General features: G+C 41.3%; 1 protein-coding gene and 3 pseudogenes across 4 annotated transcripts; 1 reads left to right on the top strand and 3 right to left on the bottom strand.

Annotated features, from left to right (window-relative positions):
• Window positions 1-20697: 20697 nt before the first annotated feature.
• LOC308246568 (glyceraldehyde-3-phosphate dehydrogenase-like) lies at window positions 20698-21731 on the bottom strand (annotated as a pseudogene). Its single transcript has one exon. The product of its transcript is annotated as a glyceraldehyde-3-phosphate dehydrogenase-like (transcript).
• A 10823-nt stretch (window positions 21732-32554) lies between these two features.
• Window positions 32555-129317, bottom strand: SLC26A8 (solute carrier family 26 member 8; the record flags this gene model as incomplete). Its single annotated transcript, XM_080665125.1, has 19 exons — window positions 32555-33004; window positions 36622-36806; window positions 36905-36959; window positions 43579-43926; window positions 47000-47131; window positions 47247-47339; window positions 47729-47798; window positions 47879-47985; window positions 51492-51587; window positions 54323-54400; window positions 57125-57238; window positions 58090-58237; window positions 85796-85878; window positions 89624-89773; window positions 91172-91336; window positions 102942-103123; window positions 104808-104924; window positions 113160-113299; window positions 129133-129317. 19 exons carry the CDS (start codon window positions 129315-129317, stop codon window positions 32555-32557), a joined length of 2898 nt encoding a protein of 965 aa, XP_080521251.1.
• On the bottom strand, window positions 91921-92412 carry LOC308245938 (large ribosomal subunit protein eL32-like; annotated as a pseudogene). The gene has a single exon. The product of its transcript is annotated as a large ribosomal subunit protein eL32-like (transcript).
• On the top strand, window positions 102130-102543 carry LOC308245937 (large ribosomal subunit protein eL34-like; annotated as a pseudogene). The gene has a single exon. The product of its transcript is annotated as a large ribosomal subunit protein eL34-like (transcript).
• Window positions 129318-130594: the final 1277 nt, after the last annotated feature.

Here is a 130594-nt window from a genome sequence, read left to right as displayed (position 1 = left end):
CATTTGAATTTCATGTAATTTTAACAATACATTATTCTTCTGTTGAACTTTTTTCAATTATTTCAACCATTTTTGGCTCAGGCCTTAGTTTACCAACTCCGGTTGTGAAGTGCTGTAGCTGGACAGGATGGGAGTTCTGAAGACCCTTGCTCTCAAATAAGTTAGACTCTAGTGGGGAAGACAGAGTAATTAATTGACCAGTAATTAATTGACCAATAATTAATTGACAGTACAATCGTGCTGCATAAGTCAAGTGTGGGGGCTTGGGCAGAATTTTATTGAGCAAAGTAAGTCCAGTCGGGGAGGAGGCAGCTTTGGACCTGGGGCTTGAGAAATGTCTAAGATTTCCATAGGTGGAGAAGGATATGCCAGACATTCCAGAATGAGAAAATCGATTGAGCAAAAAGGCACAGACTTGGAAATTTATGGCCAAGGGCTGGGGCTGGTAGTGACTAAAGGGATGAGTTGGAATGTGAGGCTGGAAATGTAGGTTAACCAAATAGGAAAATTAGCCAGTTAATATCTGTTGCATGGAACCTGAATGGTAGCATTTCTGGGCGTATTGCAAAAGAGGACACCACCTGTTGGCCACGGAAAACTGCAACCCAGTTTCCTCCCTACTCTATACGTGAGAACAAAAGGAGAGTAGGAACAGACACTGCAGCCCTGGAGTCTGAGGATTCTGCTAGCTCAGGAAAACCACTTGTGGTTTAGGAAAGACAGGAGAGAGCTGGCGGCTGAGAAAAATCCCAGAATCGGGAATGTATCCCCCTCCAGGAAGCAAACTCTGAGGGTAGGGACCCTGTTTGGGTTTTACTTTATGTAACCTTGGTGGCTAGCACAGTGTCCAACAAGTACAATAAATAATGTGCAGTTTATGACAAATGTATAGACAAGAGAGACAGCACTCAGAGGGACACCATGAGAGCTGTGCTAAAACCCAAATGAGTTAGTGCAGAGCCATCAAAAAGGAAGCAATTTTAACTTGGTGTGAATTGGACATACCTATTCCAACTCTGACTGACTATTGTTTCTCTCCCTAAGAACTTACTAGCCCTCTGTTTAAGGACTCCCTTTGAGATTTTTTCCAGAGTCAATGTCAAGTTCCCAGACTAAGTTCCCAGAATTGACCAGCTCTCCTTTTTCACCCCCACCCATTTTTTCTTCATTCTCCCAACATGCTTCAGTTCTCCACACCTATTCTCTAATTGTTTATATGAGTTAGTTTGTATTTTCCCCCTATTCTAAAGCCTATATCTTGTTTTGTGCTTCTTGCTTTAAAGTAACTTTAAAAATCACTCCCTCTTCCCTCCCCTATTTCACAAGCTTTTCCTAGTCTGGAATTTACCCTTCCAGAAGTTATTCTTCTTCTTCTTTTTTTCTTTTTAAGTGATCACTTGACCCTTTCTCTTATCTCCTCCCAGTTCAAAATGCTTGCATCTCTTAATAGCCAGTATTCTCTTAGATCTGCAGTTGAGCTCAACGCATTCAAGTCTCAGCACAATCTTCTTTGCAGTTTTAGCCTTTTTATTTTTTTTCCAGAAAACCAGCTTAGTCTGCCCACCATGGCCACTCTGCTGCCTGTCATAACGCCGCTTTCCCTGTGCACACAGAGAAGCCTTGCCCTTCTTGTACGGTGTTACTTTGTGGGGTTGATGCTGGCCACACTTCTTACAGAAAGTTCGGCGAGGTTTAGGAACGTTCACCATGTTTGTGAGCTATCGGCAGGGAAAGCCAGAAGTTATTCTTAAAAGTAGTGGCCATTTTTTGGTATTCATTCTCAGTTACATGCATACCTGTCTCCCTCAGCTGTTTTTCTGCAAGTCCTTTTAAAAGTGGAATTATTCAGAGAACATGAGCCATCGTACTGTTTGCTGCTCATGGACAATGTCAGAATTTAATTCCTGAAAAGATCCATTCCTCTTGAGCTAACTTACTTTTTAAGGCTGCCCTGGGGTCTTCCCTAATGCTTCTTTGAAATTTTTGAAATCTGAGCTCCTAAAGTGTAGGACATACATTTCATTACACCCAACATTCCCTGCCTTGGTTACCACAAACTCTTACACTTGGTCCAAAGTTTTTATCCGAATTAAATCCAAACTATCACTTCCCCTAAGGGCTTCCCCAGTGTCCTGTAAGATGAAATGGACCACAGAAGAAAGTGAAAATATATCAGATACTCTAGTATGAATGATGTAAGATTCCCAGTAGATGTCTACATAATTGGAGAACCCAAACAGAACTTTATCTTGCCCTTGTGATAGTTTTGTGAAGTATATTGGAAAATAATTGTAATCTAAACTTAAGTATCTGGAAACACATGGCACATTCAGCAGAATAATTGAAGATAATTGAATGAACAGCTTGGGGTGTGGGTATGTTTAAGGGACACCCACAGAGGTGATGAGGCATCCAGGGAGTAACAGCAGGAGTCTTTACCACCTCTAGGCTTGAAGGGGCAGGGATGGAGGTATTACCAGAACCCAGCCACAGCTTGTATGAGTCTGCTGGGGTTGCCATCTCAAAGTACCACAAACAGAAATGCACTGTCTCACAATTCTGGAGGCTTGAAAGCGTCTGAAATCAAAATGTCAGCAGGGTTGGTTCCTTCTGAGGACTGTGAGGGAAGGATCTGTTCTCTTTAACTTGGTTTGTAGATGTCTGTCTTCTCCGTGTCTCTTCATATGTCTTCTCTCTATGTGTGTCTGAATCTGTGTCCTAATTTCTCCTTTTCATAATGACATCAGTCACATTGGATTAGGACTCATCCCAGCAACCTCATTTTAATGTGGTCACGGCTGTAAACCATATCTCCAAATAAGGTCCCTTTCTAAGGTACTGTCTGTTGGACTGCAATGCATCTTTTTTGGGGGGACACAATTCAACCCATAAGAGCTGTCGTGGTAAGAAAGGGCTGTCTGACAGCAGCTGTGTCCTTTGATAAAGGGAAGTAATCATGGTCCAGCAGGGAAATAAACACCCAACTTCTTTCTCCTCTCATCCTCTCAGGCTAATGCCTCGCATTGACAAAACACAACTGGAAGTCAGAAGGGTGCCTGGGTGATGCAGTCTCCCAGCAGGACTCTGTCACCCTACACCAGCCTCTTAGGGCACAGTGCAGGATGGAGAAGGGTGGAGGGTGATTGTGGAGGGCAAACATTATCCAGCATAGCCTGTCTGGGCAGTCTATAGCAAACACCCAAGGCAGCTAGCACTTTCCAAGCAAGTAAGCAACCTTCTTGGGCTCCCTGATCCTTGGAGAGGCTAGAGACCAGGAACTACTCAGAGATAACCCCCTTTCTGGCTTTGTTCTATGGAGGCTTAAACTTCACCAGGAAACTGCTGGAGTGAAGGGGTGAGGGCAGTAGATTGAGGAGATGAAAGAGTAAATGCTTTGGTAAGGCAGGAGAGCATGTAAGTTCTCTGAGGCCTTGGCATTGGCGGTTTGGATATTCTGGCTGTGCATGAAGGTTTGAGAAGGGGAGGGCATTCTCCAGCAATGAGGATGTTAGAGAGAACCGTGGTTCCCAAGGCTGGTAGGCCCTTGCTCTGCTCCCTGGGAGTGCTCTGGGGAGGCATCAAGGATTGCAAACTGACCTAAGCTGATCATGCCCAGTGCTTAGTTCTTTTTCACTGTTATAACACCTACCAGAGAAGTTTGAAGTGATGAGGATTTGCCCTGCCCACATGATCACTCTTGGTATATCAAGAAAACAAGTTAGCTCTGATCGGTGGTCTCCATGGTTAGAGCATTGGCCTGCACACTGAAGGGTCACAGGTTTGATTTCCAGTCAAGGGCACATACCTGGATTGCAAGTTTGATCCCCAGCCCCCAGGGCCCATACAAGAGGCAACTAATCCATGTTTCTCTCTCTTCCCTCCCTCTCTCCCTCCTTCCCTTCCACTTTCTCTAAAGATCAATGGAAAAAATGTCCTTGGGTGAGGATTAACAACAACAAAAAGAAAACAAGCTAATATGTTAAACATTCATTAGTAGGAAGACACCAAAGAGTTCCTATGCTCTCTGTGTTCTGGGTTTCTCTGTCTTTTTGGATGCTCTGGCCACAGCATGAATGAAAGGTTTACTCAAGGCAGGCACAACAGTATCCCAGCAAGACTCTGTCTCCCGCATAGTTATCATCAGGCAACCAGAGAGGTAGACTCCCTTATATGTTGTTATGCTGTTCCAATCCTGATCAATGCCAGAGGTGTTATTGAAACAGGTTTTCACTGCTGAAATGAGTTGCTTGTTAATTTGTGTGATGGCTGTTATAAAAGAGCTATGCTTGCCAAAGCTTGTGGTGTTCAGTTACTCTGAACCATTTTGTCAAAGCCACCTTCTGATTAGAATGGTCGCTAACCTCTCCTGGCAAAGGAATTGTTGATTAGAATTCAAGGTGCACCTGGGTGTAACTTCCAGTAACTGGCAGCTACAAATGTCCTGCCTTTGCCAAACGTTTTAATATGCCTAAGTATTTTGTTTTGAAAAAGTAGATTTTTTTTTTTTTTTTTTAAGAAAGCCAATTTAAAAGAAGCAGCAGTCTGGGAGTCTGACACTGGGGGAATGGCTAAGAAAGTTTTACGGCATGTCTCTGTGAGTTGCCAAAACAGGGACGTGTTGGAGCCCATCTAAGGTCTGGAAGTAGCAGAAGGCCTTTCTTAAACATCTTCAGCAGAATATGCTTCTCTTGCCTTGATTCCAAGGATAAATGCCAATGTAATTTAAGGTAAACTGCAAACATTATGAGATGTGGTGCCCTAGGAGGCTGCCAGGCCAGGAGAGATGCTCTGCTATATTTAACGTATTCAAAGGACCATGCAGACTTGGACAATAAAAGTAACCGACTGGGCCTAGCCGGTTTGGCTCAGTGGATAGAGCGTCGGCCTGCAGACTGAAAGGTTCTGGGTTCGATTCTGGTCAAGGGCACATGCCCGGGTTTTGGGCTCTATCCCCAGTAGGGGGCATGCAGGAGGCAGCCAATCAATGATTCTCTCATCATTGATGTTTCTATCTCTCCCTTCCTCTCTGAAAGCAATAAAAATATGTTTTAAAAAAGTAATGGACTGAAAACCAGAAGTCCTTTTCCCATTTTGAGCAGTGCCTAAGCCTCCAGACTCCAATGTGACCTAGGAGAGGAGCACCATAAGGACTGGGATTTAATTTCTCCAGCTCGGCAATCTTAGGGTCAAAGTGAAGACAATTTAAGAAATACATTGAAATGGGAAGCATCTATTTTTTTTTTTCAGATACTTTGCACCATGTTCACCCTCATGACAAACATTTATTGAGTACCCACTGCAGGCCAGCCATTAGACTAAGGGCTTTGAAAAGCAGAGAAGAAAAAAACAAACATGGGCCATGACCTGTAGGACTTAATAGCCAGCTCTTACATAATAATTACTGTTTACTAGACATTGTTGTCTCTCCACCCTCAAACAACCCTATGAGATAGGTACTATTATCATCTGTTTGACAGATTAGGAAACTGAGGCACAAACAAAGTCACACAAACTAGTAAGAGGCAGGGTTTTGCATGTGGGCAGCCGGGCTCTTACCCACACACCATATCACCATTCTCTTTCCCACACACAACACATCACCATACTCTTACCCATACATCATATCACCATTCTCTTACCCACACACCATATCACCTATTATATTAGTGGGGGGATGGATGCATAAGTAAATAATTACATTGCACAATAGCAGATGCACAAAGTACCACAGGAGCTCAAATAAAGAGGCCCACTAAGCTCAGGATTTGAGGAAGGGTGAGGAGAGAGGGGTTGCCTGAATGAGATGACACCTGGGCAGCATTTGAGCATGGTGTGTGGGGACCCAGAAGCAGCTCAGTATCACTGGGGTATAAAAATCAAGGCCTGGGGGAGAAAATAGATGGCGGCTGGCAGGACGGAGCAAGACACCCATGAAAAACACACATGGTGTCAAAACAAGCCAAAGGAAAATCATTTGGGCAAAAAATGAAAAAGGATTGCAAGTCAAATTTATAGAAAAGATTCCTTTATTAACTTTTGGTCAAGAATATGTATATTTTCAGAAAACACCTCCAAGACCATGTGGATTCCTGCAACAGAGAGGAATTGACAGGACTGCTCCAGCCGTGAAGACAGAAGAGAAACAGTCCAGAGACGGAAGACGATGACGACGCCTTGCCATACTAGCAGTCAGCAGCTGTGTGTCACAGCAGGTTGCCCAAGACCAAACCAGAGAGGGTTGGACCTGCATTACTACCATTTGTCCACCATCCAGAACTGAAATATCATTGCTGACGTGTACACATAAGGAACTGTTTGATGTTGAAATTGGGACTCAAAAGAACTGTTGGCCCAGAAGGAAACTCACTACAGACTGATTCATTTGCCTCTCAGCATAACCATTATTGCTTGTCTCATTTTCGGTTCTTATAAGTGTATTTCTAGTATCACATGATCTCACTCATCTAGGGGAAATAATGAACAACATAAACTGATGAACAAAAACAGACCCGGAGACAGGGAAGCATCGATCATACTGTCAAACCTCAGAGGGAAGGTAGGGGAGGGTGGGGGTAAGAAGGAGAGATCAACCAAAGGACTTCTATGCATGCATATAAGCCTAACCAGTGGTCACGGACAACAGGGGGGTGGGAGCATGCGTGGGGAGGGGTTTGGGATAGGAATGGGGGGATGAGGACAAATATGTGATACCTTAATCAATAAAGAAATTAATAAAAAAAAAAATCAAGGGGGGTGGGTGGAGATAGTTTGCTCCACTAATGCTTATTGGATTCCTTCTATGTGCAGGCACGGTGCTTAGTGCTGGGGTATTGCAGGGCATCTAAGGAACTTGAACTTGAGCTATCAAACATTTTGCTTCTTTGGTGGGTGAGCTACTCACCAAAGTAGCTTTTTGAAACTACTCCCATGCAAAATACTCAACAAACTAGAGGAAAACGTCCTCAGCCTCATAAAGGGTGTCTGTGAAAAACCCACAGCTCACATCGTGCCCAATGGTGAAAGGCTGACTGTCTTCTCTCCTAAGATCAGAACCACGACAGGATGTCTGCTCTCACCACTTCTTTTCAGTATTGAACTGAAGGTTCCAGCCAGGGTCATTAGCCAAGAAAATGATATACAATGCATACAAATTGCAAAGAAAATTGACATTTTAAAATAAAAGTGTGACCTCACAGTCATCCAATGGAATGCCATCCAATGGAATTTAAATATAATAGCAGTTCTATACCATTGTCCACTTACATATGTAAAACAAGTAATACCACTTTGTTAAGTATAAGAAAATTTTATATTACTCCCCTTTCTCCTTGAATTGGTATTTCTGTTCCATTTTCCTCCCACAGAAGTTTATCCTCAGGTAATAAATTTTATTCTTGCAAGTCTATCATACTTCTACATTGAAATTTAATTTGTAAGAACATTTCCTGAGATCATGATCCTTTAAAAACCTTTTTTTTTTACCTAACATTGCAAGTATTATTATTGCATGATTAATCAAAATAACATATAGTATCACTTTTTGATAAAGGGAAATTTATTGCAGATATATCTCAGTGCAAGAGTAGGTGATTTTTCTCAACAAGTTCTGCATCATTCTATTCCTATTTTTTTGGCAATGGCTAAGAAAACTTGCTCACATAAAATAAATGGGAATAAGAAAGGGTTTTGCTATAGCAATATCATTCCATTTTTTTTGGAACTCCTCCAAAATAATGTGCCAAAAATCTCATAGTAATCATCATCATAACTTATTTTAAGCTGACAACTCCAGGAGGTCCTTATTCAATTTTGTTGAAAGCAAATGATTGGAAACCATCCGACTTTCAAAAAGATGTGTTACCCAGTCATTAAAGTTGTTTACTTTCTCAATCCAGATACCCATGTTTCAATATGTCCTTTGTTTGGACCCCTAAGAGGTTTCTATGCTCCCTGGCAGAGCATCTGAGAATGATTCTTTGGGGAGGGAGCGTGGCCTTTGTTTTTGTTTGTTTGTCTTGTATGTCCACTACTCCTTGGAATGATAGTGATTTTTGTTCACTTCATCTTCAGGGCCTAGAAAAGTGTCAAATACATAGTAGGTGCTCAATGAACATCTGTAGGATGTTATGAAAGAATGTCAGGGTGTGTTCATAGGAGGCAAAGAGAGGATTTGGGTTTCTCAGTTCAGAGGCATCAAAAGGCCACATTTCCCCAAGTCAAAGCAGCACTGAGTAGAAGTAAGGCCTAATCTTTGGCATCCAACCTGGGTTTGAATTCTGACATTGACATTAAATGGCTGTGACTTTGAGCAAACTCTGGGGCTTAGACTCAGCCTGGATAAAAAGGATAATTTGAGGATAGAAAGAAGCATTGGAGGAAATGACAAGGAAATATGATACCGCCGGTACAGTAGCTGCACCTGGCATACATACGGAACTGTGAATTGTCCTTCATTCCAACCCTGCTTCTTTTCTTTTGGGGGTACCACCCTTCCCTCTTACTAGGCCCGAAATTGGACTTGCCCTGAAAACCCACTGCTGCAAGATGTAGGCAAGATGTAGCTAGGGCCTTAAGTGGAATCTAGGATAGAGGGACTTCCTGTACCACAGTTTCCTCATCTAGAAAACAGGAGGAGTAATAGTTCTCCCTCATAGGGTTGTTGTGCAGAAAAATGTGTTAACTTTCATGAAATGTGTAGAAGAGAGGCAGGCACACAAGAAAGGGTTAATAAATGAGTGTTACTATTTTGGCCTGCTTGTGGGCCACTGATAAAATACATGTGCAATCTGAAAAAGGGGCACCCAAGGTAAAAGTGGAGTGGGAAAAGGGATCTTCTCAGTTGCTCTGTCTCCCACACACCATTTATAAGCTGTATTGAGATGTCACTGAGAGTCAGGGTCTACCGGAGGAATGAAAACCGGTGGGCAAGTTTCAGTGGGTGTAGCAGGTTAAGGACGCCATGGGTATCTGGGGTCAGAGGAACCACACATTTCCTTCAAGTCTCCGTCCCTCCAAAGCCCTGCCTGCTGTTGGTCCCAACCTTATAATCAAAGAATAAAGCAGGGAAAATATGGACTAACTTCAGATACAGGGGTCAGAATGTCTTTAGCCATGAGGGAGGAAGCCGTGGTGAAAATGTGGACATGAACTCCAACAGATGTTTGTCCAAGATAACATCAGTATAGGAGACTCAGCTCCTCAGCAACAAAGCAGTCCCGTTACAGAAAATGTTTCTTTCCTACTGGAATTAAACCCTTCAGAGAATTCTTCAAGGAGAAACCAATATTATGCCACTGAAATTCCTTAGATTGGCGAAATAAGCATTGAAACGGATAATGATTTGTGTGTCAACCGGGAGCAAGACTTACAAGCAGAGATTGCTACCCTTGACATGCTCCATGGGGTGGGAAGAAAAACATTCCTGTTTTACAAAGACTCACTGTTCTCTGGATGCTGATAAAAAGTTTGGTAGAAAAAAGTGACGTCAAAGGAGAGAGGCCACGTGGCTTAAGCTCCCACCGGTGTGGACGGTGTTCCCAGCACACCCATAGAAGGTCGCTCTCTGAGACAGAGTGGGCAGGATAGTGTGGGCTTGTGTTTCCCCACAAGAATTTACAAGCAATCAAAGCCCCTCTCTTCTAATACAAGAAAAACACACCTTTCTGAATGAATGCTTGAGAAATGTCTTTTTCCTGCGGGCTCAGATTTAGCCCCCAAATGGCATTTGATTAAACAGCACTCAGCTCCTGTGAGCCCACATTCAACATTTCTTGATATATTTGATCCATCCTTGGCTTCTTCAGAAGATGAAGATAAGCCGAGAGAGAGAAGGCGACATATAGAATAAGGGGTCTCAATGCAGAAACACATATATTTGAAGCCACTGCACAGGGTCATCTGTTACATAAACTGGAACCAAAGTTGGCTCCTGGAGTGACTGTAATACATGGGGACAGTTAAGCAATTCCACAAGCTAATTGTGATTCAGAAGAGGACACCACCACGCTGTGTTGGCAGTCACGTAGGCAGCAGCACCTCCAGGTATCTGCAGAAGCCATGCCTGCGCCAGCACACAGGATGCTTGGAAAGTCGCACACAGACTAATCACATATACTTCTTGTGCCCGATTTGCTTCAGATCACAGGCCATTTCTGTAGCTGGATAGTGATGGGCCGGTACAGAGTAAAGCCCTTCTTGGAGAGAAACTTGAGGTACACATTTGCTCGGGGACGCTGCAAAAGTCCTCTTCTCTGAGCTCCCACACTACAGCAGATTCCTGCCAGCTCCAATTGGACAATAGAATCACAACTTTAGTTTTGCTGTTCATCGCCCTGTGCATTTCACTACTCCACTGTAACTTTTGGGACATTATAAAGATCCCAGTTCTTGCATGTTTTTGAACCATTACTTGCTATGTCACTAAATAGGACTTTCTCTTTTAGCCCACAGTATGCCTGCGGTGCAGTAATCTGCAGAGGCACTATGTGTGATGGACGGAGGACTTCCTTTGCCATCAATGTTATAGGTCTTTTAAAAAGAGTGTCATTATAAACAATAAGTTAGTGTTCACAGGTTAGAATGAGAACCAGTCAAGGCAAGGTAAACTCTCCTATCCCCAAAGGGCATTTCGTAGATCTGCTCTTATGTGCATCAGCCAGCACACATGTAGCAAGCATACACACCCGTGTTAGGTTTTCAGTGCAGTGTGTAGGCTTAGTGTTAGTATTGCCAGATGCGATGTGCTGTTAAATAAATGTGGTGCTTGTGGGGACAACAGAGACGACATTTTGCTGACTTAGCTATTTGGTTTTAATGGCTGTAGTAATTGAGGCAACTCTGTGGCATTTGCTATGAAGAATTCTATTTCCTCCTCAAGAACAAATGATCCAATGATGTTGAATGAGTATTTCAACAGTGTGACTTGTGTTTGAAATTATTTTTTTAGAAATTTTCTATCAACTTCCAAAAATAGCAATGTTTGTAGTTACTATAAATCAAGCTTTAAGCTTTGGAAGTCCAAAAAATGAAGACTGCCTTCCTTTTAGAAAAAAAAATTCAATTTTCTGGCCACTTAGTGCAATGCACTTAAGAATTGATATAGTTTATACTCAGCCTTCTTGTCTCTTCTGCAAAAGGTACTGTTAAGTAAACCAGGTTTTCTAAATAGTATTAATTCTTACAAATTCAGATTTATATAATTGGTAATAGAATTTTATTTAAAGGCCTTACGTATGATTTTTTTTTTTTAAATGAGTGCTTTGCCGAAACCGGTTTGGCTTAGTGGATGGAGCGTCGGCCTGCGGACTGAAGGGTCCCGGGTTTGATTCCGGTCAAGGGCATGTGCCTTGGTTGCGGGCACATCCCCAGTGGGAGGTGTGCAAGAGGCAGCTGATCGATGTTTCTCTCTCATCGATGTTTCTGGCTCTCTGTCCCTCTCCCTTTCTCTCTGTGAAATGTCAATGGAATATGTTTTAAAAAAATAAAATAAATAAAATAAAATGAGTGCTTTAACTTAAAACAAACATTGGGAATAGCTGCTGCAGTCTAGGCCTGTGTGTGATTTTGATGTCGACAGGTGCAGTCACATTGCTGATTCATTAAATTGGATCTTTTTCTCTGTCCGTGATGAATTTTGGAACCATGAAGAAACTGAGACTAGAAGATGTCCAAACCAGTCTGATAATAGTAACTACATGGGCTGCTGATGTTGACATTATTGTTAGACTGTAACTAGTAATTTGAATGGCAGTATTTACCTCTTTGTTAGTAAACACATAACTGGATTGCTTAAGTACAATTAAAGAATTTCAGTGCAATTAATTTTTAGTAAAAAATCTGAAACCTAAATTTCAGATTTAATAGGTACGGTATAGCCCTGGCCAGGTGGCTCAGTTGGTTGGAGTGTTGTCCCATACACCAAAAGGTTGGGGGTTCGATTCCTAATCAGGGCATGTGGGAGAGGCAACTGATAGATATTTCTCTTACATTGATATTCCTCTCTCTCTTTCCCCTCCTTTATCTCTAAAAAAATAAATGAAAACATATCCTTGGTGAGGATTAAAAAAAATTTAAAAAGGTAGTACAACCATTATGTCTGTAAATAACTCTATTTAGCATCTTTTGGTCCATTAGAATAGTATGCAATACTATTTGAGTGAGCTATTTTGGAAGTAATAACAAGTTCTAGTGTTTGCTTATTAGTATTGAATGAACTCACAATTCTGTCCTAACATTTTGTACTAAAGTAGTTGAGTTCATTCTTGTGTCTGTGTTAAAGTGCTCTGAACCATGGTGAGTGCTTCTTAGTTTCTGCTGCTACAGATGTTATTGCACATCCCTAGGGTTATTGCCAAGGCTACAACAAAGAAAAGCGATATTTGCATGCAACACTAGCCCTTTGACTGCTAATGTATGTTTCTGCTTGCTATATCTTGTTATGGCTGCTTGTTAGTGCTAATAAATATATTTGGTATTCTTGTAAAAAACAAAAACAAAAAACAACCCCCAAACCTTTCCAGATGCTCCCAGCAGAGGGCAAAGTAGAGTTCTGTCTCCTATCTCTCTCTTAAAAGTTCTGCAAGGTCTTGAAACAACACAGGGGATCAGTGTACTCAGCATTACAGTCCCTGGGTTATATGCTTTCTCCCCCTCCAGCCTATGATTTCCTTCAGAGCCAGGAGTCATTCTGTAAAACCCGACACAAACATAAGGCTCAGCACAGGGCAAGCACTTTGTTCCTTGAGTGAAAAACTCTGGAGGTAAACTGCTGATATCACAGTGTGGTCAAAGACAGCGTGCCCTGAGACCAGAAGTACAGCTGTGAACCGAGGCTTCCTAAAAAACTGGAGCGGGTGAGGGAATCCTTGGCAGTTCCTTCAGTTTATTAAACCTGAAGAAAGGATGCTAGAAACAAACATGTAGGCCTGGGAGCTCACTACAGGGCTGGGCTGGGCTGGCTGTGGGCAGCTAGCAGGGCCCCCAGGTTGTTTATTTTAATCTTGAGAACAAGAAATACATGTTAAGATGGGTTATTTTCTCTTAGATTGAATCAAAGCATCCCCTAATTTTCTGAAGTTTAAAAAAGTTTGATAACTTTTGGGAGGAGAGAATCCCTCTGTTACCACAAAGATCTTGCCTACTAGGAAAGTAAGGGAATGTTAACAGGATTTATCACTAGGGAGTGGAAATACAGGATATTCTTTTCCCCCTGATTTTTTTTTTTTTTGGTATTTTATAGATTTTTATTAAGGAACAAGTATTCTTATAATGAAAAGCTTTATTTTAAAAAAATCCATATTATGACCTCAAAATGTCTCCATTTGCTGATTTATAAAATAATGGAAAATTAATTGAAGGATGAGGCTCCTTTAACTATGTTAAGTCCAACTTTCAGAGTACTTAGTATAGTATTTAGAAATATTTTGTCTCAGTTTTGGGGTAGGATTAGCCCTGGATTAAATGCTGCTCTGTCCTCACCTAACAAAGCATAAAAGTAATACCTGAAGTGATCAAACTCTTTCCTGGTAATTTAGCCACATTCCAGAACAAAGCTCAAGAATATTTATAGAAGCCCAGCTGGCATGGCTCAGTGGTTGAGCATCGACCTATGAACCAAGAGGTCACAGTTTGATTCCTGATCAGGGCACATGCCCAGGTTGTGGGCTTGAGCCCAAGTGGGGGGCGTGCAGGAGGCATCATTGATGTTTCCATCTCTCTCTCTCCGCTCCCTTCCTCTCTGAAATAAATAAAAAACATGTATTTTTTGAAAAAGAATATAGGAATAAACTTGTATCCCATTCTCAAATGTACAATATTGAGCATGATTGGTCAAGTGTCCAATAAAAGTTAACAAGTTTGCAAAGAAGCAGAAAAATATGACTCTTAATGAAAAGGAAAACCAGCTAATTGAAACTGACCTAGAATGTACATTAATGATATAATTAGTAGAAACGAACACTAAAACAACTTTAACTGCATTTCATATGTTTAAGAAACTACAGAAAATGTTGAACATGTTAAGTAGGGACATGAGAGATACAAAATAGATCAAAATTGAACTTCTAGAAGAGAAAACAATAATGTCTGAGATGAAAAGAATTCACTGTGTGGGTTAACAGCAGATTAGATATTGTAGAAGAAAAAAAATCAATGGACCTGAAGATATAGCTATAGAAGCTATTCAAAAAGAACCCCCCCCCCCCCGCAAAAGACTAAAGAAAATAAAAAGAAAAGGGGGAAAGAAAAACCAACTGTATCAGTTTGCTAAGGGACAGGTTCAAGTGGATAGCTATACGTGTCAGTGGAGTTCCTGGAAGAGAAGGGAAAGGGAAAGAAATATTTGAAGAATGGACAAAAATCTTACAAATTTGATGAAAACTATAAACCATAAAACCTCAATGAACCCCAAGCAGAAGAAGCATGGAAACTACACCAACGTACATCACAATCAATTTACATAAAACCAGTAAAAAAAGAGCAACCCTTAATAAGACTAAGGGGAAAAAAGTTCTGTAATTCTTTAAGAAAAAAAAAAGAGAGCAAATCTTGAAAGCAGCCAGAGGTAAAAGACACATTACATACAGAGGACAAGAAAAAGAAGACAGCAGCTTTCTCGTTAGAAACCATAAAAGCCAGAAGAGTGGAACAACCTCTTTAAAACACTCAAACTGTCAACCTAAATTTTACTTACTTAAAATATTTTTCAAAAACAAAGGTGAAAATAAGACTTGTTCTGACATAAGAAATCTGAAAGACTTGCACTACAAGAAATGCTCAAGCAGAAGGCAAATGATACCAGATGGAAATAGGGGTTGACATATAGGAATGAAGTGCAATAAAAATGCAATGTGAGTATATAATAGATTTTTTCTTATTTAAATCTTCTTAAAAGATAGTTGGCTGTTTAAAATAAAAATAATAGCAATGAATTTGGGGGGCTCTAATACATGTAGAAGTAAAATGACAAATAAAATGACAAAAATAGCACAAAGTCTAGGAGGGAAGACATGGAATTGTATAGTTGCAATGTTTTTATACCATATATAATATCACTTGAAGGTAGACTGTGGTAAGTTAAATATGTATATTCTACCTGAAGCAACCACCAAAACAATCCCACAAAGAGTTATAGCCAACAATCCAACAAAAATGATAAAATTGAATCACTAAAAATATTCAATTAATACAGAAGGCAGCAGAAAAAGAAGAAAAAAAAAAGCCCCAGATGATACAAATAAAAAACAAATAACAAGGTGATAGATTAAAACCTAACCATAACAATAATCACATTAAATGCAACTGGCCTAAATACTCCAATTAAAAGTGAGAGATTTTCAGACAAAGAAAAAAAGCAAGAACCAATTGCATGCCACCTACAAGAAAACCATTTTAAATAGAAATACAAATATGTTAAAAATAAAAGAATAGAAAAAGATTTACTATGGTAACATATTTTTTTAAAAAAAGTGGGAATAGTAATGAAAATTTCAGGCCAAAAATATCATCAGTCACAAAGAGTATCATTTTCTTAGGAATTGAATGGGTCAATTCAAGAAGACGTAGCAAAGCCAATGTTAAACACCTAAGAGCAGAACATCAAAATACATAAGCAAAAGTGACAGAATGCAAAGAGAAACAGACAAACCTTTAATTATACTTGGAGTTTTTAATACCTCTCAATAACTGATGAAACAAGTGGCTAAGAAATCAGTAACGATTTAGAAGATTTGAACAACACTATCAACCAACTTGACTTTATTGACATTTGTAAAACCATTTTTAAAACAACAGCAGAATACACATTCTTTTCAAGTTCATGTGGATCATTTGCCAAGATGGACCTTTTCTGGATCATAAAACAAGTCTCAAAAGATGGAAAGGAATAAGTATGTTCTCTCACTATAAAGGAATTAAGTTAGAAATAAATAAGAGAAAGATATCTAGACAATCCACAAAATATTTGGAAACTAACTAACACATTTCTAAATCTAGGGTCGAAGACAAAACCAGGAGTGAAATCAGAAAGCAAAGAAGAAAGGTCTCAAATCAATTACCTCAGCTCCCACTTTAAAAATCTCATAAAAGAAGGGCAAATAGCTCTAGCCTGTTTGGCTCAGTGGCTAGAGTTTCGGCCTGTGGACTGAAGTGTCCTGGGTTTGATTCTGGTCAAGGGCACTTGCCCAGGTTGCAGGTTCGACCTCCAGTGGGGGGCGTGTAGGAGGTAGCCAATCAATGATTCTCTCTCATCATTGATATTCTCTCTCTCTCTCTCTCTCTCTCTCTCTCTCTCTCCCCCCATTCTGCTCTGAAATCAATAATAATAAAAAAGGGCAAATGAAACCTAAAATAAGCAAAGAAAAGAAATAAAGATAAAAATCAGAATAGAAATCAAGGAAACAGAAAAATCATAGAGAAAAATCAATAAAACTAAAAGATAAAATGGATATCAAATAAGCATACGAAGGAATTTTCAACATTATTGATCATTAGAGAAATGCAAATTAAAACTACAATGAGATATAACCCTACACCTATTAGAAAGTCTCAAGTGTTGATGAAGCTAGAGAGCAACTGAATTATCATACACTGCTGGTGAAAATATAAAATCATACAAACATTTTGGAAAATTCTTAAAATGTTAATCATATACTCACCATATGACTCAGCCATTCTGTTCCTAAGAGAAATGAAAGTATATGTTCATACAAAGACTTTCACATTACTCTTTATGGCACCTTTATTTGTAATAGCCCCAAACTGGAAACTACCAAAGTGTCCATAAGCAGATGAATGGATAAACAGATTGTGCTTTCTATACAATGGAATACTACCTAGCAACAGAAAGGGATGAATTCTTGATACGTGCAGCAACATGTATGAATCCTAAAATAATTATGCTGAATGAAAGAAGCCACCCCTCCCCAAAAGAGCACATACGGTATCATTCAATTTATGTAAAACTCTAGAAAATGAGAGCCAATCTATAGTGACAGAAAGCAGATCAGTGGCTGTCTGGGAATGGAGATGTGGTTGGGAGGGCCAGGAGGGTGAGATTACAAATGGACACAAGGGAACTTTTAGGGGTGATGGATGTGTTTATGAGAAACATCGATGTGAGAGAGAAACACCCATCGGTTGCCTTCCATATGCACCCCGACCAAGGATAGAACCCAAAACCTGACCAGGAATCAAACCAATGACCTTTTGGTGCAGGGAACAATGCTCAATCAACGGAGCCACACCAGCCAGGTTATGCTCATTATGTTGATTGTGGTCATGGTTTCATGGGCACATCAAATTGGGCCCTTTAAAACTGTATCATGCCCTAACCAGTTTGGCTCAGTGGATAGAGCATCGGCCTGTGGACTCAAGGGTCCCAGGTTCGATTCTGGTCAAGGGCATGTACCTTGGTTGCGGGCACATCCCCAGTAGGGGGTGTGCAGGAGGCAGCTGATGGATGTTTCTCTCTCATCGATGTTTCTAACTCTCTATCCCTCTTTCTTCCTCTCTGTAAAAAATCAATAAAATATATTTAAAAAACAAAAACTGTATCATTTATTGTGTCAATTATCCTATCTAATAAAGAGGGAATATGCTAATTGACCATCACACTCTCACAAATATGGCAGTGCCCACAGCCAATAAGGAGGGAATATGCTAATTGACTGTCATGCCCTCAAAGATGGCAGCGCCCACAGCCACAAGATGGCAGTGCCCAGTCCCCTCAACCCCACCGGGGTGGCAGGCGTGCGGCATGGCTGGGCCCTCCCCCAGGCAGGTCCGGCCACTCTGCACGCCTGCCTCTGAAGTCCGCCAGTCCCCTCAGCCCCCCAGCCACCCAGGGCCGCCCAAGGCTCAGGTAACCAGGGCGGGGGGAGGCTTGCGCTGTTGGCAGTGGCAGCAGCAGAGGTGTGATGGGGCGTCACCTTCCCCTGATCTCTGGGTCGCCTCCCGCCCCTGGGGCTCTCAGACTGTGAGAGGCGGCAGGCTGAGCTGAGGGACCCCCCTCCAGTGCATGAATTTTCATGCACCAGGCCTCTAGTGGCTCAATAAAGCTATTTTAAAATAAAAACCAACCTGAAGTCCAGGACAAAAAAAAAAAAAAAATCAACCAAACAAACAAACATCCCTTTGGATCAGTATTGATATTAGAAATCTCTGAGATAAGTTCTTTAAAAAAGAAAGTTGTCAAAAATATTTAATAACCATGTGGGCAAGAAAAGGGGAACTTAAAACTATATGTTCATATATCCATACTTACTTCTAGTTTTATAAAGAAGCAGCCATCCTTATTGTTTTCACTTAAAGACCTGGAAGCACACAAAAGAAACTAAGGATAGTGGTTATCTGGGTGGGGTGGGGGGAAGGAATTTGGGAATGGGACTGTGGAATAGGGCTAGGAGCAAGATTTTTTACTGACTGGCTTTTTAAATAGTTTTTATTTTTTGAACTCTAACTACTTTTACTATTTTAAAAGATAATTAAACAATAAAGCAGAACTCAGTTCAGGTTGAGAAATAGAAAAGAACAGAAACTATTGAGGAATATGAGATAATGTTGTGTGTGTGTATTGTGTTATAAAATGTGGACTAATGTAAAAAAAGAGTGGAATGCACTGTTCAGGAAAACCTGGTCTCTCTCTTTCTCCCTCCCACTGTACCTTTTCATTATTAATTTTTGGGTTGTACTTATCACATTGTATTATAGTTTATTCTTCTATCCATCTGTCTTCTCATCCACATTATTAATACCTTCAGGGCAAGAATTATCTTGAATGTTTGAGCTATGCATGCATGGAGGATTGAGAGAATAAATGAATGGGCCAGTGAATGAATGAATGAAAAGATTCAGATACTGCATGTAGAAAGCTGCTCCTCACACTCTATTTGAGTAGGGATGAGAGAGTGGTGGGCTAAAATGATTTTTCAAGGCTTTTTTCTTTGATGATGCTCACAAACAACCTTTTGGAGTCAGTCTGAAACTGAGAGACCTCAGAAATGAGCAATATTTGTTTGATCTTCAAGCTCAAAGTCATCCTTCAGCAAATGTGTTCTGAGCACCTACCATATGCTAGAAACTTGAGATTTACTCAATGACTCAGGATTTTTCTGAATACCCAAATGGACATTAGGTTGTCAGTAGAAGTGGCTCCCCTGCTCATCCTTGGTCCATTGGGAACCGTGGGTTTATCTGTGCTGGGCTCAGGCAGTCCCATTGAGACTTACATTTATCAAACTTAATAATGTATGAAGCATATTAAGTTTTTTCTCCTTTCTTGCCCCTCCCCTATTTTTCCCTTTAGTGGTTTGGAAATTACATGCTTTGTTTATTCTAGTGGCTACCTTGAAAATATTGCTACATATATTTCATTTAAAATATGGAGTTAATCACCATCTCTATCTTCCTCTGAAAAATACAAGGAATTTAGAATGTTTTATTTCTGCACTTAGACAGTTGTGTTAAAAAATCTCCAACCGCGCTCATAGATTTGTTTATTTCTCCTCTTATTTCTGTCATTTTGCTTTATATATTTTGAAACTATGGTAGTAAATGCACACAGAGTTAGGATTGTTATGTTCTGTTTAATTGACCCTTTTCATCACTGTGCAGTGTGGCCTCTAACCCTTACGAATATTTCTTATCTCACAATCTGCTTTATCTGATGTTAATATTGCCACCCCAGCTTTCTTTGGGTTACTATTTACTTGGCATATTTTCTCCATCCTTCTGCTTTCTACATCATTGCATATTTGTTGTTTATTTATTTTTAATGATTAATAGTAGATTTATTAAACAATAATACATAGAGTCATCATTGTCAGACTTAATCTAAGACGTTAAATTTCCATCCAATTTTCCTTCTCAGATAAGTTTTTCTTTCCTAACTCTGTCTGTTTTAAAAACGTAATACCAGAGGAGGAGGGGCCCAATTCCAACCAAATCTCCTAAGAGTGAGTTCTTGGGAGTCGGGTCTGAAATTGGGATAGACATTTGTTGAGCTTAGGTAGGTCCAACGCGTCAAAGCAGAATCTTCAAGGAGCCTGGCGGCTGCGGTCCTTGCACAGAAGCAGGCACCCCACCCCCTTTTAGCTGGATCTATGGCCAATCTCTGGCTTGCGCTTGCAGGTTTCCAGAGCTGGGTAGGGGCAGGGTGGCCAGGCGCCAGGGCTTGTACTTAGGGAAGGACATCTTGGGAACCTGGCGCACAACTGCCTGCGTATTTATATTTACAGTGTGGCTCTCATAAATGGTATATATACAATTGGATTAGAAAAAAACCTTCATTCAGAAAAATCTGTATCTTTTCATTGGAATGCTTAGCCTATTTTGTTATTGATATAGCTGAGTTTAAGACTGCCATCTTGATATTTCTTTCCTAGTTGTCCTATATGTTCTTTGTTCTTTTATTCAATTTTCTACCACTTTTGGGTTATCAAGGGTTTTTATTATTCCATTAATTTCCTCTATAATTTTCTTGTCTATTAATTTTAATTTTTATTTTTGGCTGGGTACAGTGAACTTTATTGACGGTGCACGACAAAGTAGGGCTCCCTACGCCCCTCCCCTTCTTCAGGGGGTCTGGGATGGAAATGGTGGCCAGGAGATTCTCAGTGTGTCGGGGGACTGATCTGGGGCAAGGACTCCCCAGCAGCGGAGGGCCTCTCTTCCTCTCACTGGGGCTGGTGGTCCAGGGGGCTCTTACTCTGTGGAGGCCATGTGGACCATAAGGTCCACCACCCTGTTGCTGTAGCCAAATTCACTGTCATACCAGGAAACGAACTTGACAGAGTGGTCATTGAGGGCAATGCCAGCCCCAGCGTCAAAGGTGGAGGAGTGGGTGTCACTGTTAAAGTCGCAGGAGACAACCTGGTCCTCAGCATAGCCCAGGATGCCCTTGAGGGGCCCTCTGATGCCTGCTTCACTACCTTCTTGGTATCGTCGTATTTGGCAGCTCTCTCCAGGCTGCAGGTCAGATTCACAACCCACACATTGGGGGTGGGGACACGGAAGGCCATGCCAGTGAGCTTCCCATTCAGCTCAGGGCTGACCTTGCCCATAGCCTTGGCAGCGCCAGTAGAAGCAGGGATGATGTTCTGGGCAGCCCTCGGCCATGACGCCACAGCTTCCCAGAGGTACCATCCACGGTCTTCTAGGTGGCGGTGATGGCATGGACTGTGGTCATGAGTCCCTCCATGTTGCCAAAGTTGTCATGGATGACCTTGGCCAGGGGGGCCAAGCAGTTGGTGGTGCAGGAGACATTGCTGACAATCTTGAGGGAGTTGTCATACTTGTCATGGTTCACACCCATCACAAACATGGGGGCATCTGCAGAAGGGGCAGAAATGATGACCCTCTTGGCTCCGCCCTTCAAGTGAGCCCCAGCCTTCTCCATGGTAGTGAAGACACCGGTGGACTCCACAACATACTCAGCACCAGCATCACCCCATTTGATGTTGGTGGGATCTCGCTCCTGGAAGGTGGAGATGGACTTTCCATTGATGACAAGCTTCCCGTTCTAAGCCTTGCCTGTGCCTTTGAACTTGCCATGAGTAGAATCATACTGGAACACGTAGACCATGTAGTTGAGGTCAATGAAGGGGTCATTGATGGCGACAATATCCACTTTGCCAGAGTTAAAAGCAGCCCTGGTGACCAGGCGCCCAATGCGGCCAAATCTGTTCACTCCGACCTTCACCATCGTGTCTCAGGGTTGTGGCTGCTGGCACAGCGCAGGAGGAGAGGCTGTCTGGCGAACAGGAGGAGCAGAGAGCCTCTCTATTAATTTTTAAATTATGCCTTTAAAATATTATTTGAGTAGTTTCCCCAGATATAATATGCATCTTTGACTTATTTTAATCTACCTTAAATTAGTTCTTTACCACTTGATGAATAACTTAACTCCATTTACCACTATCTTGTATTTCATATTTTTTGTAGTCATCCTATCTGATAAAAGAGTAATATGCAAATTAACCATCACTCCGCTACACCCACCAGCCACGCCCACCAGCAAAATCAGGAGCGAATATGCAAATAAACCCTACCAAGATAGCTACAGCCACAGAGAGCAGGAGGGAGGCTTGGGTTTCCTTGGCAATGGAGGAAGCCAAGCTTTCCGCCTGCGCTTGCCGGCCTAGGCCTCCACTCAAGGCTACAAAGTTTCAATGATAGAAGATACATAAACCCAAACAGAAATGGCGGCAGCCGCGGAGCTGGAAAGAGCAGGAGGCTAGGGTTGCCCCCGGCAATGGAGGAAGCCAAGCTTTCCACACACCCTGGCTGGCCCAGGCCTCCGCTTAAGGCTACAAAGTTTCAATTATAGAATATACATAAATCCAAAAAGAAATGGCTGCTGCCACAGAGCAAGCAGAAGGCTTGGCTCCACTCCAGGCTACAAAGTTTCAATTGTAGAAGATAAATAAACCCCAGATACCAGGGCCTCCACTTGGGTCACCAGGGGGCGTGGCCAGCCTGCAAACCACCACAGGCCCCTCACCCAGGCCGCCTCACGCCCCAAGGGAACCCCCACCCTGATCCGGGACACCCTTCAGGGCAAACCAGCTGGCCCCCACCCGTGCACCAGGCCTCTATCCTATCTAATAAAAGAGTAATATGCAGATTTACCATCACTCCAACACACAAGATGGCTGCCCCCATGTAGTCAAAGATCCTGCCCCCATGTGGACACAAGATGGCCACCACAAGATGGCCAGCAGCGGAGGGCAGTTGGGAGGGACCAGGCGTGCAAGGGAGGGCAGTTGTGGGCGATCAGGCCAGCAGGGGAGGGCAGTTGGGAGGGACCAGGCCTGCAAGGGAGGGCAGTTGGGGGCGATCAAGCCTGCAGGGGAGGGCAGTTAGGGGTGACCAAGCCAGCAGAGGAGGGAAGTTGGGGGTGATCAGGCCTGCAGGGGAGAGCAGTTGGGGGGGACCAGGCCTGCAGAGGAGGGCAGTTAGGGGTGACCAGTCCTGCAGGGGAGGGCAGTTGGGGGGGACCCAGGCCTGCAGGGGAGAGCAGTTGGGGGGGGACCAGGCCTGCAGGGGAGGGCATTTAGGGGCAAACAGGCTGGCAGGGGAGCAGTTAGGCATTCATCAGGCTGGCAGGGGAATGGTTAGGGGGTGATCAGGCTGGCAAGCAGAAGTGGTTAGGGGCAATCAGGAAGCAGGCAGGTGAGCAGTTGGGAGCCAGCAGTCCTGGATTGTGAGAGGGATGTCCGACTGCAGGCAGTCGGACATCCCTCAAGGGGTCCCAGATTGGAGAGGGTGTTGGCTGGGCTGAGAGACACCTCCCTCCCCCATGCACGAATTTCGTGCACCGGGCCTCTAGTATAACATACTTTTACATATGTTATAAAGTGCCCAAGATAGCTATTACTGTTGCTTTAAGCAATCACAGTCAATGTTCTTTTATATGGATCCACAAATTTAACCTTTCCAATGTTCTTCAATCCTTTGTGCAGTCCTCAGCTTCCCTCTGGAGTAGTTTTCCTTCACCTTGAAGAACTTTAACATTTCTCATAGAGTGAATCTATAGGTAATGAATTCTCTCCACTTCTGTTGGTTTGACCTCTTTATTTCATTTTCGTTTTTAGAGGATATTTTCACTGGGTACAGGATTTTAGGTCAGTAGATTATTTTTCTTTCAGAACCTAAACAATGTCATTCTGTGGTCTTCTGGTTCTCCACAGGTTCTGTTTAAAGTTAGCGATAGTGTTATTGTTGTTTCTCTGAAAGTGTGTGTATTCGTTCTGCTTTTAAGATTTTCTGTTCATCTTTGGTTTTCTGCAATTTGACTATGATATGCCTATGCTTGGTTTTCTTTCTATTTATTCTGCTTAGGGTTTGCTAACCTTCTTGAATCTTTGAATTGCCATCTTTCGCAAATTCTTAGTCATTCTATCTTCAAATATTGCTTTCCCCACTCTCTTCTTTCTGGGACTCCTAAAACACATGTATTAGGCCACCTGCCTATGTTTTACATGTCTTGAATGCTCTCTTCTGTTTTATTCCCCTATTTGTTCTGTATATGCTTCATTTTGGATATTTTCTATTTGCTGCCTTTGAGTTATATAATCCTATCTTTTGCTGTGTCCAGTCTGTTATTAAACCTGTCAAATTAGTTTTTATTTTCCAATATTTTGTACTTCAGTTCTAGAATGTCCATTTGATTCTCTTTCTGTAAATTATAATTCTCTTTTGAAATTATTCATCTTTTCATTCATTTTGTCCATCTTTTACTCTACTTTCTTAAACGTATTTATAATAGTTATTTTAAAGTTCTTGACTGCTAACTCCAACAACTGGATCATCTGTGGGACTGCTTCTGTTGTATACTTTTTCTAACTATCAGACACCTTTCCTGTCTCTTCAAATGTCTTGTACTTTTCTTCTTAATTGTATGATGGATGTTGTGCAAAAAATAAAGACTGAAGTCAATATTATTCCTCCTCAGATAGGACACATATTTCTCATTAGGCAAATAAGGTGAGGGACTAATCATCTCAATCCTATTAGAAACGGAGCTGTGTTGTGGCTTTGGTTAGACTTAGTCCACCTTTAGTTTCAAATGTCTCAAGATCAGGATCTTTTCCCTTCAAGAAATGGAGAGTATTTGCTCTCACATTGAATCAAGGCTGGACTTGTTACTTACTTTGATCAACAGAATGTGGCTGGTGACACAATGCCTTGGGTGGCCATGCAAGGTCCAGGCATTCTCCTGGAGAGACCACGTGGAGAGAGAGAGAGATATGAGAGAGAGAGAGAGAGAGAGAGAGAGAGAGAGAGAGAGAGAGAGAGAGAGAGGTGCCTGGCAGCCTCCAGCTCTTCCTGCCATCCCAGCTGAGGTGTCAGACATGTTGTAAAGCCATCTTTGCTTTCTAGCTCCCATTGAATCTCTAAATGACTGCAGCTTTATGAATGGGTCCAGCTAAACCCAGCCCAGATTGTAGAACTATGAGCAAATCCTATATAATAAAAGAGTAATATGCAAATTGACCATCACTCCAACACACAAGATGGCCACCACAAGATGGCCAGCAGCGGAGGGCAGTTGGGAGGGACCAGGCCTGCAAGGGAGGGCAGTTGTGGGCAATCAGGCTAGCAGGGGAGGGCAGTTGGGAGGGACCAGGCCTGCAAGGGAGGGCAGTTGGGGGCGATCAAGCCTGCAGGGGAGGGCAGTTAGGGTGACCAGGCCTGCAGGGGATGCAGTTAGGGGTGACCAGGCCTGCAGGGGCTCATGGCTGGCCAGCACAGCAGTAGTGGCGGGAGCCTCTCCTACTTCCACAGCAGCGCTAAGGATGTCCAATATCCCCCAAGGGCTCCTGGGCTGTTAGAGGGATGTCCGACTGACAGCTTAGGCCCAATCCCTGGGGGATTGGGCCTAAGCTGTCAGTCGGACATCTCCTGAGGGGTCCCGGACTGCGAGAGTGCACAAATTTTCTTTTTTTATTTATTTTATTTTATTGATTTTTTACAGAGAGGAAGGGAGAGGGATAGAGAGTTAGAAACATCGATGAGAGAGAAACATTGATCAGCTGCCTCCTGCACACCCCCTACTGGGGACGTGCCCGCAACCAAGGTACATGCCCTTGACCGGAATCGAACCTGGGATCTTTCAGTCCGCAGGCTGACGCTCTATCCACTGAGCCAAACCGGTTTCGGCGAGAGTGCACAAATTTTCATGCACCACGCCTCTAATAGAATATAAGCTGCTTTGAGGTTTTTATTCAGGCATGGAGAGAAATTTATACTAAGACGTTTACATTTTCAGATCTAGTCTGTACTAGTTTTTCAGTCTTTAGAATTTTTCTTCAATTTCTCATTAGAGATATAAAAGCTTCAATGATGACAATGTTATGAAAAGTGAGCTAACCAACCCAATCATAGCATTTTGTAAAGTTTGAAATTTCTTAGAATTTTGGGTGATCTGTATTTTGGAAGAAAACTTGGCCTTTTAATTGTTACTCACTTTACTAGTTACTATTTACAATCAATTAGCCATTTTTCTTTATTTTATTGCTGTGGAAGAGGCTGGGTGCTGTGGGTTTATAGCAGAATATTATTTAAAGATAAACTGTAGTCCAAGCATCAGGTTGGTCTTTCTGAGGTCAAGCACCAAAGCCAGGATTGAGCTATGTTGCAGTTGTAGCAGGAAGGACCAAATTCTAAATTCTACCACTTTCTGCCCAAATGTCAGAAGCCATTGATTCTATGCTTGCAGACCTTCCTCTGACAGCAATGTGGGAATAGAAGGGAGCTGGAGTGAGAGGGCAGCAAAACTGGGCTCCTCATGCACTTTCTCATCTCTTCTTTTAAATATGAAGTGTTTTCTTGGTTTTGACACATTTCTGTGCCTGTCCCTGCCACTCTGACAGTTCATTCCTAGGTTGACCCAGTTCCTGGTTGAGCCCTTTGTAATTACCCTTAGGCTAATTATTTTCAGGCTCCATCTGGTTGTGTCCCTGGGTGACCAGCTTCTGTATTCACCCATGGTTGCCACTCTTGGTCCACCATTTGGCTCTGCCCTCCTGGAACTTGCTTTAAGCCTAACTCCTACTCATCCTTCAGATGTCAGTTCACGTGTCATTACTATAGGAAGATGGTTTCATGCCTCCTGATGTTTGCCATCACAATTTATCATTATTTTTGCCATCTCTTCTGCTCATCTTGTATCTTTAGCACATGTGACAGTATGTGGCACACAGTAGGAGTTCAAAAAACTTGGAGTAAGCATGGAGAAGCTTGTGACTTAGACCTCCACTTTTTTTAGCATACAAACTTATCTGAGCCCTAGTTTATCTTACCTAATAATAGACAAACATGTAAATTGACCGTACCTCCACTATGCCCACAGCCAATCAGAGTGAGTATGCAAATTAGAAGGCCAAAGATGGTGGCTGCCCAGCTGCTCCAGGCGCGGAGTGGCCAGGCAGGCCAGGACGCCTGCTATGAGAGGGAGGGCAGGGGGCAAAGGGATCTACAGGAGCGGAGTGCCACAGCGAAGACAAGACTGCAGACTCCTGAGTCTGCAGCAAAGACGAAGATGGCAGACTCCAGCTGGAGTCTGCAGCGAAGACGAAGACGGCAGTCTGCAATGAAGATGGCAGACTCCAGCTGGAGTCTGCAGCAAAGATAAGATGGCAGACTCCGGCCGGAGTCTGCAGCAAACCAGTTGACTCTCTGCCCCCTGGTGGTCAGTGCATGTCATAGCTAATGGTTGAGTGGCCTTAGCGTATCATTAGCATATTACGCTATGAATGGTTGAATGGACGACCGGACACTTAGCATATTAGGCTTTTATTATATAGGAGATATATATATATATATATATATATATATATATATATATACACACACACACACACACACACACACACACACACACACACACATATATATATATATGTTTTAGTTTATTATTGACAGTATTACAGATGCCCTGAGACACCTATCCTATATAATAAAAGGCTAATATGCATATTGACCGAACGGCAGAATGACCGGTCGCTATGACACACACTGACCACCAAGGGGCAGATTCTCAACGCAGAAGCTGCCCCCTGGTGGTCAGTGCGCTCCCACGGGGAAGTGTTGCTCAGCTAGAAGCCAGGCTCATGGCTGGCAAACACAGTGGTGGTGGCGGGAGCCTCTCCCGCCTCTGCTGCAATGCTAAGGACCCCTTGGGGGATGTCCAACTGCTGGCTTAGGCCCGCTCCCCAGGGGACTGGGCCCAAGTCGGAAATCCCCTGAGAGGTCCTGGACTGTGAGAGGGTGCAGGGCGGGCTGAGGAACTCCCACTCACCCCCAGTGCACGAATGTCGTGCACCAGGCCTCTAGTGTATATATTTTTAATTAATCTTTATTGTTGAGATTCTTACAGATGTTCCTCTTCCCCATCCCCCCAGCTCCCCTCCACCAGGTTCCCAGCCCATCTCAGGACCTCACCACCCTATTGTCTGTGTTAATAGGTAATGCATACATGCATATAAGATCTTTGTCTAATCTCTTCCTGCACCCTCCCACACCCCCTTCCCTCTGAGAAACATCAGTCTGTTCCATTTCCATGCCCCTGATTCTATTCCATTCACCAGTTTATTCTGTTCATCAGATTTTTTATTCATTTGATTTTTATATTCACTTGTTGATAGATATGTATTTGTTGTCACTTCATTGTTCATATTTTTTATCTTCACCTTTTTCTTCTTCTTCCTCTTCTTAAAGAATACCCTTCAGCATTTCATCATATAATACTGGCTTGGTGGTGAACTCCTTTAGCTTTTTCTGGTCTGTGAAGCTCGTTGTCTAACCTTCAATTCTAAATGATAGCTTTGCTGGGTAGAGTAATCTTGATTGTAGGTTCTTGCTATTCATCACTTTGAATATTTCTTGACACTCCCTCCTGACCTGCATAGTTTCTGTTGAGAAATCAGCTGACAGTCGTATGGGCACTCCCTTGTAGGTAACTGTTTTTCTCTTGCTGCTTTTAAGATTCTCTCTGTCTTTTGCCCTTGACATTTTAATTATGTTGTGTCTTGGTGTGGTCCTCTTTGGATTCCTCTTGTTTGGGGTTCTCTGTGTTTTCTGGACTTGTAAGTCTATTTCTTTCACCAGGTAGGGGAAGTTTTCTGTCATTATTTCTTCAAATAGGTTTTCAGTATCTTGCTCTCTCTCTTCTTCTGGCACCCCCATAATTCAGATGTTGGTACGCTTGAAGTTGTCCCAGAGGCTCCTTACACTATCTTCATATTTTTGAATTCTTTTTTCTTTTTGCTCTCCTGGTTGCATGTTTTTTGCTACCTCGTATTTCAAATCATTTATTTGACTCTTGGGATCCTCTAGTCCAGTGGTCGGCAAAATCATTAGTCAACAGAGCCAAATATCAACAGTACAACGATTGAAATTTCTTTTGAGAGCCAAATTTTTTAAACTTAAACATCTTCTAATGCCACTTGTTCAAAATAGACTCGCCCAGGCTGTGGTATTTTGTGGAAGAGCCACACTCAAGGGGCCAAAGAGCCTCATGTGGCTCGCGAGCCGCAGTTTGCCAACCACTACTCTAGTCTACTGTTGAATCCCTGTATATTATTCTTTATTTCAGTCAGTGTATGCTTAATTTATGACTGATGCATTTTTTTGGCATTCTCACTAAGATCCTTGAAAGTCTCACTAAGTTTCTTCGAGGTTTCTAGAAGATTCTTGAGTAACCTTATAACTGTGGTTTGAACTCTATATCCAGTAGTTTGCTTTCTTCCATTTGTGACATATTTCTTTGTCTCCACAGTTTGGCTGCTTCCCTGTGTTTGTCTCTATGTATCAGGTAGCTGCTAAATCTCCTTGAGTTGATAGAGTGGCCTTATGTAGTAGGTGTCCTATAGGGCCCCGTGGTTCAGCCTCCCCAATTACCTGAAGTAGACACTCGTGGTGCACCCCTTTGTGGGCTGGGTGCACAGTTTTGTTGTAGTTGAGCCTTGATTGCTGTTGGTGTCACTGGGAGGAATTGACCTCCAGGCCAATTGGCTGTGGGGACCAGCTGCGACTACAGTGGGAGAGCTGCTGTGCAGGAGACACCCTTATGGGGTAGGACTTGCTTCAGTGGGGCTTTGGTGCTCACTGAGTCTGCCCCTTGAGTGTGTCGCTTATAGATGTGAAGAGTTTTATTCTCACACTGACCACGGGGTACACTGGCTCTTGCGTCCAGGGAGGTGCAAAGTCAGCCACTGCCTGGGGCCATCCAGCAGGAGCTACAGAAAGATCTGCAGATTCCTCCTCTTTGTATGGGGTTTGTAAGTTCCCAGACGAGGCCCAGCTGTGAAGGCAGGCTGGTGCTGGTGCTGGGTCTTGGGCCTTTTATTGATAGGTTTGGTGCTCCCTGACCCAGCTGCAGTTTGTTTGACAGATTTTCAGCCTGAGAAAGGACAGGCCATTCATATGCAAAAGCCACTGTGCACAGCTTGGGTGGGGTTGTAAACTGGATGAGGCAGAGTCTTAGGGAATCACTAGGGTGGAGCAAACAGAAATGGCTGCTAGTCAGCCCTGCACTGGGGAGGTCCCAGCACAGGAACAATGACCACTATGAGTACCTCCATCTGGAAGAAAGCCACCCCCAAGTTCCTGCCCCAATGCCAGACAGTCCAGTTTCTCCCCATATGTGTCTGTGTCCCCCAGAGCCTCATCCTGGTGCTACAGCTCAGAGGAAACAGGACCTTATAAGTTCAGTTTGTGGTGCTGGTCTTTAAGAGGAACAGCTGGGTCTCCAGCAGCCTCTGTGTCACTGAGCCCCAATCGGCATGGTTTTTACAGTCCATAGTACTTACTGCCCCTAGGGACTTCTTTCCCCAGCTCTGGAACCCTGGGCTGAGGGTCTGGTGTGGGGCTGGGACCCCTTGCTCCTCCGTGCGGCCTCCACACAGGTGATCTCCCTCCCGATTAAAAAAGCAGCACACCCGGGTACCAGACCAGCCCATTCCACGCCTCCGCACCTCCTACCAGTCTCAGTATGCTTTCTTCTTTACTTCTCTAGTTGTAGTACTTCGATTCAGCCAGCTTTCTGGTGGTTCTGGATGACAGTTGTTCTGTATTTTAGTTGTAATTTTGATGTTGTTGTGGGAGGCAGCAAGTACAGGAGTTTACCTATGCCGCCATCTTGGTTCTCTCCAAGACACCTATATTTTAACAAGGATTTCTTTAATCTAACAGAAGAGAGAAATTGACTGCCTGAGCAAGAGGAATCTTGTTTATTTAGTGGAAAATAAAATTTAGGATTCCACATACCTTTGCCCAGGGGTCAATATTTCTCTTCTGGTTATAACTTAATACTACATTTTTTGTTGTTGTTAATCCTCACCCGAGGATATTTTTCCATTGATTTTTAGGGAGACTAAAGAGAGAGGGAAGGACAGAGAAAGAAACATCAATATGAGAGAAACACATTGATTGGTTGCCTCCTGCACGAGCCCTGACTGGGGCCCAGGCCAGGGAGGAGCCTGCAACCGAGGTATATGCCCTTGACCAGAGTCAAACCTGGGACCCTTCGGTCTGCAGGCCGACACTCTATCTGCTGAGCCAAACCGGCAGGCACTAGATTTTTTTAATGGAGGAAGAGGAATTTGTTTTTTGTTTGTTTGTTAATTCTCATCAGAGGATATTTTTTCCATTAATTTTTAGAGAGAGTGGAAGAGAGGGAGGGAGGGAAAGAGAGATTGCCTCCTGCACTTGACCCAACCATTGCGGGGGATCAAACCTGCAATCCAGGTACATGCTCTTGACCAGGAATCAAACCTGAGACCTTTCAGTACACAGGCCAAGGCTCTATCCACTGAGCCACACCAGTCAGGGCTTTTGTTTGTTTGTTTATTGGGAGGGGGGATTTTTTGAATGAATGGATTTGGACCAAACGTGTAATGATTAACATTTCCAATTCCTAAGGGGTTTGTATCTGTCAGATTTAATTTTTTTAAAGATTTTTAAAAACTGATTTTTAGAGAGAGAGAAAAGGAGAGAAGGAGATAGAGAAACATCCATGTAAGGGCAAAACATTGATCGGCTGCCTCCTGCATGCCCCCTTGCAGGGATCGAACCTGCAACCTGGGCATGTGCCCTGTCTGGGAATGGAACCTGTCAATGTTTTAGTGCACAGGACGACACGCCCAACCAACTGAGCAACACCAGTCAGGGCTGTCACAGATTTTAACTAAGTTTAGTCCACCCAGAGTACAGACTCTAGATCAGCACACCAACCTTTCGGACCTCACAGACCAAGAGTGGTCCACAGACCACCAGTTGGCGACCACTGCTCTAGATTGCATGTACCTTAAGCACCTGTGGGAAAGAAGCAATGGTGACTATGAAACTGAAGACCAGGGAGAGTTCTACAGAGCTAACGTTCTCATCAATTGGTACAGATTCTTGGCCTTCTGAAACAGTGGCAGTATAAGATACTGACCTTAGAGAGATGGCAAAATGCTTTCAGCCTAACAGTTCCTTGTATTGCATGCCTCAGAGGCTGGCCTGGCTTAACCTGCCTCAGTAAAGATACCTTGCATATAAAATACAAATGCTACCTAGTTGTTATTTTCCTAGCTCATCTCTTCTCCACCATGTCTACCTACTTCTGGTATTTCTCCTACCCATTTCCTTAGGCGGACAGAATAGAGAGAAAGGAGAAAATGCAGGAAGGGTCCAAATGTAACTAGAGTTATATATTTTATTTGAGCCTCATTTCTTTGGAGAAAGGGAAACAAACTGAGAGGAATAAGTTAGAGATGATCTGATAAAAACACTAGAAGTGCAGAATGTACAAAAAAAGAAATCTTTCATTAGAATATCTGCTGAAGGTGAAATGAGGTGAGCCTGGACAGGGAATTCAGAGCCAATTCTTGGTATTTAGCATTGTGATCTGGGAGTGAGATCACACTGTTGAGCAAGGAAGAAAGACAGCAGGTGGAGGAGTCCGAAAGCAAGTACTGCTGGTTTGTAACTACTCTAGGGCTTCTGACCAAGTGACCCTGTTTGGGTGGGAGGATTTGTCAAAGGAATCTGACCCTTATTCCCAGTTCATCTCCTAGGGATCCTCAGTGTCACTGTCCTGAGATGAATATGGAATCATATGTGGATGCCTCTTGTCCACTGACCGTGTCCTAGGCTGATTCTGACTTGGGGAGTTGGGAGGCCAGTATTGCTGCCGAGGATAAGTCTGAGGCCTTGGTATGGATTTGGGCGTAGGCTTGGGCTTGAACTCCAGGTCCAGCTCATTCTCAGGTTTGGGTTCAGGTTCCAGTTCAGGCTCAAGCTCCGTTTCCGGCTCCAGCTCAGACTCAGGTTCCAGCTCTGACTCACGCTCCATCTCGAGATCCTGATCCAGCCCAGTGTCTGACTCCAGTATGGGCTCCATCTCTAGGTCCAGATCTGAGTCCTCCTCTAGTATGGGCCTTTGCATCCTGGCGAAGCTGGAACTTACATTTTTGGGACCTTCTAGAATACTGCTGCTTATTTTTGGTCTTGGATCTGTATCCTGAAATACATATAATTAGATGGGTTAAAATTTCCAATTAAATTTAACTTTTGAATAGCCAAGGAACTTCAAAATATAACAGAACTCTAGGTACCAGAAATCATGAATTCCTGGGAAAGTAGAAAATATTTCTGGCCTAAATCTGCTTTTCATCTTCTTTGCACCCTCTGGTTCCTCAGTTGCTCACTATTTTTTAGGCTCAATCAATCCATAACTCCTGATTTCTCTGGATTTTCTAACTAGCCTGGGTTTCACAGTCAACCACTTGAATAGCAATGGTCTTGGCAGCATTCTGAAACATCCTGTCTCCTCGATCTTACTTGTCTTTCCAACCCCCTATAATCCTTAGCAGGGCATGTAAGGCCCTTGTGACCTGGCCTCTTCTCATCTTCTTTAGCTTTAGCTCCATCTGTAGCCCCAACCTTTGCTCTAGCCATAAAACTAACCAAAGACGCCTGACTCCTGCTTACCTTTGCTCATGGAACTCCCTGTGTCTGCGTTGTCCTTCTCCATCTCAGCCACACACACTTATTCATTGGTCCAGATTCATATCAAAGATAACTAACCAGGATCTTAGCTTTGTGTTCCAACGGTGCCTTACTTATACCTCTATCATAAACATGTAATGTACTGTCTTATTCATTTAAAAATATATTCCCCATTAGACTCTAAACTCCTTGAGGCAGGGCAGGGCCTGGTTCCTGATATGCCAGTCCCAGGCACTCTGCCTGTCATGTAGCAGATGTCTGGTAAGCTTTGGCAGCAACATTCCACAGAATTAACACCTTTCATCCCTCCCGAAACATTCTTCTCTTCTTCCATATGACACTCTTTCGCTTTTCCTTCCTTCCTGGTTGCTTCTTCTTGGTCTTTCTGTTGTCTTCTCTACTTCTTCTGGACTTCTGAATGTTGGCATACCCCAAGGCTTGATCCTGAGACACTTCTCTTCTTCATCTACACTGTCCCCATAGGCAATTTAATTTAGTCCCATAATTTTTGTTACAGTAAAACCTCGATAATAACAAACTAATTTGGGTGAGGGGGTGTCCATTAAAGTGGGAAGTTCATTATATAATAAAGTAGGTTTTCCCAATGCACATGTTAAAAATTTGACAAATTAGTTGGTTTACCTATTTTTACTTATTTGGACACATTTGTGTAATTAAAATTACTAAGTATGTATGAAAAGTTTAATTTTATAGAAAATTTTTCTATATGTATTACAAATGCACATGGCTGGGCTGTGGTTTTGCACATGTGGGAACATCGCCAGCAGCCTTAAAACTGCTGCAGGAAGTCACACCAGGAAATAACAGAACCACTTACCGCACAATGCGGTGTGACCACGTGCTTTGTTTACTGGCGAGCAGTGACTCTTGGATTTAAATATGCAGACTATAGTTGTAGATATGTCATATTTATGCCAGCAAAATTACTACAGTGTTTTTTCCAACATTTGGCCTATTCGCTAAAATTTGTTAAAAATAACAAAAAATAACCTTTTAATTTAACGATAACCAAATCCTGGTTATAAGCATTTTAAAATTAACAGGGTGTTAATGTTCACATATGACATATGGACTGAAAATCCTATCTGTTAAATCCAAAGTCCATTTATCGAGGTCCACAAAATCAAGAGTTTACTGTACTCTCTATGTGCTGCTGACTTTTTGGTTAAAACCCTTCCCCTGATCTGCTGGCTCATATATTCATTTCCATTCTTGACATCTCCACTTGAATATTTAATAGGCATCTTGAATTTAATACATTCGAATGGAACTTTTCCCCCTTCTAGTCTTCCCTAGTTTAAATGATAGGAAAAATTTGATATATTCAATACCAAGTCTTAAATTCTGACAAGCATGTTAATAAACTAGAAAAATACTTTTAAAAAACCTAGTAAATATAAAGTACATCTTAAGCCAACTATCACCACTATTCTTAATAAAGAGACATAAGAAGCTTTTCTCATTAAATTCAGAAGTAAGACAAGACGTGCCATTATCACTTAAGTTGTTCTGGGAAGGCTAGCTAATGCCATAATATGTGAAAATGAAATAATAATTCTAGCAACCGGAAAAGAAGAGATATACACTGAGTGGCCAGATTATTATGATCTCTGAACGCATAATAATCTGGCCACTCAGTATATATCCTATATAATAAAAGGCTAATATGCAAATTGTCCCCTCAACCAGGAGTTCGACCAGCAGGCAGGCCGGCCAACCGCCCATGTCCCCTCCCCCTGGCCAGGCTGGCCGGACCCCACCCATGAACAAATTCATGCACTGGGCCTCTAATAAATACACACACACACACACTGAGTGGCCAGATTATTATGTGTTCAGAGATCATAATAATATGGCCACTCAGTGTATAATATTTGTGGAAAATATTTTTTGTCTAGAAAATTCAAGAGAATTAACAACAAAACCTTTTTGGACTAGTAAAAGATTCACAAAATGGCCAAATAATTTAATAAAAATCAATAGGTTTCCTTTATACCAGCAGTTGCCAGTTAGAAAATACAATGAAAAAGATTATTCCTTTTAAATAGCAATAAAAATGTAAAAGAGACTATAAAGTATCTAGGATTTGTCTATGTGAAGAAAGGCACAAAATCTTACTATGAATACAGCATTAACAAAGACTAAATAAATGTCGAGGCTGCCCATATAGAGAAATTATGTTCAAATCTAGCTATTGGGGAAAGCTATTCTGGATAGGCAGAGGCACTTAACCTATGAGAATGCTCATCAAAGGTAGGGAAATTCTTGGTAATACATTACTAAGAGGAAGAAAAGGGCTATGTTTTACAAGCTTGGTTATCTTTTACTTATTAAAATTTTTATAAACACTTGTTACTCCAGTAATTTCTTTTTGTCATAAAAAACTCAAGCATTATTGAAATGTAGTAAGTTGATGAATCGGGGGTTTAATTAAAAATAATTTCTACTCATTAGGTGAGATTTTGGTGCCCATCTGTGGTTTAATTTTCTTTTTGAGAGAAAACCTTTGCAGATACTGGTCTGAAAACACTGGGGTAAGCCCAGGTCTTTACTTAGTATTAACAAATGGCTAAATATTTTGGCTTGTATATCATTCTCCTTTGCATTTGGTTAGGTTGAGTAAATTATATTATTCACAATATAAATATAGCCAAAGTGTTAGACTGGCAGATCTTTACCTCTGTAAGTTCATCAGTTTTACTATTCACCCCAAGGGTGGGGTGGGGAGGATTCTAAAGGCATAGCTTGAGATGTTGAAAATATTTAGTTATTGATATGGCATTGGCACTAACCTAGCTTTCGGTAAAAGGGCCCTTGAGGCCTCAGAGGTTTGGGTAACCCTCTCTTCAGTTGGGAAAGGGCCCTGGATGGTATCCAGATGTCATGGCAGTGGGAGAACCTGGGACTCAGGTCCACTGCTAGTTACCAACTGAGAAGGGAACATTTCAACTTCGCAAAGTCTGGCACAGCCATACTCAATAAATGTTGAGTATACTCAAAACCCTTTCCCGGACGTGCTCATCTCTGTCCGATCAGGTGTCTTCTTCTTTCTCTTCCCCCACTTCTCACCGCCCCCTCAACCCTCACCCATGTTTCACATCATCCAACCTTATCTGTTTCTGAGTAGGTTTCCTGTATCACTGTCTCAGATTCATCCACGCTTAAATCGGAGGCCTCTGGAAACTTCCTTGACAAGGCAAATAGCACAGCATCATGGAGGGTGAGGAACAGTTGGGTCTTGGTGATGCCAGCATCGAAGAATTCATTCCTCTCAAAGGCCTTGACCACAGAAGCTACAAACCAAACCCAGAACACACACAGGGTCAGACACTGGGGAGGAGAGGACCCAGGGTGCAAAACACAGCCCTCTCGTAGGGTGAAGCATACTCACAGTGAGTCCCTGCAATGAGCACCATAATGTTGGCATTGTGGAAGGCGTTGCACATCTGCAGGGAGGGAGTAAACTAGTGTTAGGGATCCTACACTCCCTAGCAAAGTTAGCTGGGTTGTAAAATCCCTTTGGTTATTCCCTTGTCTGGGGTAAATGTACCTTTATATCCAATTCAGCTCTGTAAACATTTGATGGGTGGATTTCTGTAAGCTATGAAGTGTCTAAAGTGCTGAGAATACAAAAGAGAATCAGACCATCTCATGTGGGGTGGGGAGTGAGAAGGAGGGTAGCCCATGGTCTCAAGGGGAAAACAGTTCACTTAAAGGGAGAATGTCAAGTCTACTCATCCACGATGGGCACTTGGACAAATAGTGCTTCTACGAACATAGTGATGCATATATTCTTTCTGATTGGTGTTTTGGGATTCTTAGGATATATTCCTAGAAGTAGGATCACTGGGCCTTGGTGATGTCAGCATCAAAGATGTCATTCTTCTCAAAGGCCCTGACCACAGTTCCATTTTTAATTGTTTGAGGAAACTCTACACTGTTTTCCATAGTGGTTGTACCAGACTGCAATCCCACCAGCAGTGTACTAGGGTTCCTTTTCCTCCACATTCTCACCAGCATTTGTTGTTGATTTATTGATGACAGCTATTCTGGCAGGTATGAGGTGCTACCTCATTATCATTTTAATTTGCCTCTCTCTGATGATTAGTGACTTTGAGCATTTTTTCTTGGCCATCTGTACGTCCTCTTTGAAAAAGTGTCTATTTAGGTCTTCTGTCCATTTTTTAATTGGATTGTCGGTCTTCCTTTTGTTAAGTTGTATGAGTTCTTTAACTATTTTGTGGAAATTAACCCCTTATCAGATGTATCATTGACAAATATATTCTCCCATACAGTGGGAACCATCATTTTGTTGATGGTTTCTTTTGCTGTTCAGAATCTTTTTATTTTGATGTAGTACCATTTTTTTCCCTTTGTTTCCTTGCCCTAGGAGAGGTATCAGCAAAAATATTGCTATGGAAGAAACCAAGATAATGGCATAGGTAAGTGCCTGTACTTGCTGCCTCTCACAACCACATCAATACCACAACTAAACGGCAGAACAACAACCACCCAGAACCACAGAAAGCCTGGCTGAGTGGAAGTTCCACAACTAGATAGGTGAAGAAGGTGCATTGAGACTGGTAGGAGATGCGTAGGCGCAGAAAGTACTGGCACCTGGGTGTGCTGCTCTTTTAATCGGGAGGGAGATACAACCGCCTTCTTGCTCTGAACTCCAGTTCCGGGCGAGACTCTGGGGGACCCAGGCACATACAGAGAGAAACTGGACTGTCTGGCATCGGGACAGGAATGCAATGGCGGCATTCTCTTAGAGGGGCTCGCAGCGATCACTGTTCCTGCACAGGGGCACGGGACGCGGAGAACTGGGGACTTCTCCAGTTCAGGGCTGACTGGCAGCCATTGCTGTTTGCTCCACCCTGGTGATTCCCAGAGACCCTGCCCCACCCAATTTACAATCCCACCCAGGCTGTGCACATCAGCTTTTGCATATGAATGGCCTGTCCTTTCGCCTAAAACCTGTCAAACTGCAGCTTGGTCAGAGAGCCCCAGAGCTTCCAAAAGAAGACCCAAGGCCCTGCTGGCCTTGCTTCACAGCTGGGCCTCGTCTGGGCACTTCCGAACCCCATACAAAGAGGAGGAATCTGCAGATGTCTCTGTAGCTCCTGCTGGGCAGCCCCAGACAGTGGCTGACCTTGCACCTCCTTGGAGATCCAAGAAACAGTGTACCCAGTGGTCAGAGTGAGACCATACTGGATCACAACTCTTCACATCCATAAGAGACACACTGAAGGGGCAGACTCAGTGAGCACCAAAGCCCCACTGAAGCAAGTCCTGCCCCATAAGGGTGTCTCCTGCACAACAGATCTTCCAGTGTAGACACAGCTGGTCATCACAGCCAATTGGCCTGGAGGTCAATTCCTCCCAGTGATACCAACAGCAATCAAGGATTAACTACAAGACTGTGCACACAGCCCACAAAGGGGTACACCTAGAGCATCCACCTCAGGTGACTGGGGAGGCTGAGCCACTGGGACCTATAGGACACCAACCACACAAGGCCACTCTATCAACTCAAGGAGACTTAGCAGCTACCCAGTACATAGAAACAAACACAAGGAAGCAGCCAAAATGCGGAGACGAAGAAACAAGTTCTAAGTGAAAGAAATGGATGAAAGAAAAATACTGGATATAGAGTTCAAAACCACGGTTATAAGGTTACTCAAGAATCTTCTAGAAACCTCCGAGAAATTTAGTGAGACCCTCAAGGATATGAAAAAGGACCAATCAGAAAGTAAGCATACACTGACTAAAATAAAGAATAATATATAGAGATCCAACAGCAGACTAGAGGATCCCAAGAATCAAGTCAAAGATTTGAAATACGAAGAAGCAAAAAACACCCAACTAGAAAAGCAAAAAGAAAAAGAATCCAAAAATATGAAGATAGTGTAAGGAGCCTCTGGGACAACTTCAAGTGTACCAACATCCAAATTATGGGGGTGCCAGAAGAAGAGAGAGAGCAAGATACTGAAAACCTATTTGAAGAAATAATGACAGAAAACTTCCCCCACCTGGTGAAAGAAATAGACTTACAAGTCCAGAAAACACAGAGAACCCCAAACAAGAGGAATCCAAAGAGGACCACACCAAGACACAACATAATTAAAATGCCAAGGGCAAAAGACAGAGAGAATCTTAAAAGCAGCAAGAATAAAACAGTTAGTTACCTACAAGGGAGTGCCCATACGACTGTCAGCTGATTTCTCAACAGAAACTATGCAGGTCAGGAGGGAGTGTCAAGAAATATTCAAAGTGATGAATAGCAAGAACCTACAATCAAGATTACTCTACCCAGCAAAGCTAACATTTAGAATTGAAGGTCAGACAAAGAACTTCACAGATAAAAAAAAGCTAAAGGAATTCATCACCTCCAAACCAGTATAATATGAAATGCTGAAGGGTATTCTTTAAGAAGAGGAAGAAGAAAAAAAAGGTAAAGATAAAAATTATGAACAACAAAGTGACAACAAATACATATCTATCAACAAGTGAATCTAAAAATCAAGTGAATAAAAAATCTGATGAACAGAATAAACTGGTGAATATAATCAGGGGCATAGAAAGGGAGTGGACTGACAATTCTCAGGGGGAAGGGGTGTGGGAGGGTGCGGGAAGAGATTGGACAAAAATCTTAAACCTATGGATGAGGACAGTGGTGGGGGGTGGGGGGTAAGGGTATGGGGTGGGGTAGGAACCGGGTAGAGGGGAGCTATGGGGAGGGAAAAGAGGAACAACTGTAATAATCTGAACAATAAATATTTACTAAAAAAATATTGCTACGACAGCCAAAGTGCCTATCAGTAGATGAGTTCATAAAAAAGCTGTGATATATTTACACAATGGACTACTATGCAGCTATAAAAAAGAAGGATCTCTTACTCTTTGAGACAACATGGAGAGACCTGGAGAATATTATATTAAGTGAAATAAGCCAGTCAGAAAAAGACAAGTATTACATGATCTCACTCATATGTAGAATCCAATGAACAAAATAAAGTGACAAACAAAATAGATCCAGAGACATGGAAGCATGCAACAGAATGACGAATCTCAGAAGGAAGAGGTGCAGGGATGGGTGGGAAGAGGTTAACCAAAGAACATATATGCATAACCCATGGACATAGACAATAATGTGGTGAAGGTCTGGGGGGTGGGGAGCTGGGATCTGGGTGCAGGAGGTCAATGGGGGAAAATAGGGGACATCTGTAATACTTTCAATAATAAAGATAAGCCTGGCCAGCGTGGCTCAGTGGTTGAGTATCAACCTATGAACAAGGAGGTCACGGTTTGATTCCCAGTCAGGGCTCATGTCTGGATTGCAGGCTTGATCCCCAGTGCGGGGCATGCAGGAGGAGGCTGATCAATGATTCTCTTTCATCATTGATGTTTCTGCCTCTATCTCTTTCTCCCTTCCTCTCTGAAATCAGTAAAAATATATTTTAAAAAATAATAAAAAGATAAATTTCAAAAAAAAAAGAGAGAGAGAGAGAATGTCACATGAGTGCAGTACTAGGATAGGGACAGGCACAGGTGTGATGGAAACACACTGGATGGTCCTCAAGAACACTAACTATATCTCTGGTGATTGGTATTTGCATGTGATCCCCTTCTCCATAGAGTTCACTAAGCAGGGGAGGCAAAACATGGCCGGGAGATGGTCAAATGATATAGTAGGAAATGGAATTCAAGGATCCTGAGGATCATATTCAGAGCTGCTCTGCACAGTTGCATTTGACTTTAGTAAAACATCAGAAATTTAGTGGTATCAGATTAATAAGCATCTGACATTGACCTCAACTTTACTTCAGCCAATATATACGGTATGCTCGGGCAATGAATAAAGTTCAATACAAAGCAAGTCAATTAAACTTAATACTCTAAGATTAAATAGACCATCCCTGAGCACTGAGTTAAAATGTGAAACCAAAAAAACCAAAACACAAAACAACTAAAACAGACTCTACTTCTTTCACTTCCAAGAGGAAACAAGAAAAGTCATTCTTGATCACATGGTAAATCATAAAGTCATTTGGTAAAGAGACACAATGGGCATAATCTAAATGACAAGCAAATGAAATACCATGAATTAGGGAGAAGCTTAAATTGAGTGGTTATCTCTAGTGAGAACTGCTGGGGTTTTTCTTAAGTTTTCAATTATAATATTTGAAATTATTTCCTCCAATATGGCAGCATAGAACAATTACAAAAGGAATGAAGAAACCTGTATTTTTAAAGTGTAAAAGTGCACCGTGAATCTGAAGGCTGTAAGGTAAAGGTAGGGGTCTGATATATAGCCTCCATGTTAGGGCTGGAGCAGAAAGTCATCAGCATAGGCAGCTGTGGATGGGTCATGCCTAGGACCAGACAGCAAGAGAGGAGGAGGGGGAGGAGAGGATGGAACAAATGCTCTAAGTTCCAGTGATAGACAGGCCAAATACTAACTGTGAGCCCAGGACTCTTAGGGAGAAATATGGCTTGTCTCTCAGGGCTGTGTGGGAATTAATGGGATCATGTATATAAATGTACCCACTCAATGTGGCATACAGTAGGCACTTAATAATGTAAGAAGAATGACCTCTAAAGTAACAACTATAAGCACAAGCCTGCGAGAAGAGAACAGCCCAGTAGGACGACCTAAGATGGAAAAGCCCACAAGATGACATTATCATATACTTGAATCTGAAAATGGAGTGGGAAAAAGGGTCTTATGGATGGGAAGCCCTGAGCATTAATCTCTCTATGCCTCTCATTTTATAGATGAGGAAACCAAGACCGGATACAAGTTAGTGAGTTACCCCTGGTCAGATGAGCCGAAACCAGGGCAGAGCACACATTACAGACCACCCACCAGAGTTCTTGCTGCTTTGAGAAGCTTCCTGTTGCCTCAGGCCAAGGAGGAGCTAGACTCACTTAAGAGAGAATAAGAGCTAGACTCATTTCTTTTAGGAATAAGAAGGTTTGACGGTATAGGATCCTAGAATTAAAGGTGGAAAAGCAGCCTAACTAGCCTATCTCAAGAAAAGGTGGAAGTAGTCAGAGCCAGGAAATGGGCGTTCAGGATGTTTAAACCTGAGCCATCACCAACAGGGGCAAAGAGAGAGAGAGGGCTGGAAACTGAGATAAGCTGGCTGAAAAAAAGATACTGTACTATGAGACATTGAACAATAAAACCAACATGATTAGTTGTGCATCTCCACTGTCCATAGTGTGTAAGAAAGAGAAATGAAAACTGTCAGAGAAACCAGAGTGGGAGAGAAGTCAGGACCTAGGGACACAGACTTTTTCTTTTAACTGATTTTTTTTTTTTTTTTTGGAGAGAGAGAGGTAAGGAGAGAGAGAGAGAAATATCAATCGGCTGCCTCCCACAAGCACCCTGACCAGGGATTGAACCCATACCTGGATATGTGCCCTGACTGGAATTGAACTGTCACTCTTTGTTGTACGGGACAACACTCTAACCAACTGAGCCATACCCGCCAGGGAAAAGTCACAGCTTTTGAAGGAAAAAATTTCCCTGCTCTTATCACCCAAAGATGCAGGCAATGAAGAGAGAACTGGGGATGATCCTACAGGTACTGGACCAAACAGCCTCAAGCCCCAGGCTTGGGGTGTCTTTTCATCACAACTTCTTCAAATCTGAGTGCCTCTTACAATGAGCAGCTGAAGAGAGGAGAATTCTTGGTGAGCTTTTGTTCTGTAGCATTCAGACCTATTCTTTAAGATTTGCAGCTAACTCCCAGGTACACTAGGAGTTGCTGGGTGAGGCACAGATTGCTGTTTCAACAGTTTTAAGGGTTTCCCATTTTTCATCCCTCAAGCAATAATATGCTATGCTTAGGTAGCCACCCCATTTCAATAAATCAGAGTTGGCTAATTTTCTATTTATTCTGGCTGACCTTGAACTATCTTCAGTGTCCAAATTTCTAGTGTCCCAGGAGTCACATAGTAGCTGATCAGTGACTAATAGGACTCAGTCAGGGTAGGGCTTAGAGGGTGGTGGTAGGTGAAGTTCAGAGCTCTTGTTAAAGCCACCTCAGTACCTACCTGTCTTAATACGACCACAGCCTGTGAGTCCACAAAATGCACCATGGAGAAATCCAGGATGACGGTGTGGGTGCTGGGTACAAAAGACGATTCTGATCTACTCCTGACCTGACTTCCAGAAGCGTCAGGAGGTGGCCTTGTGTTGTTTCTAGAGGGTTTAGTAGGAAGCCAAACATCCTCATAGCTTTGCCCTTGATTTTTCTGAAATGTGGAAGACACTGTGTAGGGTATTTGTTCATCCGATGAATATTGCCTCATGTTCCCACTGTCCATACGTGTGCAGCGAACCAGGCTCATAGAGGATGCCTTGAGATCCTGTTTAGTTTCATATCTCTCGGTGTAAACAACCTGGAACAAGAGTTAGGGGAGGGCTGTGAAAAGACTCAAACAAGGGTGGGAAATGCTTGCAACTGTGCTGTCTCTATCTACTCTAACTCCCTCTGTCTCTATCTAATCTAACTCCCTCCCTCTCCCTTAGGAAACTTCTCCACAGACCAGGCCCGCTACAGCTTTTCCTTGGGTATCTCATGTCACTTCAAGCTCCCGAGTGAAAAAAACGACATTCATCATTCCTTATCCTCACCTCTCACAAGCCCCCTTCCCCCCAACTTCCCTACATGCACTAATGACTTTATCATGGTCCTAGTGAGCCGGAGTGAAAATCATCTTTGATTTATTCTTTTCCCTCATCTCTGGGTTCTAATTAGCCTCCAGCGCCTTCTAATGCTTTGAAGTATTTCTTCCATCAGTCCCTTTGCTCAACACGGCCTTCTTTTATCAGCAAAATGGTCTTCTGTCAGACTTCCTTAAAAAGACAAAAAAATGCCTTGAGCAGGGCTGTCATTACCAATGACAGGGCTGTCATTCATGCCTCTCAGCTCCTCGCAGGCCTGGAGCCTGCACAGCTTCAGGACCCTGCGGAGCACCTGGAGCACAATGGCATGCAAGACACAGGGACCAGTTTCTACCTAGGGAACGGGCACGTGTCCGTTCAAAAGATAAATAACAACGTATATGAATAAGAACTCTACGACCCATGGAAAAATGGGAATAATTCATATGCTAACGTGGTATAATTTGGGGTGATGTTTCTTTAAAAATATTGTTCTAATAATGTTGTTTGTAAAATAAAATTTAAAAAATAGAAAAAACTGTAAAGATAAAAACTATATAAGGTAGTAGATATTGTACAGCAAAAAAAGAAAAAGTGGTGTGGATAGATAATAACATTACAGTTCAAAGAAGAGAGCTGTTCCCCAAGGCTTCTAGGTCACCGAGGCCCGGCCTCTGGGGCACAGCTGTGGACTGACTCAGTGGTGGTAGGTGCAAGATTCCGAGGCAGAGGAAACCTCTAAGAGCCTTCCTTCTCTCTCCTTCATCTACTCTGCAGCCCTGTCCTTCAAGGACTTTCATAATCCACTCATGCTGTGACTACCTGAACTTACTCCCCAGATCAAGCCTCTTATCCTGAGGATCCCATACTTATTTTGACCTTGGTGTCTTTGTGAAAGCCTACCATGGACTGGGAGTCCTCTTTTATCCTACCTGACAGAAAACCAAATTTCTCTCTCCTGTCCAGCTCAAACCATTGCTACCAAGGTTTCCCTGACTTTTTGAGCTCATGCTGATCTCTCATTACCTGGAGTCTTAGAGTTGTTAGAATCTAAACACACAATTTCAAACATAATAATATACTGCATAGTATGGTCTACTACCCTATTTCATCAGTTTTAAGAGGCATCACCACTTTCTGTATTCTCAAGAAAAAAAATACTGCAAATTAAACTAAGACTTGTCATCAACTTCACAATGCATCCAAATTTCAGAGATGTGAAAAAATGTCTATCTTAGGATTGATAAAACACAATAATGGCCTTATATGTCACATTAATAGAGTCATCTCCTTAGTTTGATTTAAATCTCTACGAACTGCTTTAAAATAATCCTGTGATTTGGGGGAGTACAGATGGGTGGGGTATAGATGAAACAAGACTGGCTACTAGTTGTTGAATCTTCAAGTGGATGATAGGTGCACAGAGGCTCATTATACTTGTCTCTACTTTTGTGTACGTTCAAAATTTTCCCTGAAAAAACATTTTTTTTAAAGAACAACCTGGATGGACCTTGAGGACATTATGCTAAGTGATATACTCCAGCAACAAAAAGACAAATACTGTATGATTCCAGGGATATATGAGGTGCCTGGTAGTCAAATTAATAGAAACAGAAAGTAGAATGGTGGTTGCCAGGGCTGAGTGGAGGGGGAAGGGGAGGTGTTACTTAACAGGTACTGAGTTCCAGTTTTCCAAGATGAAAAAGTTCTAGCGATAGAGGACAGTGATGATTACACAACAGTGTGAATGGATTTAACACTACTGTACACTTAAGTATGGTTATGATGATATATTTTATGTTAGGTATTTTCTACCACAATGAAAAAGAAAAAAAAGAAGCCAGAGACCCTTAAAAATTCTTTTTCTTTTTCAGAGTGTCATAGTTCTGGGCACATATAGGAGCTTCATAAATACCAGATGATCATACTCTACTCTCGAGTGTACTTGCTGATGTCCCATGAATGCCCTCTGCAATACTCAGTGCAGTGTGGATATCACATAAAAATTAAATAGAGAGTTAATTCTGTCCTCTTGGCAAGAAAGCTGGTATTTCCAGGGAGCTCAGTAGAACCTACACTCATTAGGGTGTATAGCAACCAGAGTGGGTGACCAGAGTGAGTGCCTGGTGTTTGCAGGGGCCTGCGTAGGAGGGGAACAGGAGGTTTTGCGTGTGGGCGTCCATCTGTGTGTGTGTGTGTGTGTGTGTGTGTGTGTATGTGTGTGTGTGTGCCCCTCCTAAGTGTGGGTGTATACTGGGAAATGAGCAGGGGAAAAGGAATATTTAGATCAAGTCTGAGTTGGAAGTAATGAACACTTAGTTCATCAGCTGAAATAACCTTCAGATGCTGTAAAACCCCCATCTGTGCTTGTCCGCCCCTTACTGCCCATTGTCACTGCCTTGGTCCAGGCAAATGGCAGGAGATCCTTGAGAACCCAGCCACCTTGGCCCTCCCCTAATGGGAATTATAAGACAATCTTTAAGTCCCTTATTTTCAGAAAAAGTCAGGCAGCTAAAGGTCTGGGAAATAGGCACATCTAGGGAATTACTCTCTGTCTCTAAACACTGAGTAGGGACTCAAACGTCACCATCGCTTCCTACCTGCTTTCAGTTCAAGATCTGACCCTCAAAGGGGAAGCCATGTCTTCATTTCTGAGTAGAACTCTTTAATTTCCAATTACCTGTGGTCCATCTAAGAGTCAAAATCCCTGAGGGGGGTTTCTTTTCTTTTCTTAAGACAACAACAACTAGCTGCTCTTGTTCTTCTTTATAAACGTAGAGGGAAATGCAGAAAGAAGAGGTTGCTAACCCTGGGTGGCGGCTCCAGTTCATCACAGTTGCAGTAACACTGACAGATCCTTCCTTCCTGCAGGCCATCTTCCCTGTTAGTAAACAGCCTGTGCACCTCTTCTTCTTTCAGAGGCACCTGTATCATTTCAACCTGAAAGGCAGAAGGAGGCTTCAATGTAGATGGGTAGATGGCAAGTGGCAGGAGAGAGGGCCCCTTGGGGAGGCGAGGGGAGCTGGTGGAGAAGAGTGGGGAGGGCAGCCTTTACCTCTTCCAACAGCTTGTGCTTCAAGTCGTACACGTTCACAAAGGTGATGGAGTTGCAGCACTGGAAGATTTTCACCCCAGGAAAGGTCAAGATCTGCAAGACAAATGTAAAGTTCAGAGAAATTTCTCAGCTCTTTCATAGAGGGAGAAAAATTCTTCAGAACCTCCTGGAGACTATATTCTTCTTTATAAGAGGCAGGAGCCAACAAGGTCCTTCCTCCCATTTTCACCCCTGCTTTCTTCTTTTCCCCTCCATTTCCTCACTCCCCTCTTTTGGCCTTCCACCCCCTAAAGCACATTTTAAAATTATCCTTAACTGGCTGCGGGATTCTAGGACTTACCTGCCTCTTTAAGCACCCACCCTACCATTGTGCATCCCTCTCCCCACCTTTGTCCAGCGTGTCTGCAGTGCAGCAAAAAATAGCAAAGGGATTTTGTAGTAAATCTTTTAGGAAAAGAAGTAGGACTGGTTTGGATTCTTACCTCCCGATAGTCATAGATGCTTCTATAAATGTTGGTGTTAGGGATCTGACCCAGGAGGAGAATCTTAGTTCTGAAAGGAAATGCATTTGCCTTTAGGTCACAGTTGCCTTGCCTGCCATGGCTAAGCTTCTATTACTTGAAACTAAGTACCTGTGTGACTGAACGGTGATCATGAAGAAGGCAAAGGCTACTGAAACAAGGAGTCCGACGTCCAGTCCCAGGACAATTGCAGCTATGAATGTCACCATCCAAATAATCTTATGGGAAGAGGGGAAAAGGAAGACCATATAGCAAGCAGAGATGAGAAAATCACCAGTCCTATCTCTCAGCTCGCCCTCTCCCTCTCCCTCCTGACACCAGGGATTTAGAGGACAAATTAAACAGCCGTGTGAACTGATGCCATCACAAAGGGCTGGTCCAAGGCTGCCTCCTCGGTCAGTTCTCTCTTCAATTCTCTCTTGAACCTTTCGTTTCCTCTCGTGTAACATGGGGGGGGGGGGAGGGGGTCTTAATATCTACTTTATAGGCTTTGCTGGGATTAGAAATGTGATTTGAAAGCAACCCCGAACACTCACCAAATGGCAGTTGCTATTTTAAGACCTGTAATACCGTGTTTCCCCGAAAATAAGGGCCCACAGGCTCTGTCTCAGAATGAAAATTAGTTTACCGTAAACTGGTCGCTAGGGCCACCCCGACTGGCGTCTAGCAACCAGTGACGTTACACGGAGTCCTGACGTCACTGCTGTGTGGAGGCGGAGCAGAGGTCGGAGTGAGCAGTGAGCGTGGGGCGGGAGAGAGGAGGAGACTTTCGCAGATGCGTGTAGAAGAACAGGAGGATTAGAGCGGACTGGACGCGGCGAAGGTGGTGAGTGCTGGTCTGTCTCTGGTGACACTACCTGATGCTCGTGGCCGCCTTCATGATGACTGAAGGTTCTCAGTCAGTGGCAGACCCTGCTCCAGCCCAGATCCAGGCCCCAGCAAGCCCAGTGACAGTCCCCAGGCAGGCCCCAGGGGTAAATGTCTGATAAAGGGGTAGGGGGGATGTCTGGTGAAGGTGTTCAGTGGCACAGGGGTAGGGGGAGGGGGATCACTTAAAATGACACAGGAGGATCAGAGGGGGCAATCAAAATGACACAGGAGGATCAGAGGGGACAATCAAAATGACACAGGAGGATCAGAGGGGACAATCAAAATGACACAGGAGGATCAAAAGGGGTTACTAAAATGGTAATCCCCCCTCTGATTCTCCTGTACAATTTTGATTGCCCCCTCTGATCCCCCCTGTGTCATTTTGAGTGATTCCCCTCCCCCCACCTTGATACCCCAATTCCTTTTTTTTTACCCCTAGAAATGAGTGCAAAAAGAAAAAGCTACTCCGTGGAGTGCAAGAAAGGAATCGTGGTAGACTCTTGGGGCCAAAATCTTACTGCTTTCTGCAAAGAGAAGATGTTGAGTATCCGATTGGTCCGAAAATGGTGAGCAGAGTATGGTAACCTCATTGAACAAGTGAACAAGGGAAATGCTAAAAAGCGCAAGTGTGGATCAGGTTGGCAACCATTATTTTCCGAGCTGGAAGACCTGATCTGTGAATGGGTTGTTGACAGGAGAGCAAAGGCTTTGGTTGTGAATAGGGCTCAGATTCAAGAATTTGCCCTTGCAATGGCACCACAGTTTGACATAGCCCCCGAAGACTTCAAAGCATCATAACACTGGCTGGATAATTTCCTTCAGCGAAGTGAACTGTCTTTAAGAAGATCTACAACATTGTTTAGGTTGGAAGATACTCAAGTTATTAAGCGAGCACTTGCATTCAAATCCTTTATGGATGATGCTGACTTCTCTAAATACAATCTTTCCAACATGATAGATATGGATGAAACTGCAGTGTTTATGGGCCAATCATCTCAAACAACAATTGGCGTACATTCCCTCCACTGCTTACGAAAGTGCACGTGTTTCCTGTATTTTGGCAATTCGTCTGGATGGCACTAAAATCCCACCTTTAATCATTTCTAAGGGCAAGAAGGAAAAGATTGAACGTGTTTTGGGCATTTTTATTCTTGAAACTGAAAAAGCCTGGGCCACACAAGCAGTTATAAGGAAGTGGGTCGATTTAATGCTGCCGCTTGTTATGCGAGGGAGCTAAAGAGGTCTGCTAGTCTGGGATGCAGCCAGCACTCACCACGCTAAAGACATGAAGACATTTCTTCACGAAAGAAAAATAGATCAGATAATGATTCCTGCAGGAATGACGGCCTATCTCCAGGCTCTTGATATTGCAATAAACAAGCCATTCAAAGACAATTTGCGCATGGAAATTAATGACTACATTGAAAATAGAATGGAGAGAAATCAGCGTGGAAACTTTGTGAAACCTAAACTGCAAGAAGTTGTGACTTGGGTGAAGAATTCATGGGAGAAAATCACTGACAGTTGCATTGCAAATGCACTGCAAGCAGGCTACCTTGACAAGAAGTACTCATTTAAAGACAGTGCTATTGCTAAACATGAGAGATTTGGTCCACTGATTCTGAAAGAAATGGAGTCACAAGAAATTCACCAGGAAATTCAGGAATTGGATTGTTATGATGATGTTCCAGAAGATGATGACATGATTGTCATTGAATAAATGAGTAAATTCTTGATACTGTAGGATTCACAGTTTGTCTGGTTTGTGTTGACAACTACTGTACTACCGTACCGTATACAGGTAATAAATTTCCTTTATTTTCATATAACAATAAATGTGTACCGTATTCTTCTTCATGGAAAAATAAGACATCCCCTGAAAATAAGACCTAGCATGTCTTTGGGGCAAAAATTAATATAAGACACTGTCTTATTTTCGGGGAAACACGGTAGTTATTGGGAGTCTTTAACATCACTCTCAGCAGGAGACTTGACTTGAACCTTCACAGAAGATAGGCTGAAACTCCCTCAAATGTTTACTTCCCCTCCCCCTGCCACTTGTGAGTTAGTTGGAGGTGCTTCTCTCCTTCTAGAACCAGAAGCTCTGCCCATGCTCTGGACCTCATACCCTCTTAGTGCCTCAGGGACCCGAGTCCAAAAAGTAGCCCCTTTCACATCTCTTTGCCTCTGTTGGGTCCTTCTCCCCTCATCACATCCCCCATCTTCTATATCTTGCTGTTTCCCCTCTCTGTCCCCTAGCTCCGTGCTCGAAAGAGGAGGAGGGTGCTCCATCAGTTCCTGGGGAGAACACCTCCCTTTCTTTCTTTCTTTTTTTAAAATTGATTTTAGAGAGGAAAGAAGAGGGAGAGAGAAATAGAAATATCAATGATGAGAGAGAATCATTGATTGGCTGCCTCCCGCATGCCCCCTACTGGGGATCAAGCCCGCAACCCAGGTATGTGCCCTTGGCCGGAATCGAACCTGGGACCCTTCAGTCTGCAGGCTGACGCTCTATCCACTGAGCCAAACCAGTTAGGGCGACACCTCCCTTTCTTATTAGGATTTGTGTCTCCGGGTTAGAAGTCAATCAAATATGCAAGGCATGACAAACCCTTGTTACTAAATTTGTATATAACTATAACCACTTAATTATTTCTTATTTAATTTTGCGTAGTTGGAGTGAGGTCTCAGTATTTCTTTGCATCAACAGCTTTGACTCCTTATTTGAAGCAAAAGTAAAGTACTAGGCATCAGAGTTGCTAGTGTCCTCCATGTTGATGTCCTTTGTTCTCTTACCCTCTGTCCAAACTTCCCCTGCCCCTGCCCTTGCCTCAGCCAGTGCATCTACACTCACAGAGTCATATTGGCTCTGCCTCCACAGACTGGGTAGGTAGTAAATATTTTCAAGGAAGGGTAGGACGTTGCTCACAATAATACCAGCCAGCACAGCCTGTAGGGAAAAGGGTGGACGTACAAAATTACTCACTGTTGTGTTATTTATAATAAAAATTCAGACAACCTAATTCTTTTTTTTTCTAATAATCTAATAATCAGAAAAAAACTAAATAAGTTATAGTATGAGCTATCATGCTATATATCAAATACAAACAAGAATACGAAGTTGTATGCCCAGTTAGGTTGAAACTATGCAAAGTAATATCAATTCATAGAAAATAGTATTGATCAGATATGTGCCAAAATGTTAATAGTGGTTCATTGGTAAATGTGGATGACATTTTTATCTCTTAGGAATTTTCAAATGTTTTTAAAAATATGCATGTCTACTTTTCTAATGGAAAAAAAGGTTTCTTAAATATGAGAAAATGAAAATTTATACTCGGATGTAAAAATCATCAGGGCCTTAAAGTAGAACTAAGCTACCTTAAGAAACACTTTCTTGTGTTTATGAAGTCCCTGCATTGGCTTAATATTTCTCAGCATTTCCCTCGTCACCCTCTCTTCTGTATGCTCTGCCTGGGAATTAGAACTGACCCGACCACCAGGATGGCTGGATCCAAGCTTAGTCTGGATTTCTGAGGTTACTCAGTGACCAGTTGGACTCAACAGTAGAGGAGGGAAGAGCAAAGATGAAGTTAGCAGAAATTACTTCTTTTCCATTTTTATCTTCTTTCCAGTCAGGAATCTCCAAACTTTCTGCAATTTGCAGGGAGATGTGGTGGAAAGGAAAAGAATCTCAACTTCATAGGGTTTTTGCAAAATGTTTGGCTTGAGGGAAGGAGTGTAAAGAGGAAACATATATTTTCATAAAACAATATACAATAAAAATTACCTTTCTGAATATTAAGGTTAGAGATGCTCATGTGTAATAAAGAATTAATCTCAGATATAATTTCCATAATCCAAGATATAACAATTATTAACATTTTGGTATGTTCTATTTATTTCCTCACACAAATCGAAGCAATATTGAATACACTGTTTTGTATCATGTTTTCTAAAATTTTGTATTGATCCCCTTGCTAAGTAACTGAGATCCTAGCCAGGATGCTCCAACAATTCTTCCAATAAGGGTTTTGCAATAAGCTATTCATAGTCTTTCAAGGAAGGAAGCAATCTTTAATGCTCATAGAGCCTCATTGGTATAGTACTCAGATGTTCCACTGGACAGATTGTGGTCACATTTTCTTACCCAGAAACACCCTAACCAGATGCTGTAAAAATAATGTGACATAACATGGGAAGCCAAAAGCAGGGGTTGTTCTCTCTCTAACATATTTGTAATAAAGGAGTGCTACGTACTTTTATCACTAGCCTTCAGTGAATTCTGACAGATTTTTTACATGTTTGGAGTTTTAAAACGTTCTGATTCTTCTAGCTATAAAGCAAAAAATAACTCTGTTCAAAGTAAATTAGTAAGTGGCTTTGCTAAAACAGACTCCGTAGTAATTGCACCAAAGGTGCTATACAAACTCAGTTCTGGAGATGACTTCTGCTGGGAATCAGAGGACAGCTCCTGTGATAAGCACAAGCTTAATCCCACCCCCAGGCATAGATTCCTTGGCTGGGGTCCAAGGTCCCTGAATCACAAGAACAGAGGGCAGCCAGAGCCTGGAGGTAGCCTGCTCTGTGGCAACCTGATATTCACCAGGTGCAATGGACATGTTCAAAAAGGATGGAGGTAACAGCCCGGCCGGCGTGGCTCAGTGGTTGAGCATTGACCTATGAACCAGAAGGTCACGGTTCAATTCCTGGTCAGGGCACATGCCCGGGTTGTGGGCTTGATCCCCAGTGTGGGCATGCAGGAGGCAGCTGATCGATGATTCTCTCTCATCATTGAGGTTTCTATCTCTCCCTCTCCCTTCCTCTCTGACATCAATAAAAATATATTTAATAAAAAAAAAAGAAGGTGGAGTAACATTTACAACCACTCCAGCTTCAGGACTGCCACCTCAGCGTGTAACTAAGCTGCAAAACCAGGAAGGAAACCTCCTCCCACCTCCCTTAGTACTTATCTAAAAATGGCTAACGGGAACACTAAAGAAATTTAAAAGGACGTCATGGTCACTGAGCATTGGTCTCTATTGAGAACAAACTGATTAAAGCCAGGAATTAATGTGCCTGGAATCTCTCAATGCACAGTGGTCGGTCTCACAAAAGGGAAGAAATGGCACCTGAGCATATATGAGCACCCTAGCTGAACACAGTTGTAACTCAACTGTCAGGCCTGCCTTCCCGTATCTAAGCTAACCAGAGGCAGTGGGAAGCAGGCAAAGGTGAGTGCACATGTATGCAAAACAAGGCCCTCTGCAAGCAGTTTGGGAAACCAGATGGCGTGACTGTGCCCTGAGGGACTAAGCCTGTGACGGTAATGGGTGTCCTGGCATCTGAAGTCTGTGTTGGTCTCTTTAGCTGAATCCTTACTGTAAAGCTTACTTTAGAGCCTAAGCGATTAAAAGAAGATTAATGAGAATAATAACAATAATGGCTAATGTTTCTTGAGTGCTAATTATTAGCTAAATGCTGTTCTCTCTATATTATATATAATGTCTTATTTAAATCCCAATCCTGAGAGGTAGATGCTATTATTTTGAAGGAAAGGCACTAGAGAGAGGCCGGGGCAGGCCGTGGGGGCATGCTAAGTGCAGTTCTGCTCAGAGATACCCACCAAGATGCAATCTGGATACTGGGCTTTCTGGGCTTGGTTATTCGATCAGTTCCACTTACATTTGGCAGTTCGTAGAAAAAGGATTCCACCTTCACCATCAGGAGCAGCATCAAGCCTGCTCCTACCAGAGATGCAAACTGAGGAGACAGAGCCGGTTGGAGAGAGACCATCAGGATCCTACTGGTCCCTGCCTGCAACTGAGGCTTCTGCTTGGTAAGAAGCATGTCAGTTTTTCTTAAAAGGAATTGAGTGAAACCATCCAGCATTAAGTGCATTTTTGTTGACCTGACACTGTCCAGTCTTGTCAAAGTGCTAACCACATGCTAGGTACTCCACACGTACTCGCTGAGTGAACCCATGGATGCTTTCTAAAGGTCCAAATTGTCCTGGCTGTTTAATCTTTATTGCCTTAGCGTTTTGCTGCGAATCCAGTAAACCCCCGCTTGCACTCCCTCCTCACTCTAACCCTTCCTTGGACAGTTTAGAAAAGCCCTAGTAGAGCCATCACTGTCAGCCCTGAAATCACAACCATTCCTCCTCCCATATCAATAAACACCCCGTGGGACAAGGCAAGGAGGCCAGGGCTTGGGAGTGAGGAGAGAAACCCCCACAGGGAACACAGTGGTCTGTAGGGAGCGGCTATAGGGTTAAGCCTCAGACTGACCTGTGGCAAAGCCACAAACAAGTCCCAGCTTAGAGGGCACAGCCCTCTTAGCATAATTAAGTTTGACCTTATGACATTACCTAGATCCTTCCTGGGCAGCTAATGGGCTGTGGGAGGTGCAGCAAGTGCTGCCAAAACAAGTGAAACTCACAAGAACATTGTTAACTATGGTGACCACTACCTTGTTTACCTCTCACTATAAAATAAAGCATCAGCTTGCCCTCTGGATCTTTTCTCTATGGCACGGGAGATCTACCTAAACCCAGCTTATTCTTTTTGTCTGTATTTTCTACGTCCTTTGCTGCCTTCCCTCAGGCTCGCTGAACCCTTGGCTGTGCTGGCACGGCACAGTGGTCAGGACTGAATTAGCAGGAAGATAGACCAGGGACAGCCCAACTGGCCACAAGCCCAGGGCTCTTCACATCCCCTCTGCCATGGGCCTGCCAACATGTCCAGCCCAGGCCATGGCTGGAGAGCTGATAGGTTTGGGTGTAACGAGTAAAGACAAGTGGATTCTAGACTGGGAAAAAGTAAAGGGAAATACACAGTTTGAATTTATGCTAGACAAAAAATAAAGCTGCCCTGGTAGCAGAGCCAGACCTGAGCTTGTCTACAGGCCTGGGGAACGTTGAAGAAATAGAGGAGCTCTTGGGCAGAGTGAATCAAAAGGCCCCAGAGGAAGTGGTAGAGAGAACACCCACGGCTGTGGGATGAAGAGGCTGAGCCAGTCTCAGAGGCCTTTGGCCGTCCAGATCAGAAACCAAAGTGGAGGTTCCAAGGGTAGCTCCAAGTGTAGGGCCGGGGGCCAGCAGCATTCTCTGCTTGAACCGGTGATTTCCACTGGGCAAATCAGGGTCTCGGGGAAGAGTTTACCAACATCCCCAGAGACATGCCTCCCACCAAGGGTCCCTGTGCCGCACAGAGAGATGCCATTGGCAGGAGGGTGTGTTGCGTGGGACAGCAATGCAGCAGCAGAGAACAGGATGGGACCAGGGGCTACCTTGAGGCAGGCACTTTGCCCAGCAGGCACTGGCAACTCCGAGGCTGAAATGAAGGCCTTCTTCCTTCCCTCCATCTGTAAATATCTAACCCCCTTCAGTAGTCCACAGAAATCCCACTTCCTCCATCACTCTCCTTGCAAAATTTATGGCACTTTTTACTTATTGTACTTACTCTGCACTTAATTTTACTTGCACTTTAATTTAGTTTTTTCTAACTGTGTGCATCTTTCTCCCCAAGTGTGTGCTTGTATACTGAATCAACAAAGTGTGTTGTCAAAAATTATTGGGAACTAAAATCTGGACTTCCATCTCCATTTCTTATCATAAAACTCTCTCATTATGATTTCAAAGTTCTTTCACCCTTGCATAGAACATCCTTTTTACATAACCCAACTTGCTTTTTTTCAGGTAAGGAGTGGAAAAGGGCTACTCCTTAAAGCCAGTGTGTCTGGCAGCAGCTCTATGACAACGAAGCTCAGTCCACATAGACTGATCTGAATGGTCTCACTAGACACATGCTCTTGTTTCTGCCTAATCTTCTGACTTCTATGAGTTTGCACCTTATATTTCACAAATTTAGCCATGGAATGTGACACTTTACCTTTCTCCACTAAAAGTTAGTGTCGATTCTTCTGACACTTCCGTTTCTGACCTGAAGAGAGTCTGACCTAGATAATTTTCTGTCATACAAAGGTAGAATGATCATAAATTCCCAAGGCTCATCTAGACAAAGACCTTACTCTCTATCATGAAAGCCCCTTGCCATACCCTTTGAGGAAGCCAGGAAAGTTTCTGGTTTGGCTGCCGGGATAGAGAGAGTTGAATTATTGCTTTCCCAGAGTAGGACTGAGAATATATCTCTCATAAAATGAAAATAAAGTTTACAGGTGACTGTTAGTTCACCTGAAATATTACCTTTTAGGTTACATGGAAAACAGTTATTTTTGTTTGTTTGTTTTTGTGAACTTCTCACGTAGAATAAGACTTCTATAGAAAATGACTTTCAAGTTCCATATTGACAAATGCCTTTTAAGACAAAAATCTAAACAAAAATGAAGGGAAACATGAGATCCTCCCCAACAAGTATAACACTGAAATAGCAATGTGATTAAATTAATGTAACCCCTTTCTATGAAAATATATGAATAGACATCAATATTTTTAAATGCTAGAGATCAAATTCTATTTCAACATACCTGTTGTCTTCCTCCAGATTTATCCTGGATTACTGTCCTGATAATAGCACCAGTGAATACACAAGATCTGAAAAATGAGCTGACGACATTGCAAATGCCAATGGCTATTAAGTCCTATAAAGAAATGGCAAACAATTTAGGCCCACTATTTGTTGAAGAATGCTGATTTAAGTTTGAAATGAAGGTATACTGTCTGTTTCTTGTGCATGAGAATAGATTGTTTATATCATTTCAAATAACACAGAAGTATTCTTAGAAGAACAAAAGGATGGCAAATCTGATTTCTAGATTAGGTTGAAACTTCATTTTAGTTAGTGATCACAAGGAACGCACTTTTTCAAAGTGAGAAAATGAGACTTTTGCCTTATTCTCTCTCTCATGATCACTAGGACTTAGAATGATGAAGAGAACACAGTCCTATTTTTCTCTCTTCCTTCTAAACTATCCTAAAAGTAAAAGTGGGACACCTCATGATTTCATATTTCCTTTTTGAGTACTAGGGAAAGTACTGAACTCAGAATAGTTGGAGATATTAAAAAAAAAAAAAAGGCAAAAACTATTTCTGGGAGATTGACTTAATTATATTAGTAGCCTGCTGGTTTTGCTATTCCATATCATTTCTTATTGTATCTTAGAATGTGGTTGACTTCTAAAGACTTGGTGGAAAGGAAGATAAAATTAAGAGGAGAGGAACTCTACTAGTTCAACAACATGATGCCATATGCTATCTTCTTGCATCCCTGCACCATATCTGTTCTAGGGAAATATCACTCGTGCTAATTCAGATGGGTTCAGAACTAAGTGTGCCTCACTTCTCAAAAGTCCTTTGGTAGTTACAGTTCAAATTATATTCTAAAAGATTCTCTGGTTACAGAAGAATCCAGTCTTCATGTTAGCAGGAGGCTTGGATTAGAATACAAAGACTTAAGGCTCAGAGAAAGTAACAGAAAGCCCTGTCTGCTCACCTGGTTGGAATTGACATTATAGTTATGGAAATTGGCAATCTTCTTGCCCAGAAATACAAGCATTGAGGAGCTCACTAAAGCTAAGGAAAAGGCTTCTAAAACAATGTCCTGAAGATTGTCCAAGTTTGGCATTACAGGAAACAGGAAGCTGGAAAAAAATGGCGGAATTATTCTTGGAGAGCAGGAGCCATTCATTGGCACCTCCCCCCCCCTTCATCCTTATTATACAGAGCAGACCTCATGCTTAAAAAACAAACAAACAAACAAAACCAGTAAGATCTACACTAATAAAAGAGTAATATGCAAATTAGTCAGGACACCCTCACAGTAACGACTGAACAGCACGCTGTCTGGGGCAACAAGGTGGGCAGGGGGGTTAGTGAGGGACGACCAAACGACTGAACAGCAGGCTGCATGGGGCGACCAGGCCAGCAAGGGGGTTAGTGAGGGACTACCAAATGACTGAACAGCAGGCTGTGTGGGGTGACCAGGCCGGCGGGGGTGGGGTGGGGGAGCAACCAGGCTGGCAGGGGGGGCAGTTAGGGGCAACCAGGCCGGCAGGCAGAGGTGGTTAGGGGTGATCAGGCTGGCAGGGGGGGCAGTTAGGGGTGATCAGGCAGGCAGGCAGGTGAGCAGTTAGGAGCCAGTGGTCCCAGATTGTGAGAGGGATGTCCGACTGCCTGTTTAGGCCTGATCTCCAGGATCTGGCCCAATCTGGCAGTCGGACATCCCCCGAGGGGTCCTGGATTGGAGAGGGTGCAGACTGAGCTGAGGGGACCACCCCACCCCCCCCCCCCGCCCCCCGTGCATGAATTTCGTGCACCGGGCCTCTAGTATAAAAATAATTGAGGTAAGAGCTTGCCAAAACTTCCAGCAAACTAAGCCAAATTACAAAAGCCAATAGGAGAACATGCTCTGCTATATTCTAAGTTCAAGGATTCTGCCATGTAGTAAAGAGAATAGAACAGGTAAAACCAAAAAAGATGGACAAGAAATGGTTTATTTATACTATTTGGAGACCATTAGTAAACAATAGGCAGATATCACATCTAAGATGGTTTATAACTAAACAGCTCAGTGAATTCCCTTCTATTCACATGCAAATCGTTTAGATTTGCAAATCTTTTCTCCTATTCTGTGGGTTACCTTTTTACTCTGTTTATAGTGTCTTTTGATGCACGAAAGTTTTTAATTTTCATGAAGTCTAATTTGTCTATTTTCTTCTGTTGCTTATGCCTTTGGTAACATAGCCAAGAAATCACTGCCAAATGCGATGTCATGAAGCTTTTGTCCTATGTTTTCTTCTAACAGTTTTATAGTGTTAGGCCTTACATTCAGGTTTTTGATGGATTTTGAGATAAGTTTTGTATATGGTATTAGGTAAGAATCCAACTTCATTCTTTTGCATGCGAATATCCAGTTTCCCCAGTACCATTCATTGAAAAGATTGTCCTCTCCCCACTGAATGGTCTTGGCATCCTTGTCATTTGACCATGTATGCAAGGGTTTATTTCTGAGCTCTCCATTTCATTCCATTGGTCTATATATCTGTATTTATGCTGTACCACACTGTTTTTAATTACTCTAGCTTTGTGATAAGTTTTGAAATTAGGAAGTGTGAGTCCTCCATCTTTTCAGGATTAATCTCTTTCAGGATGGCTTTGGCTATTTGGGGCTCTTTGTGATTCCATAGGAAATTTAGGATTTTTTTAAAGTTTCTGCAATAAACCTCATTGGGATTTTGATAGTTATTGAATTCAATCTGCAGATTGCTTTGGGTAGCATTGACGTCTTAATAACATCTTAACAACATCTGAACATGGGATGTATTTCTATTTATTTATGTATTCTTTAATTTGTTGCATCGATGTTTTGTAGCTTTCATTGTGTAAGACTTTCATCTCCTTGGCTAATTCCTAAGTATTTTATTCATTTTATTAGGAATTTATTGAGCTTCTTAGATGTTTATATTCATGTATTGCATCAACTTTGTTTTTTTCAGCTATTACTTCTTCAATATTCTCTCTACCCCATTTCTCTTTCTCTTTTGCTTTTGAGACCATGATGTGTATGTTGGTCTTCTTGATGGTCTCCCACAGGCCCCTTAGACCCTGTTCACTTTTCTCCAATCATTCCCCGCCCCCCGCCCTGCCCCGTTCCTCAGACTCAATAATTTCCGATGTCTTATCTTCAAGTTCATTGATTTTTTTGACTGCTCAAATTTGCCTATCTCTATGGCCATGTGTTGCTTAATGATGGGGATACATTCTGAGAATGTGTCATTAGGTGATTTCAAACATCAAGAGTGCACTTACATAAACTTAGGTGGTATATACCTAGGCTATATGGTGTAGCCTATTGCTCCTAGGCTACAAATCTGTACAGCATGTTACTGTACTGAAGACTGTAGGCAATTGAAAATGGTAAGTATTTGTGTATCTAAATATATCTAAACATAGAAAAGGTATAATAAGAATATGATATAAAAGATAAAATATGGTATACCTGTATAGGGCACTTACTATGAATTGAGCTTGCAGGACTGAAAGTTGCTCTAGGTCAGTGGTCGGCAAACTGCGGCTTGTGAGCCACATGCGGCTCGCGAGCCACAGTTTACCTGCTCTGTTGACTAATGAGTTTGCCGACCATTGCTCTAGGTGACTCAGTGAGTGAGTGGTAATACAAAGGCCTAGGACATTACTGTACACTTCCGTATACTTTATGAACCCTGTACACTTAGGTTACATTAAATTTATAAAAAATTATTTTCTTTCTTCAATGACAAATTAACCTTAACTTACTGTAACCTTTTTACTTCATAAACTTAATAATTTTTAACTTTTTTACTCTTTTTTAATAACACTTATCTTAAAATACAAACTCATTGCATAGCTATAAAATATTTTTTCTTTATATTATTCTATAACATTTCTGTAATTTTTTAAAATAGTCACCTGAGGATATGTTTTATTGATTTTAGAGAGCGAGGAGGAGGAGGAGAGAGAAACATAGATGTGAGAGAGAAACATTGATTGGTCGTCTCTCACAAGCACCCCAACTGGGGATCAAACCTGTAACTTTTTGGTGTATGGAACTATGCTCCAACCAACTGAGCCATCTGGCCAGGGCTATAACATTTTTATTTTTAGATTTTTAAAATTTTTGTAAACGTTTTGGTTAAAAACTAAGACACAAACACACATTAGCCTAGGCCTACATAGGGTAAGATCATCAATATCACTGTTTTCCACCTCTACATCTTGTCCCACTGGAAAGTCTTCAGGGCAATAACAAGCATGGAGCTGTCCTCTCTTATGATGACAATGACTTCTTCTGGAACACTTCCTGAAGGACCTGCCTGAGGCTCTTCTTGAGGAGATATTACTCTTTTCAGAAATATGTCCATGGTGGTTTGCTTGGTTTGTTTCTTTTTCATCATAGTTTGACTGTAAGCAGATAATGCACCATGGATATTTTTCTCTATTAATGAAAACCTTTTGGTGTTGAGTCTAGGTCAAGCATGTCAAACTCAAAGGCTAACATGGGCCAAATAAGCAAGGTTTAAGTTTATGTGGTTGCAAAAAAACAAAAGTTTCAATTTTCATAGAAATGTAGGTTTATTTCGATAGAGACATGCTGAATACAAAGGGCTGAAATAAATGAGTCATTGTTAACATAAAATAATAGAACATTTTATTAAAAATTAATATTTTTTTCTTGAACATTAATTTACCAGACACTGAATAACTGCACAAATTAATAAGTGTAACGCAAATAAACCTATTTTTCTTGTTCTCTGCAAGTGAAATATTTCCTGTTGCGCACACCAAACAAGTCAGTCCAAGACTAATGACATGGCAATCGGCTACTAAAGTATTCGCTGCTAGTATTAGTGGAGAGAAATGGTGCGCACGCGCGTAAGGTGCGTGAGGGAAATGAATGCAACACTATTATAGTAATCAGTCATTAGCGAACATTGTAGTTTGTTATTAATAATTATGTATAACAGGATATTGTAAAAATTAAGTTTTATTAAAATTTTTATTAAAACATTTCTTACATACCATTATATTGGCTGGGCTGCAAAAATACTCGTTGTGGGTTGCTAGTTTGACATGTTTGGTCTAGGTTTTCAAACTTTTTAAGGATCTTGTTGAGGTCTGCAAAAGCTTCTTTTAAACTTTTCATTGTTAATTTTGTTGGGGTTCTTCTTTTCTCCTGCAGTTTCTTTTACTCTTGCCTATTCTTCCTGTTCCAGTTCCAACAATTCCTCATTAGTCAGTTCCTCAGGAATTGCGTCCGCAAGTTCATCAATGTCACCCTCACCCACACCCAGGTTAAAATTGTTTGCCATCTCATCCACAGCCTTGTTGATTTTTACAACCTCCTTATCCTTGGCAAATACTTTGAAGTCATGGAAAAAAATCCTTTTTCCCCTATTACTTTATTTATTTGGTTTGTTTGATTTAAATTTGGAAAAAACTCTTCCAGATGCCATTCATACACTCCTCAGTGACATCACCCCATACCCACGCAAGGTTCTTGATGCAGTCACAGATGTTATAATCTTTCCAGAATTGCATCAGTGTCTTTTCAGTATCTTTGTTAGTTGCAGCAATAGCCTGGGCCAAGGTCCTCCTCAGGTAGTAGGCCTTAAATGCTGCTATAATTCATTGATCCATTGGTTGGATGAAAGAGGTGATGTTTGGAGGGAGAGACACCACTTTGATATTGGGATGAAGATCATCAATAAAAGGAGAATATTTGGGAGCATTATCAACAACAAGGAAAATCTTGAAAGGTATGCTATTCTCCAAACAGTACTTCCTCATTGTGCTGGCAAAGCAATTCAAGAGGGCATCTTGGAAGAGGAGCTGGGTCGTCCGTGGTGTATTGCTCCTGCAGTACACTCAGTGTGTACTTATGATATGCTTGAAGGCCCTGGGGTTCTCACTGTACCTGATCACAAAGGATTTCAACTTCCAGCCTGCAACATTGACCCCAAGCAAGACTGTGATCCTGAAAAGCCCTGAAACCTGGAATTGCTTTGCCTCCTTATGGATGGAAGTCCTTTCAGGCATCCATTTCCAGAATAAGGAGGTTTCATCCATACTTGAATATTTGTTCTCTCAAGTAATTTTCCTCCACTATCAGCTTATCTAGAATTTCTAAAAGTTCATCAGTTGCCTTTACATCAGCACTCACAGATTCACCACTCACTTTCACATTATGTAATGAATCTTGAATTGTTTAAACCACCCAGAGCTAGTAGTAAATGCAAAACTATAGTTGGGTCCAGTCTTTTCTTTCAACATCACAAACAAACTTTTTTCTGTGGCTGTGACTGTCATGGTGCTGAGAGGGATACACTTCTGTGTCTGGTGTTCAATCCAGGTCATTAGAAGTTTCTCCATGTTGGATATAGCCCTTCTTGAGTTTTTGTTAGTCTTACTGCCTTCAGTGAAGTAGATACTTTAACACCTTCCATCATTTTGTTCTTGCTTTTCAAGATCATAGCTGTGGTGTAATGGGTCATGTCTGACTTGCGAGCAATAACCACTACTGATTTTCTACCTTCATAGTCCTTAAATCACTTTTAATTTTGTTTCCAGGTCAATCATTCAACATGGCCTCTTACTGACAACCCTAACAGTGGATTTTATATGCTTGGTGGCCACAATCAATGAAAACAACACAAGATTAAATCAAGCACAGAAGAAAATTATGCAATTAGAGATGTGGTAAACACAAGATGTATGAGGCTGCTGCTAGCATAACACAGCACACTGTTTTACAACAAATGTTTTTTATAAGTATAAAGAGCATACTCTAAAATAACAATAAAACATACAGAATAGAAAATATGTGAATGAGAAAGTCGTTTATAATCATCAAATTTTATGTAGTGTACTTAATTGTATGTGCTATCCTATATAATAAAAGGCTAATATGCAAATCAACCGAACAGCAGAACCACCAGTTGCTATGATGCACACTGATCACCAGGGGGCAGATGCTCAATGCAGGAGCTGCCCGCTGGTTGTCAGTGCACTGGGGAAGCACTGCTCAGCCGGAAGCTGGGCTCAAGGCTGGTGAGCAACAGTGGTGGTGGTGGTGGGAGCCTCTCCAGCCTCCACAGCAGTCAGATATCCCCTGAGGGCTCCCGGACTGCGAGAGGGCGCAGGTAGGCTGAGGGACACCCCCACCCCAGTGTATGAGCTTCATGCACTGGGCCTCTAGTACTTTCATATGACTGGCAGTGCAGTAGGTTTGTTTATACCGGTGTCACCACAAACACATGAGTAATGCATTGCATTATGATGTTAGGATGGCTATGATGTCATTAGGTGATAGGAATTTTTCAGCTCCATTAGAACCTTATGGAACCACTACCATATATGCAGTCTGTTGTTGAAATGTCATTATGTGGCACATGACTAGTGAATTTTTTATTTCAGTTATTGTACTTCACAGCCCCAGAACTACCTCTTTTTTCTTTTTTTTTTCTTATCTCTCTTTTGATATTTTCATTTTATTCATCATTTTCTTGACTTTCTCCACTTTTTCCTTTAGTTCTTTGAGGATCTTTAAGACAATTATTTTATTTGTTTATTTATTTTTAAATTTCTTTATTGATTAAGGTATTACATATGTGTCCTTATCCCCCATTACCCTCCCAATCCCCCCCCGCTTACTCATGCCCTCACCCCCCTGTTGTCTGTGTCCATTGATTAGGCATGCATACAAGTCCTTTGGTTGATCTCTCCCCTTACCCCACCCTCCCCTACCTTCCCTCTGAGGTTTGATGGTCTGATTGATGCTTCTCTGTCTCTGGATCTGTTTTTATCCATCAGTTTATGTTTTTCATTATATTCCATAAATGAGTGAGATCATGTGATACTTATCTTTCTCTGACTGGCTTATTTCACTTAGCATAATGCTCTTCTGTTCTATCCATGCTGTTGCAAATGATAAGAATTCTTTCTTTTTTACCACAGCATAGTTTCCATTGTGTAGATGTACCACAGTTTTTTAATCCACTCATCTGCTGATGGGCACTTAGGCTGTTTTCAAATCTTAGCTATGGTGAATTGTGCTGCTATGAACATAGGGGTGCATATATCCTTTCTGATTGGTTTTTCTAGTTTCTGGGGATATATTCCTAGAAGTGCCATCACTGGGTCAAATGGGAGTTCCATTTTTAGTTTTTTTGAGGAAACTCCATACTGTTCTCTACAGTGGCTGCATCAGTCTGCATTGCCACCAGCAGTGCACAAGGGTTCCTTTTTCTCCGCATCCTCACCAGCACTTGTCATTTGTTGATTTGTTGATGATAGCCATTCTGACGGGTGTGAAATGGTACTGCATTGTTATTTTGATTGGCATCTCTTGGATGATTAGTGACTTTGAGCATGTTTTCATATGTCTCTTGGCCTTCCTTCTGTCTTCTTTCGAAAAGTGTCTATTTAGGTCCGTTGCCCATTTTTTGAATGGGTTGTTTATCTTCCTTTTGTTAAGTTGTATGAGTTCCCTGTAAATGTTGGAGATTAAGCCGTTACCGGTGATAACATTGGCAAATGTGTTCTCCCATGCAGTGGGCTTTCTTGTTGTTTTGTTGATGGTTTCTTTTGCTGTGCAAAAGCTTTTTATTTTGATGTAGTCCCATTTGTTTATTTTCTCTTTAGTTTCCATTGCCCTAGGAGCAGAATCAGTGAAGAAAATGCTTTGGCATATGTCTAAGATTTTGCTGCCTGTGGATTCCTCTAGTATTTTTATGGTTTCCCATCTTACATTTAAGTCCTTTATCCATTTTGAGTTTATTTTTGTGTATGATGTAAGTTGGTGGTCTAGTTTCATTTTTTTGCATGTATCTGTCCAATTTTCCCAACACCATTTATTGAAGAGACTGTCTTGACTCCATTGTATGTTCATGCCTCCCTTATCGAATATTAATTGGGCATAGTGGTTTGGGTCGATTTCTAGGTTCTCTATTCTATTCCATTGATCTATATGTCTGTTCTTATGCCAGGACCAGGCTGTTTTGAGAAAAGTGGCTTTGTAATACAGCTTGATATCTGGTATTGAGATCCCACCTACTTTGTTCTTCTTTCTCAGGATTGCTGCAGCTATTCGGGGTCTTTTTTTATTCCAGATGAATTTTTGGAAAGTTCGTTCTAGGTCTGTGAAATATGCCGTTGGTATTTTAATGGGGAGTGCATTGAATCTATAGATTGCTTTGGGTAGTATGGACATTTTGATGATGTTGATTCTACCAATCCATGAACACGGTATGTTCTTCTATCTATTTATGTCTTCCTCTATCCCTTTTTTTTCAGTGTTCTGTAGTTTTCCGCATATAGGTCTTTTACCTCCTTAGTTATGTTTATTCCTAGGTATCTTAATTTTTTTGGTGCGATGGTAAATGGGATTGCTTTTTTTTATCCTTTCAAAGAACCAGCTCTTGGTTTTGTTGATCTTTTGTATTGTTTCTTTGGTCTCAATATCATTTATCTCCACTCTGATATTTATTATTTCCTTCCTTCTGCTTACACTGGGCTTTTCTTGTTGCTCTCGTTCTAACTCTTTGAGTTGTAGGGTTAGGTAATTTATTACCATTGTTTCTTGTTTTTTGCAGTAGGCTTGTAGAGCTATGAACTTCCCTCTCAAGAGTGCTTCCGCTGTGTCCCATTGATTTTGGATTGTTGTGTTTTCATTGTCATTTGTTGCCATGATGTTTTTTATTTCTTCTTTGATCTCTCTGGTAACCCAGTCATTGTTTAATAGCATGCTATTTAGTCTCCACATGTTTGATTTTTTTGGATTGTTTTTATTGTAGTTGATTTCCAGTTTTATGCCACTGTGATCTGAGAAGATGCTTGATATGATTTCTATCTTCTTGAATTTGAAGAGACTTTGCCTATGACCCAACATATGGTCTATCTTTGAAAATGACCCATGTGCACTTGAGAAGAATGTATATTCTGTGGCTTTGGGGTGAAATGTTCTGAAGATGACAATAAGTCCATCTGGTCTAGTGAGTCATTTAGGATTGATGTTTCTTTGCTGATTTTTTGTTTAGAGGATTTGTCCAATGGTAATAGTGGGTATTAAAGTCTCCTACTATGATTGTATTGCTGTCAATCTCTCCCTTGATATCCTCCAGGAGTTTTTTATGTATTTGGGTGCTCCTGTATTGGGTGCGTATATGTTTACCAGTTATATCTTCTTGTTGGATTGCTCCCTTTAGTATTATGAAGTGGCCTTCCTTATCTCTTGTTATGTCCTTCACTTTGAGATCTAATTTGTCAGATATAAGTTTTTCTACCCCAGCTTTTTTTTTCATTTCCATTCGCCTGAAAAACCTTTTTCCATCCCTTCACCCTCAGTTTCTGTGTGTCTTTTTTTCTGAGGTGGGTTTCTTGTAGACAGCAGATATATGGGTAGTGTTTTCTAATCCAATCCGTTACCCTATGTCTTTAGATTGGTGCATTTAATCCATTTACATTTAAAGTTATTATTGATAGGTGCTTATTTGTTGCCATTTTTATTCTTTACCCCTGTGTTCCTTCTTCGCTTCCTATTTCTTTTTTTTTACAGAAGACCCTTTAGCATTTCTTGCATTGCTGGTTTGGTGGTAATAAATTCTCTTAGTCCTTTTTTGTCTGTGAAGCTCCTGATTTCACCTTCAATTTTGATTGATAGCCTTGCTGGGTACAGTATTCTTGGATTCAGACCCTTCCTTTGCATGACTTTGTATATTTCATTCCATTCCCTTCTGGCCTGATGAGTTTCTGTTGAGAAATCAGTCGCTAGTCTGATGAAGGTTCTTTGTAGGTAACTTTCTGTCTCTCTCTGGCCACTTTTAAGATTCTTACTTTGTCGTTGGTGTTTGCCAATTTAATTATAATGTGCCTTGGCGTCGGTCTTTTGGGGTTCATTTTGCTTGGGACTCTGTGAGCTTCTTGGATTTGTGTGGGTTTTTTCTTCCCTTTATCAGGGAAGTTTTCTGTCATTATTTCTTCAAACAGGGTTTTTATTCCTTGCTCAGTTTCCTCTTCTTCTGGAACCCCTATTATGTGGATGTTGTTTTGTTTCGTGTTGTCCCAAAGTTCCTGTAGGCTCTCCTCCTGTTTTTTATTTTTTTTTCTAGAAGCTGCTCAATTTGGGTATTTTTTCCTACTTTGTCTTCTAGCTCACTGATGAGGTCCTCTGCTTCTTCTAGTCTACTCTTGATGCTTTCTATTGAGTTCTTTACAGCAGCAATGTCATTTTTCATTTCTTCTTGGTTTTTCTTCATTTCCTCTTGGTTCTTACACATATTGTCAAATTTGTCTTCCATTCTTTTCAGCCACCTTATGACCATTTCTCTGAATTCTTTTTCTGGCAGGTTGCTTGCCTCCATTTCGTTTACTTCCTTTTCTGGTGATGCCTGCTTTTCTTTCATATGCAGGCTGTTTCTTTGTCTCCCCATGGTCTCTCTTCTCCAGGTGTCTGGTTATGTAGTTCTCTCTCTCCTGCGTTGATTTAAAGGCACAAAATACAACACAACCAGGTACAACACACAAGGCACTGAACAGAAATGTATTCACGATATTAATAACCCCAAATAAAGGTGACCATCAGAGAAAGGCAAATTAGAGGATAGGAGAGAAAGAAGAAAAGGAAAAAAAAGAAAGGAGTGCAAAAATGAAATTGGGAAAAGGAAAAACAAAGTAAGAGAGAAAAGAAAGAGAATACGAAAGAAGAGGGGAACAAACTATATATATGGGGAGAAAACTCCAATAGAACAACCACTAATCCCAACAAATGCCAGCAACAAGTACCTGGAGATGAATACAAACTACAAACAACAATTAATATCAAGCGAGGCATAGGAAAAGAGAAGCAAAAAAACAAACAAAAACAAAACAAAACAAAAAAGAATAAGCAAAACAATCTCACAAACAAGCATAAAAAATTGATATAATCAACAATCAAGCGAACAACAACAAAAGGACAGAGAGAAAAACAATTTTTGGATAGTGAAGACAGAGAAGAGAGAGTTGTGTATGGACTTGGAGCAGGGGATTGGAAATTTAGATATATAAGAAGGGTGACATTTTAACGGGGGGTAAAAAGAAAGAATAGGGAAAATTTAAAGCAGGAAAAGGGTAAGAGAAACAGGACAACAAAAGGGGAAAAGTTAGGAAGAGAGTGATGGCATAAAGGTGAAGTTGAGATAGAGTAAAATGATGCTAAAGGAAAGAGGAAAATAGAATGTAGAACACTAATCCCAAAGTAAAATAAAGAGAAAATAAAATGATACTTTAAAAAAAAAAAAGGTAAAATAGTAGTAGTAATAGTACTGATTGAAAATAAAAATGTAAAAATTAAAAAGATAAAATCAAGTGAGGAAAAAAGAAAAAAATAGTTTCTTAAGTAAAAGATGAAAAAAAAAAGTGCAGTAGTGAAGGTCATTCACTTCCTCTACTGTTCTATTTGGCACGCCTGTTTCCTAGTCAGGAGAGTATTGCAGTTCCCTGCGTTCCACTGCTCCTCAGTGTTGTAAGCCAGTCCTGATTTTTAAGCAGGCAGTGTGTCTTAATTTCTTGTATTCTTTTATTTGTGTTTACACAAGGGTCAATTTGTGATTCAACCCCTGGGTGGCAGTGTTTCTGGATTGACCTCTGGGTCTATAGGTCCTCTCTAGCCAGTGCTTAGATACTGCTTTCCCTGTGGCATTCAATACTGGTTTGTGGGAGTGGCTTACCTCAGAGCTGGTTCTCTGATGGTTATTCCCCCATTCTGATCCCCAGGTTCCAGAAAAACAACTTTCCCCTGCAGTCTCTTAGGGTGTCCCCAATTGAGTGATCCTATGTATTGGGCTTAGTAATCAAAAGCAAGGATTTAAAGGAAAAAGAAAAAACAAAAACAAACAAACAAACAAACAAAAGAGCCAGCGTAAGTGTGCGAACTCCGGAGCTGCACGCAAGTCTGTGCAGTCTTTTTTTCCCCCTTGGGTCTAAGCAGCCGGCACACTTTTAAAATTTTTAGGCTGTCCTTTTGCATCAGATCAAAATGGGTTGCTTTTAAGAGTTCCTTTCTGTTAGCTCTGAGGACCCCCTTCCACATTCACGGATCACGCCAGCCCCAACAGCCACGGATTTTTCTAGGCGCAGACTTCCCCTGGTCCTCCAGCTCCCGCAGTGCACACGTTTCTTTCTCCTGCCAGGAGCAGAGACCTCACCTTATCCCAGGTGAAATCTGACTTTTCCATGGTGGAGTGTACAGCTCCTCTGAATCCGCCTGTTTGTGCCAACTGGGGACCGGTGCTCTGGGGTTTGCAGCTGTTCAATGGGTGCTGCAGTTGTAGATTTTCAGGCTTCTGATAACATCCACTTTCCCCTTCAAGATGGCACGGTCTCTGCATCCGAGCTGGTCACTTGGGGAGGGAACCCAGCACCAGTGGGGGCTGCCTGGTCAGGGGAGCCCCATCCAGCAGTCCCCCACTGTCTCCTGGAGTATAGCTGTCCCTCAACTCACCAACAAACACTCCCTGTGCGACCCTCAGCTGTTCTTTCTATCTGCTCCGGGACAAGACTCGGGACACGTCTGTCTATTCCGCCACCATTTTTTCCTCTCCCAATGGGATTGCTTTTTCAGTCTTTCTTTCTGTAAGTTCATTATTGGTGTATAGAAATGCCATAGATTTCTTGGCATTAATTTTGTATACTGCTACATTGCCGAATTCATTTATTAAGTCTAATAATTTTTGATGGAGTCTTTAGGGTTTTCTATGTACAGTATCATGTCATCTGCGAATAAGGACAGTTTTACTTCTTCTTTTCCAATTTGGATGCCTTTTATTTCTTCTTCTTGTCTGATTGCAATGGCTAGTTCTTCCAGTACTATGTTGAACAGGATTGGTGACAGTGGGCATCCCTGTATTGTTCCTGTTCTTAGTGGAAATGGTTTTAGTTTTTGCCCATTGAGTATGATGTTGGCTGTGGGTTTGTCATATATGGCTTTTATTATGTTGAGGTATGATCCTTCTATTCCCACCTTGCTGAGAGTTTTTATCGAGAAAGGGTGTTAGATTTTGTCAAATGTTTTTTCTGCATCAATTGATATGACTATGTGATTTGTATCTCTCAATTTATTTATGTGATGTATCATGTTTATTGATTTGCGGATATTGTACCATCCTTGATTCACTGGGATAAATCCTACTTGGTCATGGTGTATGATCTTTCTGATGTACCGCTGGATCCAATTTGCTAGAATTTTGTTGAGGATTTTGGCATCTATGTTCATGAGGGATATTGGCCTGTAATTCTCTTTCATTGTGTTGTCTTTATCTGGTTTTGGTATTAGGGTGATGCTGGCTTCATAGAATGAGCTTGGAAGTGTTCCTTCCTCTTGAATTTTTTGGAATATTTTGAGGAGGATAGGTTTTAGTTCTTCCTTGAATGTTTGGTAAAACCCCTGTGAAGCCATCTGGCCCCGGGCTTTTGTTTGCTGGAAGCTTTTTAATGACTGCTTCCATTTCTTCCATAGTTATCGGCATATTGATATTTTTAGAATCTTCCTGATTGAGTTTTGGAAGGTTGTATTTTTCTAGGAATATGTCCATATTCTCCAGGTTGTCTAGTTTGTTAGAATAGAGTTGTTCATAGTATTTTTTAACAATCCTTTGTATTTCAGTGGGGGTCTGTTGTTATTTCTCTTTTATTTCTGATTTTGTTTATTTGGTTCCTCTCTCTTTGCTTCTTGGTGAGCCTGGCTAGAGGTTCATCAATTTTGTTTATCCTTTCAAAGAACCAGCTCTTGGTTTCATTGATCTTTTGTATTGTTTTGTTTAGTCTTTATGTCATTTATTTCTGCTCTGATCTTTATTATCTCCTTCCTTCTGCTCACTCTGGGCTTTTCTTGTTGTTCTCTTTCTAATTCTTTGAGTTGCAGAGTTAGATGATTTATTACCATTTTTTCTTTTTTTCTTTTTTTTTTGAGGTAGGCCTGTAGAGTTATAAACTTCCCTCTCAGGACTGCTTTCATTGTGTCCCATAGATTTTGGGTTGTTGTGTTTTTATTGTCATTAGTTTCCAGGATATTTTTAATTTTTTTCTTTGATCTCTTTGGTAACCCAATCATTATTTAATAGCATGCTATTCAGCTTCCAAGTGTTTGAATTTTTTGGATTGTTTTTATTGTAGTTTATTTCTAATATTATGCCACTGTGGTCTGAGAAGATGCTTGATATGATTTCAATTTTCTTGCATTTGGGGAGACTTTGCTTGTGACCCAATATGTGGTCTATTTTTAAAAATGCCCATGTGCACTTGAGAACATATATTCCGTGGCTTTGGGGTGAAATGTTCTGAAGATGTCAATTAAGTCCATCTGATCTAGTGAGTCATTTAGGATTGCTGTTTCTTTGCTGATTTTTTTGTCTAGAGGATTTATCCAGTGATGTCAGTGGTGTATTAAAGTCCCCTACTATAATTGTATTGCTGTCGATCTCTCCCTTGATATCTTCCAGGAGTTGTTTTTTTTTTTTAATGTATTTGGGTGCTCCTGCATTGGGTGCATATATGTTTATCAGGGTTATATCCTCTTGTTGTATCGATCCCTTTAGTATCATGAAGTGGACTGCCGTATCTCTTGTTATGGCCTTCACTTTGAGGTGTATTTTGTCAGATATAAGTATTGCTACCACAGCTTTTTTTTTTTCATTTCCATTTGCTTAAAGAAATATTTTCCATCCCTTCACTTTCAGTCTGTGTGAGTCCCTTGTTCTGAGGTGGGTCTCTTGTAGACAGCATATATATATATGGGTCATGTTTTTTATCCATTCAGCCACTTACTGTCTTTTGATTGGAGCATTTCGTTCGTTTATGTTTAAAGTTATTATTGAAAGGTACTTGTTTGTAGCCGTTTTTATTTTTTGTGCCTGTGTTCCTTCTTATTTTTTTATTTCTTCTTTTTATACCAGTCCCTTTAGCATTTCTTATATTGCTGGCTTGGCAGTGATAAACTCCCTTAGCCTTTTTATTTTTGTCTGTGAAGCTCCTTATTTCCCCTTAAATTTTGAATGATAGCCTTGCTGGATAGGGTATTCTTGGATTCAGTCCCTTGCTTTGCATCACTTTGTAAATTTCCTTCCATTCTTTTATGGCCTAATGTGTTTCTGTTGAGAAATCACTTGATAATGGGAGATCCCTTGTACGTAACTTTCTGTCTCTATCTTGCAGCCTTTAAGATTCTCGCTTTGTCCTGAACATTTGCCATAGTAATTATGATGTGTCTTGGTGTAGGTCTTTTCAGGTTCACCTTGTTTGGGACTCTCTGTGCTTGTGTGACTTTTTTCTTCCCCACATTAGGTAAGTTTTCTGACATTATTTCTTCAAATAGGTTTTCTAACCCTTGTTCTTCTTCCTGTTGTTCTGGCACCCCTATTATTCATATGTGCTTTGTTTCATGTTGTCCCATAGGCTCTCCTCCTAAAAAAAGACAATTATTTTAAAGTCTTTGGCTAGTAGATCTGTCATTGGGTCTTTTTCAGGACAGTTTCTGTTGATTTACTTTTTTCCATTGAATGGGCCATACTTCCTATTTCTTTGTATGCCTTGTGATTTTTGTTGAACACTGGATATTTGAATATAATAATGTGGCAACTGTGGAAATCAAATTCTCCCCCTTCCCACGGTTTGCTGTTTTTGTTATTTTGTTGTTGTTGTTGTTATTGTAGGCTGTTGCTGTGCCAAGGATTAGCCTGAGTTATAAATTTAAGGTCTTTTTTGGTCTTTTCTGAGCCATTTTCTGGGTATGTGTAACTTTCTAATTTTTCATGTATATGTGGGTTTGTGAGTGGTTTTTTTTTTTTTATGTCCTAATCTTTCATGTCTGACTTCCAAAAGGGGGGGAAAAGAGGAAAAGGGAAAAAGGGAGTTCTAGCCCTTTAGATCTCATGGAAGTCATTTCAGCCAGAGAGGGAGGGGCTTGCAACAATGCAATTTACCATCCAAGCCTTTTTCTAGAAATTGTAAGCCTTCAATAGGCTCTGGATTTCCAAAATATAATTTAGGTGCTTCCTAAACATATAATTAATATTCAAAATCTCCCAAATGTCGGACAGATTCTGCCAGTGCAGTTGTTTAGGTGGAGGGATGGATTCCTGGTGCTTCCTACTCCATCTCCCAGAATTCTCTCTACCATTCTATTGTTTTGATGTCACCAAAATTTTCAGACTAATTCATTTTGCTGGTAGTCCTGGTCACCTAATTCTACTAAGTCAATACATTATTTCTATTAAGATCATATCATTAAAAAACATTGCCAAACACACATAACCATGATCAGAACTTTTCCCCAGGAATACCTTCTACCATATTGCTAACTAGAAAACTCTCCTTGAGACAAAAAGCTTTCTTCTTTGCCCGTATAACCATCAGATTGCTGGCCAGAGAAAGAATGACCATCCTAATTTTTATAAGAATGGATGCTTGTCTGTTTGTATATGGGCTTAGTAATGTTGCCCAGAGTACCTGTTAAGTCAGCTTCTGTGTGGTAAATTATAGGCTATAATTTCTTAGGGGGTCAGAGTTTATGTTTTGGGTTCCGTTTATATGTAAGCAGTACAGTACCACTCATAAATATTTGATCTTTTATTTTAAAAATGTAAAATTTTCGAACATTTTCAAAAGAAAGGATAGTATAATGAACCCTGGTATACCCATCACTCACTTTCAACACAACAATTTATAACCAATCTTATTTTATTTTGAAGCAAATCCCAGGTATTATATAGGTTTAATTGTAAATATTTCAGCATACCTCTCTAAAAGATGTACACCAAAAATTGTTACAAATCTCTTAATATTATCAAACATATAATATTCAAAATTTCCCAAATGTCTCATAAATATCTATTTTACGTGTTCAAATTTGAATCCAAATAAGGTCTATACACTAAAGTTGGTTTCTAAGTCTCAAGTCTCTTTTAAGTTATAGATTCCTTCTTCATATCTTTGTTTTTCTTGCCTGCAAATTTTTTGTTAAAGAAACCTTGATGAACAAAATAGGTCCAGAGATACGGAAGCATTAAACACACTGACAGATCTCAGAGGAAAGGAGAGGGGATGGGGAAGAGATTAACCAAAGAACTTATATGCATACTAGTGGCCCAGTGCATGAAATCCGTGCACATTAAAAGGGAATTAATTAGAGGAAATATTTTAATATTGCTATTTGCCCTTTCTCTATAATAGAAGTGTCAGAGATGAAAGGAAATTAGTAAAATGTATATGAAAATCTCCCTCCAGTCAGAGTCTGGGGCACACCACAGGACCCAGAGTCAAGTCCCTGCCCACCTGCACGTGCCTTGAAATCGCAAGAGATCCAGACCCAGCCAGTCCCACCCCCATCAAGCACCACAGGGTGAGGGGCGCAGCCTCAGGTCCCCCAGTCCAGCCTCAGGTCTCCTGGCCCTAGCACAAGGGCGCAAGGGTGTGATGAGCATTTGCATATTAACTCTTTATTATATAGGATATGCATAACCCATAGTCACAGACAACAGTACTGTGAAGGCCTGGGGTAAGGCAGGTGCCAGATAGAGGCGGGCAAAGTGGGGATATCTGTAATACTCTCAACAATAAAAAGAATTATATTTTAAAGAAAGAAACCTGGTCATTGGTCCTATTAGATTTCCCCACAATCTAGATTTTGCTGATTGTATTCTTGTGTTGTCATTTAACATATTCCTCTCTTCCTTATATTCCCTGTAAATTGGTAGTTAGCTCTTCAGGTTTGGTCAAATGTGGGATTTTTTGTGGGGGCAAAAATGCTTCATAGGTGGTAGTGTATACATCTGTCAGGAGAAACACAATGTCTAAATGTCTTTTTATTAAAAAAATATATTTTATTGATTTTTTTACAGAGAGGAAGGGAGTGGGATAGAGAGTCAGAAACATCAATGAAAGGGAAACATCGATCAGCTGCCTCCTGCACACCCCCCACTGGGGATGTGCCTGCAACCAAGGCACATGCCCTTGACTGGAATCGAACCTGGGACCCTTCAGTCCGCAGGCCGACGCTCTATCCACTGTGCCAAACCAGTTAGGGCTAATTGTCTTTTTAAAGATATATTTGACATATAACATTATATTAGTTTCAGGTGTACAACATAATGATTTGATATTTGTATATATTGTGAAATGATCACCACAATAAATCTAGTTAACATCTGTCACCACACATAGTTATAGTTTATTTCTTAGGATGAGAACTTTTAAGATAAACTCTCTTAGCAACTTTCAAATATACAATACAGTGGTATTAACTATAGTCACCATGCTGTATATCTCCATGACTTATTTATTGTATAACAAGTTTGTACCTTTTGACTGCTTTCACCCATTTCACCACTCCCCACCCCTCACTACTGGCAACTACCAATCTGTTCTCTGTATCTATGATCTTAGTTGTTTTTATTTTAATTTTTTTTAGATTCCACATATAAGTGAGATCATACAGCATTTGTCTTTCTCTGACTTATTTCACTTAGCATAATGTTCTTAAGTGCTATCCATGTTGGAGAAACCGAGATGGCAGCATAGGTAAACACCTAAACTACTGCCTCACACAACAATTTCAAAACTACAACTAAATGACAAAACGGACATCATCCAGAACCACAGGAAGGCTGGCTGAGTGGAAATTCTACAACTAGAAGGAAAGAGAAAAGCACACTGAGACTCAGAGGAGCTGCAGGAGGCAGAGGTACCCAGGCGTGTGCGCAGAGAGGACAGGCAACTGAGTGCGCAGCTGGCTTTCTCAAGCAGGAGGGAGACAAAAGCTCCTGACTGTGCTGAACTCCAGTTTCGGGCAAGACTCTGGGGACCCAGACTCATATGGGGTGAAACTGGACTGTCAAGAAAGAGAAAAGTACACTGAGACTCAGAGGAACTGCAGAAGGCAGAGGTACCTAGGCGTGTGCGTGGAGAGGGCGGGCAACTGAGTGCGCAGCTGGCTTTCTCAAGCAGGAGGGAGACAAAAGCTCCCGACTGCACTGAACTTCCAGTTCTGAGTGAGACGCCGGGGACCCAGACTCATTCAGGGAGAAATTGAACTGTCTGGCAGCGGGCGAAACTCGAGGGCAGCTTTCTCTCAGAGGTGCTTGCAGCGATTACCACGGGACACTGAGACACAGGGGCCTATTAGGGCAGGGCTGACAGGAAACCAATGCTGTCTGCTCCACCCTGAGACTCCACCCCATCCAAGCTGAGCACAGAGGCTTTTGCAAGTCTTGCCCCATAAGGGTGTCTCCAGCACAGAAGTTCTCCCATTGTAGACACAACTGATCCTCACAGCCAATTGGCCTGGAGGTCAACTCCTCCCAGTGATACCAACAACAATCAAGGCTTAACTACAACAAGACTGTGCACACAGCCCACAAAGGTGTGCACCAAAAGTGTCCACCTCAGGTAACTGGGGAGGCTGAGCCACTGGGCCCTATAGGACACCTAGCACACAAAGTCACTCTATCAACTCAGGGAAGCAGCCAAAATGCGGAGACAAAGAAACAGATCACAAATGAAAGAAATGGAGGAAAGCAAACAACTGGATATAGAGTTCAAAACCACGGTTATAAGGATTTTCAAGAATATCCTAGAAAAGGCCGATAAATATAACAAGACCCTCGAGGATATGAAAAAGGACCAACTAGAAATTAAGCATACACTGACTGAAATAAAAAAATATTATTCAGAGATCTAACAGCAGACTAGAGGATTGCAAGAATCAAGTCAAAGATATGAAATACAAAGAAGCAAAAACACCCAACCAGAAAAGCAAAAAGCAAAAAGAATTCAAAAACTTGAAGATAGTGTAAGGAGCCTCTGGGACCACTTCAAGTGTACCAACATCTGAATTATGGGGGTGCCAGAAGAATAGAGAGAGCAAGATACTGAAAACCTATTTGAAGAAATAATGACCGAAAACTTCCCCCACCTGGTGAAAGAAATAGACTTACAAGTCCAGGAAGCGCACAGAACCCCAAACAAAAGGAATCCAAAGAGGACCACACCAAGACACATCATAATTAAAATGCCAAGAGCAAAAGACAAAGAGAGAATCCTGAAAGCAGCAAGAGAAAAACAGTTAGTTACCTACAAGGGAGCACCCATACGACTGTCAGCTGATTTCTCAACAGAAACTATGCAGGCCAGACGGGAGTGGCAAGAAATATTCAAAGTGATGAATAGCAAGAACCTACAATCAAGATTACTCTACCCAGCAAAGCTATCATTCAGAATTGAAGGGCAGATAAAGAGCTTCACAGATAAGAAAAAGTTAAAGGAGTTCATCACCACCAAAGCAGTATTATATGAAATGCTGAAAGGTATTCTTTAAGAAGAGGAAGAAGAAAAAAGATAAAGAAAAAAATTATGAACAAAATACATATCTATCAACAAGTGAATCTAAAAATCAAGTGAATAAAAAAATCTGATGAACAGAATAAACTGGTGAATATAATAGAATTAGGGGCATAGAAAGGGAGTGGACTGACAATTCTCAGGGGGAAAGTGGTGTGGGAGGGTGCAGGAAGAGACTGGACAAAAACCGTACACCTATGGATGAGGACAGTGGGGGCGGGGAGGGGTAAGGGCAGAGGGTGGGGTGGGAACCGGGTGTAGGGGAACTATGGGGGAAAAAAGAGGAACAATTGTAATAATCTGAACAATAAAGATTTATTTAAAAATAAATAAATAAATAAATTAATTAATTAATTAAAACATCCTAAGTTAAACTCACAAATATATTGTACAGTGAGATAAATTAAGTCATTTATATTTCATCTCATTTATTCATATTCAAATAAACCAACAAAACTAAAGAATTAAAAAAAAAGATCTATCCATGTTGCAAATGGCAAGATTTCCTTCTTTTTTATGGTTGAATAATATTCCATTATGTATATTCTAGAGGCCCAATGCACCAAATTCGTGCAAGAGTAGGCCTTCCTTCCCCCAGATGCTGGCACCGGCTTCCCTCTGGCACCCAGAACCTGGGCTTCCCTCTGGCCACCAGTAAGCACCTGGGACCCAAGCTTCCCTCACAATCCCCGGCTTCATCCAGAAGGTCGTCTGGAAGGATTTCCGGTCTAATTAGCATATTACTCTTTTATTATTATAGACTAGAGGCCTGGTGCATGAAATTTGTGCCAGGGAGGGTGGGTCTCTCAGCCTGGCCTGCACCCTCTTGCAATCCAGGACCGCTGGTTCCTAACTGCTTGCCTGCCTGCCTGCCTGATTGCCCCTAAGCACTCACCTGCCTGCCTGATCGCCCCTCACCCCTCTACCTGCCTGCTTGATCACCCCTAACCACTCACCTGCCTGCCTGATCACCCCTAAACACTCTGCCTGACTTCCTGATGCCTCGAACTGCTCGCCTGCCTGCCTGATCACCCCTAACCACTCTGCATGCCTGCCTGATCACCCCTAACCACTCGCCTGCCTGCCTGATCGCTCCTAACCACTCTGCCTGCCTGCCTGATAGCCCCTACCCACCTCTCTCTCAGCCCCCGCAACCCTGACTTCATCCGGAAGGATGTCTGGAAGGTCGTTCGGCTGTCTGGTCTAATTAGCATATTACACTCTTATTATTATAAATACCACATTTTCTTTATCCATTCATCTATCAGTGAATACTTACATTGTTTCCATGTCTTGGCTATTGTAAATAATGCTGTAATGAACAGTGGTTTCATTTCCTTTGAATAAATACCCAGAGGTGGAATTGCATGATCATATGGTAATTCTATTTTTAATTTTTTTGAGAAACCTCCATTTCTACCATCAGTACAAAAGGGTTCCCTTTTCTCCATGTCTTCACCAATACTTGTGATTTCCTGACTTTTTTATAATAGCCATTCTAACAGGTGTCAGTAATATTTCATTGTGGTTTTGATTCTCATCTCCCTAATGATTAATGATATTGAGTACCCTTTCATGTATCTATTTGTCATCTGTATGTCTTCTTCTTTTTTTTTTTTTTTGTATGTCTTCGTAGGACAAATGTCTATTCAGATCCTCTGCCCACTTTTTTTTTATTTTTATTTTTTTTAATAAATCTTTATTCAGATTATTACAATTGTTTCTCCTTTCCCCCCCCCATAGCTCCCCTCCACCCGGTTCCCACCCCACCTTCTGCCCTTACCTCTCCACCACTGTCCTCATCCATACGTGTATGATTTTTGTCCAGTCTCTTCATGAACCCCCCATACCACTTTCCCCCTGAGAATTATCAGTTCACTCCCTTTCTATGCCCCTGATTCTATTATATTCACCAGATTATTCTGTTCCTCAGGTTTTTAATTCACTTGATTTTTAGGTTCACTTTTTGATAGATATGTATTTGTTGTTCATAATTTTTATCTTTACTTTTTTCTTCTTCCTCTTCTTTAAGAATACCTTTCAGCATTTCATATAATACTGGTTTGGTGGTGATGAACTCCTTTAGCTTTTTCTTATCTGTGAAGCTCTTTATCTGCCCTTCAATTCTGAATGATAGCTTTGCTGGGTAGAGTAATCTTGGTTGTAGGTTCTTGCTATTCATCACTTTGAAAATTTCTTGCCACTCCCATCTGGCCTGCATAGTTTCTGTTGAGAAATCAGCTGACAGTCGTATGGGTGCTCCCTTGTAGGTAACTAACTGTTTTTCTCTTGCTGCTTTCAGGATTCTCTCTTTGTCTTTTGCTCTTGGCATTTTAATTATGATGTGTCTTGGTGTGGTCCTCTTTGGATTCCTTTTGTTTGGGGTTCTGTGCGCTTCCTGGACTTGTAAGTCTATTTCTTTCACCAGGTGGGGGAAGTTTTCGGTCATTATTTCTTCAAATAGGTTTTCAGTATCTTGCTCTCTCTCTTCTTCTGGCACCCCCATAATTCGGATGTTGGTACACTTGAAGTTGTCCCATAGTCTTCTTACACTATCTTCAACTTTTTGGATTTTTTTTTTTTCTTTTTGCTTTTTCGGTTGAGTGTTTTTTGCTTCTTTGTATTTCAATTCTTTGACTTGATTCTTGTGTTCCTCTATTCTGTTTTTGGGTCTCTGTATAATATTTTTTATTTCAGTCAGTGTATGTTTAATTTCTAGTTGGTCCTTTTTCATATCTTCGAGGGTCTCGTTATATTTATGAGCCTTTTCTAGGATATTCTTGAAAAGCTTTATAACCGTGGTTTTGAATTCTATATCCAGTCGTTTGTTTTCCTCCATTTCTTTCATTTGTGATCTGTTTCTTTGTCTCCGCATTTTGGCTGCTTCCCTGAGTTGATAGAGTGACTTTGTGTGCTAGGTTTCCTATATGGCCCAGTGGGTTGGCCTTCCCAGTTAACCTGAGGTGGACACTCTTGGTTCACCCCTTTGTGGACTGTGTGTACAGCCTTGTTGTAGTTAAGTCTTGATTGTTGTTGGTATCACTGGGAGGAATTGACCTCCAGGCCAGTTGGCTGTAAGGATCAGCTGTGTCTATGCTGGGAGAAGTTTAGTGCTGGAGACAGCCTTATAGGATTAGACTTGCCAAATTGCAATAGCCTCTGTGCTCAGCTTGGATGGGGTGGAGTCTCAGGGCGTAGCAGACAGTCTTGGCTTCCCATCAACTTTGCCCTTGCGCGCACGCGCGCGCCTTCAGACCTCTGTCTTCCCCGGCTCCCGAGTCTCCGCCCGAGAGTCCAGATTCCCCCCATAAGAGCGTGGATCCCCAGGGGCTCGCCTGGAACTGGGGTTCACTGCAGTCAGAACTGGGGTTCAGTGCGGTCGGGGGCCTCTGCCCACTTTTAAATAAAATTGATTTTTTTGCTATTGAGTTGTATGAGTCTTTATATATTTAGGATATTACCCCCTTATCAGGTATATGACTTGCAAATATTTGCTCACATCTGACAGACTGCCTTTTTATTGTTTTGATGGCTTCATTTACTGTTCAGAAGATTTTGTTTGATGTAGCACCACTTGTTTATTTTTTTCTTTTTTTGCCTTCCTTTTTAGAGTCATATCCAAAAAAATCATCACCAAGTTCAATGTCAAGGAGCTTATTGCTTATGTTTTCTTCCAGGAGTTTTATGGTGTTAAGTCTTAAGTTTAAGCCTTGATTCCACTTTGAGTTAATATTGGTGGTTCAGTTTCATTCTTTTGCCTGTGGCTGTCAAGTGTTCCCAATATTATTTATTGAAGAGGCTGTCATTTCCCCATTGTACATTCTTAGATCTCTGTTGTAAATTGGTTGCTCATGTATGCATAGGTTTATTTCTGAGCTCGTTATTCTATTGCTTTGATCTATATGTCTGTTTTTATTATGATACCATACTGTTTTAATTACTATAACTTTGCAATATAGTTTGAAAGCAGGAAGTGTAATGCCTCCAGCTTTGTCTTCTTTCTCAAGATTGCTTTGGCTATTTGTGGGTCTTTTGAAATTCCATACAAATTTTAGTATTGTTTATTCTATTTCTGTGAAATATGGCATTGGAATTTTGATAAGGATTGCACTGAATGTGTAGATTGCTTTGGGTATATAGACATTTTAATAATATTAATTCTTCTAATTCATGAGCATGGAATTTCTTTTCATTTATTTGTGTCTTCAATTTTTTTTTCATCAGTGTCTTATAGTTATCAGTGTACAAATCTTTCACCTCTTTGGTTAAATTTATTCTTAGCTATTGTATTCTTTTTGATGCAATTATAAGTGGGATTGTTTTCTTAATTTCTCTTTCTGATAGGTTGGTTTTTAATTGTTTCTTTTTGTGATGTTAACAGATGATATGCTAGTATCCCTTAATGATGTTATTCTAATTCTATAATTCCTTCTCCCTTTATTGAGTATAATTCTTCTAAAAGTGAAATGTTGCCCAGCCAGTGTGGCTCAGTGGTTGAGCATCAACCTGTGAACCAGGAGGTCATGGTTTGATTCCCTGTCAGGCACATGCCCAGGTTGCGGACTCAATCCCCAGTGTGGGGCATGCAGGAGGCAGCCAGTCAATGATTCTCTCTTATCATTGATGTTTCTATCTCTCTCTTTCTCTCCCTTCCTCTCTGAAATCAATACAAGTATATTTTAAATAAATTAATTAAATAAATAAAAGTGAAATGTCTTGTTATCAACTATTTGGACACCCAAAAGAGCAGTTCTTACAGGAAAAGCATGGTAAGTTTCCTTTATTTAACAATTTCACAATAACAAGTTGGTTCCATAGCATTTTCCAACGGTGAAGCAAATGAGTTTATTCTTTTAGAATTTTTATGTATTTGTGAATTTAAGCATATTTTATGTATTTGGCCAGTTAAAGAGCATCAAAGCAATATATAGATTCTATGCAATCCCTATCAAAATCCCAGTGACCAAACCAGGGAAGATTGCAGCCCTACCACATCCATGAGCAACTGACTCAAGGGTCAGACTTGGTGAGCACAAGGCCCCACTGGAGTAAGTCCTGCTCAATAGGGGTGTCTCGTGCACAGCACTGTAGTCTCAGCTGGTCCGAACAGCCAATTGGTCTGGGGGTCAATTCCTTCTAGTGATGCCAATAGCAATCAATGCTCAACTACAACAGGACAGTGCTCACAGCCCACATAGGGGTCCACCTAGAGTGCCCAGCTCAGGCCACTGGACCCTACAGGACACCTGCTACACAAGGCCACTCTACCAATTCCAGGAAACACAGCAGTTCTACCTAATACATACAAACAAACACAGGGAAATAGCCAAACTGTGGAGACAAAGAAACATGTTGCAAATTAAAGAACAAAAGAAATCTCCAGAAAAGAGCTAAATGAAATGGAAGCAAACAGACTATCAGATACAAAGTTCAAAACAATGGTTATAAGGATGCTCAAGGAACTTTGTGAGAACTTCAAGGAACTTAGTGAGAACATCAACAACATAAAAAAGAACCAGTCAGAAACGAAAGATACACTCTTGTTGTGCAGAAGGTTTTTAGTTTGATGTAGTCCCACTTGTTTATTTTTTCTAAGAATAATTTACAGGGAATCAAGAGTAGGGTAGAGGACACTGGGAATCAAACCAGCAATTTGGAATATGGGGAAGCAAAAATTACCCAGAGGAGCAAAAAGAAAAGGGAATAAAAAATATGAAGACATTGTAAGGAGTCTCTGGGACAATTTCAAGCATACCAACATTTACATCAAGGGGGTGCTGGAAGGAGAAGAGAGGGAACAAGAAATTGAAAACCTGTTTGAAAAAATAATGACAGAAAACTTCTCCTACCTGGTGAAAGAAATAGACTTAACAAGTCCAGGAAGCACAGAGAACCCCAAACAAGAGGAACTCAAAGAGGCCCACACCAAGACACATCATAATTAAAATGCCAAAGGTTAAAGACAAAGAGAATCTTAAAAGTAGCAAGAGAAAAGCAGTTAATTACCTACAAGGGAGCACCTATAAGACTGTCAGCTGATTTTTCAACAGAAACTTTGCAGGCCAGAAGGAAGTGGCAAGAAATACTCAAAGTGATAAAAATCAAGGATACAACCAAGATTACTCTACCCAGCAAAGCTCTCATTTAGAATTGAGGATCAGATAAAGAGCATCACAAACAAGAAAAATCTAAAGGAGTTCATCACCACCAAACCAGTATTACATGAAATGTTGAAGGGTATTATTTAAGAAGAGGAAGGAGAAAGAGAAAGAGAAAGGGAAAGGCAAAGGGAAAGGGAAAGGAGAAGAGGAGGAGGAGGAGGAGGAAGAGGAGGAGGAGAAAAATATGAACAATAAAATGGCAACAAATACATATTTATCAACAATTGAATCTAAAAATCAAAATAAACGAACAATAAATCTAATGAACAAAATAAACTGGCGAATAAAACAGAATCAGAGGCATGGAAGCATGGAACAGACTGAGGAATCTCAGAGGGAAGGAGGGACGGGGGCAAGAAGAGATTAACAAAAGATCTTACCTATGAAAACAGACAATAGGGTGGTGAAGCATGGGGTGGAGTGGAAACCAGGTAGAGTGGGAGGATGGGGGCGGGGGGAAGGGGGACATCTGTAATACTCTCAACAATAGAGATTTTTTTTAAAAGAAAAAACTAATAAAATAAAAAAGATTAAAGAAATTATAATTTCCTAACAGAAGCAAGAGTGATGTCCCATAGTCACTGGTAGGAATTATAATGCAAATCAATTGTGAGCCCATAAGAAATCTATATGCCAGACTATTTGAGGAGAGCTTTCTACTCGGAGTAATACCATAATGTTGCTCAAGGACACTGATTCAGTCCAAGTGGCTGAAGACAGAAGGAATGCTCATTTCGTGAGCACTGAGCCCCAGGAGAGAGGCAAGGAAAGTGGAGGCATCTCTTGTCTCATCCTTGAGAGTTAATCAGATAGGTGTAGAGGTTGAGAGGGGCCACAATGTATTAGGAAAAAATGTGAGTCTCTGGTATTCCATGTATCCAACAATTTACTTGGGTATGGGGATCAGTTCAACTATGGGAAGAGAGTTGGAGGCTGACCAGAGAAGAAACAGGGGTTGCCTAGCCCTGCTTCTTTCATGAACCTCTATGTTCTAAAATGAACGTGAACTCAGCGACCCGAATGTGGCTGTGGCTAGAGACTACTTGCGGAGAATATCAATCAAGCTGTATGGTCAGCTGCCAAGAGAAGGTAACAGGAAGGGCAGAAATAGTCTTGAAAAGTGAAATTACCAACCTGTAGGGAATCATATCCATGAATGTCTTGCCGGTGTCTGTGGCAATGCTGATCTTGCTTGCAAGTGCACTGAAGCCAACAACCTGTAGGAGTTAACAAGGGGCAAACAATCATCTTAAAATTATTTTATGTATTGCTTCCAGGAGGGGAGGTGCCCTTAGCTGCTGGCAGGACCAGGGATGATGTATGTTGGTCCTTGGAAGGTTGGAGAGAGAGGTTTAGTACAGCAGGGAAGGCAGAAGCCCACCCTGACTTAGTTCCCAAAGCTGGTTTTAGCACTGGAGCCAGAATGAAAGCAACTCCAGCCTTGTTCTCTGCCACATAATGGGAACGAATGGATGCGCTGGACTTCTTTTTCCTCACCAGCTTTAAACATCCAGAGCAAATATAAACTTGTTTTCAGGTTATACCTGTATCAAGGCCTCAGTTTTAAAAGTTTTTAGATCGAGGTACATATGAATAGGTCTGTTGGGGGATTATTGAGGTATATTGAGAATCATATTATTGACTAACCCTTAATAATATGGAACAACAGTTGATAGCACAAGAAAGCAGATCTTCAGCAAGGTAATCACTTGCCGTTTTTCCTCCCCCTTCATTGATTTCTAAAATGGCAAGTCTCCCTTGCATTTCAACTAGAAGGAAAATAGATAACCTAGCAATTGTTATACCTTATAAAGATCTCACACCAAATCAAATTAAACCAGAGACAATAAAACTTAATGCCTAGGTTAAAATTTCTTTAAATTTATTGATTTAAAAGTGAGAGGAAGGGAGAGAGAGAGAGGGGGGGGGGGAGAGAGAGAGAGAGAGAGAGAGAGAGAGAGAGAGAGAGAGAGAGAGAGAGAGAGATCCGTTGTTCCGCTCATGTATGCACTCACTGGTTGACTGCTGTATGTGCCCTGACCCAGGATCGAACCCGCAATGGACTTTGTACAGGCAAAGATAACTTTTATCTTTTAAGATCTCATGGTTTGTACGTTGCTACAGCATAAGTAGCATATTGTAGGTTTCAATAACCTTTGAGTATAAATTAAGTCACAACGAAGTTTACTACCTAAATTGCAATGATTTTAAGTCTTCAACTCATTGTATTGCTGGACCTCAGATTCTTCTGTTGCTGCACGTCATGATGCATCCTACTTATTTACAGCATTCCCCAAAGGAATGCCTTAACTATGGCTCACAAACCAATCTGTCAGCCACAGTCAACCCACAGAATCCTCTATACTCTTACTTTCCTGTCTTAATAACCCTGGTTAATGTTCACTGCCTTTGAGGCTGCTTCAAGAAACAGCACTATGATTCCTGTTGCTGATGTCTCTTAAGAGAGGGTTGATTTGTGACAACATGGATGGGTTTTGAAGATATTAGGATACGTGAAATAAGCCAGACAGAGTAAAACAAATACTGCCTGATACCACTTACAGTGTGGAACCTAAAAACAAAACCAGTCACACTCACAGAAGCAAAGTGCAGAAAAGTGGTTGCCAGGGGCTGTGAGGTGGGGAAAATAGGAAAAAGTTGATAAAATGGTATAAACTTTCAGCTATAAGATGAATAAGGTCTGAGGAACTAATGTATAACATGGTGACTATAGTTGAGAACTCAGTTGTATAATTGAAATTTGATAAGAGAGCAGAACTTAAATTTTATAAGAATAATGCTTAAAGTATTCTCATCTCCCAACCCCCAAAAAGATAAACATGTGAGGTGATGGATGTGTTAATAACTAGATAGGGGAATCCTTTTGCTATGTACATTTATGTCAAGTCACAGTGATACGCACTTTAAATATCTTGCAATTTTATGTCAATTATACCCTAATAAAGCTGAAATGAGAGAGATGTGAGAGAGAGAGAGAGAGAGAGAGAGAGAGAGAGAGAGAGAGAGAGAGAGAAAGGATGTCTTTGTCACAGATGTCATCTGCTGGTGGCCCCAAAGCCTCCGTTTGCTAAGGTGCCAGAATGGGGCGGGTTCCATGAAAAGGAGAGGTGGTCCCTGACTCCGCTCCTGGAGCCAGGGCACCACTATTTGTGTACAGTGTTTTGGAAAGTCTTTTGTAAAAGCAGCCTTTCAGCTTCTGCCCTTTATAAATTAATAGCTTTTCAACTGTTCCAAGGAAGAAAGAATATGCACCTCTATAAGAGGTGGACAACAGTGATGAGACAGAGCTTGGTTTCAGTTTCCAAAGCAGTTCACATAGTCTTTCAATCATGAACTCTATAGACCTGAATTAGAAAGCATAGGGTAGGTATGCTGTGGCAACATACAAACCATGAGACCTTAACACATAAACGTTATTTTTGCCTGCACAAAGTCCACTGTCTCTCTAGGGCAGCTTCTTTGCAAAGGGTACCTCAGGGATACAAACCAGTTCCATCTACTAACTCTATCATCTCAACAGACAACACTATGATTATTACAGCAGGGGAAGCAAGTACACGGGGACTCATACCTAGTCTCCTACGGTTTAGCTCCAAAGTCACATCTTGCCTAACTACAGGGGTGGCTGGGCAATATAGGGGGGCACATGGATATTTGGTGAACTTTAAGTATCTCTGCAACAGAACACTTCTTAAGGGGAAAAGAATTTTCAAAGACATTTTCAGCAATCCTAATATGAGAAATGCTGACTTTAAAAACCCCTAAGCTTTATTTATGAAAATGTCTTTATCATTATAAAAATGTTAGTTATAACTGCAGAAGATATATTTTATCAGTGGATTTTTAAAAGAAACAAGAAGTGTTATTATTAGACAGTAGTGAGGCCAGCTCTATCACTTACTAGTGACATGGATTAGGTAATGCATTTCACAATGCATCTCCCTCAGTGTCTTCACTGCAGCATGGTGGAAATGAAAGAGGCTGGATCACAGTATGATTGCAACCATACTAAAGTAGAAACACGACTTCTGCATAGAAGAAGGTGGAAATTCACCAACACTGAGCATAGGCCTCTCATGTATTTGTTTGGAAGAAAGAGGGAATAACTAACAATCTAAAAGTATCCATTGTAGTTGACTTTGGGTGGGTGCAACTATAGGAATTTCTTCTCTTCTTTTTATTTTTCCTTCTTTATGTTTTGCAAAATTGTTAGGATGAGCCTGTATTACTTTCATAAGAGGGGAAAACCTTATTTTTAATGGAATTTATTGGGGTGAAATTGGCTAATAAAATTATACAGGTTTAATTCTATAATACATCATCTATAATTATTTTTAAATAGAATGTAAAAGAGGCAATAAATGAAAATCCTTTGAAAATAAGTATGTTTTTGCTAAGTGAAATAAGTCAGTCAAACAAAGACAAGTATCACATTATCTCATTCATATGTGGAATCTAATTAACAAAACAAACTGATGAACAGAGTGGATCCAGAAACATGGAAGCATGGAATAGAGTGTGGAATCTCAGAGGGAAAATGGGGGAGGGTGGGTGGGAGGGAGGTAATCAACCAAAGACCTTGTAATCATATATATATAACCCATGGACACAGACAATAGGGTGGTGAAGGCCTGGGTGGGGAGGAGGGCAAGGGCAGGCTGGAGGGGGTGAATGGAGGGAAAAGGGGGGACATACATAATGCTTTCAACAATACAGAGAAAAAACAATAAAGATTTATTTAAAAAAAAGAAAAGCATGTTTTACAAATATAAGCTAGCACTTAAAACTAAATGCATTTAAAGCTTTGTCACAATTCAACATATATTTTTAAAAAATCATTATTTTTACAGTGTTTTCTTTCCTAGTTGCTTATTTATATTTTTTAAAAGATAGGTATTTTAAATGATCCGAATCATGAATTTGGGACATCAGAACACTTACCAGGAAAGCCTCCATGGGAAATTCAAGAGGGTACTGATTGAAGGAGATTCTGATACATTTGTTGACTCTCAGAGTGACAACAGCAGTTAGAAATAGCAGGATGCTGGTGGAATTAGCTTTTGGGAGAGACATACAGTAGTTAACTATGTTCTGAAAGAAAACAAAATTACAGAGGCTTAGAAAGGGATATATAATTGCCTAAGTCTAGAAAATGACACTCTTTCTAGATTAGTTCAAAAAGAAGTTCTTGGCCCTGGCCATTGTGGCTCAGTGATTAGAGCATCGGCCTGTGAACCAAAGGATGGGGGTTTGATTCCCAGTCAAGGGCAAGTATGTATCTAGATCCCTGGCTCCAGTTGGGCTATGCAGGAAGCAACCAAATGATGTGTCTCTCTCACATCGATGTTTCTCTCTCTCTCCCTCCCTTCCTCTCTTCCTTCCATTCTCTCTCTCTAAAAAAGAAAAAAAATCAATGGAGAAAATATCCTCAGGTGAGGATTAATAACAACAAACAAGTCCCTAGCCCTGGCCAGTGTTTCTCAGTGGTTAGAGTGTTGGCCTGCACACCGAAGGGCCAGAGGTTTGATTCCTGGCCAAGGGCACTTACCTGGGTTACAGGTTTGACACAACCAATTGATGTGTCTCTCTTCCCTTCCCTCCCTCCCTTTTACTCTCTCTAAAAATCAATGGGAAAAAAAAATGTCCTCAGGTAAGGATTAACCAAAAAAAAAAAAAAAAAAAAAAGAGAGAGAGAGAAAGAGAAAGGAAGTCCTTATGTAGTGTTGCTAGACAAAAAAGAGTTGACCAAGTGGGTAGATATGTATTTTTTTAAGTTGAAAGTGATAGTAATGTCCAATAAAGAAAAAACAGACTTTATACATTTCCGTATAACACAAAGGACCCGGGAGTTCTGTTTGTTGCCTATTCTTTATTAATTCTCCTAGACCAGTGGTCGGCAAACTCATTAGTCAACAGAGCCAAATATCAACAGTACAATGATCAAAATTTCTTTTGAGAGCCAAATTTTTTAAACTTAAACTTCTTCTAACGCCACATCTTCAAAATAGACTCGCCCAGGCCGTGGTATTTTGTGGAAGAGCCACACTCAAGGGGCCAAAGAGCTGCATGTGGCTCACGAGCCGCAATTTGCCAACCACTGTCCTAGACCATATATGTACTTTAGCTTGGCTCCTGTGCCATTTTTGCATTTGGGGATTACTTAGCAATTTACATTTTTTAGATGTCTTAGGGATACATGTCTGTTATGAGGCATGTGATGGGAAGAATTATGATAGATATAGTATCTTAAAGATCAAATTTTTTTGTAAGTCATGTAAGTTTAAAAAGCTGGGCAACATGGTTAATGAAACAGAAAAATGGTCCAACTGGCCCCTGCAATTAATCAAGACTGTAAATCTAGGAGAGGGATTATTTCCAGGGTCCTCCTGACCCGGTTGCCTGTGCAGGAGTCTCTCCACTTGGGTCCGTGTCTGTTGGAGGAGAGGGGGTGGGGCATCTGTAATTTGGGTGAGAGTGGAAATTACTCACATAGAAGAAGGCGATAGGACCAGCGTGGAAGCTAATCATAATCCCGAGGATGGAAGTCATCTGGGACACTATGATGTGTAGTCCCACGGCAGTCAGGTAGGCATTGATTGCTGCCTCCGGAAGGTAGGTTGCTATGAAGCCAAAACCTAACATGCCCATTACTAGCTGCAGGGGGTTCAGATGAAAAAGAAAAACAGAGGCAGAAAGTCATCAGACCAGCAATGGCACCGGATAAGTTCTCCCTAAAGAGTTTCCAACAAGAAAGTTAGGTTAGACCCCTTTGATAACTCTTCAGTGTCTCTTTCCCTAATCAGCTGAAATTGGTCCTTGGTGTTCATTCATTCGGGGCTCCCTAGGGCACTAGACCACACTTCTCTTTTTTAAAATATATTTTATTGATTTCAGAGAGAGGAAGGGAGAGATAGAAACATCAAAGATGAAAGGATAATTGATTGGCTGCCTCCTGCATGCCCCCTACTGGGGATCGAGCCGCAACCCAGGCATGTGCCCTGACTGGAATCAAAGTGTGACCACTCGGTTCATGGGTGGACACTCAGCCACTGAACCACACCAGCCAGGTCTTCTTTCTTTCTTTGCAAGCACTTAAGCTTAATATCTTGCCCTAGAATCTACTGACCTTGTTGACTTAAGGTTAACAGTCACAGACTAATCAGAATAAGCCATTGCCTTTAAAAAAATTGTTTTTTTCCAAGGGCGGAAATGCCAGATGGCAGAATTTTATGATTTTATTAACACAAATACAATGTGTACACAATCTGTCTGTTCATTTTCTTCGCTGCGCAGCCTGGCATTGGGATTGGTGACGCTAAGGGCCAGCTGGGCTGCTCTTTCCACAATGGCTTTGCGGTTCTTTGAGGAGAGAGACGTTGTGAGCAATCTCAGCACAGTAAGATTTGTTGCACTTCAGCAGAACTTCACGTTCTTTGACGTTATGGACCAGAAACTTCAGAAAGCCACTGGGCAGCATATGCTTTGTTTTCTTGTTGCTCCCATAACCAATGTTGGGCATTAGGATCTGGCCCTTGAATCTTCTATGCACCCTATGGTCAATGCCTCTGCGTTTCCGCCAGTTCCGCTTAATTTTGAAGTATTGGTCTGACTGGTGCCAGATGAACTTCTTGGTCCTCTTTTTTACAATCTTGGGTTTCACGAGGGGTCTGAGGGCAACCCTGGTGCCAAGTAGGAGATGGCTGCCACCTCCGCAGGCAGCGCCCTTTCATTAGTCACTCTGAGAACCCTTTCCAGGAGACATTAACATTCCTGTGAGGAAAGCAGCTTTTTACAAAGGAAAAGACAATTTAAAAAACCCGAGTTCCAGCTCATTCTTGGCCTTTCACTCTTTTTTTTTAAAAAAAAAAATATTTTATTGATATTTTACAGAGAGGAAGGGAGAGGGATAGAGAGTTAGAAACATCGATGAGAGAGAAACATCGATCAGCTGCCTCCTGCACACCTCCTACTGGGGATGTGCCTGCAACCAAGGTACATGCCCTTGACCGGAATCGAACCCGGGACCCCTCAGTACGCAGGCCGACGCTCTATCCACTGAGCCAAACCGGCTTTGGCATCACTCTTTACTAAGAATGATTCAATTGAATTTTTGTCTTCAGGATTCTATATATAAATATATTACATATATGTATAAAACATTGTATTTTATATGCTCATATGCATATATAATATAGAAATACGTATTTTAAATGTTATGTAATCCTATATATTAAAAGAGTAATATGCAAATTAACCATCACTCCGCTACACCCACAAGCCATGCCCACAAGCCACGCCCACCAGCCAATCAGGAGTGAATATGCAAATAAACCCAACCAAGATGGCTACAGCCACAGAGAGCAGGAGGGAGGCTTGGGTTTCCCCAGCAATGGAGGAAGCCAAGCTTTCCGCCTGCCATTGCCGGCCTAGGCCTCCACTCAAGGCTACAAAGTTTCAATGATAGGAGATACATAAATCCCCCCAAAAATGGCTGCCGCCACGGAGCAAACAGAAGGCTTGGCTCCACTCCAGGCTACAAAGTTTCAATTGTAGAAGATAAATAAACCCCAGATACCAGGGCCTCCGCTTGGGTCACCGGGGGTGTGGCCAGCCTGCAAACCACCACAGGCCCCTCACCCAGGCCGCCCCACGCCCCAAGGGAGCCCCCACTCTGATCCGGGACACCCTTCAGGGCAAACCAGCTGGCCCCCACCCGTGCACCAGGCCTCTATCCTATCTAACAAAAGAGTAATATGCAGATTGACCATCACTCCAACACACAAGATGGCTGCCCCCATGTAGTCAAAGATCCTGCCCCCATGTGGACACAAGATGGCCACCACAAGATGGCCAGCAAGGGAGGGCAGTTGGGAGGGACCAGGCCTGCAAGGGAGGACAGTTGGGGGCGATCAAGCCTGCAGGGGAGGGCAGTTAGGGGTGACCAAGCCAGCAGAGGAGGGAAGTTGGGGGCGACCAGGCCTGCAGGGAAAGGCAGTTGGGAGGGACCCAGGCCTGCAGGGGAGGGCAGTTGGGGGGGGGGGATCCAGGCCTACAGGGGAGCAGTTAGGCATCAGGCTGGCAGGGGAGTGGTTAGGGGGTGATCAGGCTGGCCGGCAGAAGTGGTTAGGGGCAACAGGAAGGCAGGCAGGCGAGCAGTTGGGAGCCAGCAGTCCTGGGTTGTGAGAGGGATGTCCTACTGCCCGTTTAAGCCCGATCCCGAGGGGTCCCAGATTGGAGAGGGTGCAGGCTGGGCTGAGGGACACCCCTCCCCCGTGCACGAATTTCGTGCACCGGGCCTCTAGTATATTATAAAATAAATTATATATATTTCTAAATATGCAAAGGGTCTAAACTAGTGACATCAAAGTATTAACAGAAGTTACCTTTGGGGAATGGGATTAAAAATTGGTGGCAATGCCCTAGCCGGTTTGGCTCAGTGGATAGAGCATCGGCCTGCCGACTCCAGGGTCCCAGGTTTGATTCCGGTCAAGGGCATGTACCTTGGTTGTGGGCACATTCCCAGTATGCGGTGTGCAGGAAGCAGCTGATCGATGTTTCTCTCTCATCGATGTTTCTAACTCTCTCTCCCTCTCCCTGCCTCTCTGTAAAAAATCAATAAAATATATATATTTTTTAAAGTTGGTGGCAATACTTTATTATTTATACTTTGTTATTTGAGCTTTTTACAGTATAAATGTTCATCTTTTAGAATAAAAAACACAGTTGGAAAATTGATGGATAAAGTGTGGGCCCCAATGCCCTTACGACGGTAGGTTAAGAAAACTGGCCCAGCCCAGTGAAGAAAAGGAAAAGGAAAACAAAAGTCTTGAAACCCACTCTGTCACCACTTCATCTTCCACTGGACTAGAAGGGCTCAGAAAACAAACTTGGAAGAGTAAATCTTTTACCTTTAAAAGGTTTTTGTTTCAAAGCTTCCTGTCAGTTGGGGCTATGTCTCCCCCTTAATCTCCTGTCATTACAACTCTACTCTACTCTAGTCAGCCCAATCTGCTTCCTGTCTTTTATGTGAATGTCTGATTTCTACTTCTGTGCTTATGCATGAACCTCTCCTTTTTTTGCCATCTCTGCCAATCTATGCCCATCACCTCTTTCAAGAGCGTAATGAAACTCCCCTTCTTTAGGAGATGTGATGAAAAGACCAAGATCCCTAGGGATGGAGAATGTGACTTCAATCCTGGTTCTAACACTCACTGGCTGTGTGAGTTTGGACAAATAAATTCTCATGAGCCTCAGTTTCCTAACCTGTAAATTGTGAATAACACTCAGCACAGTGTTTTGTATGGATTACATTACACAACACATGGGAAACACTTAGCTCAAAACTGAAAATAGTGACAGATGCAAATACATATCACTCATCTTCATGCCATCCTTTCCTCCCACTTTGTAAATGGCAAGTATCTATAATTAACCATAGAGCTGTTTCATGCCTAGCTGCTATGTGGTATCAGAGTCTGTGTTAACATAGTTTTCTAGGCAGTCACAGTTGTCCTGTGACATTAAAACTATCTGCCATTCTTATAGAAAACAAGTACTAAATGTTCAATGAATGAAAGAAAGTCTCAATAAATGGTTATTTCCTTCCCAGACAACTCCAATCCAACTAAAGATTACTTCTTTGTTTCATATTCTTTTGATACTAAACCCTTCACTTTTATTAATGTTAGTTTTCACTTTAATTATCTAGAGCACAAATTCTTGAGGTAGAGCATCCTGAGTCTGATCCCAGTTTGGGATCTTACTAGTTAAGTGACTTTGGCCAATTTACTTAATCTCATTATACCTTGTTTCCTTCAAATGAGTACCATAGTAATATCCACCCTCAAAAAGGGGGTCTTGTGAGAATCAAAAGACATAATACATATAAAGTGCTTGAACAGTAACTAACACATAGCAATAAATGTTAGTTTTCTCATCTGGTTCAGAGTTCTTTAAATTTATACTTTTATTTTTGATAATTGTAGATTGATAGGCAGTTGTCATAAACAAAACAGAGAGATCTGATGTACTCTTTATCCCATTTTCCCCAATAGTAACATCTTGAAAAATTATAGTACAAACCACAATTAGAATATTGATGTTGATACAGCCAGGATACAACATAATTCCATCACCACAAGGATCCTTCTTTTGACCTTTCATAGCCAACACCCACTTGCCTCTCACCTCCCATTCCTACTCCCAATCTCCATCCTCCTACCTCCATTCTCATCCGTAACCCCTGCTCTCCATTTCTAGAATTTTGTCACTTCAGGGATTTTACATAGGAATCACGAGTATGTAAGCTTTCCTATTTTCAATTTCATTCATTTTTGTTTTTCATGATTTCCTTCCTTTTGCTTATTTTGGATCTAATCTGCACTTGTTTTTCTAGGTATTTGAGGTGGGAGCTTAGACCAGTGGTCAGCAAACTCATTAGTCAACAGAGCAGCAAACTGTGGCTCGTGAGCCACATGTGGCTCGCGAGCCGCAGTTTGCCGACCACTGGCTTAGACTATTAATTTGAGACCCTTTCTTCTGCTGTATGCATTTTAGTGCTAAAAATTTCCCTCTCAGCACTGCTTTAGCTGTGTCCTGCAATTTTTGGTATGATTTCTTTTCATTTACCCTAATGTATTTTTTTTAAATTTCTCTTGAGACTTACTCTTTGACCTATGGATTATTTAGAAGTATGTTGTTTAGTAACCAAATATTTGGAGATTTTCCTATTAACTTTCTGTTATTGAGTTCTATTTTGATTCCACTATGGCCAAAGAACATGTTATTTGATATTAATTCATTTAAATTGATTGAGGTTAGCTTTGTGGTTCAGGTTCTGGCTTATCTTAGTATATGTTTCACGAGTAATTGAAAAGAATTTCTGTTCTTCTGTTATTAGATGCCTATTTTGTAAATATCGCTTAACTCCTGTTAGTCAATAGTGTTATTGAGTTTTATTATTTCCTTGCTGGTTTTCTGACTAGTTATTTTATAAATTATTGAGAGAGAAGTGTTGAAGTCTCCAACTGTAATTGTGTATTTGTCTATTTCTCCTTTCACTTTTATTAGTTTTGCTTCATATATTTTATAGCCCTGTTGTTTGGTGTACACATACTTAAAATTGCTATGTCTTCTTGGTAGAGTGATTCTTTTATCATTATATAATGTTCCTCCCTGCTGCTGGTAATTTTATTAGCTATGAAGTCTACTTTATCTGATATTAATATAGTCAATTCTACTTTCCTTTATTCATATTTGCATGCTATATCTTTTTATTCTTTTACTTGCAACCTGTCTATATCATCATATTTGATGTTTCTTGTAGACAGCATATTTTAAAATATATCAATCTCTATCTTTAGTGTAAATGTTGCTATGTTAGGGCTTATGTCTGCTATTTTTCTGTTTGTTCTGTTTTCATTTCTCTTTTTCTTTTTCCTGACTTCTGTGGGTTACTTGAACAATTCAAGAATTCCATCTTCATTTATCTACTAGAGGCCCAGTGCACAACATTCATGCACTGGGTGGGGGGGTCCCCTCAGCCTGGCTTGCACCTTCTCACAGTCCAGGACCCCTAAACTGGCCAGCTGGTTTGCTCTGAAGGGTGTCCCGGATCAGGGTGGGTGCTCCCTTGGGGCATGAGGCAGTCTGGGCGAGGGGCCTGTTGTGGTTTGCAGGCTGGCCACGCCCCCGGTGACCCAAGCGGAGGCCCTGGTATCTGGGGTTTATTTATCTTCTACAATTGAAACTTTGTAGCCTGGAGTGGAGCCAAGCCTTCTGTTTGCTCCGTGGCGGCAGCCATTTTTTTGAGGATTTATGTATCTTCTATCATTGAAACTTTGTAGCCTTGAGTGGAGGTCTAGGCCGGCAATGGCAGGCGGAAAGCTTGGCTTCCTCCATTGCTGGGGAAACCCAAGCCTCCCTCCTGCTCTCTGTGGCTGTAGCCATCTTGGTTGGGTTTATTTGCATATTCACTCCTGATTGGCTTGTGGACGTGGCTTGTGGGTGTAGCGGAGTGATGGTTAATTTGCATATTACTTTTTTGTTATATAGGATTATTATAGAGTAGGGGTGGGCAAACTTTTTGACTCGAGGGCCACAATGGGTTCTTAAACTGGACCAGAGGGCCGGAACAAAAGCCTGGATGGAGTGTTTGTGTGAACTAATATAAATTCAAAGTAAAGGAGCGGAGGGGAGAGCAAGAGAACCAGATAGAACAGCCGGATCCGGCCAGCGGGCCGTAGTTTGCCCAAGGCTGTTATAGAGGATATTGCTTTTTGAGTGTATCTCTTTGTATAGCTTATTTAGTGCTTGCCCTAGATACTACATTATCCTATCTAATAAAGAGGGAATATGCTAATTGACCCTCACACTGTCACAAAGATGGTGGCGCCCACAGCCAATAAGGATGTAATATCCTAATTGACTGCCCTGCCCTTAAAGATGGCAGTGCCTACAGCCACAATATGGTGGTGCCCAGTCCCTCAGCCCTGTAGAGGCACCTGCCTCAGGAGTCCCCCAGTCCCCTCAGCCCCCAAGCCACCCAGGGCTGGCCCGAGGCACAGGCAAGCCTTAGATGGCGGCTGTCCAGCTGCCCAGGGCTACCCAAGGCTCAGGTAACCAGGGCCAGCCAAGGCTTGTGCTGCTGGCAGTGGCAGTAGCAGAGGTGTGATGGGGCATCGCCTTCCCCTGATCGCCAGGTCACCTCCTGCCCCTGAGGGCTTCCAGACTGTGAGAGGAGGCAGGCTGGGCTGAAGGACCCCCCATCCAGTGCATGAATTTACATGCACCGGGCCTCTAGTATATACATAACTTATTACAGTCTACTGATGTCAACACTTTACCAGTTCAAGCAAAGTATAGAAACCTTACTTGTTTATAAAACAATTGTTTTAAATATTTCTATATACATAAAAATTTTTTCTATATAAATTTTTAACTACATCAGATAGTGTTATAATTTTTCTTTAACCATCAAACATAATTTAGAAAACCCAAGAGAACAAAAAAAATCTATCATATTTATCCTTATTTTCACTCTCTCCATTGTTCTTTTATCCTGATGTTTCAAGATTCCTTCTTTTATCATTTCCTTTCTTTTTATGAAATTTCCTTTAGTCATTTTTTAAGGGCCTGCTTGTGACAAATTCTCTTTATTTTTCCTTCATCTGAGAATGTCTTGACTTCCCCTTCATTCTTCTATTTTTATATTTTCTTTTCCTCTCTTGCTCTGAATCCCAGAGAACAAGATGAATTCCCAGAGAACATTGTGTGTTATTTTTTTTAAATATATTTTTATTGATTTCAGAGAGGAAGTGAGAGGGAGAGAGAGATAGAAACATGGAAGATGAAAGAGCATTGATCAGCTACCTCCTACATACCCCTCAATAGGGATCGAACCTGCAACCTGGGCATGTGCCCTGACTAGGAACTGAACCCCAACTCCTGGTTCATAGGTCGACACTCAGTCACTGAGCCATGCTGGCTGGGTGTCCCTTCATTCCTGAATGGTACTGTCACTGAGTATATGATTTTGTATTGACAGTTCTTTTCTTTCGGTGAACAAGAAATATTGTGCCACTTCCTTCTGTCCTCCATGGTTTTGATAAGAAATTTGCTGTCATTTGAGTTGTTTACCCCTGTAGGTAAAGGGTTTTTCTTACTGCTTTCAAGATTTTTTTCACTGTTTTTTAGTTTGACTATGATTTGTGTTGGTGTGGATTTCTATGGATTTATTTTCTTGGGAATTTTCTCAGCTTCTTGAGTCTATAGGATTACATATTTTGCCAAATTTGGGAAGTTTTAGGATGTCTGCTTTAAAATCTTTCTAATTCTAGAATCTCAGTCATCTCAGTGTTGGAATCTTTTTTTGTTGTTATTGTTTTTGTTAATCTTCACCTGAGGATATTTTTTTGCATGGATTTTTTTAGAGAGAATGGGAGGGAGAGAGAGGGGGAGAGAGAGAAAGAGAAACATCAATTGGTTGCCTTCCCACACGCTCCAGCCAGGCCAGGGATCGAGCCTGAAACTGAGAAACATGCCCTTGACCAGAATTGAATCTGGGCCCTTCAGTCCCCATGCTGATGCTCCTGTCACTGAGCCAAACCTGCTAGGGCTTGTTATTGCCTTTTAAAATTCAAGTTGAGCCCTAACTGGTTTGGCTCAGGGTATAGAGCATTGGCCTGCGGACTCAAGGGTCCCAGGTTCGATTCCGGTCAAGGACATGTACCTTGGTTGCGGGCACATCCCCAGTAAGGGGTGTGCAGGAGGCAGCTGATTGATGTTTCTCTCTCATTGATGTTTCTAACTCTCTATCCCTCTCCCTTCCTCTCTGTAAAAAATCAATGAAATATATTTTTAAAAAAAAGGAAAAGTGTGACATTAAAAAAAAAAATTCAAGTTGAGACTTTCCTTGTTTTTGGTATGACAAGTGATTTTCAATTCAATCATACATTTGGGGTACTATGTTATAAGACTCTGGATCTTATTTAAACCTTCTGTTTTAGCTAGCTTATTTTGACAAAGTGCTGGCAGGGGAAGGAGAGGGTGCCATCTTGTTATTGCCTGGTAGAAGTAGTAGTCCAGGTTCTCCTCCCAGCCTCCACTGACATCGGTGGCACTACGGACTCTCCAATATTGCTGGGCAGGAGTGGCAGTTCTGGCTCCCCACTGGGCCTCCACTGATACTATCCTGGTTGGGACAGAGGAATGTCTTTACTTCTCCACACCTGGACATCCCAGCAGAAGGGGTTCCCTGACTCTTCACTAGGCCTTCTCTGGCATCACCCCAGCACGGAGTAGGAAGGTTGTCTCATTACTTGCCAGTGGATATGAAAGTTCTGGCTCTCTATTTGGCCTTCTCTGACAACACCCTAGTTGGGACTGAGTGGGCACCTCATTACAATTAAATCAGGAAGTCTAGGCTCCCCCCTTTGCCTTTGCTGATAATGAATGGTGGTGATATCATAATTCTGTTTTTTGTTGGTGTTTGTCTGGAGTAGATCAGTTATTATATAAATGTTTTCAGTCTTTTTTCTTTTCTTTTTTTTTTTTTTTTTGTCTGCACCTGTTGGTACATTGGGTTTCTGGCCTCTTCAGCACCAAGATTAAAATACACGAGCTGGAAAGAAAACCCAGGAAATGCACTTCTGTGTTGGTCCTATGTCCTGAGGTTCTGAGCCTGTTGACCTTCTCTCCACCTTCCAGAGTCTTCTTACATTTGTTTTATATATAATGTTCCAAGATATTTTGTTGTACTTAGCTGGAAGAATAGGGAAAAGTACATCTATTCCATCCTCCTGAAAATGAAATGTCTCCTCCTTTATTAAATGAAACAAACAAACAAACAAACAAAACACGAAAGCTTTAAGGAGGGGACAGAACATGCCCTAGGCCACTTAGATAATTAACAGGTTACTGACATATTGCCTGTTATTTTGCCTTCTCCTACAACATTGAATTTTTTTGACTACAGGAATTATATCTTCTTTCAAAGTTTTGGTTTCTGTTCAAGTACCAAATTTACTACTTTGTATCCAGTAATTATAATTTATTGACACTAAGTGACAGGCTCTGGGCTAAGTATTTTACATGCATTTTCTCACTTAATCTTCATAAGAACTCCACAAAACTAATGTTATTATTTCCATTTTATGCATGAGAAAACTAAGGCCCACAAAGGTAATATAATTTATGTTCATACAGCTGGCAAATGTCAAGGCATGGGTCAACCCACCGTAATAACTTGTTTTTGCAGGCTCCCAATAAATCCTTACCTAATGAAAGATGGTCCCGGGGTAGATCAGTGACAATTAGCTAGAGAGTGAGTTAGTTGAGAAGAAAGAGAAATAAATCTGGAATATGTGATTTTAGTTAGGTGGATTTAGCTTTAGATAGTAGACTCTCTGAGAGAAATGAAAGACATTGCCAAAAATAAATTCTGATATTTTAATGTCATTGATATTATTGTGCTTTAGCTGTGGTCCTGTCATTGCAGAAAAAGGATTTCAGGTAAAACTCCAGTGCTTACTAACCCAAAATATAGTATTTGAACCTATCAGTGCTATTCTTGTTGAAAGAATATAAAGGAATTTTTAAAAAATATTTTTTTTTATTGATTTCAGAGAGGAAGGGAGAGGGAGAGAGAGATAGAAACATAAGTGATGAGAGAGAATCACTGATCGGCTGCCTCCCGAAATCCAGCATATACCCTGACTGGGAATCAAACTGTGACCTCCTGGTCCATAGGTCAACGCTCAACCACTGAGCCAAGCTGGCTGGGCTAAAGGAATTTTTAAAACATGAAATCTTGTCTAGAACTCTAGCCCATAGTTCCTAGGACTCTTTAGTCTCAGAGAAGGGACTGGTGAGAATGTTTAGTGTCTCATCCAAAATAAGTGGTGGATGGCTTTTTCCTCTTCCGGGGACGGCGACTTCAGGCATTCAGAATGGTTCAGCATTTGTCATTATCAGTGGAAGCTGTCCTACAATACAGTGTCTAACAAAACTAGGCTGTCCCGAGCCCCTGGTAATAGAATTGTTTCCCTTTACACCAAGAAGATTGGGGAAGCGCCAAAATCTGCATGTGGCATGTGCCTAGTCCGACTTCGCAGAGTGTGTGCTGTGAGACCTAAAGTTCTAGTGAGGATATCTAAAATGAAAAAAAACATGTCAGAAGGACCTGGCGTGGATCCATGTGTGCTGAATGTGTCCATGACAGGATCAGGCATGCTTTCTTCTTTGAGGAGCAGAAAATTGTTGTGAAAGTATTGAAGGTACATGCACAGAGTCAGAAAGCTAAATTAAAAAATAAGGCCGTTTTGCTGGCTGGAGTGGCTCAGTGGTTGAGCAGTGACCTATGAACCAGGAGGTAACAGTTCGATTCCCAGTCAGGGCATGTGCCCGGGTTGCAGGCTCGATCCCCAGCGTGGGGTGTGCAGCAAGCAGCCGATCAATGATCCTCTCTCATCACTGAGGTTTCTATCTTTCTCTCCCTCTCCCTTCCCCTCTGAAATCAATAAAAACATATTTTTTAAAAATAAAGCTGTTTTGAACAATAAAAACAAAAACTCCCAAAATCAATGGTGGATGATTTCTGACAAGGGAGAAGTTTTGTCACAGTCTATCCAAGATCCTACAAGTTTTCCAGAAATAAATCACTGGAGTATCTTAATGGACAGCGGGAGCAATGAAAGGAAGGGGTCTATTTGTAGCCCCTTTATTTAGTTCTTCTTCAGAGGTTCGAAGACTCAGATCCTACCTGAATAATCCCAGTCAAAAATGTTGTGGATGCCACCACACTCAGGGATCGGTTGTAGGCCGTGAAGAAGAGGGGGTCAGAGAAGTCCTCTTTGAGGAAAGTTCCCAGGACCAGGTGGCCACTGTTGAATGGGTACAGATTCAGGACATTAATCATCAGAGCGCTCACAAGAAAGAAGGCACCTATGAAAAAGATGTTTAGGCAGAAAGTAAGGTTTTAAGTCCAGGTAAACTGAAGCTATTGACAAAATCAAGGCATGAGCTTATGTTGTTTTTGTCCTTGGTCTGAAGAACTTTTCTTATTTGAAAGTGGCTATCGAGAGTAAGAAGGAGCGGAGAAAGAACTCTGGCCCCCAAACTGTGACCAAGTCACAGAATTTAGATCTTGGTGGTCCAGGTATTAACCTCTTTCATTATGGGCACATAGTGTGGGCTGCAGAGAGAAACTGACTGAAAATATGTATCAGGTTCAGCTACTGTGCCTGCTCTTAGAGTGATGAAAAGTGAGGTGGTGGTGAAAATATCAGAAAACAGTAATAATAATAAGAAAAATAATACCTAACACTTAGGATTTATTTACTAGATACAAAATGACACTGAGCTAAACTTGTTTCAAACATAACTTCATTTAGTCTTCACATCAACATACAACGGGAAGCAAAGGCAAACCTTACTCTTAAATTACCTGATAGCCCTGGCTGGTGTGCTCAGTGGTTAGAGCATTGGCCTGCACACTGAAGGGTTGTGGGTTTGATTCCCTGTCAAGGGCACATACCTAGGTTGCGGGTTCATGCAGGAGTCAATGAGTTGATGTATCTCTCTCACATCGCTTCCTTCCCCCCGCCCCCCGTCTCTCTCTCTCTTCCCGTCCCCCTTCCTTCTACTTTCTCTGAAAATGGAAAAAATATCCTCAGGTGAGGATTAAAAACAACAACGAAAACAATAATTTACCCGATAGACATAAAACTCTAATAGCTCTTATTACCAGTCTTTGGAAGTAATTGTAATGTGCCTTGGGAATGTGGGAATGAAATTGCTCTCTAAAGTTTAAAAGTAAAATTGACACAATGAATTTTAGTAAAAATATGTGCTACTGTCCTTTGAAAAGGCAGAGTAGCACTCCATAAGAATGGGATGGTCCCAGATTGACAAACATCTGGAGAAAGAGTATGTCAGTCAGAATTATCAGTCTTGGTTGTGTGGGGAAGGCCGGAAAAGGCACTTCACTGGGTGAAGGTTGGCAATGCCCTTCCTAGACTGTTGGGGCATTTTGTAGTTTGATTTCTATGCAGGTTCACCTAGTATATTTGCTGATTATACGACCTTTAACTAGCTTGGTTCCTGTAACAGTCATTTCTGATATAAAAGAGTAGATGGATTTTGACTCTGAGAAAGAAAGTGCTCCTCCTATGGATTTAAGTGCTTTGATTACCATGATGGCATTTTCTCATTGTAAACTAATACAGTGAGAAAATGATAATTATGAATCAGGCCCATGGAGTTTGGTTATCCTAGGTCCAATTGAAAGATGGACCCACTCTAAAAGTATTGGCGGAATTGCTCCTGGATCTTTCTGGCTGAGGGCATTCAGATTCCAATGCGAGGTAATCGCCAAGGAAAGTACTTCTGTCCTTTCATCCCTTTGGGAAATAGCTTTCTGGCCTTTTCACCTGGTGGTGACATTGATAATGACATACTAGAAGTGTTCAATTTCTAAAATCTAAACACTAATCCTGTGGCTAGAATGCCCATTTCTGTCTCCTTTCTTTCTACCTTGAACATAGCTTTAACCTGGGTTCCTTAGCAATAGGTAAATAATTGAGGTGGGGACTTCATCCACCTCCTGCGGTTCCAGAACTGAACTCACCAATAGACATTTGATGACATGATCCAAAAATTACATAAATTACTGAAGAACTGAAAGCTGCATATGAGATATTGAGAGGAGGGATCAGTTGCCTTGACAGCAAACTAAACGTCAGGACTGAAAAGCAAGATAATTTAGGTAAGAAAAGGTAGCCTGGCTTTTAAAAGTCACCTTAAATAAAAACTGTAAAGCATATTTAAAATGAAAATGATCTATGTATATGGCTGACTGAGCATAACACACAACCTTTAATTAGTATCTTTTATTGTCTCCTTTGATTCCTAGCTTCTCTTCCTATTGTACCACATGGTTTTATACCTCAATTCTAAATCATAGGCTTAAACACTTTTCCCTGTGAGGTCTTCATGCTAATCATGGAAAGCAAACATTACAGCAACCAGACCTCAACTTCCAACAGCTCAGAAGCAGCCCACTTGCACCCCAGCCTAGAACCAAAGGCCCTGATAATTCTCCAGGATGGAAGACAATGCTGGAGAGCAAGGCAAGAATCCCACTGAACTGACTTGACTCCAAGTTGGTATGTGTTGTCTCTCTTCCATATGCTCATCACTCTTATCTCTTCTTTTAGCTCCTTCCTCAATACTTTCTTTTCTAAAAAGCACGCTGAAAATCAGGAAATTTGAAGCTGAGGCACTCAACTTAGATCATTCCAGTGAGCCCACTAGCTGATTTATTGTCTTGGACAAGCAAGGCTCTTTTTTTTTTTTAAATGGAAAAGTTAAAACATATACAAAAATAGAGTATAATGAACACCCATGTATCCACCAACCCCTCAACAATGGTCAATTCATGGCCAATCTTATTTCACCTATGTACCCACTCCATGTTATTTTGAAGCAAATCATGTTATTTTGAAGCAAATCCAAAGCCATGATCATTTTATCAGTAGATATTTCAGAATGTATCTTTAAAAGAAGACCCTCTTTTAATGTAACTACAATATCATCATCATACCTAAGAAATAATGGTTCTTTAACAGTATCAAATATCTAGTCAGAATTCACGTTTCCCTGCTTATCTCATAAGTGCTTGTTGTGGTAGAGGGCCTCTCAGATGATCTGCAATGGCTAATTGGTTTTCATGCCCTTGTGTGATCCCCACCCCTTAAGTGTGGGATGGATCTTATAAGTTGCTTCTGATAAACAGAATGCAACAAAAAGTGATAAGATATCACTTTTGAGATTAGGTTGCAAGAAGACTGAGGCTTCTGTCTTGGTTGGTCTCTCTCTCTCTCTCTCTCTCTCTCTCTCTCTCTCTCTCTCTCTCTTTCTCTGTCTCTCTCTTTCTCTCAGGTCACCAGCCACCAGAGTTGACTTCATGGGTGTGACTGATGCAATCACATAGAGCCTGGACTTAGAAGCCTCCACACTTGGCTTCATGATCTACTCTGACCATATTGAAATTCAGAATAATTTTGGAACTAGGGGCTCTACATTTTCATTTTGCATTGGGTCTCATACATGTAGTTGGTCCTGCCAGCTGTCATGTTGTGAGGACACTCAAGCAGCCACATGGCAAGAAAACCAGGCCTGCCAGCAAACACATTGGTGGAAACTGACCCTCCAGCCTCAGTAGAGCCTTGCGGTGACTGACACCTTGACTGGAACCTCATGAGAGACCTTGAGCCAGAAGTATAGTGGGTTTGGGGGTGATCTTAAAAAAATTATTTGCTATTGTATGTTGTGCTTTCTTTTACAATCTTTGTGTTTACATCAGGGCTCAAATACAAACTTCACATTGATTGATAGATTTCTGAAGTCTCCTGTAATTTATAGGTTCCCCTTGTACATTTTTTTTAAGCAAGGCTCTATTGATTGCAAGAAACAGTAAACCTGCTCAGATTTGCTTAAGCAAAACAGAAAATTTATTAAAAGAGTACAAAGGGCAGTTGAGCCACATCAGAGACTAGAACCAGAACTAAAAAGCTATCAGGATTCAAGGAAGCTGCTTTCCCATTCTCTTTGTCTCCAGGTTTGCCTGGTCTCCTGTCTTTGTCTCCAGTTTGGGACTATAATGAACTATACTGCTATGGATATTTTTATACACAGGTCTCCTGGTACGTAGATGTATAAGTTCCTTGAGAGAATATACCCTGCAGCATAACTGCAGGGACATTTACCAGAAAATGCCAAACTGTTTTCTAAATGGTTGTACATTGCACTCCCACCAGCACTGTATGACAGTTCCCATTGTCTGCCTCTGTATTAGCACATGATACTGTCAGATTTTTAATTTTCAATGTGTATGAGTTAGTGTGTAACTCATTTTAATTTCAATTTTCACTTCATTGACTGACAATAATGTTGATTAATCTCATTGTTCCTTACAGATTTGTAGGAGTATATATGTTACAGATTGTCATTTGTTGGGTATATTGTTACAAATCTCTCCCATTCTGTGGTGCGCTATTCAATCTTCATGGTGTCTTGGAATGAACAGTTCTTAACTTTTACTTAATTCAATCTTTTACTTAATTCAATCTGTCTTTTCCTTTTAGACTAGTGAAAATTTGTTTTGTTTTTTTACAAGACTGCTTTTGTTTATTTTTTTAATCCTCACCCAAGGATATTTTTCCATTGATTTTTAGGGAGAGTGGAGAGAGAGGGAAAGACAGAGAAAAACATCGATGTGAGAGAAACACATTGATTGGTTGCCACCTGCATGAGCCTGGACCAGGGCCCGCGCCGGGGAGGAGCCTGCAACCAAGGTACATGCCCTTGACCAGAATAGAACCCGGGACCCTTTGGCCAACACTCTATCCACTGAGCAAAACTGGCCAGGGCCCAAAAAATGTTTATTGCTTTACCTTTAACGTCTAGAACTTTAATCTGCCAGGTATAGATTTTTGTGTATGGTGGGAGATAGAAGTCCATCTTTTCACACAAGAGTCCAATTGTTTCACACAATTTATTACAAAGTCTGTTTCTATAGTGACACATATGATATAAGCCATGCAACTTATATATGTGTACTGCTTTCTGTTCTATTGGCCTAATTGTCTATCTCTGCAAAACCATAGCGTCTTACTTTTTTTAGTAATTAATTTAGTAATAGTTTTGATAATTAATTTATTAATCCCCATTGTTATTGTCAAATATAATATACACATAGAAAGTGCATTAAAATAGGTGTTGAGCTTAATAAATATTTATAAAACAAACACCCATGTTACCACCATAGAGGTCTTTGATCACAACTCCATTTCTTCCCACACAGGTATTTATTATTTTGACTTTTGTGATAATAATCTCTTAGCTTTCTTTATGGTTTTAGCACCAGTGTACATATTTCTTAACAATGTAGTTTAGCAAAATAGTGAATGCTTTCCTCCTAAGGACAGGAACAAGGCAAGAATTCCTAGTCTCACTACTCTATTCAACATAGTACTGGAAGTTTTAACCAGCACAATAAACAAGAAAGAGGGGGAAAAAAGGCCATTTGGAATAGAAAGAGAGACACACAACTGTTTCTCTTCACAGACAACATGATTGTCAATGTAGTAAATTCTAGGGAATCTATAAAAGATTCTTAGAACTGTCCAGCTAGCATGGCTCTGTTGTTGAGCATCAATATATTAACCAGGAGGTCACAGTTTGATTCCCCATCAGGCCACATGCCTGGTGTTGCCGGTTCGATCCCTGGTGTGGGGTGTGCAGGAGGCAGCCCATCGATGATTCTCTCTCATCGTTAATGTTTCTCTCTTTCTTTCTCCCTACCTCTCTGAAATCAACAAAAAGATATTTTAAAAAAAGATTCTTAGAACTACTAAGTGAATTTCAGGATACAAGGTGAACACATAAACACCAATTACATTTTTATATACAAACAATGAACTGGAAACCAAAATTGTTTTTAATTATCATATACAATATCTCCTCAAAAATGAAATAGGTATAAATCTAGCAAAATATGTATAAGATCTGCATGCTAAAAATGATAAATGCTAATGAAAGAAGTCAAAGAAGACCTAAATAAATAAAGAGATATACTGTGGTCATGGATTGGAAACTCAACATAATTATCTGCAAAGTGATCTATGAATTTAATGCAACAGCTATAAAAATCCCAGTAGAATTTTTTGTGTGGATATAGACAAAATATTTATATGGAAGAATAGTTAAAACAATTTTGAAAAAAGAACGAAGTTGGAGGAATCACTCTACCCAATTGTAAGACTATCTATAAAGACACAATAATTAAGATATGACATTGGCAAAGGAGAGACACATAGATCAATAGAACAGAATAGAGAGTCCAGAAATAGACCCATAAAAACATGGCTATATGATCTTTGACAAAAGTGCAAAAACAATTCAATGGAGGATTCTTTTCTTTAAAAATAATGCTGAAAATGCAACAAAAATAATCTTGACCTACATTTCTCACGTTATACAAAGATTAACTAAAAATGGATCATAGATCTTAATGTAAAATATAAAACTATAAGACTTAGAAGAAAACATAGGAGAAAAATTTTGTGACCTAGATTTAGGTGAATAGTTCCAATGTCTGATAGAAAACACAATTTGTAAAAGAAAAAAATTGGACTTTATCAAAATTAAAACCTTTTGCTCTGTGAAAGAAACTGTCAAGAATGAAAAAATAAGCTACAGACTGAAAGTATTTGCAAATCACATATATAGAAAGAACTTGAATCCAGAATATATAAAGAATTCTAAAAAAAAAACCCAATAAGAAAACCAAAATTCCAGTTTAAAAAATGGGCAAAGGACTCGAACAGGTACTTCAACAAAGAGAATATGAGGGTAGCAAATAAGAACATAAAAAGATGTTAGACCTCATTAGCAATCAGGAAAATGCACATTAAAACCATGATGATATACCAGTACAAACCTCTTAGAATGGCTAAAATAAAAGACACTGAAAACTAGGTTTCATCAAAATAAAAAAATGTTTCCCTTTAAATATTTTGTTAAGACAGGCTACATGTCTGGCCAGGTCGCTCAGTCAGTCAGAGCTTCATCCCTACACCAAAGGTTGTGGGTTCAATTCCCAGACAGGGCTCGATCTTGGATTGGAGTATGTATGGAGGCAACTAATTGATGTTTCTCTCTCACATTGAAGTTTCTCTCTTTCTCTCCCTTCCTCTCTCTCAAGGCAATATAAACATATCCTCAGGTGAGAATTTAAACACACACACACACACACACACACACACACACACACACACAAAACGACAGGCTACAGGTTGGGAGAAAATATTTGCAGAACACATTGACAGAGAACTAGTATCTAAAATATATAAATAATTCTCAAAAATCAATAGTAAAAATGCAAACAATCCAATTAGAACCTGAGCAAAAGACAAGAAGAGCCATTCATTAAAATATATAGATGGAAAATTCCCATATGAAAAGATGTTCAACATCAGTAGCCATTAGGGAAATGCAAACTGAAACCACAGTGAGATCTCACTACAAGCTATCAGAATGACTGAAGTAAAAAGTAGTGACAACACAAAATGCTGGTGAGGATGCAGAGCCACCGGATCCCTCACAGATCGCTGGTAGGAATATCAAATGGTGCAACCATTCTGGAGAACAGCTTGGCATGTCCTTAAAAAATTAAACATTCAACTACCCTCCATTCCAACAATTACACTCCTGGATATTTATCCCAGAGAAATGAGGACTATGTTCACTAACCTACACACAAATGTCCATAGCAGCTGTATTTGTAACAGCCAAAAGCTGCAAACAATTCCAATGTCCTATGAGGGTGAATGTTTAAACAAACTGTGGTACATCCATACCATGGGGAAAAAAAAAAGAATAAACTATGGGTACACACAACAGCCTAGATGAATCTCCAGAGACTTAAGATGTTGAAAAAAGCCAATCCCAAAACAAAGGTTTGCATATGTATGACTCCATTCATATAACTTTCTTGAAATGTCAATATTATAGAAATGAAGAACAGATTAGTGTTTGCCAGAGGCTGAGGAGGGAATGGGGACAGGAGGCAATTGGGGGTGATCATCAAAGGGCAACAAGGGGGATCCCTGTGGAAGTGGAAATGTTCTATATCTTTATTGTATCAACACCAATAACCCGGTTGTAAGATTGAACTATAGTTTTGCAAGTTGTTACCATTGGGGAAAGCGGGTGAAGGATACAAGGGATTGCTCTGTAGTTTCTTACAAGTGCATTTAAATCTATAATTATCTTAAGTAGATAGTTTAATGAAGAAATACTAACAGTATCAAGTACTGACAAGAGAGCGGAGGAACTAGAATTCTCATACATTTCTGGTGGAGATGTAAAATGGTAGGTACAGCCACTCTGGAAAAACAGTTTGGCAGTTTCCTATAATGTTAAATATACACTTTACCAGCCCTAGCCAGTTTGGCTCAGTGGATAGAGTGTCAGTCTGCAGACTGAAGGGTCCCAGGTTCAATTCTGGTCAAGGGCTGTGGGCTCCATCCCCTAGAGGGTGTGCAGGAGACAGCCAATCAATGATTCTCTCTCATCATTGATGTTTCTATCTCCCTCTCCCTCTCCCTTCCTCTCTGAAATCAATATATATATATATATATATATATATATATATATATATATACATAAAGTGTATACACCCCCCCCACACACACACACACACTTTACCATATGACCAACAATACCACTCCTGGGTATTTAATACCTGAGAGAAATGAAAACATGTTCACACAAAAATCTGTACATGATTGTTCATAGCGACTTTATGTGTAATGGCCAAAAACTGGAAACAAATTGTCCATTAACAAGTGAATGGATAAACCAACTGTGGTACAGCCATACAGTGAACTATTACTCAGCAATGACAAGGGACAAAGTATTGATGTACATAACCATTTGCAATAATGTCAAAGACCTAATGCTGAATTAAAGAAGCCAGCCTTCAAAAGTGACATACTAGATGAGTCCATTTATATGATATTCTCAAAAAGACAGGACTTGGTGATTGAGAACAGATCAGTGATTGCAGGGATTAGAGGTTAGGGGAGGATGTGACTAAAAAGGGATGGCACAAGAGAGATTTGGGGCTGATGGAACTGTTATGTATCTTGATTGTGGTGGGGGTTACATAAATCTACATATGTGTTTAAATTCATAGAACTTACACCAAAAGGAAAAAAGCCAATGTTACTGCATGATAATTTTTTTAAAAAGTATCCCTTTCCTCAACTAACAGCTCTGTGTCAGAAAGCTACCACTTGGCCCTTTGTTGGTCTTTTCTGTGCTAGGCACAACCTGTGCAATCCCAAGCTTCAATCCTACCTGGTTGAAGAATAGAGAAACAGAGGTGTTTAAAGACTGTGTAGGGAACTGTGAACCACTGCGAGTAAAAGATTAACAAAATCCTTTCCCTTTCTCTGTAGATAAATTTGATACTGGGTTAGCTTTCCAGATTTTTTTTTTTTTTTTTGAAACCTGATAACAGTGGAATGTCAGCTGTGTTACCAGCCAACATTGGTTATATAGTAAAACTGAGCCTGATTCACACTGGCCTGTGTTGCATAATGGTTACAGCATTGGCCTGGTCAAGGAAGGGTCACAGGTTTGACCCCTGGTCAAGGGCACACACCTGGGTTGCAGGCTTGATCCCTGGCCCAGTTGGACGCATGTGGGAGGCAACCAATTGATTCTCTCTCTCTCTCTCTCTCTCTCTCTCTCTCTCACTCCCCCCACCTCTTTACCCTCCCTTCCACTCTCTATAAGAATCAGTGAGAAAAAATATCCTTCAGTGAGGATTAACAACAACAACAAAAATAAAAATAAAAATGTAAAATGAGCCCGATCGGTATACTCAGTCTGGACCAAAAGGACTGAATGAAAGATAATATCCAGCGGGAAGCCCTAGCTTTGGCTTCTCTGAGCACAGTGATCTTATAACTGGGCACAGCACCTGTGGGACCCTGGAAGCAAGAGTTAAAGAAAATGGCAAGAGAGGTTGGTTCCTATTTGGGAAATGAGGCTTCTAAGCCCAGCAAGCTCCCTGCCTATCTGCATGATCTTATCTTAAATCTGGACTGCCATTCAGAAGACCAAAGAGTCACCCCTGGACTGTGTGCGTGACTCGGTGAAGAACTGCTAACATGCTATGTTTCACACCCTTCACCTTTCTAAGTAAAACCGATGCCAATAAGGTCTACTGTAGTCATGTGAGTATGAAATGACTAGGTAAGCAAAAAATGACCATGAATGGGCCTTGCAGATACTCCTGGAAGTATTCAGGGTCCCAAACTAAACTGAGTCTTTTGGAACCATCCTGAGTTACAAATCTGGCAGGTAAGGTAAGTCTGTGGGTGAAAAGGCTTTGTATCTTCCTTACCTTGGGGAATTTGCACAAGGCCAACACTTATACCTGCAAGTAAGTCTCCAAGAAGCCAATCCTTGAATCGATACAAACACATCCACTCTAGGAAGGGAAAGATTGTAAGCATGCAATTTAGGAACCTGTCCCATGAGCAGCTGTGAGAAAGAAGAACAGAGACTTGATTAGTTCTCCAAAGAAAAAGCCCACATAGCCAAGAAAAGGCATGGTACATAATTCTTCCCACACAGCAGAGTTCCTTATTCGCACTGTCAACACTTTGATAGACTGGACTGGATAATTCTTGGTCAGGCTGTCCTATGCATTATAGGAGGTTTAGCAGCATCGCACTAGATGCCCCCTCTCCCAGGTGTGACACCCAAAAATGTCCCCAGACATTGCCAAATGTTCCCTGGGAGGCAAAATCGCCTCCAGTTGAGAGCCATTATCATATATATGACAAAATCTAAGCCTTGTAAGTCCAGAGTATAAATCAAGTCTGTGTTTTTATTGGATGTTTAGAAAGATATAAACTTATCAAGTTTCCAGTGGAAAATGGACTGTTATTGATTTTTCTTGATAAGGACAGTTTTTTGATATGTGATATTGGTGGGGGGGGAGGGCCAATTAACACATTCACATCATTCCCATATACTAAATTTTTACTGAACACTAATTCTATGTGGCTTTGACCTATAATATGTAGAAATTGATAGAAAATATAGAATATGAAATTACCATACTTAAGGAGTTAGCCATGTAAATAAAAAGCAATAAAATAAAGACTGTTATCCTTTAATTCAGTATGTATCAACCAGAAGTAATTCTGTTCCCCAGGGGACATTTTGCAATATCTGGACACATTTTTTATTATGGGCATCGAGTGGGTAGATGCAAGGGATGCTGCTAAACACCCTAAAATGTACAGAACAGCTCTTTATAATAAACAATTGTCTGGTCCAAAGTGTCAATGATACTGAAATTGAGAAAACCTATTTTAACCTTTAGATCATCTAAAACAGAAGAATGACCATCAATCAACTACTCAGTAAAACTAGTTTGGTTTTACATTGCTTTTTGCTACTTACATTTTAGTATAAGCTGAAAGCAAAGAGTATTAAGATTTTTTCATATATGAGCTGTAGTTAGATAATTGGGATTTGACTGTAGCAAGGCTAAGATGTATGCTCAGAAGAGAAGTAATTTAACTAACGTATGTTTGACTCACAACTTCATGAGCATTACTATCTAAGGGCCAAATAGGTGTAAGTGACTTTGCCAAGGTCACAGCATTAGTGTGAGCAGAGCTGGGGCTAGAAACCAGGTCTCCTGATTCCTAGTTTAGTATTCTATCCACTCGATTGCTGCCACATTTCCTATTGACAGCTGTCAAATTCTGCTTAGGAGCCAAGAGCAAGACCATTGGTTTGAAAGGAACATCATATTGCTATTTATACGAGCATCCCTGGGTGTTAGGCAGGTGCTCTGTCCTTCTATGGAGGTGAGTAAAGCATGGCATTGGGACAATTTTTTTCTTCTCCAAGTCCAGTCTGCCTTCCTCTCCTCTCCATGTGCCACTTGGCGAAAGACTAGCTACCGTAGGCAAAGTCATCAAAGCTCTTTAGCATGGCAAAATAAAATGAACATGGAATAATGAGGATCTAAGACTGAAGAAAATCAAGGAGGGTGTTAGAGGAACAGACATTGAAGCTGTAGCTAAGGTATCGTAAAAGTGAGGAATGTATGTCAATGTGACAGCAAATGGGAGATTTTGACAAGGAAGGGTGTGTTTGCAGTTGCTAACTAAGAGGGATAAAATGGGAAAAGAGATTAGATTTGCTGCAGAAAGGAAGAGATAGTGTTAAAAGATTGTGAGGTGTTTTTTTGTTTTTAACTAAAAAACTCCACGTATACAGTGCTTTTTATTTGCTTGCTGCTTTACAAATACTTTTTAAACCCTCCCAATTGAGAAACCTTTAGCCTACTCATCGAGAAAACAAGAGAGAGGGGGAGAGCACAAATAAATAAAAACAGAAATGAAAAAAGGGGTTATAACCAACACCACAGAAATACAAAGGATGATAAAAGGATACTATGGACAATTATATGCCAACAAATTAGACAACCTAAAAGAAATGGATACATTTCTAGAAACATACAAACTTCCAAGACTGAACCAGGAAGAAGGAGAAAATCTGAACAGATCAATTACTAGCAATGAAATTGAAGCAGTAATAATAATTTAAAAAAACCTCCCAAGAAACAAAAGTCCAGGACCAGACAGCTTCACTGGTGAATTCTACCAAACATTTAAAGAAGAATAATACCTATTCTTCTCAAACTATTACCAAAAAATTTTGAAGAGGAAGAAACACTTCCAAATTCATTCTACATGGCCAGCATTAACCTTCACCAAAACCAAAGACACTACAAAAGGAGAAGGGGAAGGGGAAGGGGAAGGGGAAGGGGAAGGGGAAGGGGGAGGGGGAGGGGAGGGGGAGGGGAGGGGGAGGGGGAGGGGGAGGGGGAGGGGGAGGGGAAGGGGAAGGAGGAGAAGGAGAAGGAGAAGGAGGAGAAGGAGAAGGAGAAGGAGAAGGAGAAGGAGAAGGAGAAGGAGGAGAAGGAGAAGGAGAAGGAGAAGGAGAAGGACGAGAAAAGAAGAAAGAAAATTACCGGCCAATATCCCTGATAAAAAGATGTGAAAATTCTCAACAAAACACTAGCAAACTGAATTCAACAATACATTAAAAAGATTATATACCATGGTCAAGTGAGATTTAACCCAGGGATGTAAGGATGGCTCAATATCTATAAACAATTAATGTTATATATTATATCAACAAAAGCAAGGATAAAAATCATGTAATCATCTTGATAGATGCATAAAAAGTATTTGACAAAATTCAGCATCACTTATGACAAAAACTCTTAACAAAGTGGATATAGAGGAAACTTACCTTAACATAATAAAGGCCATATATGACAAACCCACACCTAACATCATAACTAATGGTGAAAAACTGAAAGCTTCTCCTCTAAGATCAGGAATAAGACAAGAATGCCTGCTCCCATCACTGTTATTCAATACTAGTGGCCCGGTGCATGAAATTCGTGCATGGAAGGGGGGTGCCCTCAGCCCAGCCTACACCCTCTCCAATTAGGGACTGCCAGAAGATGGCCATCCCTCGCGCAATCTGGGATCGCTGGCTCCTAACCGCTCACCTGCCTGCCTACCTGATCACCCCTAACTGTCTCTGCCTGCCTGCCTGATTGCCCCAACCCCTTTGCCTTCCTGCCTGCCTGATCACCCCAAACTGCCTCTGCCTGCCTGCCTGATCACCCCTAACTGCCCTCCCCTGCTGGCCTGAGCTCACCCCCAATGGCCCTTCCCTGCCTGCCTGATCTCGTCCCCAACTGCCCTCCCCTGCCAGCCTGATCTCTACCCCAACTGTCCTCCCCTGCTGGCCTGGTTGCCCCCAATTGCCCTCCCCTGTTGACCTTATCTCGCCCCCAACTGCCCTCCCCTGCTGGCCAATTTAGTTCTGATTGGTCGGTTTCTATGCCAGTCAACGTCTCTGGGCCTATCTCCAGGCCTGATCAGAGAGGCGGGGCTGATCAGCAGGCCCCACAGAGGCCTGGAGAGAAACAGAGGCATGGCTGCTGGCGAAGCCTGGAGAGGAAGAGAGAGGCAACAGCTGATCAGCAGCTGCCACAGAGGCTGCAGATCAGACCCTGCCTCTCTCTCCGGGTCTCTCTCCGGGCCTGATCCGCAGCCCCCTCGGTAGTCAGTGCCACAGCAAACCAGCACTGACTGCAGGACTGACTTCTGGTATTTGGTCGAGCCTTCGGTCGGTCGTTACAAACCCTGGGTTTTTATATATTAGGATAGTATTGGAAGTCCTAGTCACAGCAATCAGACAAGAAAAAGATATAAAAGGCATCAAAATCGGAAAGGAAGAAGTAAAACTGTCACTATTTGCAGATGACATAATACTATATAGAGAGAACCCTAAAGACTCTACCAAAAATAAATAAATAAATAAATTCAGTAGAGTAACAGGATACAAAATTAATATCCAAAAATTTGTGGTATTTCTATACAGCAATAACAAATTACTAGAAGAAGAAATTAAGAAAACAATCCCATTTATATTTACATCAAAAAGGATAAAATACCTTTGAATAAATTTAACCAAGGAGGTGAAGACCCATACTCTAAAAACTATAAAACATTGAAGAGGACACAAAAAATGGAAGGCTATATCATGCTCTTGGATTAGAAGGATTAATATCTTTACAATGTCCTAAAACAATCTACAGATTTAATGCAATCCCTACCAAAATATCAATAGCATTCTTCTCAGAACTAGAACAAATAATATTAAAATTTATATGGAACCATAAAATACCATGTACAGTCAAAGTAATCTTGAGAAAGAAGAAAGTTGGTGGTATCATTCTTCCTGATTTGACCATAATAATCAAAACAGTATGGTACCAGTACAAAAACAGACACACAGATCAATGAAACAGAGTAGAGAGCCCAGAAATAAACCCTCACTTATATGGTCAATTAATCTATGAAAGGAGGCTAAAATATACAATGGAGAAATTATATAGGTACAGTAAAACCTTGGTATGTAACAGACTAGTTTGGGCAAAAGGGATGTCTGTTAAAGCCAAAAGCCCATTATGTAATAAAGTAGGTTTTCCAAACTTGTATGTTAAAAGATTGACAAATTACAAAAAAAAAAAAAAAATTGACAAATTACACCTGACCATTGACATATGAACCAGGAGGTCATGGTTTGATTCCCAGTCAGGGCACATGTCCAAGTTTCGAGCTCAGTCCCCAGTGGGGGGAGTGCAGGAGGCAGCCGATCAATGATTCTCATCATTGATGTTTCTATCTCCCTCTCCCTCTCCCTTCCTCTCTGAAATCAATAAAACATAAATCTAAATAAACAAACAAACAAACATCTGCTGCAGAAAGTCACACCATGGAAAAACAGAACCAATTACCACTCTGGATGTGGTGTGGTCACATGCTAACTAATCATTCACCAAACACTGTTTACAAGTGGTGACTCGAGAATTTAAATATGTAGACTATAGTTGCTGATATGTCATATTTATTTATGTAGGTGAAATTACTACAGTGTTTTTTTCAACATATGGCCTATTTGCTAAAATTTGTTTAAAATAAAAGTGAATTAATAACAAAATATAGCCCTAGCCGGTTTGGCTCAGTAGATAGAGCATTGCCTGCAGACCAAAGGTTCCTGGGTTAGATTCCAGTCAAGGGCATGTACTTAGTTGTAGACTCTTCCCCAGCCTGAGCCCTGGTTGGGGCTCATGCAGGAGGCAACCAATCGATGTGTTTCTCTCACATCGATGTTTTCCTCTCTTTTCCTCTCTCTTCCACTCTCCCTAAAAATCAATAGAAAAATATCCTTGGGCGAGGTTTAAAATAAAAGGCCTGTTAATAAGTATAAGTAAATCTTGGTTAAAAGCATTTTTAAATTAATAGGGTGTTAATTTTCACATATGACATAAGACTAGAAATTTTGTCGTTAAATGGAGATTCACAAAATGGAGGTTTTACTGTAATAAACCCTTTGACATCAGTCTTAGTAATATATGTTTTGATATGTCCCCTTGGGCAAGCGCAACAAAAGAAAAAAATTAACAAATGGGACTACATCAAACTAAAAAGCTTCTGTACCATGAAGGAAGCCATTAGCAAATGAAGACAACCTACTGAATGAAAAAAGATATGTATTCACAAATTATATAACCATAAGAGGTTAATATTCAAAATTTATGAAGAACTCATACAACTTAATAACAATTGATCAAAAATGGACAGAGGAGCCCTAGCCAGTATGGCTCAATTGGTTGCAGCATTGTCCTATGCACCAAAGGGTTGTGGGTTTGACTCATGTACATGGGTTGTAGGTTTGATCCCTGGTCCGGGCACATAAAGGAGGCAACTGATTAATGTTTCCATCAATGTTTCTCTGTCTCTCTCTCTTCTCTTTCTCTCTCTCTCAAAATAATTAAAGCATATCCTTGGGTGATGATTTTTTAAAAAAAAGAACAGAGGACATAAAAAGACATTTCTCCAAAGAAGACATACAGATGGCCAACAGACATATGAAAAGATGCTCGACATCACTAATCATCAGGGAAATGCAAATCAAAACCCCAGTGAGAGACCACTTCATACCAGTTAGAATAGATATTATCAAAAAGTCAACAAATAACAAGTGTTGGCGGGGATGTGGAGAAAAGGGAATCCTGTGCACTGTTAGTGGAACTATAAGTTGGTGCAGTCACTAGAAACAGTATGAAGGTTCCTCAAAAAACTAAAAATAGAAATACCGTTTGACCCAGCAATTCCACTTCTGGGTGTTTATATTTAGAAAACAAACAAACATTCAAAAAGATATATGTAATCATATGTTCATTGCAGCATTATTTACAACTAGAAGCCCGGTGTACGAAATTCGTGCACGGTCGGGTCCCTAGGCCTGGCCGGTGATCAGGGCCGATCAGATTCCCCGCCTCCCTGCCTACCCCTCTCCTTCCCTTGCCACTTGTGTCCGCTGCCACCCACCCCTGGTTCCCTGTTTTAGCCTAAGGGCTCAGCCCTGATCAGGCGATCGGGGCCTGCTGGCTGTGGGGAGAGACCAGGAGGTTGGCTGGCAGGCCCCATCGGCAATTGGGGCCTGTGGGCTTGGGGCAGCTCCTGCATTCAGTGTCTGCCCCCTTCTGGTCAGTGTGTGTCATAGTGACTGGTCGTTCCGGTTGTTGCGTTGTAACAGTTGCTTAGGCTTATATATATATAGATAGCCAAGATGGACACAACCTAGGTGTCCATTGATAGAGGAATGGATAAAGAATGATGTAATGGAATATTACTCAGCTATAAAAAAGAATGAAATCCTGCCATTTGTGACAATATGGATGGCAACATTGTATTATGCTAAGTGAAATAAGTCAGACAGAGAAAGGCAAATACCACATGATTTCACCTGTATGTAGAATCTAAAAAAACCCCACAGAAACTAACAAACAAAATAAAACAAAACAGACTCACAGAAACAAAGACAAACTAATTGTTGCCAGAGGGAAGGTGGCTAGAGGGGTGGGTGAAAAAGGTGAAGGGGAATATCTATATATATAAAAGCCTAAGTGATGGTTCAACCGTTCAACCGTTTGACCGTTCAACCATTAGCTATGATGTGCAATGACCACCAGGGGGTAGATGCTCAACACACAGGCATGGAAACATGGAACAGACTGATGAATATCAGAGGGAAGTGGGGAGAGGGGAGGGCGGGAAGAGATTAACCAAAGATCTTATATGCATACTAGAAGCCTGGTGCACAATCATTCATGCACCTGTAGGGTCCCTCAGCCTGATCTGCGGGGATCAGGCAGAAACTGGCAGTCTGACATCCTCCGAGGGGTCCCAGATTGTGAGAGGGTGCAGGCCAGGCTAAGGGACTCCACCGGTGCACGAATCCATGCACCGGGCCTCTAGTAGTCAATAATACTGTGGTAACTTTGTCTGGGGACTTGGTAAGGTATCTAAATGTCAAATCACTATGTTGTACACTGGAAAGTAATATAATACTGTATAGCAACTATACTTTAATAAGAAAAATGAGAAAAAAACCAAGATGGCGGCATAAGGTATACACCTGTACGTATTGCCTCTCACAACCACACCAAAACTACAACTAAAAGACAAAATGACTATCACCCAGAACCACGGGAAAGCTGGCTGAGTAGAAATTCTACAACTAGAAGGAAAGAAAAAAGCGCATTGAGACCAGGTAGGCCATGCAGAGGCGCGGAAAAACAGAGGTACGGAGGCACGCGAATCGGGCTGGCAACTGGGTGCACTGTTTCTTTCAATCGGGAAGGAGATACAAGCTCCTGACTGCTCTGAACTCCAGTTTCCGGTGAGACTCTGGGGACCCAGCCTCCTATGGGGAGAAGCTGGACTGTCTGCCATCGGGTCGGAAAGTGAGGGTGGCTTTCTTGCAGAGGTGCTCACAGGAATCATTGTTTACTGCACTGGGGCGTGGGATGCGGAGATGCAGAGACACAGAGACAGCTGACTGACAGCCATCGCTGTTTGCTACATCCTGGTGATTCCCTGAGACCCTGCCCCACCCAGTTTACAAACCAACTCAAACTGTGTGCAGTGGCTTTTGCATATGAATGGCCTGCCCTTTTGCAGCTTAACCTAACAAACTGCAGCTGGGTCAGACAACTCCAAAACTTCCAAACCCCAAACAAAGAGGAGAAATCTGCAGATCTCACTGTAGCTCCTACTGGGTGGCCTCAGGCAGTAGCTGACCTACACTTCCTTGGAGATCCAGGAGCCAGTGTACCTAGAGGTCAGTGTGAGACGATACCAGATTTCAACTCCTCACATCCATAAGTGACACACTCAAGAGGCAGACTCAGTGAGCACCAAAGCCCCACTGAAACAAGTCCTGCCCTATAAGGGTGTCTCCAGCACAGTAGTTCTTCCATTATAGACACAGCGGGTCCTCACAGCCAATTGGCCTGGAGGTCAATTCCTCCCAGTGTACCAACAGCAATCAAGGCTTAACTACAACAAGACTGTGCATACAACCCACAAAGGGGTGCACCAAGAGTGTCCACCTCAGGTGATTGGGGAGGCTGAGCCACTGGGCCCTATAGGTCACCTACCACACAAAGCCACTCTATCAACACAGGGAAGCAGCCAAAATGTGGAGACAAAGAAACATGTCATGAGTGAAAGAAATGGAGGAAAGCAAACTACTGGATATAGAGTTCAAAACCACAGTTATAAGGTTACTCAAGAATCTTCTAGAAACTTGAGAGGAACTTAGTGAGACCTTTAAGAATCTTAATGAGAATGCCAAAAAAATGGAAAAGGACCAGTCAGAAATTAAGCATACACTGTCTGAAATAAAAAATAATATACAGAAATTCAACAGTAGACTAAAGGACCCCAAGAATCAAACCAAAGATTTGAAATATGAGGAAGCAAAAAACACACAACCAGAAAAACAAAAAGAATCCAAAAAATATGAAGATAGCGTAAGGAGCCTCTGGGACAACTTCAAATGTACCAACATCCGAATTATGGGGGTACCAGAAGAAGAGAGAGAGCAAAATATTGAAAACCTATTAGAAGAAATAATGACAGAAAACTTCCCCTACTTGGTGAAAGAAATAGACTTACAAGTCCAGGAAGCGCAGAGAACCCCAAACAAGAGGATCCAAAGAGGACCACACCAAGACACATCATAATTAAAATGCCAAGGGCAAAAGACAAAGAGAGAATCTTGAAAGCAGCAAGAGAAAAACAGTTAGTTACCTACAAGGGAGTGCCCATACGACTGTCAGCTGATTTCTCAACAGAAACTATGCAGGCCAGAAGGGATTGCCAAGAAATATTCAAAGTGATGAACAGCAAGAACCTGCAATCAAGATCACTCTACCCAGCAAAGCTATCATTTAGAATTAAAGGTCAGATAAAGAGCTTCACAGACAAGAAAAAGCTAAAGGAGTTCATCACTACCAAACCAGGAGTTCATCACCACCATAAAAATTATGAACAACAAAGTGACAACAAATACATATCTATCAACAAGTGAATCTAAAAATCAAGTGAATAAAAAATCTGATGAACAGAATAAACTGGTGAATATAATAGAATCAGGGGCATAGAAAGGGAGTGGACTGACAATTCTCGGGGGGAAAGGGGTGTGAGGGGTGCGGGAAGAGATTGGACAAAAATCGTACACCTATGGATGAAGACAGTGGCGGGGGGTAAGGGCATGGGGTGGCAGGGGGACGGAATCGGGTGGAGGGGAGCTATGGGGGAAAAAAAGAGGAACATCTGTAATAATCTGAACAATAAAGATTTTTTTAAAAAAAGGAAAAAGAAAAATGAGTAAATCCTCACAATCATCTTATGAAGTAGGCGCTATTACCATCAACATTTTACAGGTGAGGAAACTGAGGCACAGTTGGGTTGGGATAGATTACCTAAAGTCACACAGCTGGGAAGCAGCAGAACTGTGATTCAAAACCAGGCAATCCGGTTTCTAAGTCTTGCTCTTAACCACAGTGCCGTTCAGGTTAAAATTCAGATGTGGCTATAACTGTGTGTTTTAGAAGTAGGGACTAAGAACTGCTATAAAAGCCCATGGGAGGCAGAACTGGTCAGATTTAAGTGTTCAAGGCCTGGGCAGGGGGAGGAGAGTTAGGACCTGCTTATGATGAGGGATAAGTCAGGAACAGACTATCCTATCTAATAAAGAGGGAATATGCTAATTGACCCTCATGCCACCACCCTCAAAGATGGTGGCACCCACAGGCAATAAGGAGGGAATATGCTAATTGACTGCCCCGCCCTCAAAGATGGCAGTGCCCACAGCCACAAGATGGCGGTACCCAGTCCCCTCAGCCCCCCAGCCACCCTGGGCTGGCCCGAGGTGCAGGCAAGCCTTGGATAGCAGCTGCCCAGGGGTGCCCGAGGCTCAGGTAACCAGGGCCAGCCAAGGCTTGCGCTTCCGGCAGTGGCAGCAGCAGAGGTGTGATGGGGGGGGTTGCCTTCCCCTGATCACCGAGTCGCCTCCCGCCCCTGAGGGCTCCCAGACTGTGAGAGGGGGCAGGCCGGGCTGAGGGACCCCCTCTCCAGTGCATGAATTTTCATGCACCGGGCCTCTAGTCCTTTTATAAAGACAAAGCCAAAGTGGTCCCCAAATGCCCTCTTTAACATATTCTGACCCATCATGAAGCAGAGAAAATGAGAGTAGTGGTGTAAGACTGGGAGGGGCATCCAAGACCGCAACTTGCAAAAGGCAGGATATGGATAAAGGAAAATGCCTCAGAGAGAAGGAAGTCTGCAATAGGGCTGTGTGGAGGCCTTCCTCATTTGTCACCCAACACATGCTGACTGTGGGTGATAAATCCAGAGTGTGAGTGAGGGCAGCTTGAGTAATTAGAGTTAATATCATGATGTAAGTCACAAAAAAAGGGTTCCTAACCATAGGTCTATGGACCCCCTGAGACTCTAGATAAAATTCATAGGATATGTGAATTTAGAAGAAAATATATCTTTATACTTCCTAACTTCCTAACTGAAATTGAGCACTTCTCTCAATTATGAATGTTAACAACAAACCAGAGTAGTATCAGCAGAACTTGATTTTGTCACCAAAGAAATCACAAACATTTTCATATTACATTAAAATTGCTGCAGATATATTAAAATACCATTTATATTCATCACTATTTTGAAATTATGATAGCTTCCATGTCTACATTATTAAATAACATAATTTTGGGATTTTTTCATATTTTGATAAACTATGTTTAGAAAAACTGGTTTCCTTTATAATTTTACTAGAGGCCCGATGCACAAAATTCTTGCAAGAGTAGACCTTCCTTCCCCCAGCTGCCAGCACCAGCTTCCCTCTGGCACCTGGGACCCGGGCTTTCTTTGCAGCCCCGGCTTCATCTGGAAGGTCGTCCAGAAGGACATCTGGCCTAATTAGCATATTACTCTTTTATTATTATAGATGTGTTTTATGCATTGAAAATAATTCTGGCCAAGACCATTCAATGGGAAAAGAATAGTCTCTTAAATAAATGGTGCTGGGAAAATGGGATATCCACATAGCTAGGAAAAAAGTTGGACCCTTATTTTACACCTTACAAAATTAACTCAAAATTAATGGATCAAGGGTCTAAATTTAAGAGCTAAAACTATAAAACTCCTAGAACAAAATATAGGGGGAAATCTTCATGACCTTGGATTTCACAACAATTTCTTAAATATGACACCAAAGTCACAGGCAACAAAAGAAAAAACAGATAAATTGAATTTCATTAAAATTAAAAACTGTTATGCACCAAAGGACACAATCAACAGAGAAAAAGACACCCTACAGAATGGAAGAAAATATTTGCAAATTACATATCTGATAAGGGTTTGATATTCAGAACATATAAAGAACTCCTACAACTCAACAACAGAAGAAAAACAACCTAATTTTTAAAAGGGCAAAGAAAGTAAGTAGACATTTCTGGTACACAAATGACCAAGAAGCACATGAAAAGATGTTCATCATATTTAGTTATGATGAAATGGTAAAACAAACAAGCAAAACCCACAGTGAGATACCACTTCACACCTACTAGGATGTGTATAATTTTTAAAATGGTAGGTAACAAATGTTGGAGAGGATATAGAGACATTGGAATATTTCTACATGTTGGTGTGAATGTACAATGGTGTAGCTGCTGTAAAAATGTCTGGCAGTTCCTCAAAAAGTTAAACATAGAATTACCACATGATCCAACAATACTACTCCTAGGTATATACCTAAAAGAATTGAAAACAGGGACTCAACAGATACTCCAATGCCAATATCCATGGCAGCATTATTCACAATAACCAAAACATAGAAACCACCCAAGTGTCCACCAACAGATGAATGGATAAACAAAATGTGCTGTCTACATATAATGGAATATTAGCCATAAAATGAAGTACTCATTCATGCTAAAACATGTACAAGCCTCAAAAACACTATGATAAGTGAAATAAACCAAACATGAAAGACAAGTACTGTGTGATTCCACTTAAATGAAATATCAAGAAAAGGCAATTTATAGAGACAGAAAGTAGAAGAGAGGTTACAGGGCTAGGGGGAGGAGAAAGTGGGGAGTTAATGCTTCACGGCTACAGAGTTTCTGTTTAAGGTGATGAAACGTTTTGGAAAGGGATAGTGGTAATGGTTAGACAATATTATGAATGTAATGAATGCTGATTTGTACACTTCAAAATAGTTAAAACAGCTATGTTAGTGTTATATATTTTATATCACAGTAAAAAGAAATTATGCAGAGGTTCATAAGCTTTACCAGATTGCTAAAAGTTTCACAGCACAGAAACAGGTGCGGTGCCTCTGAACTGTAGAGCCTGATGGTCACAGTGGGTATCACAGGAGGTGGGTCCCATGTTGATTATCACAAGTACTACCGTGTTTCCCCGAAAATAAGACAGTGTCGTATATTAATTTTTGTTCCCAAAGACGCGCTAGGTCTTATTTTCAGGGGATGTCTTATTTTTCCATGAAGAAGAATACGGTACACATTTATTGTTATATGAAAATAAAGGAAATTTATTACCTGTATACGGTACGGTAATACAGTAGTTGTCAACACAAACCAGACAAACTGTGAATCCTACAGTATCAAGAATTTACTCATTTATTCAATGACAATCATGTCATCATCTTCTGGAACATCATCATAACAATCCAATTCCTGAATTTCCTGGTGAATTTCTTGTGACTCCATTTCTTTCAGAATCAGTGGACCAAATCTCTCATGTTTAGCAATAGCACTGTCTTTAAATGAGTACTTCTTGTCAAGGTAGCCTGCTCGCAGTGCATTTGCAATGCAACTGTCAGTGATTTTCTCCCATGAATTCTTCACCCAAGTCATAACTTCTTGCAGTTTAGGTTTCACAAAGTTTCCACGCTGATTTCTCTCCATTCTATTTTCAATGTAGTCATTAATTTCCATGCGCAAATTGTCTTTGAATGGCTTGTTTATTGCAATATCAAGAGTCTGGAGATAGGCCGTCATTCCTGCAGGAATCATTATCTGATCTATTTTTCTTTCGTGAAGAAATGTCTTCATGTCTTTAGCGTGGTGAGTGCTGGCTGCATCCCAGACTAGCAGACCTCTTTAGCTCCCTCACATAACAAGCGGCAGCATTAAATGGACCCACTTCCTTATAACTGCTTGTGTGGCCCAGGCTTTTTCAGTTTCAAGAATAAAAATGCCCAAAACACGTTCAATCTTTTCCTTCTTGCCCTTAGAAATGATTAAAGGTGGGATTTTAGTGCCATCCAGACGAATTGCCAAAATACAGGAAACACGTGCACTTTCGTAAGCAGTGGAGGGAATGTACGCCAAGGAGGCACCCCCCTGTTCAATTGTTGTTTGAGATGATTGGCCCATAAACACTGCGTTTCATCTATAGCAATCATGTTGGAAAGATTGTATTTAGAGAAGTCAGCATCATCCATAAAGGACTTGAATGCAAGTGCTCGCTTAATAACTTGAGTATCTTCCAACCTAAACAATGTTGGTAGGTCTTCTTAAAGACAGTTCACTTCACTGAAGGAAATTATCCAGCCAGTGTTGTGATGCTTTGAAGTCTTTGGGGGCTATGTCAAACTGTGGTGCCATTGCAAGGGCAAATTCTTGAATCTGAGCCCTATTCACAACCGAAGCCTTTGCTCTTCTGTCAACAACCCATTCACAGATCAGGTCTTCCAGCTCGGAAAATAATGGTTGCCGACCTGATCCATACTTGCGCTTTTTAGCATTTCTCTTGTCCACTTGTTCAATGAGGTTACCATACTCTGCTCGCCATTTTCAGACCAATCGGATACTCAACATCTTCTCTTTGCAGAAAGCAGTAAGATTTTGGCCCCAAGAGTCTTCCACGATTCCTTTCTTGTACTCCACGGAGTAGCTTTTTCTTTTTGCACTCATTTCTAGGGGTAAAAAAAAGGAATTGGGGTATCAAGGTGGGGGGAGGGGGATCACTCAAAATGACACAGGGGGATCAGAGGGGGGAATCAAAATGGCACAGGAGAATCAGAGGGGGGATTACCATTTTAGTAACCCCTTTTGATCCTCCTTTGTCATTTTGATTGCCCCCTCTGATCCTCCTGTGTCATTTTAAGTGATCCCCCTCCCCCTACCCCTGTGCCACTGAACACCTTCACCAGACATCCCCCCTACCCCTTTATCAGACATTTACCCCCTGAGGCCTGCCTGGGGACTGTCACTGGGCTTGCTGGGGCCTAGATCTGGGCTGGAGCAGGGTCTGCCACTGACTGAGAACCTTTAGTCATCATGAAGGCGGCCGCGAGCATCAGGTAGTGTCACCAGAGACAGACCAGCACTCACCACCTTCGCCGCGTCCAGTCCGCTCTAATCCTCCTGTTCTTCTACACACATCTGCGAAAGTCTCCTCCTCTCTCCCGCCCCGCGCTCACCGCTCACTCCGACCTCTGCTCCGCCTCCACACAGCAGTGATGTCAGGACTCCGTGTAACGTCACTGGTTGCTAGACGCCAGTCGGGGCGGCCCTAGGGACCAGTTTACGGTAAACTAATTTTCATTCTGAGACAGAGCCTGGGGGCCTTATTTTCGGGGGATGCCTTATATTTCACTCAGAAGGAAACCTGTAAGTAGGTCTTATTTTCGGAGGATGTGTTATTTTCGGGAAAACACGGTAAGTGGGCACAGCTGGGTATGAGTTTAGAAGGATGTCATTCTCTATCACTAATTAGTCCATCGTGGTTGCTTTTGGTTGTTGTTGTTAATAGACTGGTAATGGTGGTCAATCAAACAATGTATTTACTAAATATCATCCCTAGATGCTGTGGGGACATCCAAGAAGTTTACAGTCAAGAAGGTGCTACAAGCCCTAGCCAGTTTGGCTCAGTGGATAGAGCACTGGCCTGCGGACTATAGGGTTTCGGGTTCGGTTTAAGTCAGGGACACATGCCTGGGTTGCGGGCTCAATCCCCACTCGAGTATGTGCAGGAGGCAGCCAATCAATGATTCTCTGTCATCATTGATGTGTGTCTCTCTCTCTCTCTCCCTCTACCTTCCTCTCTGAAATCAATAAAAATATATTTTAAAAAAAGAGAAGAAGAAGATGCTACAAGACAAAGCGCGCGCACACACACACACACACACACACACACACACACACACACAAAAAAAAAAAAAAAAAAACCTGAAGAGAAATCACCCTGTAAACTAAGGGTTCTGATGACAGGGATTCAGAGGAGGAAGACAGAAATAGGCACCAAAGGAGTCAAATAGGGTTATGGTGCTGTCAGCTTGGTGGCAGGTAAATGACCACACACAGGCACCTGCACTGGACATGGTGTCGGAAGGTAGTGATGTCAATGTCCAAGTTCCCAGAGGAGGCAGACTTCCTTCTGTAATCTTGTTGAAAGGTCTCCTCATTGTACACATCTCGCTTAACATCATACGAGTAAGAATTTTCCCTGTATCTAGATTCAAAATTGTGAATGCTCCTTGGTGGCTGCATCATTCCTGGACAGATGGAAACAGACAAACAGAAAACAATTTTAAAAATATAGACCCCTTTAGTAAAATTTCCTTTTAATGATACCTTACATTTGCATAACACATTGCAGTATTATAAAACTTCATGTGTTTTATAATTTTATACTCAAAACTAGCCTATAAAGAATGCAAAGTGAGAATCAGTCTCATTTGGAGAAACCAAAGCCCAGAAGTGTAAACAGACTTGATTATTAAATAATTAGAGTCAGGACTGGAACCCAGGTGTCCCGGTAGGAATTCCAGTTTTCTTTATATTCAGTTATGTTGTAGAGAAATGATTATGAGGTAAAAGTCAGTATAACCCCCAATTTTCATTAAACATGCTAAGGGTTAAGTGGTCAGTCAAAACAGTATTTTCTAACTCCTCAATGGGAATCGCACACATATCATTATCCCTTTACCTTTCCTGTTCTTCCTAGCAACTGCTTATCTATTTGACCATTGTCTGATTCCCATCCTACAATGTAAGTCTAAGAGGTCGAACTTTGACTGTTCATGGCTGTATTCTCAGAGCCCAGAATAGTGCCTGACACTTAGTATGCCCTCAACAAATATTTTTTAAATATATTTTATTGATTTTTTTACAGAGAGGAAGGGAGAGGGATAGAGAGTTAGAAACATCAATGAGAGAGAAACATTACTTTCCTTTAGAATGATCGAGTACATCATTATCATCATCAACATTTATAGAGCACTTACTATATGACAAGCATTGCATTAAATTTTTTTCATGAGTTTTTTCATTTAATTCCCACGATAATCCAAGTATTACTGTTATCCTTATAGGTGATAAAACTGAGGTTTTAGAAAAATTAAATAATTGGGCTATAGTTACATATTGTATTTTTACCCTTAAAGTGCTGGGTATCAGTGGTGTGCTATATAATACATATGAACTAAAAATCACAAATTCTATAAATAAGTGAGAATGTTGTTGGGGAATATCAAAGATGGAAGAGGTATTTCACAATGTATCACTTAAGAGAATTAGGACTTCATGTCTTTTACAGAAAAACAAACAAGTAGAACTGTACATTAATACATTTTCCCTCCCCCTACCCCCATAGCAATATTGACCCAGTTTTGTTTTGTTTTACAATGTATTTTACAATAAAATTCCATTACTAGAATATGTCTGTTTCTGGCAACTAAAAGAGCCTAATTAACCTGCTAGTAATATTGATATTATAGTAACTGCCATCCTGGGTTGGATCCAGGGTCTAAAATCTAGCATTTTGTTTC

Source organism: Plecotus auritus (assembly GCF_963455305.1).
Source record: "Plecotus auritus genome assembly, chromosome: 4".
Taxonomy (NCBI): Eukaryota; Metazoa; Chordata; class Mammalia; order Chiroptera; family Vespertilionidae; genus Plecotus; species Plecotus auritus.
The sequence above is the reverse complement of the archived record's forward strand: the minus strand, read 5'-3'. Positions and strand labels throughout refer to the sequence as shown.